This window comes from Emys orbicularis, chromosome 25 (assembly GCF_028017835.1).
Source record: "Emys orbicularis isolate rEmyOrb1 chromosome 25, rEmyOrb1.hap1, whole genome shotgun sequence".
NCBI classification, from domain to species: Eukaryota; Metazoa; Chordata; order Testudines; family Emydidae; genus Emys; species Emys orbicularis.
Window position 1 is genome coordinate 6749447 of NC_088707.1, and position 144179 is coordinate 6893625.

A 144179-nucleotide genomic window follows, 5' to 3' on the forward strand; every position below is an offset into this window, starting at 1 on the left:
AGAGAAAAAGAATAAAGCTGCTAGCTCAGAAGAAAGATAACTCAGTCACCCTTCTCCATCCGTCAAAGGGGAAGACCAGGACATTAATTGGCAAGCCAAAGGAGTTTCAAAGGGTCCTTTGTTTCCAATGTATCATCATCACCATCCATTTGTTTCTTTCATCCATCAAATTCCAACATGGGTTATCCCAGCTCAGACCAATTCCTTGAGTGAATGACCGAGGGCCTTGGGCTACTCAGAGACCTGGAAAGAGAGGTGTAAGTCCCTGAATGAATAGGGCCTGGACACAGCAGGGCTGGGGGAGTTGGGAAAGGGGGAACAATGGAGTCAGTCCAGGCTACTGATCCTGAGTGTCCTGGGGCCTTAGCATACCGGATGCAGGGAGGAGCCTCACGGCCCCCCATTTTGGGTAAACATGAATTCCTAAAGGCGGCATATTGGGAAACTGGTTAACAGTGACACACGATCAATACATGTGAGGAATTTCCTGGTCCTGCTTGCAGCGCTCTGACAAAATCCATGTGAACTGGGTCATCTGATTCAGTTTGGAAAAAACGGGTTTAAAGAAAGGTGGGGTGGGGTGAGTTGTGCCCTCACTGTCTTAGGGAGCAGCCTGTTTTCTCTCTCTCTGTTTTTGGTTTCTTGGGTGCTATCATTCTGAATTCTAAGAAATAAAGTTGTGCTACATGGCAATCTTCCAGCAAGAGGGTGTATGTTTTCATCTACTCTCTAATCATGCTGTGAACATAACTTGAGACAAATATAACAGAATTATGGCAAATGAGAAGAACCAAGGAAAGGGCATCAGCTCTGATTGCTATTTCCCAGCAAATGCACACAGCGCCTGGCAAGTCTAGAATGCCAGGAAGATGGGACCAAGCCAAGATGCCAACTCGACAGCAAGCATCCCAATGAGCTGGCCAACCTGAAGCACCAGGGAAGATGGGGCTCTGCTGGACCTAGACTGCCAAGTTCTTCTTAGTCCAGACATCACTGTGCCACAACACATCTCCAATCGAGAAGCCAGTTCTGGAGTGACGGGGAGGGTGGGGCTGGTGCAGACTGCTGGTGACAATCCTAGATCCAGGGGGCCAGGTAAGGTAGAGTTGGAGGCCCAGTACATGCCAACTGCTCCGGGTGTCTGTGGAAATAGCAGGGAAAGAGTGCTTCTGGATTTCATGCTCTGCTCTGCTTTACCTTCCTCTGTCTCCAGCAGCTAGAGATGGGCCAGGCCGCAGAGACACAGGTACATGAGCTGCTGCTTCCCCTGAAACGCCCCCACAGCTTAGTACCTCGATAGCGCTCATTCATCCCTGGCTAGCCACTCGCTTTACAAGGGGCGAGTATCATCCCCAGTACACAGCTGGGGGAAATGAAGGCACGGAGAGATTAAGGGACTTGCCCAAGGTCACACAGCGAGTCTGTAGCAGAGCTAGGACCCTGGTCTCCCAACTCCCAGCCCAATCCACTAACACCACAGTTGCAGCCAGAGAGCAAAGAGTGGGGAATTATTCCCCATACAGAGAGGAGACGCTACTCACAGCCCCATCCTCTCTTTCCTTGGGAGGGGTTTCGCTCTCTGAGCCCGCACAAGGATGATGTCTCCAGCTATACTTAGATTGTAAGCCCTTGGGACAAGCACTATTTGTGTTTGTACAGTGCCTAGCGCAGCGGGGGCCTGCCCCATGACTGGGACTACTAGGCGTTCCATTAATACAGCTAAACAATGAGTGAACACCTGAGAGAGCCACAACTATCCCACACCTGAGGTTAACCTAATTACCCCCTTTCAGTAGGAACCGGGGACTACTGCCCTTGGATGTCCATAGGGAACACATACTCACCCGGCATTAACTGAACATCCTGTCTCTCCCCTTCTGCAGCAATGGGCTTTCTAAGGCATTGGGGCCTGAATTCTCCAGCATGACTGTGATGCCTCAAGAATCATGGCGACATCGGCCTTCTGGACCGGCCTTCCTCACCGTCGCTGAATCCCCAGGGCTGGGAATTTATTGTTTGAAGGAGCCCAACAATCCTGGCCTGTTCTTTCTTTTATTGATCCTTGGACGGAGTCCTAAATATTTCCAGCCTCCCCGGGAGGGTTGAAATTTTGGCACCGGCGGTTCTTTTTCTGCCGGGAAGTGGAAGCCAAAGGAGTCAGATTGCAGCCTTCACATGTTTCCAGGCCTTTGGAACAGTCTTTCCCACCGAGGAGGAGGGCTGGAACTGTCAGGCCAACTTCCCCTAAACAGAAACACATGGCTGAACTTTGGCTTGCCGGGGGGGGGGGGGGGGGGGGGGAAATCAACCTGTGTGAGGAAAAGGCCTGGATCAAGGATCGATTAGACAGGGCCAGAGCAAACCTGGAATATGAGAGATTCGGTGGCTCTTGGGGGGGGGGGGGGGGGGAGAAAAATGACTTTCAGAGCACAAAAAGGAGAGGAAATTAAAAACCTTAGTAAAACCACACACTGCTGTGAACTAGGCCAAACGAAGAGGGGGACAGATTTACAGATCCCTGGAGCCGATTTAGGGGGAGTGGTCTGCGTTCAAAATTCAGACACCCCTCCCGGACTTCTTGTACCCTAATATTCAATGAGACCCATTCCGGACCCCCACTTCTACCCTTACGCACCGATCCAGCAGTGGATCGGAGCCACAAAGAGTATTATGTGATTGGGTAGAACTCAGCAGAGCAGTGCAGAGCGGACGTAATTGACTTTTCACTGCCATCCTCACAAGCCCAGGAGTAGAGGCTGCACTGGGGCAGGAGGGGCAGTAACCATAGTCCTCAATGCTAAGGAGATTCTGAGCTGCATTGCTTCCCAGAAAAGGTTGCCATAAGTTGGAGCAGTTGGAGCCTGCTCTAAGTTATGCCAGGGACCATTTTGGCCCCTGCAGCAGCCTGGTATCTGGGCAGCAAAGGTGGCATAAAGCCACGTTGGCCCTGCCTGGATTGTGCCTTCTGTGCGTTCCATCTCTCTGGAGACACAGCACAGAATCTGGCCCAATGATTGCCCAACAGGAGAAAATGCAGAGAAGCCTCCAACAAAACGGTAGCTGCCGTACACGGGCCTGTTAGCTAAATGCCAAGTTCTAGGAGAAAATCCCACAGAAGCTCTTAGAATATTTATATTAAATACCCAACGAGTCCATCAGGATTAAAGGCATTGCAGTAAATTCCAGCCGAATTAATAACCATTAGGCCATCATGTTAAAACACTCCTGAGCTGGCGTGCATAAGCCTCGTTGTAAATCATCAGTAGCCAATCCTCTTTTCACAAACAGCTCTGTCCATTTGTCAGCCGTGCTTCAAGATACAAATTAAAATGTTCGTGTAACATCGTACAACAGCAAGGCAGAAACTCAGCAGGCAGTTAGAGCTCCCGCATGGACATGCGGGCAGCGTCCTGCTATTCGTCATCCTTTAACACGCCGCCTACTGGACAGCAGCCTGGGGAGGGACAGCTGATATGCCACCACTTTGTTCTGACGCTTTCAAAGTTCCTGGTGGAAATGATGAAGCACGCAACTGGTTTTATGCGCAGATAAAGCAGCCTACAAAATTCTACTGCCCCCTTAGGAAGCTGGTTTGCTGTTTTTGATTTGCAGGAAAACTGCTCTGGCCAAGATTGTTCATACATGACTAGTGATTGTGAGTGCCCAACTTGACAGGCCTTCAAATAATAAAAGAAAGAAATAATATCATCTAGCTCTTATCTAGTGCTTGTCATCAGTAGATCTCGGAGCATATTACAAAGGTGGTCAAGGTTCATTATCCCCATTTTACAGATGGGAAAGCTGAGGCACAGAACGGGACCTGATTGTCAGCAGGCGCTCAGGACCCGCAGCCTGAAAATTAGGTCCCCTTTAAGGTGTCTCAAGTTAGGCATCCAAAACCCAAGGCCACAAAACTGATCACTTTTGAAAATCTTAGCCTGTGCCATTAGTGGTTTCACAAGCATAAGACAGCGCTAAAAAGGGCAGGTGGGCCCATCCCGACACATTTCCTTGTCTTTAACCTCGACTATAAGATCTCCTGTGGCAGGGGCTACCTGATGTTTGCACAGCACCCAGCCCATCCTGAAAAAACACCAGAGGATACTCTTGAGCTGCCAGGAGAATGAGGAAGGACGATTCTGGGGGAAAAGCATAGTCAGGAGACCTGTGTTCAAGCCACAGATTTGCTGCATGACCCTAGGGCAAGTTACTTCACCTCCCTGGGCTCAGCTTTCCCCCACTTGCAACTGTGCAAGATGCTTAATTCATGGTTTGCAAAGGGCTGGAAGAGCCTCAGAGGGAGGAAACGGCAGATGCACCGTCTATGTATGTTATCGTCATCACGGGTACAAAACACTTGAGTGCTGGTTTTGCAGAAGTGAAAGATGGAAAAGCCAGTCTGAGACTTTCAAAGTCAGCTAGGAGAGTTCATATTTTCAAGGGGAACTATGTGGCTCAGACTTCTGCCTAGCTTTGAAAATCTCAGAGCCTACTGTAGTTAATCAAGTCGAGATGAATTATGTATGCTAATTGCGTAGATTAATTGTATGTAACTATTTATTATTGTTAGCCCATTCCCCGTCCATTGCTGGATCTTTCCTTCCCCCCTGCAGTCTATTCTCCAGTGCTTTCTCCCATCTAAATTAAATGATTCAAGCAACAGGAGCTTCGACACCATTCCCTCGGAGACTTATTTGCAGATACAGTAAACTGATGGGCACCCGCTTTCTTCAACTGTTTGACGATGTCTTATCACTTCCCCTCTTCTTGGCAACCTAGTTAGTTACAGTGAAAGTGTCAATAGACGGCTTCCATTCCTTAACCACATGAAACCCATCGGGGTGAATTTCGGCTTCCACTGAAGTCATTGGGAGCTTTGTTATTAACTTCAGTGGGGTCAGGATTTCATCCCAGGTATTTAGTGCCCAGAAGAAATTCAAGATGCAGGTTCCATCATATGCCAATTGTTCCCAGCAGTTACCCCCTTAGCTCCCAGACCCGCTGCCTCAGCACCAGTCCCCCACTGATGTTTCAGTCCCTCACTTGGTCTAATCCTGTACCTGGTGGGGATTAATCCACCTCTGTGGCATAAAAAATGGAAGACAAACCTGGATCTGCTGGGAGATCCCAATAAGCTAGGAGCAGAATTTCTTAGAGGGTCTTAAGCAAAGGCAGGTTCCCACTTGGACAGATGTTTCCTATAAAAAAACACAAAATAAGAAACATAAAAGCTGTAGAAATATGGAGAGCAAATCCAATTAAGTTCAAAAAAACATTTGCTGGGTTGGGAAAGGTCTTTAGTTAAGCAACCAGCATAGTATTTCTCTCTATTAAAACGACTAGAGGAGAGAGTTTTTGGTTTCGAGTACAATGCCCTGTCCTTGAGAGCTGCACTTAGTGGAGTGGGAAAAAAGACAGCTGTTTGTCTGCATCTCTGTGTCACTTGGAAAAGGAAATGTTAAAATCTGAGCCAAAAAGGGATTTGCGGAAGGAAAAGTATCGAGGGTAGTATTTTAAAAAAATGATTGATTTTTCTCCCACAGCTCTTTCGGATTTTGACTTGGGAGCTCGGATTCCTCTGGGAGCTCCAGCAAAGTGTCAGTTTCACAGAAATGGACAATTTGTTGTTTTAATTCTCTAAAACCTCAAAAGCCACAATGCGGCTCAGTCCTACAAACTGTTTCTTTCCTGTCTCGGGTCAAAGGTGATAACTGACAGGAGCCAGCCTTAAGCCCATCCCAGGAGCTTAAGAGTGATAAACAAAGAGATGGAGGCCTACTTGGAAATTATGGCCTACTTTTTCAAAAGCAACTAGTGATTTTTGGGGGGGGGAGGGGACATGGGTGTTGGTGGGGCAGTTTGAGCCACGTTAATTTTCTCCTAATGGATGTTCTCATTATGCCTTTTCCTGCTAGATTAAAGATCCCCTGGCTGGGAACCTGAAGCGTGACAAATTCAAGTTAGAAATAAGGCACACATTTTTAACAGTGAGGGCAAGTAGCCACTGGAACAAGGTGGATATTCCATCACTCGACGTCTTTAAATCAGGACTGGGTCTCTTTCTAAAAGACATGTTCCAGCTCAACTGGAAGTTACGGGCTTGATGCAAAGATCACGGATGTCCTCTGGCCTGGTGTCATGCAGGAGATCTGACTAGATGATAGAATGGTCCTTGTCTGGCCTTCACATCTAGGCGTCTATGGCAGTCTCGTTCTGAAAATCAGCTCCCTTTAAGGAATTTCAGGTTGTGCATCCGAAATTTGATGGCCCCCAAATGTGCTAGTAGGTCTGCATTTTCAGAAGTGACTAGGAGAATTTAAGAGCAGCTCAGATAAATGTCTATCAGGGATGGTCTAGACAGTATTTGGACCTGCCATGAGGGCAGGGGACTGGACTCGATGACCTCTCGAGGTCCCTTCCAGTTCTAGAATCTATGAATCTTCCAGGAAGGAGAGGGTGAACAGCTGTGAATCAGGTTTCAGAGTAGCAGCCGTGTTAGTCTGTATCCGCAAAAAGAACAGGAGTACTTGTGGCACCTTAGAGACTAACAAATTTATTAGAGCATAAGCTTTCGTGGGCTACAGCTCACTTCTTCGGATGAATCACTGATCCCTTAGATTAAGTAGGTAAATTAGCTAGGGGAGCTTTTGGCTTTGAAGGCCTCTATTGCTCACCAACTTGTCCATCTGTCTCCTAAGCATCCCCACCTGTTGAGCTAATGAGCTAACAACTCCTCCTTGGCACAGGGTACGTCTACACTGTCATTAAAAACCCACGGCTGGCCCGTGCCAACTGACTTGGGCTTGCTAGGCTGGGGCTAGGCTGTGATGTAGCATTCGGGCTTGGGCTGCAGCCCAAGCTCTAGGATCCTGAGAGGTGGGAGGACCCCAGAGCTCCAGCTGAAGCCTGATCCTGAACATCTACAGAGCAATTAAACAGCCCCTTAGCCCAAGTCCAGTAAGCCCAAGTCAGCTGGCACGGGCCAGCCGCAGGTGTCCAGTTGCAGTGTAAGCATACCCATAGAAGTTAGAATCCTAGAAGCTCCTTGAATTATAGATATCAGAGATAGGCATCTTCTATCTGAACTTCTTCTCCATTACCAGGTCAATGAAGGATTGCGTCCAACGACCACGGTATGTTCTGCAGCAATTTGTCTCAAGAAATGCAGCTTCTGTTGCTTCCCTTGGGAGACTATTCCTCCGTCTGTGATCTCATTACTAGATAGTTGTTCCCCATCTCCAGTTTATCCTTGGCTTTCATTTCAATCAGTCAGTTACCAACTGCAGGGAACAATCCTGCATTCACAAGGAAATGGATTGGATGGTCCAATGTTTACAGTGTTGTTGGGTGGTTCCCATTTTTATCTTCTGCGATTCATCTCTCTACTACTAAGACATAGAGCTGGGTGAAGATTTTTGGGCCGAAACGGCTTCTTTTTTTTTTTTTTTTTTTTTTTTTTGACAAAACGATGGAGATTCACATTGACCAAAACGGTTCATGAGCATGTGTCAATTTCATCAAACGGTTTCAGTCAAAACAGAAAAAAACAATTGTCTTTTGTCAAGACTGAGTGGGGACATGATAACAGTTTTCATGGACATAAAAGGTTGTTACAAGGAAGAGGGAGAAAATTTGTTTTTCTTAACCTCTGAGGACAGGACAAGAAGCAATGGGCTTAAATTGCAGCAAGGGAGGTTTAGGTTGGACATTAGGAAAAACTTCCTGTCAGGGTGGCACTGGGATAAATTGCCCAGGGAGGTTGTAGAATCTCCATCATTGGAGATTTTTAAGAGCAGGTTAGACAAACACCTGTCAGGGACGGTCTAGATAATACTTAGTCCTGCCATGAGTGCAGGGGACTGGACTAGCTGAACTCTCGAGGTCCCTTCCAGTTCTATGATTCTACGAAGTGTCAAAGTAAATCGTTTTCCTAGATTCATGAGCAGGTTTTGGTGCCATTCACAAAAATCGAGGTGTCAGTGGTGGCAAGACACTCTTAGGCAACCTTCATCAAGTCTTCTGCCCTACCGTTGTACCCACCAAAGGGCCAGATCCTCAGATGGTGTAGATTAGCATTACTCCAGTGGCTGCTACCAGGCCCGGACCACTGGGGGCAAAGTTCAGCAGCCCCTGGCTGGTTCTGTTTCCAAGCAGAATGAGTAATTCCACCCTTAGAAGAACACAAACAAATATAAAAGCCTGTATGACATATAGGCAAGAGGCAGCTAATTGCAGCTAAACATGGGCAATTTGAGTGGCTTATAACTCTGAAATGTCTTTGCCTCTTAAGCCGAGGCTCGTTTCTCCGGTGTCTCACACCCCACCCAGCCCCCTTCATTTGCAGCAGGAAGGTTTAAAAGTCAAGTCAGCCAAAAAGGGAGACAAAGGAAGGGATTCCCTGGAAGCCCTTGAACCATCAGTTCTGAAACTGAGCGCCTCTACTGCCCAGGCAACACCTACCAGAGAGGGCAGAGGCTGGGTGAGAGTCACTCATCAACCATAGCTGTCTTAAAGACATATCCACCCACAGACAGCAGAGCTGGGAAGAGGACGAGGGGTGGGGAATGTGCTTTCAACACACCCATCGCAGCTGTTCCACTTCCTGGACCTGACCGGACTTCTCAGCGAAAGGCAAAACAAAGCAGTAAGCGTGAAGGTGGAAGTGCAGGTGTCAGGGGAATGATTTATGCCATCAGATTTACCGCCCGTCGGAGGGGATAAACTAGCCCCGACCTTGGGTGGTGAGTGGAGTTTTGGGGAGGGAAGGCGCAAGGGGCTCCTTGCTTAATGGCAAGAGTAACATTTGTCGAGCTAACCTTCGTGTGAACTGCCTGGAATTAAAATGTTTCCTTTTGGAGGAGCTGTTCAGAACTGCACAACTTCCCAGCATTCAGGAGCTCGAGGGGGAAATATTTACTGACATGTTTGCCTGTGTGCTCTCTCGGCACCTGGCATTCATGCAAGGGGGCTGGAACAATTTGTATAGTGGGGGTGCACTGCTGAGAGCCACTGACCCAAACTGTAAACCCTGTTATCTGATGAAACCCACTTCAAACCAGGGGATGCGGCAGCCCGCTACTTCCACCACCCATGTTCTCATGTTTATTTATACAGTCATACTCTAGCTTCTGGGAACACAAACAAGCAGCAATTCCGATCCTTTGCCTCCCCTCCCTGGGGCTGTGACACATCCACCCCGCTAGCATTCTAGGGCTTGGACGTGCAAAGGGCCATTCGTATCTGCTTGTGCGAGGGTGACCAGATGTCCCTATTTTATAGGGACAGTCCCGATATTTGGGGCTTTTTCTTCTATAGGCCCCTAGTACCCCCCACTCCCTGTCCCGATTTTTCACCCTTGCTGTCTGGTCACCCTAGCTTGTGCCAGAACGTGAGTGTCCATGCGCCGCGCTGGATACACCTATGAGCGTGTCAGGATCCCATATCAAAGAGGGAGCATGTCTAATGGTTAAAAGAAAGGTCTGGGAGCCAGGCTCTGTTCCCAGCATTGCCACTTGCCCCGTGACATTGGACGAGTCGCTTAACTTGCTGTGCCTGATTTTCACGATCTGCACAGGCCTAGAGGACAACAGCTACTGTTTTAAGGCTTCATTAGCATTTGTAAAGCACATTGGAGACCACTGGCTGGAAGGGGCTATAGTATAGGCGTGAAATACGGCACTGTTGTACATCTGCTTCCCAGCAACTCCTGGCCTGTGTGAAGGTTAGTTGGGTGTGTATCTACGCTCTTGACAGGGTCTCGGCATTTTAATGCATATTTCTTCCAGCTATGCCTGAGGATACACGTCACCTGAGGCACATTTCTATGCGTTTTTCATGCCCTTAAAAGCCAGCATTTCCCAAGCTGCGGTTTTTTCACCGACTCGTGAGCTGCTTACGCTTCAGACAATGCCTTAGATCAGTAAAGAAACTCAAGTGCCACCGTAGATGGTGCATGGCTCAGCAGACGTGTGTCTGTCAAAACGTGCATATCTAAACTTGTCTAGCTGGGCTCTGCCTGTGTGTGGGGGGGGGGGAGGGGGGGGGAACGGAGGGCTGCCCGGGTCTCAGATAGAGAGTTCTCGGCTGACTCAGATGCTCTGCGCCTGTCACTAAGGGAATTAACTCACATGGAGCCATGACTTAGGGACTTGCTTTTATAGAAAATACCATGCAAACCTCATAAGTTGCTCCTAACATTCTGGCAAGCAGCACCCTCCTGGAGCATAGGCGTCGACTCCGTGGGTGCTCCGGGGCTGGAGCACCCACAGAAAAAAAAAATAGCGGGTGCTCAGCACCCACCAGCAGCCCCCCAATCAGCTCCTCGCCTCTGCTCCCAGTGCCTCCCACCCGCCAGTGATCAGCTGTTCAGCAGCGTGCAGGAGGTGCTGGGAGGAAGGGTGGGGCATGCCCGGGAGACAGGGTGGGGTGGGGGTGGAGCAGGGATGGGAAGAGGTGGAGTGGTGACTTGTGGGAAGGAGTGGAGTTGGGGTGGGGCCTGTGGAGCATCCCCCCCGGCAACTCATAATGATGGCGCCTATGTATGGGAGATAGGTAGCCCCCTTTCATTGTGAGGCCAGGAGGAACAGAGATAGCTTCCTGCTAAGAGGCAGGGGTAAAATTATCAGAAGTGCCTTAGTGACTTAGGCACAGATCAAAGTTATTTAGGTGCCTAATTCCCGATGATCGGGGCCTTTGGAGCCTAAGTCCTATTTGCAGAAGTGATTTAGCCAGTTGGGAGTCTAAGGCCAATGGACTTTCAATGAGATGTAGGCTCCTAAGTGGCTAGGTCGCTTCAGAAAGTGGGACTTAGACACTTCTGAAAATTTCATCCCTACGCTAGTGCACAGGGCGTGGAGCGGGACTGGGAGTGAGGAGCCCTGGCTGCTGTTCCTGGCTCTGCACCGACCTGCTGGGCGACCTCAAGCAAGTCACTTCCCCTCTCTCTGCCGCTGTTCCCCTTCCCGCCCTTTGGCTCTCACCTTCCTAGGGGAGCGCCTCTTGCTTCATGTTTTGTATAGCACCCATGCCGTGGCCACCCCACCCATCTTGATTACGGCTTATAGGCGTTACTGTTACCTAAATAATAGGGCAGGACGGCGAATGAGGACAACGCCAGGCAGCAAGATCGCTGAATGACGCACATGCCAAGCAATTAAACAAGCATTTGTCCAGTTGTTTGCTAGGCACCAAGCACCTGCCCCCCTCTCTCCTGGCCACAACAACAAAGCCCTCGGCAAACCTGCCAGTAACGCCAACAGAAAAATCCATCCCGCTCCCTCAAAGGTGCGAATTCAAGACACCTGGCCAACACAGCCCTTTCTATGGGCAACGTGATCCCCGGAACGGAAAACGGCTCTGTCCCAAAGTCCACAGAGATCCAAGCCCGGTGCTCAGCCAGGGCCAAGCTGCCCCCATGTTGGACACAGACCAGCCTGCTGATGGGGTGCGAGCGCTGGAAAGGCCATGCTAGCCTGCAGCAGGCTGGCCCCACTTCTTCCATGGGCCTGTGCTCTACCAGCCTTCTGCCTGCATTCACTGGCCCTTCGCCACGCTCCTTGGGAAAGTCACGCCCTGCAGCCCACAGTCCTCTGATCTTTTTCGTTCTGAAGCTTTTCTTTTCTCTTCTCTCTTTTTCTTTTTTCTTTGTTTGGGTATCACATGAAACAAAACATCCCCCCGCATCATCAGCTTCATGGGCAGGAGGTGACCCCCCCGCTTCATGGAGGCTAGCCCGCCGGCCCCACCCCTTCCGCCTGAGGCCCCACCCCTGCCCACCAGAGCCTCCCCCCACAGCTGGAGGAGCCCCAGCCTGCCCACCCCAGCTGTGCCAGTTGGCCCACCCAGTGCTGGGCCAGCCCCTCCAGCACTGCCCTGGGCTGCCCCAGGCCACCAGCTGGAGCTGAGCCCCCACCGGCTTCAGGGTAGAGGGGAAGGGAGGGACGGGCCTCTGGATGGAACATGGGTGGTGTCATGGCCTGCCCTGGCCTTTGATACCCCCCACCCACAATCATCTTATAGGACCCAGCCAGGTGTCATGGGGCTGAAACTGAGCAGGGGGAAATCAAAGGTGAATATCAGAACAAAGATCCCAGTGAGGTCTTCTAGACCGCGGAACAGGCAGTTGTCCAAGGGAAGGCGGTGGAAGCTCCATCATTATTTATTACTTGTATTACCATAGCAACTAAGAACCCTCGGTATGGACCAGGTCCCTGCACTGTGTGAGGTGCTGCCCGAACAGAGAACCAAAAGATGGCTCCTGCCCCAGACCTCTTACAGTCCAAGTATAAGACAAGAGACAACAGAGGGATCTGGAGATCACTTAGTTCATTTGCAGTTACACACCCTAAGATGAGGATAATCAAGTCTTGGGCTTCAGGATATACACCGGTCACCGGAGGGGTTGGACAGAAATCTGCTAGGCGCTGCACAACGGGACTGTTACATCATGGGTTGGTTCGGGTGTTTCAGCTCCTCTGAAGCATTGTGTATTGACTACAGTCAGGGGAACAGATCAATGATGTGGGGGCCAGTATAGCCATTTGGGGGAAGAGATGATCTCTTTTGGTGTTTGCACAGCACCCATCACAATGGGCCCCTCTTCCCATCTGGGGCCTTGGGATGCTAATAAAACATAAAGATTTAATAATAATAATAGCAAGAGGTGTGCTTCCAGACTAGATAGACCAATAGGGCAAACCCTAGGGTCTTATATTAAATATCGTACTGGGTAAAGCACTTGTTGAGGGATTGAATTTGTCTCTCTGAGCATGTGATACTGTCTGCTCTAGGAGACAGACAAATGCATTAGATGGGCCATTGTCTGATCTGGTATCTCCTATGATCCCAAACCCTTGAAAACACAGTAGAGGGAACAGTCTTGCCTTGGTCCCTGGTAGGATTCCCCCCTCCCCCACAACTGCTATCACAGGGTTTATCTACACAGCACTTTGATTGACAGTGCACTAGCTTGCTGCCGTGCAGATCCTGCTACCGCACGCTAAAAGTCCAGTAGCGTACTTTGGAAAAAACCAGTACGTAAAGGGCTTTTCTGGACGTGCCACCCCCCGCAGTCCTTTAGCGCCCCGTGAGGTTCCCAGCGCAGCGTGCCGTGGAGATGGCAGCTCCGGCATGTGGCGTGCGCAGCGTCCATCCATTTCACCCTGGCTCCCTTCAAAGACAAGTAGCTTCCCAGGTTTGAAACAAAATGCAGATCCCTGCAGCCCCTTTTACGAGCAAGGCAGAGGCAGCTGGCTGCCAATACAGTGAGTTTACAGCGACATGATTCACTCCCCCGCCCTACCAGATCAAGGGAAAACGGGGTCATTAAACCTATTAATGGCCCTACTTCAATTCGGGTCCCGTCCCCCCCAGTCACCTGAGCTAAAGCAGACAGGAGAAAGGGAGCCAGTCTCCATTTTCACTCTGGCCTCCGTAAATGGATTGGGTGCCTTCAGAGTCCAGGCGTTTATTAGGATATAAAAGCCTTTAGAAGGGAATGGTTTTCCTGCCTCTGAAGGAGTGGCGGGGAGGAGAACAGAAAGGAACGTGTCCTGGATAACATCCCGGCTCTGAATGGAACAGCTGCTAACGTTCCAGCCTGCGAATGAACATCTAACGGCTGCTCCAGGAAAGTAATTCTCCACTCGAGATCTGGAGCTTGGTGTCAAGTGGAGGTGAAGCAAGCACTTCACAGGGAAAAGTACAGGGATTCGACAGGTTTCCCTGTAAATAGTTTGTGAGCCTGCTAGCTGCTCACTCTTGGTATGTCTATACTGCCTAGTAAGCCCATGTGCATATGGCTTGCGTTGGGTAAAGAGCGAGACACAACCAAACTGTGATTTTAGCCCTGCATATTACAGACAGCCTCGTCTCAAAATGTGTCATAGAATATTAGGGTTGGAAGGGACCTCAGGAAGTCATCTAGTCCAACCCCCTGCTCAAAGCAGGACCAATCCCCAATTAAATCATCCCAGTCAGGGCTTTGTCAAGCCTGATCTTAAAAACCTCTAAGGAAGGAGATTCCATCACCTCCCTAGGTAACCCATTCCAGTGCTTCACCACCCTCCTAGTGAAAAAGTTTTTCTTAATATCCAACCTAAACCTCCCCAACTGCAACTTGAGACCATTACTCCTTGTTCTGTCATCTGGTACCACTGAAAACAGTCTAGATCCATCCTCTTTGGAACCCCCCTTCAGGTAGTTGAAAGCAGCTATCAAATCCCCCCTCATTCTTCTCTTCTGCAGACTAAACAATCCCAGTTCCTTCAGCCTCTCCTCATAAGTCATGTGCTCCAGCCCCTTAATCATTTTTGTTGCCCTCCGCTGGACTCTTTCCAATTTTTCCACATCCTTCTTGTAGTGTGGGGCCCAAAACTGGATACAGTCCTCCAGATGAGGCCTCACCAATGTCGAATAGAGGGGAATGATCATGTCCCTCGATCTGCTGGCAATGCCCCTACTTATACAGCCCAAAATGCTGTTAGCCTTCTTGGTGACAAGGGTACACTGTCGACTCATATCCAGCTTCTTGTCCACTGTAACCCCCAGGTCCTTTTCTGCAGAACTGCTGCATAGCCGCTCGGTCCCTAGTCTGTAGCAGTGTCGCCTCAACAGGGAGTAAAGGGGAATCTGCTTTCCAGGAAGCTGTCAGTCCTCTAGATTCAACGTTTCCCAGCAGTGAGAAGAAAGTAGGCCAGGGGTCGGCAACATTTCAGAAGTGGTGTGCCGAGTCTTCATTTATTCACTCTAATTTAAGGTTTCATGTGCCAGTAATACATTTTAACTTTTTTAGAAGGTCTCTTTCTATAAGTCTATAATATATAACTAAACTATTGTTGTATGTAAAGTAAATAAGGTTTTTAAAACATTTAAGAAGCTTCATTTAAAATTAAATTAAAATGCAGAGCCCCCCGGACCGGTGGCCAGGACCTGGGCAGTGTGAGTGCCACTGAAAATCAGCTCGCGTGCCGCCTTCGGCACACATGCCATAGGTTGCCTACCCCTGGACTAGGCCATGAGGAAATTGGAACTGCAGGAGGCATGATGGGGCTTGCCCCATGAACAGCTCTGTTGCTAGAAAGAGAATGGAAAGCACTTGAAAGTTAAGTCAGAGTCCGGGATATCCGTACTGCTGGAGCCCCGGATGATATCAACATAAGAACGGCCAGACTGGGTCAGACCAATTGTCCATCGAGCCCAGCATCCTGGCTTCCGACAGTGGCCAATGCCAGGTGGTTCAGAAGGAATGAACAGAACAGGTAACATCAAGTGAGCCATCCCCTGTTGCCCATTCCCAGCTTCTGGCAAACAGAAGCTAGGGACACCTCGGAGCCTCAATGCCACAGAAAAAATCAATCTGGAATTCTGCAAACTAGGCATGCCAAAGGATCCCATGAGCACGAAGTGTTCTAGCATCCCCGTGTGCAAAAACAAGGGATGGGACAATACAGGCAGCACTATTATCGTGACCCTGTCTGCAAAATCCCCCCAAACAGCTCAAGCCACAGGAGGAATTGCTTACTGGGGTCAGAAGTTATTGTTCTTCCCTGGCCTGAACCTTGTCTCATGGTACATCAAAAATAATCACCAAGTTCTAATCCAATGCAGTGCAGTGTGCTTTGGGAGGCTGGGAGTTCAGAAGGTAATCTGTAAAACCAAGTTCTAATGTGTGGGTCTCGCCACTTTCACTGTCTGTTCATTTTCTTCCCAGCACTTCTGACCACCCAGCCATGCAACCTCACCAGCCCTAACTCCCTTAACACCACTACCCCTCAACACCCATCTTCCCCTCTCCCGCCATCACTAGCACCAGATCTGAGCAAGAAGCCTACCTGGATTTATTATTATTATTTATTTGTATTGCCGTAGCGTGTAGGAGCTCCAGTCACAGACCAAAGCCCCAGTGTGCTAGGTGCTGTACAAACACAGAACAAAAACCACGTCTGCCCCGAAGAGCTTAAACTCTAAGTAGGACAAGAGATAACAGGTGGATGCAGAGAGAGAGAGAGAGTCAGAGAAGCACAAGGAAATAGTAGCAATACCTAGCTCTTAGATAGAACATTAGAACGGCCATACTGTGTCAGACCAAAGGTCCATATAGCCCAGTGTCCTGTCTTCCAACAGTGGCCAGTGCCAGATGCTTTAGAGGGAGTGAACAGAACAGGTAATCATCAAGTGATCCATCTCCTGTTACCCATTCCCAGTTTACAGAGGCCGGGGACACCATCCCCTGCCCATCCTGGCTAATAGCCATTGATGGACCTATTCTCCAGGACCTTCATCTAGTTCTTTTTTGAAACTTGGCCTTCACAACATCCTCTGGCAAGGAGTTCCACAGGTTGACTGTGCGTTGTGTGAAGAAATACTTCCTTTGGTTTGTTTTAAACCTGCTGCTTATTAATTTCATTGGGTGACACCTAGTTCTTGTATTATGAGAAGGAGTAAATAACACTTCCTTATTTACTTTCTCCACACCTGTAGATCTCAAAGCACTTTACAAAGGAGAGCAGAATCATTACCTGATTTTAAAGATGAGGAAACTGAGGCCCAGGGAGGTGAAGTGACTTTCCTAAAGTCAGAGCTAGGATTAGAATGCAGGTCTCCTGAGCCTCAGTTCAGTTTTATCCACGAGTAAACTGACACCATGTAGTCAATCCCGTGGCTTATTCACTTCCACTGACTTGCAGGGTCAAATGAAGACGGACATTAACAGAGAGCAGAAAAAGCAAGCAGAGGAGGGATTACCTGTGTGCAACACCTAGCACGTGAGGCTGGGGCCTCTAACTCCTACTGGAATGCAAATATAATCACAAATAAACAGATTTGCTCATGGATTGAACAGCATAGGAATGAAGACGCATAGGATGCACTGGACTGGGCAAACTAATTCTCAGAGGCAGCACTCCGAGATCCAGGGCTAAAAGGTGATTTGTAAGAGCTGTGCCGGGGTGGGTGAAAGTTTTCAGCTGGAACGTCTTTGGATGGGAAATTGGGTTTTTGACTAAATGGAAGTCTCTACAGAAAAAAATGTGGATTTATTTATTTGGTTGGTTGGAAAAATGAACACAAAACCCCATTTCTCCCCCTCATTTTTTTTTTTTTTGTTTTAGCAGTTTTCAGCCACATTCTCTTTTGCGGTTTTTGATGTTTCAACAAAAAGTCTAAATTTTCCTGTTGTGGGGGTGGGGGAGGGACACCCATTTCTGACCCACTCTAGCACGAAGTATTATTATTATATGGCTCCCAGTCCAGCGCTTATCTTCATTTTGCAGCCAGCTCAGGGAGGGATGGGAACACCAAGGACTGACATGGCAGCTGAGACTGAAAAGAGACAGAGAAAGGCAGGGGTTGATGGGGAGACAAAGAAAGGAGATTAATGAAAGGGAGGCAGCAAAAACCCACCCTTTCTCTGCTTATCTAATGGCTGAGAGTGTGAAGCTGACTTTCTGGAGGCCACCTTCTGGCTAAGAGAAACAAAGACACACTAATGTGTTTGTTCAGAAAACAATCTCCCGCCTGGACCAGCTCAACCAGGATGCTGGAGATGCAGAATCTGCCCTCCACGGATCAGCACGTCCGTGCTGTTTAATTCAGACAGATGGACAGTTTCCGCTGCGCTTCACTGACAACAGTGGCACTCCCTGGGCTGACAGGACCTGCTAGGTATGGGGAAGAGAGAGCTGTAAACAAATATTGACAGCTTAGCTTCAGCTGTCAGCCCCAGGGGAAAGGGAAGGAGCAGAGAGGGGAGGAGTGGGTATTGCTCACTGCACCCTCCGGTTAGGGCCAGGCTATACCATCTCAGCTGCTGTTTGACCTGCCTCAGCACGGTGCTGAGTACCACACAGAGCCATCATTTGCAGGGCAGAGGATTGCTACACTCGGGGGGGGGAATAGCTCAGTGGTTTGCGCATTGGCCTGCTAAACCCAGGGTTGTGAGTTCAATCCTTGAGGGGGCCACTTAGGGATCTGGGGCAAAAATCTGTCTGGGGATTGGTCCTGCTTTGAGCAGGGGGTTGGACTAGAACCTCCTGAGGTCCCTTCCCACCCTGATCTTCTATTATTTCTATGAGAGTACGTCTACACTGCAATCGGAAGTGCAAACTGCAGCTCTTACAGGTGTACCTGTGCTAACTTTGACCTAGCCAACATGGCTAAAAATGGCAGTGAAAACACAGCAGCACGGACCCCAGTATGGGCTAGCAAAGCAAGTAAGTTTCCAGGTGGGCTTGTGCAATCCATAGGGAAACCTTCACTGCTGCATCTTTACCGCTATAATTAAGCCAGGCTAGCTAGAGTGGGTGCCTACCTGGAGCTGCAGTCATACCTCTGATTGCAGTCTAGACATACCCTTGATTTTAGGATCACTTCTTCCTGCCCCACTCTGACAGCCCCAGTATTACCAACCCCCACATTCAACTATTTTGAGTCAGGCCCCCCAAAAAGTCAGGAGATTGGCTTAAAAATCATGAGACTTACCAAAATAATTGTACATTTGGGGTCTTTTGTTTGACTTCCGGTTTCCAAACCTCTCGGGTGCACTTGACCACACGTTCAGGCCTCTCTCTGCAACCAGGAGAATTCAATACTTTTTTTAATGAAAGCTGAGATTCTAACAGTCACTTGACTCCAGCAGCTGGAGCTTTAAAGAGAACATTACCTGGCATGAGATCTGCAATAAACCCCAAGCCTAGCCCTATTTTATGCAATTCAACTAGTTTTGGCTGGTGCTGCTTGACCTTATTTAGCAACTAATATGTAACTAGGATGAAATTAAGAAGGGGGGATAAAGAATGAATATTAGGGAAAGTATTCTCCCTAATAATGAGCGCGAGGAGGGTGCGGAACAGTCTCCTAAGGGAAGTGGTAGAAGCCCAGCTTGTGAGACATAAAACCAGACCAGACTACTCACTTGAAAAAAAAAGAAAAACAAACATACCTGCACTGCCCCTCTGGGAACTGGGCTGAATGGAATCTTATTGGTCTTCTCCATCTCTAGCAAGTAAGATTCTGCAATTCCAGTACAACGAAAGAGACAGATACATGAGCTGGTTGCATCAGAGAAAACGTATTGGACCTTTACGCCCCATACTAGAACTGGTTTGATGTTCAGGTTCAGAAGTGTTTAGTTAGCTTCCTCACACGCCTACTTACATTTCAAGATGCCCTGAGAAAGGCTGTCCTCCCGAAACCTCCATCCTGACACCGCAGTATGCAGAGATTCATCCAAACTTCTGGGGCCCAAATAAGCCTTCAACTCTGTGAGGTTCACTGCTAGGCGTTTTTCCATTCATAAGAACATAGGACTGGCAAGGACCTATAGAGTCCAGTCCCTTGCTATTGAAGGCATCCACATCATATAAACCCATTCATAAATTTAGCCAGCTTCATCATAAAACCAGGTAGGTTTCTTGCCCCTTCTATTCCTATTGGGAGGCTGTTCCAAAAATCTCCCTCCTCTCATGGTTAGAGACCTTTTTATTCCCAGCCTTTCACTCCAGATCAAATTTATTTATTAGCAGCTAACTGTAGAGATTTCAGCCTCTTACCCTTCCAGACTAAACTGGCACTGATCCCTCTTTGCCCTCCAAGAAACTAACCTTTCTTGTCCAGTTCCAGGAGAACGCAGACAACCCTTTAACCCTCCCCAACAAAAGTGTCATCCTGTTTGACTGGTAAGTCCAATTTAATTTTTTGCATTAACATCGTTATTACCACAGGAGGTGCATAAGAAATGCTGATATCTGCAAACTTTGCATCTTGGGGCCATTAGATTGCATCAGTGCATGCTTACCTTGCATCTTTATTAGAGCTGGCTGAAATGTGGGATTTCCGGTTCACAGGAAATTTTGTTATTTCAAAATGTGGTTTTGTTCTGTATTAGCAGTAATGAAAGCTTGTCTCTCTCACCATCAGAAGTTGGTCCAGCAAAAGATATTACTTCATCCACCTTGTCTCAGTAATAAATGTCAATTTCACTCAGCAGCTGCTGGACTCCTAGTTGGCCCCTGAGTCCCACACCCATGGACTGTGGGAGCTCATCCCAGGACTTCCACACTTCCTACTCCATGGCAGAGAGCCTGGAAACTGGAAGAGGAAGCTCCCCCAGCAGCCCACCCGGTGAGTTGGCAGGAAACCACGCAAATTTCCCATGGAACCCTGCCTTTGATTTGCTGAAAGTCCATTGAATCCAAGATGGTTCCAAGAAACACTGTGGGTTCTATGAATTGGCATTTTCAAACTAAACTGTTTCATCCGAACATTTCTGATCAGCGCTAATCATTACGGAGGCGTGACTATGCTGACTTGGTAGATTGCTAATAAAACATGAACCCTTTCCTCTCTAGTTTGGTGGTTCAAATCTAGCCTCCTAACCAAAAGTTATTACCCCTCATTTGTTGAGCCTGGCATGAAGTCAGCTGGTGAGTCACTGTCCAACTCCTAATGAATGCACATCCACATCATATGAACTCCCATCACAAATGGCACTATCTCCACAGAGAGACCAAGGATTGACCGAGTAAGGAGATCAAAATTCCCTCTCCTACAGATTTATTGTTAGTGCCATCAATGTACACACGCTGCTTTACAAGAGAGACAGACAGACATGAGGCCCTGCATGGAGGAATTTACAAATAAATGATCAAACAAACCTGCCCTGCAAATTCTGCAGTCTACAGATGAGATTAAGAGTGGGATAAAGGGGCTAGCAGAGGCAGACGGCTCAAGTGATGACGTTTGGGAGCACATAAAAAAAAAAACAGGGCTGAGAGAGAAAACTCTTGAGAAAATAAAGCATAATAATGTGTCCCCCCCCACACACTAACACAAAGAGGGAAAAGATACCCAAACACTTCCTAATAAATGGGGGAGGGTAGCATTTCCATGGGAAGCCAGAGGTTTGAAAGGAAATAAACATGCTTGAGATTGTATTGCAGTCCTAGCCTGCTCAGCGAAAGGACAGAAGGGCGCATGTCCCAAACTCAGCAGCCTTCTCTCCAAACCTGATATTTTCACAAAAGCCCCTTTGGCACTGATTTGCTTTTCCCATAATTTTTTTTTTCCCAGAGCCTAGTGCTTTCTGTGTTATTTTTATGAAATGATACTCAGCCTCGGCAGAGGAAGGGAGGTGAAATTAGAGACATCATTCCCTCAGTATGGGGGTGAAATGTAAGTCCCTTCAGATCAGAGCTGGGAAGCTTCCAGGCATGGAGATGGGGGGGAGAAGGGGCTTTTCCTAGAGTCCTTGCTCCTCATGAAAGAGAAGTCAGATCCACAACCACCTTGGAGCAGAAGCAAGAAGTCTCTTCTCTCTAGAGTTTTCTTGGACCAAGATTATCAAACAAGCCAATTTGGGGAGGAACCCACGGGGAGAAATAATTGAAACATTCTCCAGCATAGCAAATCATTCTCTTTACTAGATTAATACCTTAAATTTACCTCCATTCCAAAGCACTTTGTCAATTATGTATCTACCAGAACAAACAATGCAGCTGTCTCTGGAGTGGAACATGGGAACTGTTATAACAGTGCATAACCACTCTACACAACAAATCAGTGCTACATCCAGCTGACGCTGCATGGGGAATTTTTGGGTAGATAGAATGTAGTTACCCATATGGGAATTTTGCCAGGATACCAACATAAACATTCCTTTCCTATTTAAAAAAAATGCTATGGGACCTTTAGTTGCTACAGGCCATATATAATACCATGTTTCTGAAATAGTTTTTGGCCACCAAACCAAAATCCACCCCCACCCCCGGTGGCATAGCACATTTTCAGTAATTCACCATAAAGAAATCCAGCTACAGTTCACTGATCTTCATCTCCATCAGCAGCTAGGGCCGTTGAGGAAGCAGACAATCCCCCCAGATGTACCCATACAGCAGCTCCCTGCTGCCCTCTAGAGTCACAAGTCGGGGAGGCCCATCACTGGCTGAAATCCATGGGCTTGATTCTGATGTCACTGCACCTCTGTAAACCAGGAGTTACTCCACTGAAGTCAATGGAGAATCACACTAGCGTTAAGCCAGCACTGGCACCAACGAGAGTAACACTGAGTTTACAGGTGGCAAATGGGGCAGTGCCCCATCTTGTCACATGGTATGTGGGGCAGCATCTGTGTCACGTGACATTTTGCCTCCAGAATTACAAGAGGCCCTAGTGATAGGTCACCTGTATTTTAACAAGGCACTCCCCAGATGTGTCTCTCCTCCTCTCCCTTTACCTTTATGATAACCCCTGGGGTCTGTGTGTGCGCGCCCTGCAAAGACGAGGGAGGATGCAGGAAGGAATCTATTAACTGGTTTTGCCACTTAAAATCCAAACACGCTCTCTTAACCCTAGCCAAGAAGGGAGGCCTAACCACTTGGCAAAGACACTTGATTTAAGTGCCGTGTGCTGGAAACGCTTAAACTTCATTCTTCATTCATACATGTTACACACCCACAGAGCACCCCGCTGAAGCTGTGCAATATGAAACAGAGGGTGAAGACCTTGCAGAGGAATCCCGGGATAACCTTCCCAAGGGCATTGTTTTTTCTGACACCGGTGCAGGCCAAAGGCAACAAAATTGCTTTTCAGAGATTATTTTTTTAAATGAGCCCTGTGGATACAAATCACAGCTAGCTGGGATGATTTAGCTACCCAGAGAAGGGCTGAATGCTGTCAGAGACAGGGCAATCAGCCCCAAACCTCCCTTTAATCTGGTGGTGGAATTTAGACAAGGGATTTATGATAACTCCCTCTATTACATCACTGGAGCCTCTGGTTAGAATGGGAAATCCAAGGCCCACTGCCAGCTGCAAACCACGGGCTTGATTCTGATCCCATTTAGGAAATCCTCAGTGATGTGTAAGAGACAGATTATACATGTAAGTCAATTTGGGGAATAAAGAATGTCGGCCATACTTACAGGATGGAGGACTCTATCCTGGGAAGCAGCGACTCTGAAAAAGATTTGGGAGGAACATGAGCTCCCAGTGCAACACTGTAGCCAAAAGCAATCCTCGGATGCATAAACAGGGGAATCTCAAGTAGGGGTTATTTTACCTCTGTATTGGGCACTGGTGCAACCGCTGATGGAATCCTGTGTCCAGTTCTGGTACCCCCAATTTAGGAAGGATGTTGGCAAATTGGAGAGGGTTCAGAGAAGAGCCATGAGAAGGATTAGAAAACATGCCTTATAGTGAGAGCTCAAGGAACTCAATCCGTTTAGCTTAAAGAGAAAGTTAGTGGGGTGACTTGATTACAATCGATAAGTACCTACGTGAGGAACACGTATTTGAAAATGGGTTCTTCAGTCTAGCAGAGAAAAGTGTAACATGAACCACGGGCTGAAAGTTGAAGCTAGACAAAAACAGATTGGAAATAAGGGGTAATTTTTTCCACAGTGAGAGTAATTAACCATAGGAACAATTTATCAAAGGTCCTGGTGGATTCTCTATCACTGGAAATTTTCAAATTGAGATTGGATGTTTTTTCTAAAGGATCTGCTCTAGGAATGATTTTTGGGAAGTTCTGTGACCTGTGTTATACAGACGGTCAGACTAGATGATCACAATGGTCCCTTCTGGCATTGGAATGTACAAACCTATACATACATACATACATGTGCACACACACACACAGACATGTGCACGTTAGACAATGCAGCTAAGGAAACACACTCAGGTTTTATATCCAATATAGAATATAGTGTGGTGAGTGGACTGGATCTCTGGAACCCTTTTATTCCTGATTTTGCCACCGACCTCCTGGATAACCTGGAGCAAGTCAGCTCACCTCGGTGTCCCCATTGCTGGGGATAATGACGCTTACCTGCTTTGTAAAGTGCTTTGATCTTTACTGATGAAAAGCACAAAAGGAGCTAGGTGTTATTAACCAGGCTGCATTCCATCAGCCTTCATGTATTTCTTATACTACTGACTGTTTTTGTCTTAATCATGCATTAATTATTCCATCCATCACCTTTAGGAGAGTGGCAATAATTAGCCCCATTGTACTCAGGTGGTTAAGGGACTTGCCCAAGGCCAAACAGGAGGCTGGTGTTACTTCTGGGAAGTTCTAGCGCTCAGCCCTCTGTTGTGACCCCTAGACTGGGCTTCCTGCTCTGAGGAGGATTAGAAAGCACATTCACAAAGTCATAGAAATGAGCGCCGGAGAAATCGGTCAGCCCATCTCCCCCACCCCAACGGCTAGTGCAGGATCCTTCTCTACAATATGTAGTGCATATTCTTGTTTAGTCTTAAATTTTCAAAACCTTCGGGGGCTGCCACCACTGGCCGGGTGACTAGTCCAAAGTCTAAGAGCTCTCGCTGGCAGGAATTTCTTCCCTCCCCACAACATTCAGCACAATACCCTCCTCTTTTCTTTCCAATCGGCATTACGCCGCACTAGCTTCATTCAGGGGCAGTGCGGCCCAGTGGGCAGAGCACCGGACCAGCACTCAGGAGAACTGGAGTTCTAGTCTCATCTCTGTTACTGGCCTGCTGGATGACCTTGGGCAACTCTTCTTGTCCCCATGCCTTGGCTTCCCCATGTGTAAAATGGGAACAACCATACTGACCTGCTCGGGAAAGCACTTTGAAATCAACGGAGGAAAAAAGTGCTATGTAGGAGCTAGGTGATGTTATTGTACTCCTTTGAACCACCCCCTCAATAATTCCTCGCCCTCCGCAGCATGTAGATGCTCAGATGTTTGAAGGCTTAGATTCCCACCGCAGGAATTCCTTGGCCAAGCTAGACATATTTTGCTCTTTTAACCTTCGCATAAAGGAGCCCTTCCAACCTCATGGCCATTCTGTTGCCTCTCGCTGAACTCCTCGATCTTGTCTTTATGCCTCTGGTAGTGAGGTTCCCTGGACTGAAGACAATACTTCAGATGGAGTTGCACTAGCAGTGCATATGTAGAAGGGGACGACTTGTAATGACACGCCTCTGCATCAGCAGCCCAAAGCCACACCGGCCTTTTCCACTGCACAATGTATAGGAATTGGGTCGTTTGCCTTTAAATATCCCTCTACTTGGCCTCCCTGACTTCTACCGCAGAAGCCACCAGAACCTAGCAGAGCAGTAGTGTGTATACGTAGGTAGGCCTTGCATGTTTGTATATAGTTAATAAACACAGTTATTTGGATCCCAACTGTGTCCACATGGTTTCCTCATATTACTGTTGTGCCGAGAGAAAAGACAATACACTACCCTGGTTGATTGCTAAGTCACGTCTAATTTGCTCTCCACTATTTCCCCAAGGTCATTTTCAACATCACAGCTTTCCAAGTGCCTTCCACCCATTGCAAGCCCCCACTCCAGTCGCCCATAGCACTTACAGGTGAGTCTCATCTTACGCGCATTTAACATGCACGAATTCAGCTTTGCGCGGTCGGCAAAAACAAAAAACAAAAACAAGAAAACAACAATTTAAATACTGTACCTGTAGTGCGGGCGATACCGCCCGCCATTACACTCAATGTAATTTTGAGTATACGCGATTTTCGCTTTATGCACTGACAGCGGAACGTAACCCCAGCGTAAGATGAGACTCGCCTGTACATACATTTTGGTTTGATTAAGTTTTTCCCAGGTAAAAGAGATCCACTAGAGGGCAGCATAAACCCAGAAAGGGAACCTATAGCTGGACAATTCTGCAATGATCAACACATTGAAAAATAATCCATTGCAACTGACATCCCTCCGTCATCCAGCTACCACTGTTACCTTTGTCAAACACTTCATTAGCCATTATCTCTTCGTTACCCAGAACTTGCACTGTTGCCCTCATCCCTCACCCAAGTCCCATTCTTATTACACCCCACAGGAAAGGGCCTCCAACCACAAGCCAGGCTTTGCAAGAGCAGAGACATTATTTCGAGCAGAGAATAGGAATGATTGGAGTTTTTCAACAAGCTAACCACTCTCCTATGGGCCAGACTTCCGCGAATGCTGGCCTAAACAACATCAGAATGTCCCACTAGAAAGATCCAATCACTTGGTAAAACCAGACTGCACAAAATGCTAGAAACACGGCATAGGGAGAAATCCTGCACTGGCCCCAGGGACATGGACTGGATGATTACGATTTGCATGACAGTAGCACCTACAGTCCCTTTGTGCTAGGGACTGTACAAACACCTAGTAAGAGATGGCCCCTGCCCCGAAGAGCTGACTGTTGAAATAGACAAGACAGAGAGGGGAAAACAGAAGCACAGAGTAGGGAAGTGACTTCCCCACAGTCACACAGGTCAATGGTAAAGCTGAGAATGAAACCTAAGTCTCAAAAATCCCAGGCCAGCACCCCTACCACTGGACAGGCTACCTCTCCTAAGAGTGCTTTTCCATCTCCAACTTCTACATGTCTGTCCATTTTTAAAATGTCCCCTGTGAGGAGGATCAAGGCCCCATGGTGTTAAATGGATTCAGCAGGAAAAAGGAAGGAGTAACTTTTTCTAGACAAGGAAGGAGTGTTTGCCACCAGAACTGACCACACTACAGGAATCCAGCAGGATTAATTCCCGAAAGCCTCTGGGCCACCCACCAGGTGGCTCTGCAGATCTGGATTAGACAAACTGGTCTCAAGCCTTGCTCAACCAGCGCTTTCTGAAAAGCTAAAGGCCTCCACGCTGCAACTCTGCAAACACAACGGGTGAAATGATTCATGATGTAACATTGCACCAGCTCTTCCTGCGTACCAGGGGACACTCTCAAAGTCCTCCACCTCCCCTCTCCACAGAACCCCACCAAGGAAAGAGCAGCAATTCTCCATGTGAATCATAGTGGTTAGAGACATGCAAGCCATGAGGACAGGGACGAGGACAGGATCAATGTCCAATGAGGTTTTAAATGTCACACTTCCACCATTTCGCTTGGATGAGTATTCAACCGTTTAATTTTTGCTAGGAAAATTTTCCCCAGGATTCATCCTTGGTTGGGTCCCATTGCTCCTGGTTATATCTGCTAGGATCATCCAACACTGTTCCTCTCTCCCCTTTCAGTTTAGAGGGCGCTCTCGCCCATCTCCTTCCTCCAAAAGAAAATCTCAAAGCTGTCTGTAAACTCAGCACCAAAACCATAACACGGGGTATTAAGCTTCCATGACAAGTTGTCACCATAACTAAACGACGACAGGATGACTCAATCCCCAGGCATCAAGGTGAGATTAAAATGTCCCTTATTTATTCACCTTCATTTAAGGTTTAAAAAGCCACCAGGTTATATACCCCCACATAAGCAGCAGAAAGAGCACCCTGAATGCATGACTAACTTCGCATCTGCTAAAAATTATGCCAGATCTTTGTCCTTTTTGATCTCCCCTGGCCCCAAAGGGCCTGAGACCTACCTTCGGAGAGACCACCTTTCTGCCTGTGTCACCTGAGCTGGGGCCCCATTGGTATAAAGATGGGGCTGCTGGCAGGGCATTTTCCGCGAGTACCCCCTGCCTTTGGAATTCGCTTTCCTTGATCCCTAGTTTGTTAATCTTCTGGATGTGCTGCAAGGTGGAGGGAGATTAGTGAGGATGCAGAGGGAGCGAGAGGCAACTCTGGTGGGATTGTTGTGGGAGACACTGTGGCTTAGTAGCTAGAGCACTAGACTGAGACTCAGGAGATCTGAGTTTTATTCTTGGCTCTGCCACTGCTCTGCTGCAGTAACCTTGGGCAAGTCATTTCCCCCTCTCTGTGCCTCAGTTTCCTCATCTGTGAAATGAGCATAATGATGCAACCTAGATCGACTGATTTAAACCACTGTTCCTTTTTCTCTCTTAGCTGTGGCTGGAAGCAATCGGTGGGGGCTGTTTATTTTACTAGTGAAGTTCTATATTTTTAAAGAGCGTCAGAGCCTGGGGTGGCTGTTTAATTTTGGGATAATATAAATACAAATAAAGTGGCTTTGGGGGAATTAAGTTACGTTTCTTCAGTTCCTTGCCTCTTGTGAATTTCAGACACAGGAGGGAGAGGAGATCAGGCCAGAGCTAAAATTATCAAGCATTGGCCATTTAAATGTTATAGAGAAGGGGGTGGGGGAAATTACTACAAAAAATGGGAAGGGGAGGGGTCAAAGTTATGATTGTGCATTGGGGTAGGTTATTCACTACGCTGATTTCATGTGGTGTTTTCCAAGCCAGTGATCAGCAGGGCTTACAGCTGAAATTCAAAATAAATAAAGTCTTGTGAACTTCAAAGGTTTCTCCAGTGGCCAGGTCAACAAAACAAAAACACCACAAAGTTAACTACTGTTCTTTCAAGGTCTCTGGACATTGTAAGACATGATAAACTAAGGTCTACTAGCTACATCTTATAGCACTTCATATTTTATGAACAATTGACAAGCTAAACGCCAAATTGAATTGATGCCTACTTTGGACCTGATCCTATGCACATTGAAGACAATGGCAAAGCTCTCATTGATTTTCAATAGTACGGACCAGGGCTTTCATGGACAATATATTCACAAGTGGTAGTATTATGGTAGTGCCTGAAATCAAGGCCTCATTGCACTAGGGGCGCTGTACATACATGTAAAAGAGAGACACCTCGTCCTGAGGAGTTTATAAATAGACAAGACACCCAAAGGGTGGCAGGGAAAACAGAGGGGGAAGTGACTCCCTCAAGGTCACACAATAAGTCAGTGACACAGCTGGGAACAGATCTCCAGACTCCCAACCCAATGGCCAAGGCACTGGACCGCACTGCTTCTCAAGTCTCTTAGAAGTATACAGGTTCCATTCCTGGACTATTCACCTGGAGATCATCTCTCTGCATTTATTCCATGCTTATTTTTTCAAATCTCTTCCCTCCCCACCCCACCCCCAACTTTATCCACTCTTGTGCAAGAAATAGTTAGTGACAAGGAACAATTATATTGTTCTGCACTTCCATACACCTAAATCACTTACACCCATATGCAAGGGGAGTGTAAAACACCTCAGAAATCAGAATGAGAGTGTTTTATATCCACCCTGTGAGTGACTGCATAAAGCAGTCACGATTCAAGAACCAGTGATTTTAGAGGAAGGTTGTTTTCTTATTATTTAAGCCCTGTTTCTATAGGAATGGACAGAAGGGAAATGAGCCAAATAGCTTCTAAACAACACAGCTACCCCTCCCAAAGAGAACTGTTTTCCTGCCCTGCAAAAATGTGAGATTTCAAATGTTTTTTCCCCCATCCTGAATGGGACAGAAAAATAGAGCTCAAAAAATTTTCATGAACCAAAAACCTAAACAAATAACCTGCTTTTTACTGCAATTAGCTTAAACTTCTCAACAAAAAAAGTCATTACGAAAATGTCAAAACATTTGGACAACTCTGAGACTTTTTTTTCCAAACCCTAACAGTATCAATGTCTGTGAATCCCCATTTGCAGATGAAACACATTTTGGTTGAAAAATTCCCAGCCAATTCTAACAGTGATCATTGGATTCAGAGGTTCATGAATAGGTCCCAGCCAGGTCGTGACTACCCTTCCCTGGCCTTTACGGTTAGAGGAGCGTCCCAAACTTTGTTTCCTGTTTTGTGGTCCTAGGACTCAAAGGTTGGAAGTCACTGCAGCAGGGCAATGGGAGACCAGTTCCTCCAGGTACTGAGTAAAGATATAAGCCTGGCTGTTGGTATTATCCTGGCTTGAAGGATAATCAGTTATCCTGGGTTTGCTTTCCCCAAACTTCATACACTTCCTTACCTTTCACAGTTCATCCTCCTTTGTTCAGCATTAGCATGTTGATCCCACGGGGAGCTCAGGCGGACAAAGACTTTTCCAGCTCACCTTTCTCGTGTCCCCCAGAAGTTTCAGGCACTGATGGGGACGCTGGTCTCGAGTCATATTTGGGAGCATTCTCCACACTGAGAAAGTGTCCAAAGCCTGCCCTCTGGAGTGTCCAGCTGCGGTGCAGGCAGGGAAGGGTTAAGCCTGGAGGTGCTGCAGGTACCTGGCGGTGGGAGGGTGCGAACAGTGCCGGGGGACGGGGGGGGGGGGGGGGCGAGGTAGGAGAGTTTCACAGAGTCTGCCACGAAGCAGAGGGGAAGAGATCGTCACATGGAGGGAACCAGCGGCGGCAGCAGGTGTAAGGGGCGGGAGGGGCGGCTGCTGGCGCCTGCCTCTGCCCCGCAGCCGATCTGGAAGGGAGTTGCCCGACAGATCATGGGCTGGGGGGGCCGTAGGAGCCAGGAGCCCCGCTTATAAGAGGACCAACACCTCCCCGCCCCCCTTCAGTTCCAGGCACCGCGAGGCAGGAGGAGAGGCACCGGCTGAAAATGCAGCTGTCTCGCGGCTGCCTGCTGTTCCTGGTCCAGGGGAGCATCTCCCTGCTGGTGAGTGATGGGGGGGGGGGGCGCAGAGGGAAGCTCCCGGGGGGCGGGGATGGGGGGGGAGAGGCTCTTTAAAAGTATAAGGAGGCATTGGCAAGAAGTCTTAACCCCCCCACCACCACCACAAAAAAAACCCCAAACTTGTGTGATTGTGCAGCTGGTATTGGAGTGGGGGGGGGGGAAGGGGGTGTCTGGCTGATGGGGAGGGGGGCTGTGGGGAAAGGAAAGGAGGCAGCTCCCCCAAAGTGTGGGGAGTTCAAGGACTCGTGTGACCAATCCCCCCCACCCCCGCCCGAGGGTGGGATGAAGGGGGCGGAGGGCACCTTTCACCCCGTGGGAACGTGCCCCACTGTCCCCCCTGCCCGTCGGGGGGGTGGCCCAGGGCGCTGATCCCAGGTGGCTTCCCCCCCCCCCCCTTCCTGCTGAAAGCCCGCAGGGTCCCAGCCAGCCCTCCCGCCTCCCCCGGCGGACACACACGGAGCTGTGTGGCTGAAATCACCACGGCAACCTGACCCCCCCCGGGGGGGGGGTAGGTGAGCCACATCTGCATCTCTCACCTGCCTCCCGGCCAGATGTTACCCCCCCCCCTTCTGCAACCTCAACTCCCCTCCCACCAGCGAGAGAGCTCCGCGGCGGGGAGGGGGGGCAGAGAGCCAGCCTAGGGCTGAGCTATCGCCAGACCTTGCAGTGGGGAGGGAGGGGGGAAGAAGAGGCACTGGCCCCCTGGCTTGTCCAGATTCTGTCTTTCCCTGTCGCCCACTGCCTGACTGCCACAGCAGCTGGGAGACAGAAGGACCAGATGATGGGGCTATAGTCAACTGAACCATAGGGTGTGTGTGTGGGGGGGGGGGGGTCTCAGTGATTAATCTATTACATCCAGCGAGCACTAACCCAATCCCCTGCCCATCTCTTCTACGCTCCTCTCCACCAGCTTTAAGCAGAGATCCCGGGGAATTGACCTCAGCTGACATTTTTGGAAAGCTGGAGGGATTAGGTGGCACCCTGAACAAAAGGGCACACAAAATCCCAGAGGCTCACATGGAAGAAAGCCCGTTACTCAGGGCAGAAAGGAAGGATGAGTGTAGAGACACAATAGGGTAGATGGACCAAGGAGGTTATTCAAAGGAGGATCAGAGACAGGAGAGAAAAGAGAAGCATATAAGAGAAAGGGGAGCAGGAAAACAAGAATGAGGAAGGAGAAAGAGGGGAGAAGACTTGTGATGACATGTCTAGAGGTAAGTGGAAAGAGGACAGAGTACAAGAACAGCAGGAGGGAGAAGATACATCTCTCTTATTCTCTCCTATTGTCCTGTTCAGGTGATCTCTGGACAAGAACAAGGGGAGGATGCAGAGCAAGGTGAAAATGAAGTTCAAGACAGATCCCAACTGCAAAAGAAGAGGGAGCACCTCTCCCCGAAGTCCCTACTAACTCAAACCCCACTGCAGAATTTGACTCACCTAGAGTTGGTCTCTAGTTCACAAGAGTTCTGGGAAGTCCTGGACAACCTGTCTGAGCTGGACCAGGGCTCACGCTCTAGAGGACGCAGGGACCGTGTGGCAAACACAGGCAAGTTCAAGAAAATTTTTGGCTGGGGTGATTTTTATTCCAACATCAAGACAGTAAAGCTGAACCTTTTGATCACTGGGAAGGTCGTCGATCATGGTAACGGTACCGTTAATGTCTTCTTCCGGCACAACTCCACTGGGCAGGGCACTATCTCCGTCAGCCTCGTCCCTCCCACCAAGACAGTGGAGTTTGACCTGGAGCAGCAGATCTTTATTGAGGCCAAAGCATCCAAGGTCTTCAACTGCCGGGTAGATTATGAGAAAGTGGATCGTGCCAAGAAAACCACACTCTGTACTTACGACCCCTCCAAAACCTGCTACTATGAGCACACCCAGAGTCATGTCTCCTGGGTCTGTGCCAAACCCTTCAAAGTCATTTGCATCTACATTACCTTCTACAGCATAGATTACAGGCTAGTGCAGAAGGTGTGTCCTGACTATAACTACCACAGTGATGTACCTTATTACCCCTCTGGATGACAGACCTGTTCCATCTCAGGGATAGCCCAGAGACGGGTGTCCTGGGGAAATAGTTTTGTAAGCTGAAGCAGAGTGCAGGGGTCTCTAGAAACCAGAGTTCTGATGCAGGACAGAAAAGGAAGGAGTACTGATTTTCTCTAAAAGCCTAAGCATTGAAGAAAGGAATTCTAGACTCAGGGTACTGGCATTTCTAAACCTGACCCAGAGCTGTGGTCTTTAGAGACTGGGCTATGTAGAAGATGCCTGGACATGAAGTACAGAAATCATCATCAGGATTTGGGTTTCTCAACACAAGAATATTTGCCTGGACCTAGCTCACGTGGCCAAGAAACCAAGGCCTGGACATTGGGTCAAGGGGTCTACAGACACATGCTTAAAAACCAAACCAACGGTGGCCTGGCTCCAGAGTGTAAGAGGTCTCGTTGGAGATAAGGATATTAAAGGGGACTCGTGCTAGTGTATTAAAGATGGCTGTTTGACATCAGTGGGTAACCATGTACTTGGAGCTCTACCAAAGTATGAGCTAGAGTTGACTAGCAGGGTCTCGTGTACAATCTGTATTTGGGAGTGCAGGTGTCTCCAGAGACTAAGAGCTAAAAGCTCAGAAGTAGAAATATTTGGAGGATCCTCTGCCATGACTAGGCAGGAATGAAGAAGGGAAATTAGACTGTCTGGGGATGAGACGTTTCCAGACAAAGTGTCATCTCTCCTTGCTGTGGGGTTTTCAGACTCTGTTAGCCACTCCCGATGGCTGGAGTTTTTACAGAATCTCAGCCCTATGGATCGACAGATAAAGAAACCCTGGTCAACACAGTCAAAAACGCTGACACAGTATATAGGATTCACAAATTTCACTTCATCAAATCCATGACCCACATCACTCCTCCTCTCCCCCTTGCATCTGCATTCTCAGTCATGTCAGCACCCCACATTCTTCCTGCTCTCCATTATTTGTCTACCTCCAGCAGATCTCTTCCACCCATCCTGAGCCCCATAGCACCTCAGCCCTATATACTATGTAGCTTCTGTATTTTTTGGGGGGGGGGAAAGATTGTGTGTGTGTGTGTGTGTGTGTGTGTGTGTGTGTGTGTGTGTGTGAGTGAGAGAGAGAGAGAGAGAGAGAGAGAGAGAGAAGTCATGTGTTTGCTGTATCATTTAATTTATTTAAAAAAAATAAAATCTTGTCCTTGAAATGGAGAAAGTTTCCCCGGTGCTAAGAGGGTAGGGTAAGTGTTTTCATTGAGAACCATCTCGTCTTTAAAAGAGTCTCTTCCCTGGCTAAAAAACAAAAATCTTCACAGTTATGAATGAGAAATGCAAAATGCATGATCCAGTCTCCTAACATGCCCTCTCCCAACCCCACTGCCCATATATACTATTCTGTTCAGGTTCTTCCCCTGCATTAATTTTTCTATGATCTGAGCATTGGATACATTTTTATTAGCTTGCAGGACTTGAACTTGTGACCTTTAGCATTTAAATCAGGCACTGTATGGGGTTGATACTCCGCAGTGGATGTGTGAATTCTGAGTTACTAAACGGGGATTTGTAGCCTCAAATCTCTCTGCCTTTCCCTCTACATTAGAACAGGGATGGGCAAACTTTTTGGCCCAAGGGCCAAATCTGGGGATGTAAATTGCATGACGGGCCATGAATGCTCATGAAATTGGGGGTTGGGGTGGGGCCGAGGGCTCTGGGGTGGGGCCAGAAATGAGGAGTTCAGGGTGTGGGAGGGGGCTTCGGACTGGGGCAGGAGGTTGGTGTGCGGGGGGAGGTCTCTGGCTGGGGGTGCGGGCTCTCGGGTGGGGCTGGAGATGAGGGGTTGGGGGTGCAGGAGGGTGCTCCGGGCTGGGACTGAGGGGTTCGGAGGGTGGGAGGGGGATCAGGGCTGGGCAGGGGGTCGGGGCGCATGGGTGCAGGCTCCGGGTGGCGCTTACCTCAAGCAGCTCACGGAAGTAGTGGCATGTCCCCCCTCTGGCTCCTACATGGAGGCGCGGCCAGGTGGCTCTGCACGCTGCCCCGTCCGCAGGCACTGCCTCTACAGCTCCCATTGGCCGCGGTTCCCGGCCACGGCACGCACGGAGTGGGGCAAGCCCCAGACCCCGCTCCCCAGCTGGAGCTCAAGGGCCGGATTAAAATGTCTGAAGGGCCGGATGTGACCCCCGTGCCGTAGTTTGCCCACCCCTGCATTAGAACCTCACAAACTTCACTTTGATGCACAGAATGCGCCGACTGGCATTCTCACAGAAGACCCAGCGAGCTCTCCATTCTGTCCCTTTCCACCCCCACACTATGCCAAGGTCTCACATTACTAAGACTTTATCACGTCAGTAAAATCCTATCCAAGTACATTTACTAGTGTCTTATGCATTGAAACTGAATGACAGTTAAAGTAGGTTTTGTGACCCAGTGTGGTGCTGTTTTGCTTTTGTTTTTAAATCATGTTTCTTTACCTAGTTGCTAATGCAGAGTGGATCTTCTGGTTATTACAGCAAGTCAGCAAGGCTCTATTATACGCATCTGAACATTGACATACTGAGTAACACAGAGAAGCCAGCCAGAGTACATCAATCAATCAATCAAAAAAAAAAAATTTGCTTTAGTTGAATAACCAGGAATTTTTACTCTTCACAAACCAGAGCACAAAATACCTTGAAAGCTCAGTTGTAAAAAACAAACCAACAAAAATAAACAACAGTCATAATATCTGATATTTTGAAAGGATTGCTTTCATCTCACGGGGAACAAGCTAAGGTACATCCCCAGAAGGTTTCATGCTTCCTTTGAAAAGAAATAAAGAAAAATCTGTTAACCCCTTCCCTCCCACTGTAAGAGAAAAAAAATACACAAAAGTTACTCACTTGGAGCTATTTCTGAAAAATTTTAATTTTCAGAGCATCAAAAACAAACAGTCAGGCTATACAAGATGCAGCATTTTAGAAAGCGATAGGGCAGTTGGTGGTTACTAGGAGACCAGCACCGTCTATTATTCTAGATTAGAATCATCTCCTCCCAACTAACCAAGCAACACAAGATGATCAAAAGAGAATTTCACTAAACTAAACGGCAAACAAAAGAAGGTAAAAACACATAAGCTAGATACACATTCTATCAACTATGTGGCTCACCCCTCTTTGTTCCAGCTAGATCCGAGTGAGAGCCTTTGTAACAATTTATTCAACCAATTGCACCTTATGTTCAAGGAAATGTCTGAGAATACGTGGAGATTTCCTTGAATTTATTGAGCTCTATTTTGTAATTAATTTGGTTTGCTCTGCGGCTTACTCTTCAAGCTGTGCTGTGGAGTGGAGATTGGCCTCACAATATTGTTCTTGTTCCCGGACTAGATGAGTCTAACACTCATGATGGAATCTCTGCTGCAAATACATACAGAAAGCAAGTTTAAGTTATTTTCCCAGGAGTACGTATACTTGAAATACACTATTATTACTGCAAATGCTAACAATAAAAAGTCAGTTCCAGGAAGAACTGTGGAAAGCAAAACCAAAAGTCATGCATCTATGACAGGGTGAGTTCATTAAAAAAAAAAAATTCATAGCAATATTTATGGAATATTTTTGCAGCTAATCATCCATCTCTGTTTATAAGCACAGGCTCCCACCATGCAGAGTAACTCAATGGGAGTGGAAGCTGATATCTACGTCTCAGGAGAAAGAACAGCTTTCGATAGCATCTGCTATTGGCTGAGATGTAGAACCATACAGTACATGGCAGTGGCTTCCTCCATCTCCAGTATGGAATTCCCCAGTTGGCTAATAGAGTCTCTTCCTTCCCCACCAAATCCTTCTAATTGTTTTAATGAGTCTCAAAGATGCATCTAACCTTTGCTTTGGCTTGTTCAGAAACCCAGCCTCCCAGAATGAATTGCCCCATCCCCATGCCAAAGTCAACCACCCTTGCTCTGCTATTAACATAACTCACTTTTTCAACAGCCGACACTGTCAGAACTCCAGGGGAGAAAGAAGCCAGCCGGCCACTGCGCCAAGGACAAGAAGAATCAGAAAAATCAGAAGCTACTGAGAAACAAATCAAATGTAGTTATTACAGAACAGCAACATGACACTTTTCACTGAGGAAAAAGTACTACACAGAATCACAGGAATTTGAGATGAGACCACCTACAGCGTTGCCATTTTCTCTCCTCCCTCCCCTCCCCGCCACTGAGGGCTTCTTCTGTACACTGTAAATTCTCTGCTTCTATCCTGTCCATTTTAAGTGGCTCAAATGATGGGGCTTCCACCATTTCCCTTACAAGACTGTTTTACACTTGAATAGCTAGTACGTCTTCCCCATCCCTGCATTCAGCCTAAACATTCCTTTGTTTAGTTTCACATCTCATTACTCCTAATTACATCCCAGGGTACTTGCCTAAACCAAACCCTAAATCCATCTCCGTTATGGGGGGCATTTAGACCCTTTACATACTTGTAGATGTAGCTTTCCCTTGCCATCATCTGGTCAATGACATTTAATTTTTTTGGTCTTTCCTCTCAAGTCACCACACTCATCCAAAACTAGTAGTGGCAGAGCTATGTTAAACGGGATATTTATTTGACATTAGGAGACCGATTATGCAGCCCTAAGTCATATTTAGTTCCTTACTCTGGAGTGGTCTAATTCAGTGTTTCTCAACGACCGGTCTGTGGACCAACATCAGTCCCCGAGATGTCCCCGACAGTTTAGAAAGGCAGCAAGCCCTAGTATCAAAAAGGTTGAGAAATGCTGGTCTAATTGATTACAATAGGACTAGTCGCAAAGAAAGGCCCATCTCAACGCAAGGATGGCATACTCTGAAGCTTAATGAAAATATGGAATCCCTTGAAACACCAAGGCTCGTATTATAGCCCATAACGTCATCAAGACTCTTCAATAAATGTTCTACAAATATTCCAGCCAGATGCCAAGATTTTGAATGAGAAGGAATTATTAGTATTAATTTGTAAGTAAATTTTTTTTGCCACAAGCGTCATAGTTAATGTGATACAACTTCTTTTTATAATCCTAAAGTTGATGTGTTGCCAGTTCTTGTAACTTTATCATGAGTCTTGCAGTATTTGGTGTTTTTTTGCACAACCCTGGCTACTGGAGTCATTTTATTGCCTAAGAATCTCAACTTTCAATTAAAAAAACAAAAAGTTTCTAGCCCTGATGGTTGCAGGTGTGGGGAAATAGAGCAGGGTGGCCTTCTTTCCGATAACCAAAATCCTGGGCCTGAAGACCCTGAAACATCTTCCCTAGAAATCTGCCATACTGAGGACTTTCGTGGGTAATGGGGTAGGCCTAAAAGCCTGAACCAAAAATCAGTTTGTGAGGCTATGCCCAGTCAAAAGTACCAACAGAGGAGGGAATGACCCCCCCCCCCCCAGCAGCACTGGTGAAATATGTTCATGGCTAATGAAATATAATAACCGCTTGTGTGAAGCAATAGGTAACTTTAGCTAAATGCAAACTGACTCATGCAATTTCTCCTTTGCATGATCTATGACCTATTCCGTGATTCCAGCTATCTGCAAACTAGCCCCCCCCTTAAGCCTTTGCTGAAATCCCCCGGAAAATGACATAGTCCGAGTCTTGAGAAATGTACTTAAGCTGGGGCCGAGTACCACCCCTGCGGAAACCACCAAGCGCCCTTCTACCCAAACAAACACCCACTCCTCGGAAATTAGGTCAGAGGGTAGGGAGGGGGGTGAAAGGACTGACCCCAACCCCAACACCCTAGCTCGTGATCACCCCAAACCCAGCCTGTGATTTGCCCCCGAGCTCGTGTTCACCCCATGCCCAGCTTATAATTGGTCCCCAATTTTTTAACTCATGACGTATTGTTTGTACCCTGCTTGTGGTTTAATGGAATAAAAGAAGCTTGTGAGCTGTTGCTGGGGTTGTTGGTCTCCGGACCACACCCCAGTGCGCACTGGTTTGTATGTCAATAAACTGGCCTCAGGCTCTGAGTCTGTGAACTAAAATGACTGCGTGGGGGTCTTTGACCACGACAATTTGGGGGCTCGTCCGGGATCACTCGACGTCCCACCGGACCGGAGGACCGTGGACCGCTCTCACACCGATCCCAGGCGCCAGGTAAGAGACCCTTGTCTCTATTTGGGCTTCGGTGGGGAGCTGCCCATAGGCTCTGGGTTCAGGTAAGGGCGCGCTGTGATCCGAACCTTTTGAGGTAAGACTCATTTGCCTGACGCCTGTTCGTTTTGTGTGTGTCTGTTCTGTAACTTGTCTGTTTAAATTTTTGCATCATGCTGCACTTTCTCTATCATTGTTTCCTTAGGCTATAAGCTAGGGGGGAGGGCGTAGGGGACTGTCTGTTTTGTGGTGTGTACATGAGGTCTTAGACCCAACGGTTTCTTTGGAACAGCCTCGGTGAAATTACTGGGACATCCGTCTGGCAGTTAAACACTTTTAGAGTGCCAGCCCAGAATAAAAACAAGTTTCGGATGACAGGAGATTATTCAGGCAGGAACAGAGGCTGAATAGGCTGGGTGATCTCTCTGGGACATAAAGGAAACCACCACTGACTCAAGAACTAAGTGGCCCGAGGACTAGAGGTAAACAACTGAAAGGGTTTCTAATCTTAATAAGAACAAGAAGTACGCCAAACTCCTATGCTTTGCCTTTTTGAGCTTTCTATATTGTTGCTTGCTTAGCTTTGTGGCCATATCCCTCTGGGCGGTGGTGTCCCCAGAGGGAGGGGAGATACGCGGGGAAATATAGGGACCGGCTGCAGGAGCACCCCGGGAGAGTGGACCCCATAGTGAGTAGGGGCGCAATCCACCGAACCTGTAGGACGCGGGTGGACCCCTTAAGCGAGGTGGGGTATAATCCCCTGAGTAGAGTAGAGGGGGGGCGGAATCCACTGCCTGGACTTCAACAGGAGTTGGGGCGTAATCCAGGAGGACCCGGTGCAGCCGAAGGGGCCGGAGTAGCTCCCACTAGCAATAGGCTGGTGGACCACACTAGCAATAGGCTGTGTGAACTGATGAGACCTGCGGTCCGGGGATTGGCAGGACTCCCACCAGCACCAGGCTGTATGGCTGGGTAGGACTGTTATAGCAAAGATCCCAGTTTAGGTGTGGTGTGATTGTAGGTCGTAAGGTGGTTCCGGGACCTGCTACGGGCGGGGTAAGGGACCGTGAAGTGAAGTAGCGGAGACCCCCGTTTTGTGTAAGTAGAGTAGTAGGTCCCCACCCTTTTCTACCCATTTAAGTGACAATTGTGTCCCTTCTCGCTCGGAGAGCGGGAAGGCCCCGGGAAACCGTCCAAGTACTCCTAGGCAGTGGTGCAACCCATCCCGTTCTCTTGAAGACGGGCCGGTGCTCCCTGCTGGGGGAGGAGTGTACGGCGACCACCTCCTTGCTCGGAGAGCGGGGGGGCCCCTAAGGAATCCGTCCTAGTACTCCTAGGTAGTAGAGTATCCCATCCCGTACTCTTGAAGACGGGCCGGTGCTCTCTACTGGGGGAGGAGAGTACGGTGACCAAGGCTTTCCTAATTTTTCGTGTGATTGACCTACGACCAAAAACCCTTCCCCGAATCTTATCTTCCTCTGGAGCAAGAACTCGCGTGTGGGTTGGATCACTGTGGAGTGAGCTCCCTCCCCTTGCTGTGTTTGAAGGGGAGCCCCTGGAAATCGTTTGCCAAAACCTGGGACAATCGGGCATCCTACCCCGTTCCTTTTAAAGGCGGATTGGTAACTCATTGCTGAACAGGGTGCATGCGAGGACCTCCCTTATAAATCCTTCCTATTGGTGTGTGAATGTTGAAAGGGGTGGACCTCGCCTAGAGAAACGGAGGTTGGGTGGACCTCACCTAGAGAAACGGAGGTTGGGTGGACCTCACCTGGAGAAACGGAGGTTGAAAAAGAAAAAGATAGAAAACCAAATAAAAATGCTAATTGCAGTGTTCTAGTTTGTGTAATATAGATTTTAGTGTTGTTTAACTATTTTTCCAGCATGATAGCAAGTGTTTTAGTGTTGTTGTGTTGTTTAACCACTCTTTAAGTATAATAATAATTGTTTTGTTAAATAATTGGTCCTCTTCTACAAGGAGAGTTGGTAAAAACAGCCCACCCTCCCTGCTGAATTGATAGTAAAACAGTGCCTGTGCCCATAAGAAAAAAAGGATTGGGCCCAAGCGGGCAGACAACCGCAGTTTAAGGAAGCCAGGAGAGGGGGGGTTGAGGGGTTAACTCTGTAGTTGCTGGTGGAAATTAAGCAATTGCAGAGTTGGCTTCTTGCTTTTTCCTTTCATAATAGTAATTGCTTAAATAATGATGTGACGTTGTGCAGTCTATATGATTTTATAAAAACTTAATAATAAGTCAATATAATGTAACTGGAATAGTTTTAGAAAAAAAATATGGTAATAAGTGAATATAATGTGACTGGAATATGCTTTATGCAAAAGGTCTCTTGTAAGGTATCATTACAGAGCTTATAATCTACTGAGTATAGTCATCTGATTTGTACCACTCTTGTATCTAAAACTGGAAATATAAAATGTATCTCTCTATCAGTGTTATAGAGGGCGAACAATTTATGAGTTTGCCCTGCATGGGCTTGTGCAGGGTAAAACGGATTTATTTGGGTTTAGACCCCATTGGGATTTGGGCATCTGAGTGCTAGAGACAAGCACACTATTGTAAGCTGTTTTCAGGTAGACTTGCAGCTTTGGGACAAGTGATTCAGCGGGGTCTGTGTTAGAGCAGATTAGAGTGTCTAGCTCGGCAAGACAGGGTGCTGGAGTCCTGGGCTGGCAGGGAAGGCAGGAGCAGAAGTAGTCTTGGTACATTGGGTGGCAGCTCCCAAGTGGGTTTCTGTAATCCAACCCGTCACAAATGGCATAAGCGGTAAAACTATAAATAAATGTTAAAAAAAAAGGAAATTCTTGGTTTCTTTGCAGCCATTCCTTTGGGAGTGTCTGTAAATAATCCAGGCAAAAGAATATTAAGGTAAAATCATTTGACTATATAAAAAGGGTTAGTTAAATTTGTTAAGAAACGCTCCTGGTGTGTATAATTTTTTTGTTTACAAGTTTAAGATGTTTTCTAGTGTTGTTTAATTTTGGTATTTAGCATTTGATCCTCAAAGTAATTTAATGCTTTATAAAATTTAAAGTGTTTAAAATAAAGACCAAAGTTGTGGCTGCAGCAAAATAGTCAAAGCCAAAAGAATGGAAAATTTTAAATCTGTTTTGGTAACAAATAGCAAGTAAAAGCTAATATCAACTAAAGCCACAAATAGAAATCTGGAAGTGTTGTTAGGTACATCTTATACCCTGATCACCTTTGGCACTCCCTGGACGGTTGCGCCTCAGGTGCTCTGGCCCTATTTGCTCGTGTGCATCACCGGATGACAGTGCACCGTTGATTGTTGCAGTTAAATAAAACTTTTCCTTTGTGGCCCAGCACTACTGCCAGTGACGTGATGATTGGGCAGGCAGCACTTTTCCCTCTTTGGAAACTCTTTCTAAATATTTAAATTAATTTAATATCAAGTGTTTGGATAATATAATTGTAAGTTTGTAAGAAGGGCAAATGCAGGATCTTGGACGGAGGTTTTGCAACAGTTTTGCATTGGTAAAATATGTAATGCATGGGCTGTTGTGGAGCTTTTGCTTAAGAATTTTGTATCACAATCTGGCATATCTAAACTGATTATAAAAGAGCTGTGTGCAGCTTCACAGATCCAGTATGGCCAAATGCCCTTTAAAGGCCACTCTCAATCAAAGAACCAGATTCAGCCCTCATAAAAAATTTTACCAGGGCACCCAATGCAACTACCAACAGTGCCCTGCTGGCCTGGCTCAAATAAACAGTCATTTAATAAATTACACAATAGTCAGGCACTAACGAAATGTGTTAGGTCTTTTTATATACAGCAGTCCTGCCACTCACTGAAACCAGAAACTGGGTTTGTATAAGGGTCCATCAGCAAAGAACTGCCCTGGCCCCATGCTAAGGGACTCTTGTCCGCTGACAAATCCATTAAGCCTTCGGACCTTGCTAAGAAAACAACTTCTCCACCTGAGGCCATAATAAAGCCTCCAACCAAGCATGGTGATTGTGCTGGTAACCCCTCCCTTGCAGCCTCATTGCCGGACAGCTAAGTGAACTAAGACTACGAAATCTTGAAGAATAGCTTGCGGAAGCTAGCCAAAACTACCTGAAGATGAAACTTTTAATATTTCTCAGCCTCTCCTCCTTAACGAACTTGGGGTGGGGAGGGAAAAAGTAATTTTTTTGTGTTGTTTTTGTTTTTCTAAATCTTGGCCAATCAGTAGCCTTCGGTTTGGCCTGTGTCGTATTGCAGTGTATTCCGGCCCAAATCTATGTGTCTCTCAACCCAGCCATCCCTCTTACTTTTAATTGGACTCCTCTCCTCTCTAACCGTTTCTTAAATTTAACCTCTCTATTTAACCTCCTCTCCAACCTATCTCGCTTTCAAGCCCAAATACATGGAATAGAAGTAAATTATAACAAAACAGTTAAAGCCTTTCAGGCCATTTATAGATTAGGTGCCTTATGTTCTTCTCATGATATTGCATGTTTTGTTTCTAAAGAATTGGCTCAGCTTGCACCCAGTCTTTCCACTTTTATAGTTGTAAAGATTTTGTTTGGTATTATTTTAGCTGCTTGTTGTGGATTGTTAATTGTCTTTTTGTGCTGCTTATGTAAAGTTTGTCCTATATCCCAGCCTCAGCCACAACCACCCCTCAGGGCCCTGTTCTTTTCCACCGATGTTAATAATCTTTCAGACCCAACTGTTAACCACCTTAGTATAAACTCGGAGTCTGAGTATTGCCCAATGACCTCCATTCTAAATAAGGATAGTGATGCCTATATGGCATCAGAGGAGGGAGATTGTGGGGAATCACAGGGAATAAAATAAAATAAAATAAAATAAAATAAAATAAAAAGCTTGAAAATACAACTTCTAACAGCTCAAACACCAAAAAACAAATGAAAGGGAAGACCGAAATTATTTTAAAATTATCCTGATTTTAAAAGTCACTCTCATTTTTTGTGGAGCCTGACTCATGATTTTTGAACACTTGCGATACTGAAATTGGGTCAATAACTTTCTGGGGGGAAAAGATGACTCCCCATGAGCTGTAACTTTCCATAGACTGTGTCAGCATAAAGAGGCTTGGTTTGCTTTTCGGAAAGTTTGACGAAATATCCTTCAGGTACAGTTGAATGATCATAAAAGGTGAGGAAAAACAAACTACCATATATACTCATTCATAAGCTGAATATTTTTGGTAAAAAAGTGACGCATCAAAGAGGGGGGGGGGGGTCAGCTTATAAATGGGTCTACACCAAAATTTGATGATTTTAAACTCTATGGAATCATTGAATCGAATATCTAATACATTGTCGTTTTGTTTACTTGGAGCATCTGCAGGCATGGAGCGCCTCAGCTCCCTGTGGCCACGGTTCGCCGTTCCCAGCCAATGGGAGCTGCAGGAAGTGGCGCCAATTCCCGCAGCTCCCATTGGCTGGGAACGGCAAACCGCGGCCACTGGGAGCTGAGGGGCTCTGTGCCTGTGAACGCTCCAGGTAAACAAAACGTCCCGACCCGCCAGCGGCTTACCCTGATGGGCCGGGAGCCAAAGTTTTCCAACCCCTGAAATATACGGTTGGCTTATGAAAGGGTCATACAGTTTTTGCTATTTTTACCTATCAATTTTGGGGGGTCGGCTTATAAACAAACGGGCTAATAAACGAGTATATACAGTGTACTTTTCCCACTTTAAAAACATAATTCAAGGGTCTTTTTCCATATACTGAAACTGAGAAGTAGCACAACTTCAAACTACACAGACTGCTGAACCTCAGCAAGGAGTAGTTATGCTAGTTTCATTTTAAATATTGAAAGATTTCTAAGCAGTTAAAAAGTTCACTGAATTTATTACTTAGATTTCTTTGGGGAAAAATGTCCAAGTCTCAGTGGTGGCTGCCCTTTCCATTTTGACCAGGCAGGGGCTGGAGAGCCACTGTTACATTGTAAGCTCTTTGGAACAGGAACTGTCTTTTTGTTTTGTGTTTGTACAGCGTGTCATACGTTGCAGTCCTGGTTCACAATGCGGTTCCTAAGTGCTACCGCAATACAAATCAATGTATGTGACAGTTTTATATTCTTGAAATATCAAATGGTTAAGAAAGGCTTTGAAGATCTATAGTCCATGAGAACTGTAGGAATATATAACCCAATATTTGTATTGAGATGGTTAGCTTGAATTATGAGATCTAATGAATCATCCATGTATTTATGAATTGTGTGTGTGTGTTTTTTTTTTTTTTTTTTTAAAGCTGTGTCTCCATGAATTTATATTCCTTGCTTCAGTTGTTGCTCTGGTAACTTATTCTACCCACTTATGACTCTGCATAAAGCAGCTGTGGCCAAGTTTGTTTATTAATATTACCGTAGTGCTTTAAGACCCCAACCACGATCATGGCCCGGTTGTGTTAGGCACTGTACATATGCACAATGGAAAAAAAGTCCCTGTCTTGAAGAGCTTACAGACAAAATAGACAAAGGGTAGGAGGGGAAACAGAAGTGACTTGCCCAAAGTCACACAGCAGATCAGTGGCAGAACTGAGAATGGAACCCGTGGTGCCTGATTCCCGGTTCAGGGCCCCAGCCGCTAAACCACACGCAATGTCTCTACTTGTCAGGCTACATTCCCTACTTTTGGTGAAGTGACAAAATGGTGACATTTTCTTTCATGTCATTCTGGAGTCTTCCCTGTTACTTGACGTCATCCTTACCCTCCTCCTCTGCATTGTCTCGAATAAGGCAATATACTTCCTTTTCATACACCACATCTGCTGCAATACCTAGGCATAACTAGGACAGCATTTTAATCAAGTCAGTGCTGTCTAGTAGTTCAAGCAGCACAGTTTCTGGGCCCTATTCCTGACTAGGCAACCTTGAACCAAGTCATTCTGTTTCTGGTTTGCCCCCATCTAGCTGGGGATAATACTTAGCTACTTGCCAGGGATGTGGTGAGGTTTAGAGTTTGTAAAGCACTTTACAGATCCTCAGAGGAAAGGGGGGAATGCAAGGACAAATCATTTCTATTAGTAAAACTCCAAACACTGTGGCTTGTTATTACACGCGTCAGACCCGAAACATGTTTGTGTGTTGGAAGTATGGCGTTTGATCTAAAAGAATGACTATGGCTTCGTTTGCCAATTATACTGAGCTACAGTCCCCAAGCATGACTGCTTCCACCACACAGCTTAACACCAGCTGCTCTCTCAGACACACAAGCTTTCCCTCATCTTCCCATGCTTTAAACAAACTCCAGCAACAGCAGCAGGTCTCTGATTGTTTTCTCTCCAATTAACGGCCGAGCCGCACTGCTCACGGAGAAAGAAAACGTGATGTCGCATTACGAAAACAATCATCTCATCACTGGAACTTCTTCCTGTGCAAAAAACATACCCATGGTTGGGTAGAATCAGGGTGAAAGAACAATCTCCCCCCCTGCCACCCAAAACCACCACACTCTGACCTGGAAGGTGGGATGTTGCCAACCAAGCCAATTTCGGCGACAGAAAGGACAGAAGTTGACAGTTAAGAAAACAGTCTGTTTGCTGTTTAATGCACTGGTGCCATGATGGCACCCAGCCAAGTGCTACAGGGATGGGGCATTCTAATCCCATAGGGGAGCTCAGTTTGTACATCATGTTCTGCAAAATGAGGCTTGGAACCTCCTGGTGGGAGGAAAGAATTCACTTTGTGTGATGGATTCCCAGACCTCAGAGAGCACCCATCTGGTACCACAGTCTCCTCTTCCTGGTGACTTGTGCCCAAAGAGGTTGAGGGAGGAGAGGCTCAGAAACGTACCCCCTGGTTCTTCCTTTAGGTCCCCAGCTGCACTGTGGCTTAAACAATGGTAGAAATAACGGCTTGAGCAGGTGTTATTAGCAGGATTGTAGCATGGGGTTCCCTTGTTTTCTTACATTGTAAACTGACAGGTGAAGTGTGTGTGTGTGTGTGTGTGCGCGCGCGCGTGTGCGTGAGAGAAAAAAATCACCTCTACAGTGATTTTCAATACAGACATATCCCTATTTAAGCACTTTCAGAGGTAGCAGCCAGCTCTTAAATTGGAACGTACGGTCTTTAACAAAGTGGTATGAAAGCTTTGGAACTGATGTGGGTTGGGCAGATCAAGTGAGAAAAGACTGTCACACAAGAGCTAAAACCTGCCCATGGGACTGGACAAGCCAACTCCAATAGACCTTCAAGGCTCCCGGACAATTAGAATGGGTCCACAGTGGAGCTGCACTCAGCATCCCTGTTTAACTGGTATCTGCATCACTCAGATCTTAGGGCTCCTCTCCGAACACCAGTACAAATAGGCACGACAAGGGGTGAAGAGTGTGTTGCCTTCAGTATTCCAGTGACTGCTTAAAGCACGTCAGGTGTGTGACGGGATCCCCCCGCAGTGCAACCTGGGACTGTGGGACCGCTCTGCCCCCTTAAATCTCCAGCCTGGGCTGTCCCTCACAATGCCTTGCTCGTGACAAGCAGCAAACCCCGCCAGGTGCTGTGATCACTCAGCACAACTACATGTGGAGCCCCACACCCAGCTAGATTGCATGAATGCTCCCATAGCCACTCATGAATCACACAGAGAAAGGCATCAGCCAAATCCCCACCCAGCTCCCAGTACTTACCTCAGGAATATGCTGTCTAATTTAGTAATTGGTTCACCACTTCAACAATGGAAAGTGGACATACACCAGCCTTTGTCAAACCTGAGCAGATTTGCCCTCACACTTCATACCAACTCACTGGTAAAGATAAACAGTTAAACAAATTTATTGACTATAAAAGATAGATTTTAAGTGATAGGCAAAAAGTCAGCGTTACCAAAATAAAATATAAGCACGCAGTCTAAACTCTCAACCCTATTAGACTGGGCAGCAACTAGATGAAGCAGTTTTTCTCACCCCACTGGATATTGCAGTCCTTAATATACAGGTTTGTTCCTTAAACCTGGGCCAATCTCCTCTGTTGGAGTCTTGTCTTCTTCTCAGTGTCCTGGTTGCTTGCAGCATAGGTGGGGGCAGGAGAAGGGCCCAGTATGTGTCCACTCCGACTGTTTTATACCCTCAGTCCAGGTGCTTGTAGAACACAAGTCCAGGCATGTCTGGGGGCATTGCTGAATCTCTCCAAACAAGGTCCAGCAATTCCCCTGGGGTGGCTTCATGCAGATGAGTCATTGCATTGTAGCTCCCTTGCTGGACTATGGTTGTTGATGGGTTGATTGATACCTCACCCGGGCATTGGTTAGTTTCCTTGCTGTTGCCTTTGTGGAGCTAATGTCTGGCTGATTCCCCAACTTACAGCATGTTTAGTAACCACCATCCAACACAATTCTCATAACTTCTTATGCATTAATGATACACATATATGGATATTCAGCAGATCATAACCTTTCCCCTGATACCTTACAAGGCATGCTTTATATATAAGATCACGATTATATAAAAATGAGGAATATGGGGGTTCCAGGACGCACCCCCAAGGTGTTCACATACACCCTGACTCCTCCCCCACCAGCACTCAGTTAATAAGACACTTCTTCCAAGCCATCTCATCATTGGAAGGGCCTCCTCCCTTCACAAAACTAGATGACCTCCCTCTTTTTTCTAACCCTTCCTTAAGGGAGGAGAGGGAAGACCAGCACGTCTCCTGCCAAGCCTTTTGACATCTGCTCAGTTTCCAGTTGAACTAGGATCGAGTGTACAGTATTGTGTCTGAACTGCACCGTCTGTGTCTGGATTAGATTGCAAAGCCCCCGGGACAGGGGCCACATTTTCTAGTTTGTACAAAGCGTCACAAAGGCGGTCAGTGCTCAACAGATCATTACAAAAGCTTCAGAAGAGTTGCTTCAGCAGGTGAAGTATCAGAAGCAAACACAAAGAGTGTGAGGCTATGGGTGGGTGGATGGGGGAAGATAGGGAAGGAGAATTCAAAAGAAAAAGCTGTCAAGGAGGAGTCAAGAAGGCAGGGATGAAAAAAATCTGTCCTGTTCTTTTGAATTCCACAAGGCACTAACCTCTCCATAGAGGATTCCAGACCCCAAACTGTTTCATAGCATGCACCTGCTTGCACTAAAAAAAACCCCAACATGCTAAATAATTCAGTTTTACTTGTATGCTCTTGAGCTCTGGAATTCTCCCAGCTCCTGAAGCATTTGGACGCTTGTAGTGTTTTGATGAGAGACTGGCTAAATGATTAACATTTTTCACTGGGGAGAGGGGGGAGGGAGAGTCAATGCATCTGGTCAATAAAATGATCTATGACAGCAGACTGGTTGGTCGTCACTGCTGTTCTCTGCCAAGCTATGTGACGGCCACATCACTGTGGTGACTGACACATGTAGGGAATGGAGATGTATCATGCATATGATAAAAGCAGACAGGGAGGGCTCATGTGTTTTCCACTTGCCAGGCTTATCTGATCTGAGGCAGATGTGTCTCTGCTTTCATATGCATCAAGAAACGCCCACTTTTATCTATTTTCCTCACCGGGAAATATTCCCATCAATTAAAAAAAATTCTCTTCTTTAGGCCGCATCTACTCAATGGGGACACCAACATAGCTACACCAACATAATCCCGTGGTCTAGACTCATCCTACAGCAACAGAAGGGGTTTTTCCATCATCCTGCAAACACCACATCCAAGCAATGGTAACTACATGGACAAAAGCATTCTTCTATCAGCCTGCTTGTGCCTACACAGTGGGGATTAGGTCTGCCCAGGTACAGCACGAACGGTTGAGGATTTTTCACATTCCTGAGTGCCCCAAGTATGTCAACCTAAAAATGTAAGTGTGGACCAAGACCGTCTACTCAAAGCATCTTGCCTCCAAGGTCGCGTGCCTGGAACTTCTGCGCATTCCTTTATTACGTTGTTTTAGCCCAGGGGTTCTCCATTTTCCCCTAATTGTTCTGAAAGAGAAAGACCCTCTTCTTGGATCCCACCCTTACCCTCTCTTCTTGCTTCCTGAAAACGCTTCATTCTGCAGGCCACTCGGAAATCCAGGGGTGGATACTCTAAATTTGTTCCTCCTGAAGACTATACACTGATTCAATGGTGCCAAAGGGATGCAGATTACCACCTACCCCAACGTAGTGACCACTCTCTCTACCAAGGCTGATTCCCCTTCAAAACCAACAAAAGGATAGAGATTTTTGCTCCAGAACAGGGACAAACTGGAGAGCAGAGGGAAAAAGCACTAGTACCTTAGCACATTGAGAATTGCACTGGGTTAAATCCCTATGAAACACCTAGGCCATGTCTATACTAGAAGCTCTTGACCAGTGTAGGAATACCAGTATACTATACTGGCAAAACGCTCCTATTGTACACACAGCTATACTGACAAAGCTGTGGTTGGTACCAAGAGAGGAAAACCATCCCCCGCTTTTCCCCATATGAGCTAAACAAGTTATACCAGTAAAAGCAGTTTTGCCATTACAACTGTCTACACTAGGGACTTCTGCTCAGGGATTATGCCTCTTCATGCCTCTGGCCAACACAGCTATAACAGGAGAACGCCAAAGAGTAGATATGCTCATACTTAGCTACCAAATCTGAATCCCTCAAGTCAGAAATGCAGCTTCACCCAAACCATAAAACAACCTGGGGGCTCCCCTACAGTCAGGAGCAGTCTCTTTTAGGTGGACCTGTCTATAATATCTCGTTTACATAGACCCTCTCATTAAAAAAAAAAAAAAAAAAAAAAAGGGTCAAATCTCTGCACAAACTGCACACATTAAGGAATAAACTTTCCTATACCACTGAAATGCAGCCACCTCTGAAGCGTAACACAGAAGCTGTTTTAACAGATCACAGAAACATTACACAACATTTTCGGATCTGAAGCAAAGAATACTGCATCCAACTGAAACTATAGGAAGGAAATTAGATGATTCATCACATTCTGCCTATATTGGAATTTAGCCAGGACAGCTAGGTTAATAGTATCTCTTGGGGAGAGTTTTGCTCAGATACCACAGTGATGGGCACTGCATAAATCGAGATAGAGATCTTTATCAGCAGGCAGACAGGCTCTCAGTTTTCTCTCTCATCTGATAGACGGTGAGCACAAGGTATCTAGAGGAGTCTATTCAATAAATTCCATAAAGTAATGTTGGACTGAGGGCTAAATATAGGAGTGAAGACAGCACAAGGAAAAACAGCCTGGGAGCCTATCACACCTGATAGCCGCCCGAGAGTTTGCTAGTGGTTTATGAGTTTTTCAGAAAGGCTACCTGAAGAGAGAGGAAAGAAAAAACAGTGGCTGACATTTTCCACCTCATATCTGACTCCAGTCCACTGAGACAATGGTCTAATGCAGAGATACACCCATTGCTGTCCGACAGATTTACCGGAGGTGCAATCTCCGTAGTCTCTACTACAGGAGCCTCTCTCTGAGCACTTCTTAGCAAGCCTGCACTCAGATGGAATAAATGTCGGTTTATAGGACCCAAGCAGGTCTAGCTGCTCTCCTAGTTGTTACCACAAGAAAGCGTTGCTTACCTTGCATGTTCCTTTTTTTGATCTCTGTAGCCCTTGGGACGCTCTGGCAGTTTCTATTTAGAGGAAAGCTATTTATTTCTACGTTTGGTAGCCAGCCTTCTGCTTCCAGCCTCTGTTACAAGAAGTTTTGAGCTGGGAGTGATGTCTCTGCTACACTCAGAATTACTGCGGGGGACACTGGGCTGTCCCCCTATGCCTCTATTTTAAAATATCTATTTCATACCAGAAATAAGGCATAGAAAGAGCAGGAGGGAGGTGGCACATTACGGGTTGAAAGCCTTTGGCCCTCAGATTTGGCTAGCACAGAACTCTGTGTCACTCAATCCTACAGAAATAGCGTACTGGCCAAATGAACATCGCCAACTTTTGTTTTGCAGTATTATCTACCCAACCATCCATTTTCAGGAACAGGTACACTTTGGGCAGTGGCAGTACAAGCTTTCCCCACATTATCTATTGCAAGGAGTGGGTAATGGTCACCATGATCCATGCAAAAACTTGGCCTTTCTGCTGCAATTTCAAGGGGACCATTAAGCACCAGCTGGGGTGGCAGTTATGTGTGACCTATCAAGGACAGAGACCACCAAATTATTTCAGGTAAGCCACTGGGCAGCCAACAGGCACTAAGGCGCTGAAACGGAGTATCATATACCAGTAATATACAAATATATAATAGTACTCCTTCTACTTACCAATTCTCTGAGCTATCCTGCTCCCCTACTGCTTTCTGATCTAGCATCTGTTTCTCTTCCTCTCTTAATTTTTTTAAACACACACACACACACACACACACAGCCCCTAGATCACATGGCACGAATATCTGATACTTGTTCACTCACAGGACAGGTTTTCTTAGATCTAAAATTTGGGAGACATCTTCTTTTTCTGTTTGCAATGAGCTGAGAGTGCTACAGAGTAGCAGTTGCCATGGCCAACACTAGAGAAAAAACAGAGAAATGTGCCAGCCAAAACAGCTGCCGTTTTTTTAACTCTCAGAACGCTTTCATCTCCTCAATGTTACCCACTGCCATCTCCTGCTCTGCTCACATTCCAGAATACGTAATTCTGCGTCATCAGAACTTCCATTCTAGCCCCGGTGGAGAACAGAGCTGGGTCTCAGGTAAGTGACATTTATTATAGAGCATGGTTTTGCAAAATTAATACTAACCACAAAAGGTATATGGCATTTTTTCAAAAACCACATCAATATAATAAAAATGCCACTTACCTTAGCTCCAAATAGCCTGGCTCCATGCCATAGCATGGCCACAGGGATAATTATGACATCACCAAATGATGCATTCTAGGGCGTTATAACAGCCCTGGAGTTGGATGGAATGATTTCTGAGGGTGCTGAAATGAATAAAAAGGTTGGTTTAGAAACTCACTGCATGCTAAATGCCCCCTTTTATCTTTACTGTTTGAGGCTTCAGCACCTAGGAATACATTTAGCTCATTAAAGAAAATTTTGCAGTTCAGCTTTGTTTATAGGCCTCAGATAAGAGACTGCTGCTGCCTAATTCAGATTTTACCATCTGCCATATCACATTAGAGATCAGATCTGCAAGTTTGTTTGTTTTTACTTTTGTTTTAAATTGAGCAGGATAAGTGGTGGCATTACCTAAGCCAGAACAATGCAGAAGATGGGGGAAAGCCATGAAGAAAAATAAACTTCAGGACCACTAGGAATGGAAAGGATTATAATCAGCAACACGTACAGCACTTTTCATCCGCAGACCTCTAAGGGGCTTTAGAGAGTATCATTAGTCCCATTTTTCTTATGGAGTTATGAAGCAAAATAGTTTGTTCAAGGTCACACAGTAAGACCATAGCAGAAGTGGGAATACAAACTCACAACTTCCAGTTCCCTTGCCTCTCTGCCAGACAAGTCTCCAATTCTAGAAGTTGTGCTGAATCACTGTGTCATTCCTACCAACACGCTAGCTAATACAGAGGAGCGCACCTCATTTCTGGGGTCATTTGGAATCTTTGTCTATTGCCCATACTCTAGTCTTACACCATTTCCAAATACTAATGCTGAAGGTCTCACTTTAAAGTGTCGTGCTTCGTCTAGAGCCGTCTTGCAAATCAGATGAGAACTTCTGTCAAGTTCCATAGTCCTAATATACCTACTTGGCTGATAATTTTCAAACCCTGGTCCATGAAGTACTGCCAAGTGCCTGCAACGTTACCTCTGTTGCAGTGCTGAAGTATCTGTTCACTTCAATGAGTGATTCACCTTGCTAGTTGTAACCCAGTGCAGGACTCTTTCAGAGAACTTATTGAACTCAACATCCTGTGTAGCTGGTTTGTGTCTGTCACGTGTTTCTTTGGCATAAGTTGAACGACGAGTAAATTTGCCAAGGGCACCAAGACTAGAAGGGTAGGGGCGGAAAAAAGGTGGGGGAGCAGGACCAAAATAATGTGGCCTGGGATAGATTAGTTGAGGAGGGGCCCCAGGCAATGAAAGGAGATTCAGTCCTAATAAATGCAGTCCTGTTCTGGAAGGACAAAATAATACAAGTAAAAAATGGAGTTGTGTAGGGGGGGTTGTGGGGTGGGGAAGGGAACAAAATACCCTAAATCAAGCAGCTGCAACCATCTTAATACAGTTCATGTTCATGTTGTCTCCCTACGACTGTCCTATTGGTATTTTTCCTGATAACCAAACACTATTGCCATCACAGGAAAGATATAAGATAAAGGGAAGAGATTGATCCATAAAAGGATGAGCTCCACAGTATGAAACTCACTGGAGGACCACTATGTTAGGTAGGTCACCACGTCCATCCCCATGCCAGCTTCATCTGTTCCGCATTGCATACTGAAGTGCTTTGTCTAATCTAGTTTTGAATTACTTAAAAGTGATGGGATAACCCACCGCTTCTGAGAGACTATCCAGAACTTCAGTAACAGGAAAGGTTTCCTGATAGTCAGTCTAGTTATACACCCCTGCCTGTCTGAAAAACAGGATTCATCTCCTCCGTGCTCTTTGTACAAATATACCTCTACCCTGATATAACGCGACCCGATATAACACGAATTCGGATATAACGCGGTAAAGCAGTGCTCCGGGGGGGGGGGGGGGGGGGGGGTTGCGCACTCCGGCGGATCAAAGCAAGTTCGATAGAACGCGGTTTCACCTATAACGCAGTAAGATTTTTTGGCTCCCGAGGACAGCGTTGTATCAGGGTAGAGGTGTAGTTGAACAGTTATGTTCCCTTGCCAAATGGCAATAATTTTAGCTAATCTTTGAGTTTTTTTCTCTGAATTCCTTCCAAATTAATGCCTGGTAGTTGAGGTAAATAATTCTTAGCTTTGGTCTCATCAGTGCTGGTACAGAGGGAACACCATGGGAATAGCCCATGAAGCAATACTTCTGCCCATGCAACCCAAAATTGTCTGTATTTTGGCTTCCTTACTGCATTGTAACCTGCTATCCAATTTACTGTTTACCGGCTCTCCTAGCTTTCTTTTGGCATCACTACTTTCCAATTATCTTCTTTCCAAAGAATCTCTGAGTTTCGGATTATTATTGCCCAGGTGCATTCTCTTGTATTACTCTTGACTGAATGACAATTCCCTCTGTCCCCTCCAATACTTTTATTACAATTCTTCTTCCAGTGAATTTAGTGATTGAGTCCAGGAGACTGAAATCTGAGGTACCAAATAAGTACAGCAAAAATCAGTAGTGCAAACTTCTTCAAACCACTCTCTGCCAAACAAACCTCAACTTTGACCTGAAGTGACAACTTCTATCGGAAAAAGAGTCTAATTCACAGTTCTCATTTGGTTTTTTCATGTCTACATTTTTAACCTCTCTAGGCCCCTGTGTATTATTTCTCCAACTCCATGATATTTTCCACTGTCTCCCAATTTTTTTGGTCCGTTTATTGTACAGTCAAACTTGGCACTAATCTGCTTAAACCACTGATCCCTGTGCACACTAAAGCAGCACCACTGGTGCTTTTAAGGTTAATTTTGTGATAACTAACAGAAACAAGAATTGCCCAGTCAGAATTTGCTGCTGCATGTGTCTGGAATCAAAGGCAAAGCTCCAAGTGGCAGGAGGTTGGGGAGGAGAGGGGGAAGCAGAGAGAGACACCTTGTATAATGAAATACTTTCATATTAAATTAACTGAAAAGTCATTAGAAATAAACAAGTTAAGTAATTCTGAATCACAAGTTTGAAAGGAGTCATGAGAGAGGGAGAGAGAAAGGAGATCTGCATGGCCCAAACGGATTAAACAAGATAATTATTTTAGCATAGCCTTCGCAGAAAACATTGCACTGAACTTGAGAAGTCTTCTGAAACAAAGGAAAGTGGAAGGAGCCATAACAGATATTTTACAAAGATAGTATGTTGTCCTTAACAGCAGTTTTAGAGCCAGAACAAAGCAAGAGACAGTTTCAAAGCACAGCAGTTCTCCCCGCTCAGTTGTTTGTTCGCAGACAAGCTGTTTCCTTTCATCTGGAAAAACTTACACAATAAGGAGAAAAATACCTCGGTAGACTCTGACTCTATAATAAACAGAAAGCCCAAGGGGCAGTCCGTGAGAGAGCTCTTTGGCCAGCAACGGATCATTCGGTGCTTGGATGCTCAGAAAAAGCAGACACTCCTTCTGGGCTTAGGCTGATGTATACCCTACTGCTGACTGAAGAAGCTAATAAGTTCGTACAGGTATTTCTCATTCCCCCTGAGAAAGTAGCAGCCCCTCTAGCTCAGTGTGGAAGCAACTGGAGGAAGTGTGAGCAGGGAGATAACATGCAGATGGAGACAGATGTGTGACTATACACAAAGCTTGGGTATATCCCTGTAACAATGTATTAAGGTGGGGGGGGGGGGGGGGGGAGGAAGAAGAAATCGGGGCCATAGGGCCAAGACCAAATACTTAATTCGGATCTCAGCATAGCCGCACTGTGGCTGAGAAGATTCTGTAAAAACGTCGCTCTGAAATATTGTTTTGATAAAAATGCCTCTCCTTGTGGAATTCAAATCTCCAACTGTTCCACTGGCACCAACATCTCTGCAGTAACAACACATGCCACAGATTGTGAGTTAACTCAAATTACATTTCAGATCTGGGGAGGGGAGGATGTCAGTGGGAGGTTTATGAACAGTATGCTCCAACTCTGATGTTGTTATAACCAGATGGCTTCAGCTATATCATTTACAATTAAAAAAAAATAAAAATAAAGTGTGTGTGAAGTTGACAAATAAAGTGTTAATTCAACTGGAACAATCTGAACAAGTAGCCTCCTCCATGCATCCGAATACAGAGAACTTTCATGACACTGAATGTACCCTGGAGACATATCTGGCCCTACAGGAAAGGCTGGGATAGACAAGTCCCAGAACTGATTACCTTCCTGCAGGTATATCTCCATCCCTCTGGGAAAGAGGCTGCCAAATCTGTATTTGCTTTCCAGTAAGTACCTCCCCAAAGAAGGGGTGGGACAAGTGATGCCAAGACCCATTTACCTTCTTGTAGGCATGTCTGAATCCCCAGGAAAGGCAGAGCCAGGGAGACTCCCAGAACAGTTGGTCATGCTATCCCAACGGGTTGAAAGCTTTGTGGTTTTAACTTTTCAGTAAACAAAGCTTCCTTAGAATAATTAGACAGCTTTATGCCTCTCAATTAACTGGCAGCAAACTTTTAAAGTTAGAAAGTAGTTATAACTTGGGGATGCTAGTTTGCAGCTCTTACAAGGCTGGAGCAGTGGGGAGAATGTGAACAGTTGACTACATGCTTCGCTCTACCTAAAAGGAAGTGCATACTAAATCCCACACACAGGTTTAGTCAGAGTTTAAGCAACAGATATATTATGGGAATTTATGAGCTAAGTGAAATGTGGAAAAGGCAGTGTGTATGCTGAGGACTTAGCAAACAGGGGAGGGGAGGGGGAAACACTTTCCTGCAAGTCACCATTTGATAAAAATATAGACAGCGTCAGGATTAAAAAAAAGGGGAAAAAAAACAACAACCCACGAGCATTTGAGTGGAGGTTCTTTCTTTCACACAAGAGACAGAGGCTGTGAAAGGGAATCATAATAGAATCAGAAATTAGAAACAAAGTCATCTAATCCATTTCCAAGACAAAGCTAAATTGTTCTCTATAGTACATTTCAAGCCCTGTCTGGGCATCTTGAAGCCAGAACAGTTTCCCACCATCCTGAAGCAGTGTGCTTCAATTTAATCTCCCTGGATATCTGGGCCTAATGATGGCCCAAACAGATGGCCTCTCTCCCCCGCATTCAGCCATCCAGCCTTTCATACTGCTGTTATAAATCAGTTGAACAACTGCGCTCCCTTCCCATTTATATATAAATACAGACATAGGTAAGGCTAGGGATCAACTTCATTGAGTATTAAAACAAAATTTTCTCAGGTATTTTGGCAATATCTGCTAAGAGGAATAAAATGTAATTTGGCATTGCAGCTCTGTGCACAACCTCCCTTAATAAATCCCATTTGGATTCTGGGAATGGGCGTGTCAGTATATACCCCAGCAGACTGAAACTGAACGCTTGGGGAATTGGTTTTCAACCGGGAGGAGTCTAAAAATAGAGGGAACAAGAAAGACAAAAAAAAGATACCACACAGTACAAAATAGTAATTATTTATATTTTCAAAAAGAAAAAAAATTACCAGCTATTTTGGAACTTCTTCCCTGTAAGAAGAGTGACTAATAGAAAGGAACAGGACTGGCTCCTAGACAGTCAGCAAGTCAGGTACAAACAGTTGATCAGAATCATTTAGCAACTCAGGATAGGAACCTTTGACGCAGCATTCATGAACAATAAAACTTCTCCTTTTTTTTTAAAAAAGGGGGAAAAAATAAAGCAGGGAAAAATGCCAAAAACATTTCCCACAATATCTAAAAACAGGTAACCATTGTCCTCGTCAGACAGCACACTTCAGATCAAGGATTTGCCGGTCCTGGAAAGCCAATGTAGATTTGCAAAGGCTGCCTTTAGTCTATTCACATCCTCTTCAGCACACAGCCTTTTGCTGTCCCTTTTCACTTCAACTTGTCATTTAGTAAAAAGTTTTTTTTTTTGCAATCAACATACAAGTGCTACTAACAGAGAAACTGATCTTCTTGTTGCTGAATGGCATTAAGGAGTTACACGAATGTCCTGTTTTTAGCACAGCTGGAAGGACTTAAATTCTTTTATATAAATACTACTGGAGCTCCCACCATGTACTTCCTCTTCGGAACCTCATTGGAAATTCTCTTCTTTTCCTACTCTCTCCAAAACTAAAATGTCCTCTTTGCTCCAGGTGTCTGACGATTTGTTCTGTGCTGTCAGACACAGAGACATTATTTCCCGCCAGTACCACTACTGGGATAGTCTGAGTGGGCCGGTGCTTAAACAGAACCCCGTAGTTATTGACTCAGCCAAGTCGAAGGGAACACACAGACGATGCAGTGACAGGGATTCGTTAGGTTGAACAGCCCCTGAGCCCCAGGCCCACCCTCCCCCCTCTCCCCAAGTTACTTGGTGCTGTTTTAAAAAGTCTGGGTGTCACGAAGCAGTCTTTCCCCCCACAACAGAGTAAAAGCTCCTCAGATTGCGCTGTCTACTTGGTGGTCAAGGTCAGAGCAGCAATGGCTGCTGCTGCTTCCAGAAAAACATGGGGTCATGTGACAGGCACGGCCTTAGGATTGCTTCAGTCGCTTACGTGGTGGTCCCAGGAAGGGACACTGTGCAGAGGCCAAAGAGCGATATGCCTCAGCCACCAAATGGGGATGTGATACCACCATGGACTTCCATCCTGAGGTCTCCATGACATCAGAAGCATGACTAGAAAGAAAACAGAACATTAAAAATCTGGAGTTATTGATTTTGCTGGGTAAACAATATTAAAGCAGATTCTTTTCACATGCCCTGAGGAAGTTCTCTCTCTCTTGTTTTGTAATCTCTCTTGTTTAGTGCACATGTTATATCACTTAGTGTATGTTCACAAGTTTTGGTCCTGCTGGTCTAGCTTTTGCTTTGCACTGTCCCTTCAGCATGATAAGATTTAATGATCCAAACATGAATGTTCCAAGGCCAGAAAGACACAATGTATCTCTCTTTTAGCCCCCATTCATGACAAGAGATACGATTTCTCCACATATACCACATAGCTGGGAGACAAGACAATTATCGGCTACCACCACAGAAGATTTCAGACATTGATATAGTCAATTTTACTTAGGAAAATATCTGCTATATTAATATTTGTAAATGTTAATGACTTCTCTCTCCCTCTAGTGATATTTTACATTTTAAAAGTTCTCACCAACACAGAAATGGCGAGACAGTTCAATAGTCTACAGAACTCCTCCCCTGAACTGACCCAGAGATAACTCATTAATTCATCCTTAGAAATAATGGCATTTTCTAGGATGCCAGACAAATTTATGTTTGTATTTGGGTACTATAGACCTATAAGGTTAAAGAAGATCACTACCCCCACGCTCTGGGTTTATTAGTCACAAGAGGACTGGAGTAAATTCAGTAGTTTGTTTTCTCCTCCAATTTGTTTCATTCCTGCTCCAAGGGTGAGACTGGAGCAAACTTACTAGTTAATGAAGTCCACAGCTTGAGTTTTTAGCTGATCAGCACTGTGTAGGTCAGCCAGGATGAGAATCTCAGCTGCGTTTTCCACAGACAGGTTACTGCACAGTGCATCCTCGCACATCACCTTCAAGCGTTCCAGAGCATACTGCAAAAAAGAAGCCAATTTATGGTTACAATGGAGAAAGCCTTAATTTGATCTGCACTGAAGCTCTATTTGTGTTGCTTCTCCCTTCAGTTACAAAGACTATGCTATCATGTTGCACAGATCTCTCCACTTTATTAGTTACACACACATACAATCTGTATTCATAAGAGGCTTCTGACCAGCAAAAGAGTAGAGTAATTATGTGCCCACCCTGAGCAGAGGAATGGACAGGCATCATACCCACCATAACTCTTATCCCAGCCTTCTTGTGTTACAGCATTACAGGTGTCGTTGTCATACTTAAGGATGACCTGGAACTCTCATTTTAAACTCCTATTATCTCAGATATTTCACACCACATATTGCTGAAACCTAGTGCTTCTCTTACCCTATTGTTACACAGATGGTTCTTGTTCAGTGGACAAACCTATGCTATGGTAAATGCTCCATAGGTGTTCTTACATTCCAGTTTTCACTCCGTTTCTTTGCCATTAATGCTCTGCAAGTCAAGATGAAGCTTGCTCAAACACAGAGTACTACTTTTATATTAAAATGTTAAACAGAGGCCCTTTCTACCTGTTTCCTTTGATAATCCAAGTAGAAACTGAAAGTATCATAGCACATCTGAAAAGCATGGGCAAAAGCCCTACTCTAACTTGTGTTTCTCAAACAGTTTCTAGTCATCCTGTGTTGCAACAGTCTCAGTAGGGCCAGGTCAGTAGTCTGATAAGAAACTGAAAGGGAACACTAAGAAGAAGAAGAGCAGCTATCAAATCTCACACACCACTTCCTGCAGCACCTGAATCTGTACTGAAACAATCTGTAGGCACTAAGATCCAGGTTTTGAAAAGCAACCAATGATCTGGAGTGCTGAACTTGACAGCTTAAAAGGATCTGATTTTTAGAAAGTGCTGAGCATCCAGCCTCTTAAAATAAGATTTTAAAAGTCTTTCCGTTGGGCACCAAAAAGTTGAGGCACTTAGAATCACAAGTCACTTTTGAAAATCTTGGCCTGTGTGATCTGACCCTGGAGTTGATGTCTTTTGGATGAAACAAAACTGAGGTCCTGACTCATTATGAATCTCACGACGCCCTTCACAAGTATAAGGCCAGCAATCCCAGGATTCTGACCAAATTCTAACTTGCGTAGTTACATTCAGACTACATAAATTCTCCTAATACTTAAACATGGTAAGGTTTTCTCACTTCTTATCTTAAAATGATGAGTATCATTATTGAGTGTTGTTAAAGAGCTGCTGCTTTTCATCTGAGAGGTAACTACACTTCAGTGGTGGATACAATGATCCTTGTGTATAGTTTATAGTGTTTTTTGGAATCCTTTGGGATGAGAAGCTGTATTAATGGCAGATCCTCCATGCGTCTGATGAAGTGGGTATTCACCCACGAAAGCTTATGCTCCAATACATCTGTTAGTCTTTAAGGTGCCACAGGACTCTTTGTTGCTTTTTACAGATCCAGACTAACACGGCTACCCCTCTGATAATTAATATGTGAGAGACTGTGTATGAACTACTTCTGGACTCATAAGGACTGCTTAGTTTACCTACAGTCACTATAGTGCTGGTGTCTACCTCATTTTCGATGCTCACAGTATGAAAGGCATTGTGTAAAACTAATTTTTAGACATTCTGGTGGACTTTATTCCATTATAGTTAAGGTTAAAATCAATGGCTTCATATAAGAAAAGACATTTTTCATTTATAAAAAACTTGGTAATAATGGTCGTTTCAGCTTGAACCATGGCACTCACAGCAAGGACAGTTTTCCCCTGCCAAAGAATCTAAGGGAGGATGGCAAGTCTGTTTAATAGTTTGACCTCTATGTGAGAAAGGGAAATATACAAATTAAGCTAGTAAATTCTAACTGAAAGAGTTTCAACTAGGGGACAAGGAGGATGTTTTGCAAGCAGTTATTCCATATTATTGTCTGTGTTAATAGAAGCTTAAAATTATTTTCTGTGTATACTGAATACATTTCTTTCCCCACATACAATTTTCATATGGTTTTTCACTACGAATAACAGCTCCCAGTGATGTAATTGGACAAAAAGTAGACATTCTTGTCTCTCAGGTACAAAGTTTTTTTTCTTTCTTTCTTAATTACACTTTTGAAAAAACTGCCTAATAGCGTCCTTCCCCAAGAGACTGAAATAGTGTCTCCTGGGTTTAGAAGACGTGTTTTGTTTTGTTTTGGGTCTAATTACATATTTTCCCCCAAGAGACTGGAAGAGTTCAGAAGAAGCTGTTTCAGGTCTCTTGGGCAAATATTAGATGTTTTATATGCTTTCATGAAAGATTCTGTTTCTGCTTTTAAAAAGACACATGAGGAGTTTAAAGGGAAAAGCTATATTAAAAGGCAAGAAATTCAAATTTAAAGCTGACTCTCTGCCCTTAATATACTTCTGCTGTTTATTTACTCTTGCCTCAGTTAAAGATGGTATCTGAGCTTTCAATCAATATTATTTAAATACAGAATAAAACACATGGCAATGGTTATACTGTGCCCGAGGATCTGCTTGTATTATTCCCCATTTTAATTCTAGTTATGTCGTTACGAAGCCCCCATATGGAGCATTTCACTTCCACATCACCAGTTTCAATTAGGCCCTGGTCAGTAGTGACAGGAAGTGGTTACTATTTGATGGCGGCATGGTGGTTTGTGTGGAACAAAGTTACATGCATCCACATCTTAAAATCCACCCCGCTAATTGGCACCCACAAGAGAATCCAAGGACTGAAGAAGCATGGAGACTGAACTACGCTCTCACCCCTAGAGGTGGTCCCTCCAGGTCAGAGTTGAGGCACAATGGCAGGGCAGTGTGGAGAATCTTGCACTGCTGCTACCCGTGCTGAACCTGTTTGGTGGATAAATAGAGGACTTTAGTCTCCAGTGCTGTCAAACTGGCGCCTTTCACCAGCACTAAGTTCACTTTTAAAAGCAAAAGAAAGGAAATAAAAATTCTGGTTACAGATTAAGAATTTCCACCAGTAAATATGACTCATAGGCCAGCAACGCATCTTCTGTCCTTGGTGCTCCAAAGGGAGGTGGACAGAGGCTGGCAGGCTAGGCCACTGCAGTGCTCTTGCCAGACAAGGACTACCACCAGCCCTCAAGCCAGAATATCCCCGATACTTCCCTGCATTAGCCCTGCAAAGTCACAGCAGGGTTAAGGCAAGAAGCTTCCTCCAGTGGACCCATTTCTCCTCCAACTGCAAACATCATTCTCCATCTCCCTTATGTTCAGAGCATCCCTGCTAGAAGCTGCTACTACCAACCAGCCCAGAGGGAAAAGCCAAGACTAAGACTATGATCCCTGTCTGGCAAAACAGAATGCTACTTTTGAGATTCAATGCCCTGGCCACTTAGTTCTGGTTCCACTCTGAACTTTCCTCCTACCTCATCCCCATAGTCTAGCATATGAGCCGATGAACAGAGATTAACCCCGAGTTCTAGGACAGTTTTTCAAATGAGCACTTGTGACAAATATTTATGACCATCATGAATTTAATAGAACAGAGGTGCTCTATCTCCTCTCACTACTTGAACTGAGGACAGAACGGTTTGCATTAATTCCTCTTACGAGTTACATTTTGTATCTCTATCATTTTTCCTATGTTATATAAGACTAGGTCCAGTTAATAGGAGCAGTTCAACAGAACTGCCCAGGTGTTTGTTTCAGCAAGAAACACATGCGCATTAGTGCACGTGTGCACACATGCTCATTTAACTGCACCCAACACTCCCTTAGTAAAGTTCAAGGATCTCTGCGAAAACATCAGTGCCGCAATCTCCAAGGCTCACCATGTAAAACAAGGCATATGTCATTGCCAATCCCCCGAACAACCACAAATCCCAACTGTACCTTGTCAGCAGCTGCCAGCAAATCGTCAGCCATTTTGTCGAGGTTTGGTGCCTTCCCCGTGTAAATAAAGCACATCATTTCCTTAAAAACTTCAGGTTCCACATCATTGATTTCAACCCGATTCTGTTTCAGGAGAATGAAGATTATTAAGATCCTGACACAATGCTAGAGACAGATCTCTTTACACTAGAGTTTTCTCAATTTTAAAAGTATTTATACAGAGAACTCTTAAGCAACATGTACTACTCACAAAAGTGTGTAGAGGGAGTAAAAAAGGTTCTGTTTTATTTAATAGCCTCTAATTGTCCCTATTCTACCGCACACTCTTTATCAAGCGTAACAAAGATCACAACTGTCTCATTGATCTTTCTTCCTCCCTCCAGGGCAGCTAAAACAGAGTCCTGTATCTAATATGAAAAAAAACCCAAAATGTTCAAAAATTTGCACTATGAGTTACATCAGCTGCTACCTGGCATTATCAAGTCATCAAGGATATTAAGAATTGACCTGAGATCTATTCACCCAGCTGGGAAAGCTCCTTCTCTCTTTAGACACTTACCTTTTTACTTTCTTCCATCTCATGTTCAAACATGGCACTGAAAACTGGGGAACGTGCTGGGGGGGAAATAAAACAAATACGATTAAAATACTAGAGAGATATAACCTTCAGCTCCTCTGGGGGAGAAGGGGTAATACCCAATAGCTTTCCCTCCCCAATTTCCTTGGTATTAAGACAGGATATATTACAAGATAGCAGCAGTCATAAACTCAAAATACTATTACACCTATAAACTCTTTTGGTGACCCAGTGTCAATGTAACTTTTAAATGTGTAACTCAGGATTCCCTGTGGCCCTTCAAACAAGGCTGAAGAGCAAATGCAGAGATCTATTGCAGTTAAATATAGTTCATGGACCTAAGCAAAGATGCTTCAGAAAAAGCTGGTAACCTCCCTCCGCAGCTGCTTTGGGGGACACAATACAGTGTCAATCACAAACATCCCTCCTCACTATTCTCATCTAGTGAGGAAGCAGGCAATTCCATTGAAGGGGAGGAGAACCCCTCTCCCATCCCCAGCAACATTATGGCAGTAAATTAGCTGCCATATTCAAAGCAGGATCTTTCACTATAGAACTATAGTTGGCAGGGATCTGAGGCACCTTTTGCTGCTATTTCCTGGAGCATTTTCCTAGAAGCAGAAGTAACTCAGACTTATTATGAGAGCACTCCATCTGCCATGATGCTGCTGTCTCCCATGCTGCTAAGACCTGCACAAATCAATACCGACCTGCCAGTATGGCTTTGTGAGCCTGGAACTCCTGGCCTGCAACACACAGACAGCAGTCTGTGAAGCGAGAATTCTCCCAGAGTCCTCCTAACTCATCCGCCAAACGGCACTCAGGTACCTTCACCATGTTCATGGTGTTCTGGCCAGAGATATTGACTGAGTCCTGTACCACACTCACCTGAAAAGAAGCAGAGTGTTAATTTGTCTACAACGGGCTTCACTTTCCAGGACATGTGAAGGGAGATTGAGAGATCAAACCCTCATCTCCCAAATGAAACACAGTGGAACTAGATATATGCCCACATTGAAGAGCCATCTATATCCGAGACAGCCTCCATCCAAGTCCTCCTCTGCTAGATCCCAAACTAAAGCTACCTCCATCCAATTTGGCAACACCCTCAATAGGACTGGAAAACAGTCCCCATCTTCTGGACACCACCTCCTGACCTCGTTCTTTCCCTAGATCAACTTTTTGGAGTCTACCCCATAGATAAGCTTTTTCACAATGCTACAAGCAGCCACTGGAGACAGCGATACATGGGAAAAGTCTCAGATGTACAAACATCTATAATCTAGCACTTGATCCACAGAGCTTGTAACAAGAGCAAAGAGTCTGACCAACATAAGACATATTCTGTGCATCTAATGAGTTGTCTACCCTACAGATTTTTCCACCATTGTTGCCTCTGGTTCAGCTCCAGTATTTCAACCTCTTGCAAAGTTCAGCACCCCCATTTCTTTTACATTGTTACACATCTACAATGAGTTTCTATCTTGGGTAAGAAAAATAGTTACAACTATTATGTATCAAATGGTTAGGGGATTGGAGAACTCAGGGGATTTGGAGTGGATCCTTGGTCACTAGTTCTAATCTCAGCCAAGTTAGGTAGCAATCAAAAGTAGCTACCATGTGATGGCTGTGGACGCCTATGTGAAATGATTTGGCAATGTCTAAGGATAAGATTTTGTCAGAGAGGTCACGGATTCTGTGACTTTCAGAGACCTCAGTGACATTTTCTACTTCAGCTCCATGCCCTTGGGCAATGGGTGCCCCAGAGTTCCCAGCAGCAGCTGCGGGGGCCATGGCGCTGTTAACCCCCTCCCCTTTTTAGTAAAAGGCACAGACAGGTCACTGGCTTCTGTGAATTTCTGTTTATTGCCCGTGATCTGTCTGTGACTTTTGCTAAAAATAATTGTGACAAAATCTTAACCTTAGTGAGGTCTTTCCAATTCCTAGTGGACAGGAATCCATATTGCAAGATGTTGAACAAATGACACCTTTTTTGGCAGACTCAGATTGGGCAAAGACTGAATGGACCAAATTACTTTCACTCCACAACCCTATAAAATTGAGGAACACTGATAGGGGCAGCACAAGTGAAACTTGGATGGCTGCTGCTGTACTTGTTCTGTCCTGTCCAAGTTAAATTTCAGAATCCTAACAGTATCTGACAAGTGAAGATGGACCTCAAGGAAGGGAAGCTTCTTGATTAAAGAAGAAAGGGAGATTAAGCTTTTGGAGTGAAAGTGGGAGATGCCTTAATAAACCTTTTCCAGTCTTTCCTTGACAAGGTTCTGTAAAAGAAAAAGGCCCTCAATTCTTGTATCCTCTTAACAAGCATTATAGACTCAAGGAACCAGCTTTAAGGAAATAGAGGGAGACCTTCCCGGATAACTCAAAAGGGAGGTTTCATCAATGCTTTATGTCCAAATTAAGGGCCAATTGGCTACAGGATCTGATGGCTGGACTCAGTTTCTTGACAGCTTTCAGGAAGCAGCAGACACCTGTGTACATAAACTATACCATCTTCTTGACATGTTAAAAAGAGGACTTCCAGAACAGTGACTTGAACTCAAAGAGCTATGACTGAGGCCCTTCTCAGACTCATCTAAGAGGAATTCCAAATCTGAGCTCAGTCATGAATACTCAGGGTCCAGAATTCTGACTTTGAATCAGCCAAATAAGATTTTCCAGATATCTGCATAGTGAATTCCTTCCTGGAATGAAGAAAATAAGTTATCTGGCAAGAATAACCAAAGGACTAATCAAGGAAAGGCTAAACCATCCACTCTCTCCAGGCTGCAAGTATCGATCCTCTGTAGCCAGTTCTTTTCCTGGAATTAGAGAGCGATTTAGCAGCAAAAGGTAACGCAGTCAGTCAGGAGATTGTGCAAGTGGTGTTTCACTCTCCGACAGTCCAGAGAATCTCCAAACTGGTGAGCAAGTGGGGTGTGAATTGAAAATGCTAGACAAGGACCATTATTCTCCTCCCCAACTGTATTCTCAACAAATTGATATCAGGGGGTCAGAGTTAGAGATGAACAAAGGAGTGGGGACTTTTTAGAAAAGCTAACAAAACAGAGAAAGTGCTGCTGAGAGAAAGACAATTAAGCAATCTTCTGGTCTATACAAAACTGACCCATAACCTCATCCCCCCACCCCCACAAAAAAAAACAAAAAACCCCAAGCCCTACATACCACTGACAACCCCCACGCAATAGTCTCTCAACACCAAGTGTTCCTAATTCCTTAGAGAGCTTCTGGATGGGAAACATTCTTGCTGAACGAAAGCACAGCTGCAAGCATTAGCGCTCAGCACCTGTGGCCAGCAGAGAAGTGTTAGAAGAGCATATGGCACACCTGTTTATGTGGTAAGAAACTTACAGCATCAGCAAAAGCCAGCAAAAAGTTCCCTCTCAACAACTTTAAGTTTACAAATTACATTCCCTTCCCCTCCAACATCAGCAACCTATAAACTTAAGCTTCTCTGCCTGCACAATGAATATAGACGGACAGACAGAACAAATCATGAAACAGACAGCAGGAAGAAAGGTTGCCATGTGAGACCAGGAACAAATTCTCTTTTTCTCTTGGGTAATGCAGACACTTGGCTCAAGGATACGAAATGACAGCTGGGCAAATAATATTTTGGTTCGCTGGCCATTCAAAAAAATTGAAAAAAAGTTTCAGTTCTGTCAAACTGAAAACAAGTTTTGGTCACCAATGTATAGAAAGGGTATAGAGAAACTGGTAAGGATCCAGAGGAAAGCAACAAAGATGATCAAAGGGACTGAATGCAAGCCATGTGAGCAAACGCTGAAGAAACTGGGTATGTTCGGTTTGGAAAAGAGGAGATTAAGGGGGAAATATGATAATGGTCTTCAGATATTTGAAAGCCTGCCATAAAAAAAGATGGAGAAAAGTTGTTCTCTTTTGCCACAGAAGGCAGGATAAGAGACAATGGGTTCAAATTATAGCATAGCAGATTTAGATTAAATCTCAGGAAAAACTTCTTAACTGTAAGAACAGTAGGACAATGGAACAGACTGCCTAGGGAGGTTGTAGAAGCTTCTTCCCTGGAAGTTTTCAAAAGGAGGCTGGATACCCATCAGTCTTGGATGGTTTAGACATAACAAATCCTGCATCTTGGCAGGGGGTTAGACTAAATGACTCTTGTGGTCCATTCTAACCCTATGATTCACAGAACAGGAAGAGGAGGAGCAGCTGCTGGTGGTACCCTCCTTATAACTTTTAGCCCAGTGGTTAGGGCACTCTCCTGGGACATGGGAAACCTGGGTTCAATTCCTCCCTCTGCCTAATGGAGAAGGGATTTGAAATTGGGTCTCCCACACTGCAGGACCATGCCCCAGCCACCAGCTATGGGATATTCCGGTGTGAGTCTTTCTCCATCTCTCCTCTTGAAGCTGTTCCACTTTGTAACTGAAGCAGGAACTTGAAGTTGGATCTCCCACATCCTTGGTGAGTGCCCTAACTACCAGGCTATAAAGTCACACTCATTCTCTTTCCGTGGCCCACTGACTATTCATTGTCATTCATGGCAATTCATAGTCATTCATAATAATAATTAAAGGAAAGAGAAAAAAAAATTGCTAAAGCTACACAGGCCTCATCCAAAACATTTTCCCAACCATAAAAACATTACCACAAAAATTAAAGCATGGATCCCAACCATGACACAAATGGCTCAATAGTTAGCACATAACTGATAAGTCTCTTAAATGAGGTGTCTGCTGAGGCAAATAGATACAGTCTATAATGTTGGAAGAAAATATGCAGAGGAAAATAGCCACCCTGTACAACTCTAATTGAAGCCTTTCCTTTTTTGGTTCAGGAGGCTGCTGCAGCAAAAGCGAAGACTTTACCCTCATGAAAAATCATGTCCATGATACACAGAAAAAGGGGGCCAGCTGTCTGTACCAGGAACACTAATTTCCGGTAAAGGATGAAGAGGAACAGAATGCAGGGGTTCAAAGAGAGACACTTTAAGAACTAGATTAAAGACCAACATTTTCAGACCTGGATGCCAAATAAAACTATATAACTGTATTTAGGCTCCTAACTTTAGGTATCCTGGTCTGAAATTTTTGGTTTACGGCTCTACAGTGATTTGGAGGCCTCCAAATAGCTGTAGCTAAGATACTGCCCACAGAAAACAGGAAACTAGAGGACAGAGAACCCACTTGAAAATTCCCCACTCTTCTCCTCAGGGAGGCTAGAACACACTCAGAAAACTAAAAGGAGAAACCCTTTTCTAAATCTCACTAGTGAATAATTGGAATGCCCATTTCTTATCAGAGATACTCTTGGATGCACAACATTGAGGCTGGGATTTTCAGAAGTACCTTGGTGACTTAAAAGCAGAAGTTCCATTGAAAGTCCATGAAACTTGTGTTCCTAAATCAGTGAGGCACTTTTGAAAATCTCACTGAGCAAACACAATACAGATCGTGTAATATACTAGAAGTAGGATTTTCTAATGCTCTCAGTATTAGCCTAAAGTTTGCTCCCTTTCAAGTTAATGCTCCAACTGAAGTTAATGGTAAAATGTTTGGAACTAGGACAACACTGAGCACTTTTAAAGAGACCCTCCCTAAATGTACTCTTTTGAGAGGGGTCTTCATAACACATTTGGAAATCCTTCATTTCTCCAAAAAAATATTTCTCACGAGCCAGGTCAATAGCAAAAGATTACTTGTTTGGTGTTGCAAGCATAGGCTCTGGAAGAGTATGTCCTTTTGCACATAGAGCAAAATTTCAAGCCATTCATAATCAGTCTAGGAGCTGTTCAATGCGTTCCTGACAGTTTACATAAATTACCACCGCTGTGTCCTCCTCAGAGGTACATACTATCCATGTGGCTTGTTCTTGAACTCCAAAAGGGATAGCTACATCTTTCAATTTCAAGATATTGGTGTGCAGTTCTTGCTCCGCTACAATCCCAAACAATTGCAGTTTTTAATTCAAATGCACTCTAACTCACAAGGGCAGTCTCTGGTCAGTTTGAACACTGGATTCGTCTCATAGTGACAGCCTTTCAGAATATTATTCCTGAGTAGTTAGCCGGTTGAACATCTTCCCACTGAACTGGGCAATAATCAGTCATTAGCTGAAGTTCTCCCTTCAGCTCAGACAGGTATCTGGGGTTTTACTCTATGACACCCCTAGTCTCCTCTACAAAGTTCTTAGGTACCCAAGCAAGGTATATATTTAACAATCAAAAACCGCACACTGCTATAAAGTAACCTTTCCTATTGTAAGAGTGAGGTATGTTGGGTAAGTTTAGGAATCTTCAGATTACATCTGCTCCATCACCAAATTTCTTCATGGACCCACTTACATTCTCAAGTATTTGGGACCAAAAAAAAACAACAACCCAAGTTGATTACTATTCCAGTGAGTGTCAAATCATGTGTTGTTGATATAGAACCAGAACTGGAATGACAAGGAGCATCTGAATGTGTTTGGTTGTTGTCCTTTACCGGTGCAGGTGACCTCAGAAACACAGTAACCAAAAATAAATGAAGTGGCAATGTTGTAGTCAGTCACAAATTAAAAAGAAAAAAAAATCCATACAGCACTGCAAACATAGCCAACACTCCTCCCCCACAGGGATTCCACCTGTGACTCCTTAAAAACCAATCCTGAAAGAGAGTTGTGAGTATCTGAAGCCAATAGAATTGCTAGCATTACAGCTGAACAGAGAGACTTGCCTCACAGAAGAGAGTGAGTTTGTCATCTGGAAGAAGTCCATTGGCCTCATCCAAGAGAAAGTCTCTTCTAATGAACTTCTTGAATCCCCAGTCCTTGCCCTGTACAAATCGATATGCTCGCTGGCTCTCTGAAAGACAGATATGTTGATTCAAACAAATGCTAGCGCTGTTAGCATGAACAAACATAGAACACAAGTGAATGACCCGAACAGATAAGAGCTACACATACCCATTGCTTTTGTTTCTTCTCCTTTAGCATTGAGGATGGAGAATTTGAACTTTGCACGAACTTCACTCTTTGGACAGCTAACCAATAATAGGTAAAGGGACAGGTAATCTTTACTTTCTTCATCCAAGCCCTTAGGGTTCACACGCAAACACCTGTAGAAATAGACATCTGCATGAGATGTTAGGAACAGTTTTCTGGCAAGGCATTCACAGCTTTCAATGGAAGAGTATTATAAAGTTTACACAATAAAGTGTACAGCAAACAAGTTCTGCTACGCTGATCATTGACTAAGGTAAACAAAACAAGAATACTGTGATATTTCTTCTAGATATCCTATATGGGCACTCAGGTAAGTCCAGAAATATGAATCTGTCTACAAGACAATTCAAAATCATGAAAGGGCTACCGTACTTATTAATGGTCTCCATTAGCAAAGTATAAAGACCCTAAACTACAGAGACAGATCCTGATGTCTATGTTGTATGCACCCAAACACTGTGCCAAGGCAACACTCTATTTTCCCTGAGTGTATGTTGTGTGCGCCCAAGGGAACCAGGACCTCTCTGCAGTTTAGATACGCTTGATGTATTCCAGTGTGCTATGGGCATTAACTTATCTCTACAGTTTGTATATGCTGGGTGACTATCTTCTGCTATGTTTCTTACCATTTCAGTTTATCATTGGCTCCTGATGAAAAGGTTGAACTTTTGATGACCTCACCCATTTCCTCCCGGCAGAAGCTGAAATTGTTTATGGTCCACATGTACGAAAACTTTACCACCTTAATCTGAAGGTTCAAAACAAAGCAGCAATTCAGGGTCATGACTGTGCACAATAAGCAGGTAGAGGGGAAGAACTGAAATAACCTCATCACTATGTTACTAATCCAAGGACAGCATTAAGATCTGCCCACACCCATGACTGCACTGCACAGCAACCTATGGAGGGTTCTGCCAAGGCACTTGACTTCCTCTCGTGCGTGTGAAAAGTAACGAATCTAATTCTATAATAGCTGCATGTCCAAAATGGACCATCACAACTTTTTCAGTCTACCTCAGGAAGTTACATAAAAGTGAGACAGGAAGGAAGGAAGGAGATAGAGTGACACTAGCCTCCCTCTGACCTGACTCAGCCCATGCTGCTTCCATTCATAGGCAGATCCACAAGAAAAAACAGTGAGTTTAGAGATGGAGCAGTCTAAATATTTGTAACTAAAATCTGATGTAGTCCTAGTTGCATTGGTTTAGTTAGTTGATAATTAGACTTTCACCTCTGAAAACCCGGGCTCTAAATTTGTTTAGATCACCAAGCTTCTTTTTGTATGGTGTAATCTTAGTAAACTCTGACCATCTGAGCACACTGTGAATTTACCTGAGTGTAGCACCAGCTTTCTGCTACAGGTCCACTCGACATTTCTGCCGGAGGAGGAGGACTCGGAACCCTTGACATCGCCAGTTTGAAGATTAAACAGGATTTCACAATTCAGCGAAAGAAATAGCTATGCTGTCTTCACCCTACCTGGCCCCCAAAAAGGAGAAAATAGCAATTCCATTAGAACTTGCAGGACATTTTACTCAGAGTAAAAACAAAACAAGAAGTCACACTCCCCCCTCCTTTCAGCACCTTTAGACAGAAGCACATTAGGGTGTCTACGCAGCATCCAAGGTGTGACTGCAGCTTGAGTAGACATATCAGCACTATTAAAAATAGCAGCGTAGATGCAGTGGCATGAGCTTCAGCGTGGACTAGCAATGGAAGTACATACCCAGGGTCCAACGTGAGCTATACAAACACGCCAACAGCGTATCTACGCTGCTGTTTTTAGCAGTATAGATATGGGAAAAGCTGGCACAGGTATGTCTACCCAAGCTGCAATTGCACCTCTGACTGCAGTGTAGAAAGAGGGAAATCTGAGACAAAGACCATATTCACTCATGCTTTCAATATATGAACTCTCGATAGGAACAAAACCAGAATATGGACCCTACCCCTAGACTAGAGTAGGGCACTCCCTGCTTGACCTGGATTTATTGTTATTCATCTGGACTAGATGACCTCCTGAGGTCTCTTCCAACCCTAATATTCTATGATTCTATTATTCTCCTAGACTATCGATTAAGGTCCCTGACATTTATTTCTCATTTTTCTTCTGGCACAGTCCCAAACTGATATACGGCAGTGTGAGAAACGGAGTTCCTGATCTGAGTAGAACATACACAATTTAGTACATAATCCAAACTTATTCCAATTGTGGGGTTTGGCTTTATTGGTGGTTGAAGCACCAACACCACAAAAAACTTCAGCCTAACCTTTCTCTCAAAACTCAGCTGGTCCCTTTGCTTAGAGGGAGGGAGGGACGGATGGAGGATGGACACACACACCCCTTCTTTATATGCTGGTGAAGTTCACAACCCACAACTACCATGAGTCGTCAGCAGAATTTACTCAGCTGCTGTACAGGGTTGTGAAAAAACCCAGAATTGTTCTGTAAATGAACAACCCACTTGTTTTGCACCCCCTAGGTTTTAATTAGGATTTTCTCTTATTAATTAGGATTTTCTCTTACTTTGTGTGGAGGGGGGACCCTAGGGAGTTGGGAGGATTCATTAAAAAAAGTGCACCAAAACTTTACCTCATAAATATTTGCATTAACACATGTATTTCTATGTTTTATTTTTAATACACCTCTATCCCGATATAACGCTGTCCTTGGGAGCCAAAAAATCTTACCGTGTTATAGGTGAAACCACGTTATATCGAACTTGCTTTGATCCGCCGGAGTGCGCAGCCCCGCCCCCCTGGAGCACTGCTTTACCGCGTTATAGCCGAATTTGTGTTATATCAGGTCGTGTTATATCGGGGTAGAGGTGTACTAGAAACAATAGGATCTAGCTTTCATTCACAGATTGAAATTATTCTGAAAAGTTAAGAGAGAAGTGGTAATGACATATGGGTGGTTCTTATGCTTATTAAAAACAATGAGAAAGTTATACAACTAACAAGAAATTTAGAGAAAAGGGATGGAGGTACTAGTGACTGGAGAAGGGGTGTGGCCAGTTTGTTGACTCAACTGTTATTGAATGTTCACAAGAGGGGAGTGGGAAATGTTACAAGGACTTGCTTTGCAAGGATCTATAAGCTTCCGGAAGGTGGTCAGGGCACTTGGAACCATAGTTCTATTTAAAGCTGGCTTTATTTTTCAGTTTTCATATGGCTGAATTCACTATGCGGTTGTTTCTCATTCTAATTGCAGTAAATATGGAAGCTGCTGGTCAATAGAGTGAACCGAAGATTAGTGTTTAGTAATGTATCTGATTTAACATCTCTGAAGTTGAAGGAAGCGGTAAAACAAAAGCAACTGATTACACAGTGGACGCTGCTTAATAATAATCCTATTAACAACAACTGGTTAATGTTGAGATGAGTTCCTGTCTGCATCCTGTAAAACTTGCCCATACCGGTATTGCCCTGGCCTCTTCTTTTGTCATTCAGTGTTGCACGCATTCTAAAGCAATATGCATTTCCTCACCTTTTGGGGGCGAAGCCAGACTTTGAGGCACCTGCTCCCCTACTTGGTGTAAACTTTGCTTGTGCCAATCAGAAACTAACACAAACAGGTTTTGGGCCCCGTCCCCTATGACACTTCTATGATGTCATAGTTGGTACTTTATGGGCTGCCTGCCATGTACAGGCAGGGAGAGGAGAAAGAAAAACGAATCCTGTGTATCCTGTGTACACCCGTAACCGAGCCTGATCACCTCGAAGCCTCTCTCTCAGCTCACGTGTTTCAAACAGAGTTTCTACGTTTGCCGGTCGTTATGCGTTGGTTTGTATTTGTAAGTATCAGTTATTACTAATTGCTGCATCTTTGTTTATAAATATTGTTAGTAGATATTTTAGTCATTGTGTATTTTAAGTTTCATTAACTCTATTAGCTAATCAAACTCTGCTCCCTTACCCCTTGTAATTATCCCCAATAAAACTTTAAATTGATTAATTTTAGTTGTGTGTGTGTGTGTGTGTGTGTCTGCAGTTTGCATCGTGACCCATACTCTCCTTGCATCCCTTACCAATATAGTCTATTGCCACGTGCAGCCTGGTAAATAACAGGCCTGCATTTTCTTTCGCCCCTGCGTGCCCGTGGCAATCCACATGGCGTCACGAACAGGATGCAAGGGAGTTGGGCCATGCCCGTGGCACGCTGCAGACCGCGCAGATGATGAAACTGAACAGTTCCAACATTTGCAGTTTCACCTTTTTACTAGCCAAAATTCGACTGATCCAAAAATAGAATGGATCTGTTCCCTTGGCTCGGGTAAAACTCTAAAAGGCTATACTGTACCATTAACCCTGGCAGATATGGGATGCCTCCTTCGATGCCACCCGAGCTTTAGGTGTCAGCCAGCCGATTGTTCCCTACAGCCTCAGTGCACGGAGACTGTGGAGAACCTCGGTGCTGCAGATCCCTCTCAGCTTTGGAGAGAGTGTAGCCGCATTGTTAGAAAATCCGGAGGTACCGTTTCCAAATTGATTCCCCCACCTCGGGTAATACCTGCTGATCCGGCACACAAATTATTATGCCAGATGATAAAAGAATTAGATTTAATTAAGAAAAACCAAAAAATTGCGACCCGATGAATATAAATCTGAGGATGTTTCTACCGTCCTGTTTAGCATGATATGCAAGGCCCTCGATCTGTGCTCTGTCCTCCACGGGGGCACAATGTTTGCAGCTAAACAGGCAGCCCCAGGCTCTCCTAAAGATGATAATGAGGAGAAGACAGAAAAGGTAGAGCCCATCACTACCTCCCCCTCCCCAAGTCCCTCTCAGAAAATTTTGCCACCCCCATATGAAGCTTCTAAAACTCCTCTGTATCCAGCTCTGCCAACAGCCCCAGAATTTACTGAATCTGAAACTGTAGCAGAAGCTTTGCCTATTGCAATAACTAAAACTAAAATAGATGCACAAACAGGCAACACCACGCGGGTTACTGAACTGCGAACACGTACTAAGACCGAACTTAAAGAGTTTTTAAAGGAAACGCAACGAAAAGCCGATGAGGCACCTATGGTTTGGGTCGGGCGGCTAGCCTTAGAACACGGAGCAGAATTGGTGGACCGTGAGGAGGCTGGCATCTTAGCCAAAACGGCCAATTGGGCACGAGGCTTCCCGGGTCATGCTTTATTAAATAATCGCATTTGGCCACTTACCACCCCGGCAGCTGCCATTTTAGCAATGCAAGGCAGTTTTAAAGGATTGTATATCCCCCCGGGAGCCTTAGTTACTCCACACGATTTAATATGGGCAATCGCAGGAGCTTCCATAGCCCTGTGGGATCCACTACAAAACCCACTTAATTTAACTGTTCAACAGCAATTGGTGGCCACACCCTTTATACATGTTACTGATCCCACCCAAATTCCTGTCTCAGCAGAGGCAGTTGATTTAGCATTAGAAGCTGCCCCTGGAGCTGACACCGGTGCCATGCTGCACTTGCATGCGGCTGTTCGCAGATCCATCTTAACATTATTTGAAGTAGTTAGTAAAATTAAGTTGTCACTGCCGCCCCCGCCTGTTGTCCTCCCAGTTGATTCGCCACCAAAAGACCCTCCAAAGAGTCAGTTTAATCCCCAAAAATATCCTGAGCGAACTAAAGCTGAACGGGCACGATTTGGCTTCCTTCTTAACAAAGGAATCCCCAAAGAAGCCCTGCGTAAAATGTCAGACCAAGAGCAGCAAAATATAGCTGAACAGCTAGGCTGGAAAAATTGGGAGGACTATGTTAGGTCAAAAAACGAATAGGGGCCGGATGCTGCCCGGCCCAAATTAAAGATCCCACCGATGAACGCCCATACGCCACCCTGTTAGTTAACGGTGACACCCCCACCTCCTTTTTATTAGACACTGGAGCTCAAGTTAGCATTATTGAGCCCAACGTTCCCCACTGTCCTACTGGCTCCTTTATGTTTGTTCAAGGCCTCAATGCAGTACAAGAAAAACCCGTGGTTTAGGTTAAAATTGCCCACGAAAAATACGTAAGAAAAATTAAAGCCTTGTTAGGATCAAAAAATCTGCTAGGTGTCTCAGATATTAAAAAATTTAAACTGCATAATCAAATTCTGCAAGCCCTCCCTATAACCGTAGGTGATCATTCCCCCTATACCCCCGAAGTAGTTAACTCCCAGACATGGAAATTTTCCCCTATCCCCACAAAATCCGAAAGGCTTCCCCTTATTGAAGCTTTGCTCACTCAGCTTCTAGAAGAGAAAAAGATAGAAAGGGTTACTGCATCCACCTTTCTGTCCGCGGGTTGGGGTATTCCCAAGCCCAGCGATCCCTCTAAATATCGCCTTGTCATTGATTATAGACAAGCTAACAGCCGTGTAAAGCCTATCGCATTTTCCAGCTCTGTCACCATTCCAGAAATACAGCGGCAACTAAGCGATGCAAGTAATCAGTGGGCATGTACTCTTGATTTAAAAGATATGTTTTACCAAATCCCACTCCAGGACACACAAGGAATCTTAAATATTGCTTTTAAGGGCGTCCAATATAAATGGAAAGTCTGCCCACAGGGGTTCTGTAATTCACCTGCACTTGCATCGTCCCATCTCAATATCACATTACAAAAGGTAAAACCCCTACAGGATGTGTCCGTGTTAGCCTATGTAGATGATATTGTCATTTGTGGGCCCAATCCACAAGCAGTTCAAAGTACCACCCAAATGATAATAGATGCATTAGAAGCAGATGGGTGGCAAATTAACAAAACAAAGAGCCACCTGCAGCCCAGCCAGCAATTCTCATTCTTGGGACTCCATTCTACTCCCACCACTCACACACAAGCCCCAGCCAGCGTATTAGACCCTTGGACAGAAGCCCCTCCAAAAAATAAACGAGAGCTTCAGCAGCTACTAGGTCTCCTTAATTATCACTGCCAATATATTCCGGCGCAATTAATTTCTAACCTAGAAATCCTACAAAGCTCTCTCTTCTAAACGCTCCCGAGAAGTGTGGAATGCATCAGCACAAAAAAGCTTAGAGAAGCTGGCTGGCTGGTTCGCCTCTAACCCCCCCCCTCGCCCGTTTTAATTCCCAAGAACCCCTCAACATTAATTTGTTTATCACAAAACACCATGTAGGGTTCACTGTATTGCAACATGGTAATGCCATTTACAATTGGGCCCATCGCCTGTCTGGACCCCAGTATAACTATGGTCTGGTGGGAAAAATGCTACTGGCTGCGTCCAGTGCTCGTCACTGGTCCCAAGTCCCTATCCCAGGTACCTTGTCTGGACCACGTGTTCATTTAATCCTGTGGCTTACAAGTACCCCTCCACCCGAGTTTCATGGCACTACTCGCACCTGGCAGCTTCTATGTGTCCAGGCTGAGGTAGCTTGGCAGGCATGGACTCTAACTCCCAGCGATAACATCTTAGCCCCCACACTCTCACCAACCGTTATGCATTGAAACAAAATATGATCCCTGGGTTGTGTCTGACGGGGGCACCTCACCATCCCCCAGGGCAGGAGTTCTTTGTTCCACATGTAATTACTTTAATGTGCAGTTACTGCCCCCCTCCTGCTCCGCACAAGAATGCGAAGTGCAGGGCGTTCTTTTAGCTGCCCAGCATGTTGCTAATGCCCACTCTGCCAACAAGCAAGTTGTTTTAGGTATCGATTCTCAATTTTGTTTAGATATTTTAATTGAGCAAGCCTCTCCCTCAGCTTTTGTTAAAATGTGGGACCAAATTTTTACCCTAATTCGTAAATTCTCTCACCCTTGGTTCGTTACGCACTGTCCCTCTCATCGACCAGACTCTAACCCCCTGCATTCCAGTCTTGATCAAAGAATGAGAGAGGTCTCCCAAGTTCATATGGCAAATCCCGCCCCACAGGCCGACCCACTGTTGCGCTGGCTCCACGAAGAATGGGGACACTTACCACCCACAAAATTGTACGGCCTGTTATCTGGCTTTTCTAACCAAAAGCCTGAAGTTAGCCGCAGTCAGTGCGAGCTCATTGTTCAGTCCTGCTTGCAGTGTGTGCAGGTAAAAACTATGAATCGTCCCCGATATGAGCGCTCTGCATATGCTGCAGAACACTTTGCCCCAGGTAGTACGTGGCAAATTGACTTAATAGGACCCCTGCCAGGTGCTCGTCGTTTTCCAAAAGCCTTAGTTACTGTCGATCTGGGATCTCGGCAAACTTTTTGTGTCCCTCTTACTAAAACCAATGCTGCTTCTGTCGCTGTGGCTCTTAAGCAAACAGCAGCTGCCTGGGGCACTCCCACTGAAGTCCAAGCAGATGGTGGGCCACCCTTTACCAGCAAAAGCATTGAACAGCTCATTTTTGGATGGGGGGCTTCCCTTCACATCCATACTAAATATCATCCTCAAAGCAATGGTGTGGTGGAGCGAAAAATCGCAGTCCTTAAGACTATGCTGCGAACAGCAAACCCCAACCCTGATTTTAAAAACTGGAGCTCATTTTTACCCCAGGTACTTATCGCACTCAACAAAAGTTACTCTCGCTGGCCTCACATTTCACCTACACCTAAGCCGCCTTGGTCCCCCGTGTTTAACACCGGCCAACTGGTTTGGCTTACAGAACCCCAAGCCTCTGGCCATCGAGAACCTATAAAAGCCACCATTCTCCGGGCCGGCAAGTACCCTAACACCTACTTAGTGGCTACAAGTACCCCCGGTGACAAGCTAGTTCATCATAACTGGCTCAGCAAATGTAGTTCTTAATAAACAAGCTAATGCCCCTGAGCAGGGCTTGTATTATTCTGTTTTACAGGTTATGCTGCTCTCCCTCACAACATCTTTGCCCACGGAGCCCTTAGGAGAAGGTGGACTACAAACCTGGTTCGCCGCCTACTGGGTGCAGGAGGTCAGCGGAAACCAGTCCCTGTCAGCGCTGAGTCCAGAAGTTTATCTTGTTTGCTCCACTCAGTTCTCACCTAAATATCCATTACCCTTTCAATTTGTACCAATAGTTTATAATTTTTCTTCATTTAATATTTCTAGTGTGAATTGTTCTTCCCCCTATGTGCAGTGGGCTGCTTCTAGTGTTTGGAATAATTGTTCTTCACAATTTAATTCTTATGTGTTTCCAGTTCTTAATGCTTCAGGTCGAAGTGATCATAGCTTTCCTTTAATTGAGAGTATTAGAGTTCCAGTATCTCATTGTTGGGTTTTTGTTGATAATAGTTTAACCCCAGCCCCTACTTGGGTTGGTACTTATTCTAATTGTTCTATGTGGAGTTTCTCTTATGCTAATACCTCCCTAACTAAACCCACTCTTAATTTTACCTATCCCCCTCCCATTAATTGTTCTTATCGTCTTAATTATAATATTTTTTTTGGAACCTTCTATACCTCCATAACACATACGTATCTGTTTCATGCCCAGCATATGCATCATGCTGAGGCTGCATGTATCAATCGTGCATCCAGCTTTTATTCTGTAACCAATAATGGGTGGAACCATACCACAGTTTCTTCCTTAAGACCCGGTCATTTTTGGATTTGCGGTAATGTTGCATTTGCTGTGCTTCCTTCCAATCCCCGGGGTATATGCACCATTGGCACCCTGTATCTACAGGGCAGAGGTATTTATACCTTGCCATCTAGCCATCGACACCATCGTAGTACCCACTCTTTTTGGACTCGTTTGCAAACAGCAGCTTCCTCCCTCCCCTCCTCTATTGTTAGTTTTAACCCTGTTGGTTATATGATGTTACGTGATCAAGTGCTGTTTCAATCCCTTGCTATTGAAATGCTTGCTAATACTACGGGCAAGGGCCTCTCCTTAATTAATCAGCAGTTAAATTCCCTTGTTCAGTATAGTATTCAAAATAGATTAATGATTCAATATTTGTTACAATCTTCCTCATTTTGTACTAAATTTGCTGAAGTATATCCCGACTTTGCTAATAAATGCTGCGTTTCTTTGCCTTCTATTTCTCCTAATTTGTCCTCAATTGTTAAAGACCTGCAAACGTTGAGCTCTACTGTCCGAGAGTCACGAGAGTCCTTCCAGTTTTGGTCATGGCTCGATTGGCTTGGCCTTGCGCCCTACAAATCCTATTTCCAATCCCTGTTTGTGTCCCTTCTAGTTGGGCTCGCTCTTCTCTGTCTCGGATGTGCCTTCATTAAAGCCTGCATTCGCAAGTTTGTTGCCTCGGCCTACATCGCTTCCACCCCCGAAGCGCATCCCCTCGTAGGTGGGGATGAGGAGTCGGACTCGGAAGTTTAGGTTTTCGGCCTAACTATTTCGGCCAGGGCACGGGGGCATGTTGAGATGAGTTCCTGTCTGCATCCTGTAAAACTTGCCCATACCGGTATTGCCCTGGCCTCTTCTTTTGTCATTCAGTGTTGCACGCATTCTAAAGCAATATGCATTTCCTCACCTTTTGGGGGCGAAGCCAGACTTTGAGGCACCTGCTCCCCTACTTGGTGTAAACTTTGCTTGTGCCAATCAGAAACTAACACAAACAGGTTTTGGGCCCCGTCCCCTATGACACTTCTATGATGTCATAGTTGGTACTTTATGGGCTGCCTGCCATGTACAGGCAGGGAGAGGAGAAAGAAAAACGAATCCTGTGTATCCTGTGTACACCCGTAACCGAGCCTGATCATCTCGAAGCCTCTCTCTCAGCTCACGTGTTTCAAACAGAGTTTCTACGTTTGCTGGTCGTTATGTGTTGGTTTGTATTTGTAAGTATCAGTTATTACTAATTGCTGCATCTTTGTTTATAAATATTGTTAGTAGATATTTTAGTCATTGTGTATTTTAAGTTTCATTAACTCTATTAGCTAATCAAACTCAGCTCCCTTACCCCTTGTAATTATCCCCAATAAAACTTTAAATTGATTAATTTTAGTTGTGTGTGTGTGTGTGTGTCTGCAGTTTGCATCGTGACCCATACTCTCCTTGCATCCCTTACCAATATAGTCTATTGCCACGTGCAGCCTGGTAAATAACAGGCCTGCATTTTCTTTCGCCCCTGCGTGCCCGTGGCAATCCACAGTTAATAGCAACATTGTGCTGGGAACCGATCCCTTCCCACCGACTCTAATGTTAATGGGACTTAAGTCACATGCCTGTTGCCAGGATCCAACTCAACTTTTTGATGTGGCTTCCCGGGCTGCAGCCTTACAAACCTGCCTGAGGCTGCAGGCAAGGCAACAGAGGGACAGGGGGCTGAAGCCCAGATGCTGGGGATCCAGAGGGCTACACAGTACCTCTCTGTGCTGCATCCTGCTCTTGTACTTGGGCCCTGGGTTTGGCAAATCCCAGCACTTCCTTCCTGGGCTGCAGACAGGGATGGAAGAGCTGGGATGTGCCCTCCTTGGCTGCAGCCCCACAAACCGTGATGCTGCCCTGCTCACAGCCTTCCCTTGAGCTGCAGCCAAGCCTGCAGGGCTGCAGCCAGGGAAAGAAGTGCTGGGACATCCCAACCACTAGTAGCAGGCAGGATTGCAGTGCTGCATTCAGGGAAAGCGCACCCTAGCGCTTCCTTCACCAGCTGCAGCCATGCAAATCTATTTTCCTCTTACTGGCAACGTTTAGATATAGATCCGCTTTTTTGCTGGGAACCAACAGGTTGCTAATAAGTGAATTCTACTGTATTCAATAAAAATATTCTTGCAATGTAAAATGTAAACATTGTCAAGAGTTGTTAAGTAACAAGCTTAAAAAGGGACTCTTGCTCATTTTAAGAAGTGCAGAAAGTCAGCTTATTCAAGATCAAATGTGCCATAACAAAACTGCTTAGTAAAGCAGAAGAACAAAATATGGATATGTTTGATGAGCCTCAAGTGAGACACGTTGACTATCACTGCTGTAATCAAAGACAACCAATATAATAATTTAAGTCCCTGTTCCAGGCTTCCAGCAGCTCTTCAAGATTAGTTTCATTCAGTAGCAGCGTCTGCCATATTTGACACCCAAAATATGACAAAAAATCAGTCTGATTATCTCATTAAAAAACCCAACCACAACTGAAAAGCAAGTGACTTGGACTTGGACAAGGAAGTTGCAGCTTTTTTTTTTTTATGCTAACAGCATCCACTTCAATGTGGCACAAAATGAGCAATTTAAATAAGTAACTAAAGCACTCTGTCCAAGATTCACTCCTTCGGAAAGATTGAAAACTGCAGGTCCGCTGCCTGATTTTTCAAGTGAAGTAGTAAAAGAAATAGCATCCACATTAATGCAAGATGATTGATCAAAAGCAGCTGCAAGCATTCTTATAGGAGAATTTGCATTCCTTCATAATGGTATTGATTGTGTGTGAAAAGAACAGTATACAATATTGTGCCCAACTTCACGAAGATGCCATTGAAGAACGCAAAGAAAGGTACAGAAAAATCTTACTAAATTGATTGCATAATGAAAATAACCGTGTGCTTTTGATTGTACAGTGTCTAGCACAATAGGGACCCAATGGACTTAATCTTCAGACATATGGGTGTTCAGAATTATTTAGGCTTTATTTTCTCAACACCACCACCTAACAGTCCTACAGCATGCTGCAGATGCTCAGATTATTCTGTAACTACCATCAGCTTCATGGTTGATTGAAAAAGAAGGACTGATGTCCCTGCTTTCCTGTGACATTCAGAGGAATTCTCAGGAAGATTGTGTCTCTACATTTGTATTTAACAACCGTATATTGAAATTTGCATAGAGCATGTGGACTACTTTGATCAAAACATAGCATATCTCAGACAACAAGCAATTCCATGGCGAGGTTCTAAATTTACAAGAGCAATTGAAACTAGTTTTGGAGGGACTGGACAGATCACAGGCTGATGACACTACTCTCTCAGGCCTGGTCTACACTACAAACTTAGGTTGACATAAACTGCATTAAGTCGATCTAATAATGTATGTGTCTACACTACCAAGTCCATTCCGCTGACCTAAGTGGCCACTAAAGTCGACTTCTGTATTCCACCTCCACGAGAGGCAGAGCGCTTGATTCGACATCCACGGGTCGACATGGGGATAGTGTAGACATGGCGTTGTGTAATTTTAATGAATTGGCCTCCAGGTGTCGTCCCACAGTGCTCCGCTGTGACCTCTCTGGAAAGCACTTTCAACTCCACTGCACGTCAGCCAGGTACACAGGAAACAGCTTCTCCCCTGTTAAAGCCCTGAGAACTTTTGAATTTTCATTTCCTGTTTGATCAGTGTGGAGAGCTCACCAGCACATCTGATCATGGAGCCCTAAAGCCGCAAAAGCGCTCCAGCATGGAGTACACAGGAGATGGCAAATCTTATTGCTGGGTGGGGAGAAAAGTCTGTACAGGCACAACTCCTATCAAACAGAAGAAACGCGAACATCTATGCTAAGATTGCGCGGGGCATAGGGGACACCAGCAGTACTGCGTGAAAATAAAAGGAGCTTTGGCAAGCGTACCAGAAGACAAGGGAGGCGAACAGTCGTTCTGGTTCTGCCCCACAGACATGCTGCTTTTATGAGGATCTGCATGCGATTCTCAGCGGTGACCCCACCGCTACCCCGAAAGTCTCCATCGATACCTCTCAGGAGCCCTGGGTACCTTGAGCAACAACGAAGAGGACATTGTTGACGAGGAAGATGAGGAGGAGGAGAATGTGAGGCAGGCAAGTGGAGGATCCATTCTCCCCGACAGCCAAGAACTGTTTTTAACCCTGGAGCCAATCCCTTCACAGGACCAGTTGGCAGCAGAGCGTGATGCCGTGGAAGGCACCTCTGGTGAGTAAACATTTCCAATCAAAGTGTAGACGTTACATGCTTTTATTTTTGATGTTTAATTTGAACAAAAAAGTAAGTGTAGTGGGTATCAGTGTCCACTCCAGCTACACAGAGGGTGCTCTCCGAAAAAGACAGCTTATGTGCACGGGGATAGCCCGGGAATCCTCCATGGAGATCTCTAGGAAGCTTTCATGGAGGTACTCTGCAATCCTTTGCAGAAGGTTTCTGGGAAGGGCTGCCTTATTTCGTCCACCACAGTAGGATACTTTCCCACGCCACTCCAGTATTAACTCTGCTGGCAGCACACAGCATTGCAGCAGAAGGACCAGGTCCGTACCCAGACACTTGCAGCATCTGCTCCCTTGCTGCCTCTGTTACCCTCAGGAGAGTGATATCGCACAGGGTCACCTAGGGGAAACGGGGAAAGTTTTCAATGCTAGCCCTTAAACCGCAAACAATTCAACAAGTAATCTGCCCCACTTGGTGAAAACTGGGTCATACAACCACGCTTTCCCTAACGCGCCGTGGTTGTGGTTGGAAGGGATCACTGTGTAGTGCAGCATTGAAGAAGAAAAAAAGGGGGGTGGGGGCGGAGAGAAGAGAAGTGGCAGCTTCCTGTTTGTCTCCCTTCCCCTGACCCCAACCCGGTGCTGCTTTTTTAAAATAAAACTATTTGGGGGGCTTTACTCTGGTGCTTGTCCTCAAGCACCATCCAGGTTGCTAAGGGACAGGGGGCTTTTCTCAAGTTCCAACCTGTGATTCCAAGGATGTCTTCGTAAAAGCAGCAGCACAAGACCTCTTGCCCATGTCTGATGGCCTTACTCACCATGGCTGGAGCAGCAAACCAACTCTTGCAATAGCCAACGGTTGTGATTACATTGTGGCTTGCAGCGAAGTGTACTGAGGGGTGTTTGGTTTTGTTTTTTAATAAAAAAAATTAACCTTGCACCAGAAACAATATACGCACGGTCAATGCGACCCTTGTGCTTTGTATTCCTTGCAGCTGAAACCTTGTCCGTCGGCGCATCCTCCACACCGGGACAGAGACTTTCCCAGATTAGAAGGTGGAAAAAGAATTGGGAGGACATGTTCGGTAAGTTAATGTGTGCCTCTGAGAGTGACAGGATGGAGCTTAGAGTATGGAGGATTACACTGGCCGAGAACCTGGACATGGACAGAGAGGACAAGAGATCATGCAGGGAACAAGAGCGTGCCATGCAGGAAGAGATGCTGCGGATTATGAAGGAGCAATCAGACATGTTGAGGCATCTGGTTGAGGTTCAAGAAAGGCAGCTGGATGCTAGAGTCGCTCTGCTGCCTATGCTGAACCTGCTGCCCTCATCGCCCAGTTCTACAGTCTCCTCCCCCAAACGTCCTGTCAGGCAGGGGTGGGGAGGTGGAAAAGAATTTCAGTATCCCTTGCACTCAACACCGGGGAGGGTACAAGGACCAGAAGGCGCCCATTCCCACACCTTTGATTGTTATTGTCGTGCATCTGTAAGCAAACTTTCCTTGTTTCTCCCCCCACAGTGTTATCTTACTTTTTTTTGCGGTCTCTGTGTGTTTGCGTGTATAATAAAACTTAATAGATTGAGGAGAAAAGGCTCTTTATTCATTCAACACACAGTGGTTGGTGGGGGTGGAGTTTACAGGGGAGAAAATCTGGAAAGGAACACCACAGATAAGTGTCACATTACACTGGCTCATTGATGAAACTGGTTTTCAAAGCCTCACGGACACGCAGAGCCCCTCGATGTGCTCTTCTTATTGCCCTGATGTCTGGCTGTTCAAAATCGGCTGCCAGGTGATCTGCCTCAACCCCCCACCCCGGTGGAAACTTTTCTCCCTTTGCTTCACAGATATTATGGAGCACACAGCAGGCAGCAATAACAATGGGGACATTGCTTACTAGGTTAGACATCCGTGAAAGCAAACAATGTCAGCGACCTTTTAAATGTCCAAAGGCACATTCCACCACCATTCTGCACTTACTCAGCCTATGGTTGAACCAGTCCTTACTGCTGTCCAGGCTGCCTGTGTACGGCTTCATGAGCCATGGGAGCAATGGGTAGGCTGGGTCTTCCAGGATCATGATTGGCATTTCAACATCAGCAATGGTTATTTTGCAGTCTGGAAAGAAAGTCCTTGCTTGCAGCTTTCTGAACAAAATTTGTGTTCCTAAAGATTCTCGCATCATCACCTTTCCCGACCATCCCACATTGACGCCGGTGAAACGGCCCCTGTGATCCACCAGTGCTTGCAACACCACTGAGAAGTACCCCTTTAGGTTTATGTACTCTTTGGCAAGGTGGTCTGGTGCCAAGATAGGGATATGTGTTCCGTTTATCACCCCACTGCAGTTAGGGAATCCCACTGCGGCAAAACCATCCACTATGTCCTGCACGTTGCCCAGAGTCACTACCCTTCTTAGCAGAAGTCTGTTGAGGGCCCTGCAAACTTGGATCACAACAGATCCCACGGTAGATTTACCCGCTTCAAATTGATGCCCCACTGACAGTCTGGTGTTGTGAGCAGCGATAGCTCTGTGGAAGCTTGCTTTTCCACAGTCAGAGCAGCTCTCATTTTAGTATTGCTGCGCTTCAGGGCTGGGGAAAGCTCTTCACACAGTTCCTGGAAAGTGGCCGTATGCATTCAAAAGTTCTGCAGCCACTGCTCGTCATCCCATAGCTGCATACTGATGTGGTCCCACCAGTCAGCCCTTGTTTCCTGGGCCCAGAAAAAGCTCTCAACCATGTCAAGGTGATGCGTGACTGTTGCCAGCAACTGCAAATTGCTCTGCTCTAGGTCTTCCAGCAGGGCTGCTTGCATGGTATCACATTGTTCCATCCGGTGGCTCCTGTATCAGCTGTGTAAATACTGCAGGATAAGGCGCGAGTTGTTTGTAATGCTCACAAAAACAGTTTTCAGAGTGGTAGCCGTGTTAGTCTGTATCAGCAAAAAGAACGAGGAGTACTTGTGGCACCTTAGAGACTAACAAATTTATTTGAGCATAAGATTTCGTGGGCTAAAACCCACTTCATCGAATGCATGCAATGGAAAATAAAGTAGGAAGATATATATATACACAGAAGACATGAAAAAATGGGTGTTGCCATACTAACTATAACTAGAGTAATCAGTAATGTACATTGGCCAAACCGGACAGTCTCTACGCAAAAGAATAAATGGACACAAATCAGATGTCAAGAATTATAACATTCAAAAACCAGTCGGAGAACACTTCAACCTCCCCGGTCACTTGATTACAGACCTCAAAAATCGCAATACTCCAACAACAAAAACTTCAAAAACAGACTCCAACGAGAAACTGCAGAATTGGAATTAATTTGCAAACTGGACACCATTAAATTAGGCTTGAATAAAGACTGGGAGTGGATGGGTCATTACACAAAGTAAAACCTATTTCCCCATGCTAATTTCTCCCCCCCACTGTTACTCACACCTTCTTGTCAACAGTTGGAAATGGGCCATCCTGATTATCACTACAAAAGTTTTTTTTCTCCTGCTGATAATATCTGACCTTAACTGATTACTCTCTTTATAGTTAGTATGGCAACACCCATTTTTTCATGTCCTCTGTGTACATATATCTTCCTACTGTATTTTCCACTGCATGCATCCGATGAAATGGGTTTTAGCCCACGAAAGCTTATGCTCAAATAAATTTGTTAGTCTCTAAGGAGCCACAAGTACTCCTCGTTCTTTTCACAAAAACAGTGTACGGCTGAGCAGTGTCCATGCTTATCATGCTATGGCGTGCGTGCGGGTAACCCACGCTTACAAATAAAGGTGAGAAAAAGGCTTGGTTTGTTTGCCATTGATTTCAGGGAGGGAGATAGGTAAGTGCATCATGGGAGGCTAACGCTACGTTCCCATAACCACCCACGCCAATGTTTTGGCTCCATAAGGCATTGCAAGCCCAACCCAAAATTCCACTCACCTACGTGCACTGTAGGATTGCTACCCACAGTGCAGTGCTCTGTGTGTTGATGCAAGCCCTGCTAGTGAGGATCACTCCGCCACACAATGAGCATAGTGTGGACATGCAAGATCGACTTGCTTAATTGGAGGCTTGACGTCGACTTACATGAAGTCGACTTAACTCTAATGTAGACATGGCCTTAATATCAGCCGAAGTCTTGCTTGATCTAATTATCAAAACTGGAACTACACAAGGATAAAAATATAAAAAGCTATTAAAATGAACTATGGAGATCTGTTACTTGGCTAACATGAATGATCCTAAACACAGTAGAACCTCAGAGTTACAAACACCTTGGGAAAGGAGGTTGTTTGTAACTCTGAAATGTTCCTAGCTCTAAACAAAACGTTATGGTTGTTCTTTCAAAAGTTTACAGCTGAACATTGAACATAAGAACATAAGAAAGGCCGTACTGGGTCAGACCAAAGGTCCATCTAGCCCAGTATCTGTCTACCGACAGTGGCCAATGCCAGGTGCCCCAGAGGGAGTGAACCTAACAGGCAATGATCAAGTGATCTCTCTCCTGCCATCCATCTCCATCCTCTGACGAACAGAGGCTAGGGACACCATTCTTACCCATCCTGGCTAATAGCCATTTATGGACTTAGCCACCATGAATTTATCCAGTCCCCTTTTAAACATTGTTATAGTCCTAGCCTTCACAACCTCCTCAGGTAAGGAGTTCCACAAGTTGACTGTGCGCTGCGTGAAGAAGAACTTCCTTTTATTTGTTTTAAACCTGCTGCCTATTAATTTCATTTGGTGACCCCTAGTTCTTGTATTATGGGAATAAGTAAATAACTTTTCCTTATCCACTTTCTCAACATCACTCATGATTTTATATACCTCTATCATGTCCCCCCTTAGTCTTCTCTTTTCCAAACTGAAGAGTCCTAGCCTCTTTAATCTTTCCTCATATGGGACCCTCTCTAAACCCTTAATCAGTTTAGTTGCTCTTTTCTGAACCTTTTCTAGTGCTAGAATATCTTTTTTGAGGTGAGGAGACCACATCTGTACACAGTATTCGAGATGTGGGCGTACCATGGATTTATATAAGGGCAATAATATATTCTCAGTCTTATTCTCTATCCCCTTTTTAATGATTCCTAACATCCTGTTTGCTTTTTTGACCGCCTCTGCACACTGCGTGGACATCTTTAGAGAACTATCCACGATGACGCCAAGATCTTTTTCCTGACTCGTTGTAGCTAAATTAGCCCCCATCATGTTGTATGTATAGTTGGGGTTATTTTTTCCAATGTGCATTACTTTACATTTATCCACATTAAATTTCATTTGCCATTTTGCTGCCCAATCACTTAGTTTTGTGAGATCTTTTTGAAGTTCTTCACAATCTGCTTTGGTCTTAACTATCTTGAGTAGTTTAGTATCATCTGCAAACTTTGCCACCTCACTGTTTACCCCTTTCTCCAGATCATTTATGAATAAATTGAATAGGATTGGTCCTAGGACTGACCCTTGGGGAACACCACTAGTTACCCCTCTCCATTCTGAGAATTTACCATTAATTCCTACCCTTTGTTCCCTGTCCTTTAACCAGTTCTCAATCCATGAAAGGACCTTCCCTTTTATCCCATGACAGCTTAATTTACGTAAGAGCCTTTGGTGAGGGACCTTGTCAAAGGCTTTCTGGAAATCTAAGTACACTATGTCCACCGGATCCCCCTTGTCCACATGTTTGTTGACCCCTTCAAAGAACTCTAATAGATTAGTAAGACACGATTTCCCTTTACAGAAACCATGTTGACTATTGCTCAAGAGTTTATGTTTTTCTATGTGTCTGACAATTTTGTTCTTTACTATTGTTTCAACTAATTTGCCCGGTACCGACGTTAGACTTACCGGTCTGTAATTGCCGGGATCACCCCTAGAGCCCTTTTTAAATATTGGCGTTACATTAGCTAACTTCCAGTCATTGGGTACCGAAGCCGATTTAAAGGACAGGTTACAAACCTTAGTTAATATTAGTTAAGCAACTTCACATTTGAGTTCTTTCAGAACTCTTGGGTGAATGCCATCTGGTCCCGGTGACTTGTTAATGTTGAGTTTATCAATTAATTCCAAAACCTCCTCTAGTGATATTTCAATCTGTGACAGTTCCTCAGATTTGTCACCTACAAAAGCCAGCTCAGGTTTGGGAATCTCCCTAACATCCTCAGCCGTGAAGACTGAAGCAAAGAATCCATTTAGTTTCTCCGCAATGACTTTATCATCTTTAAGCGCTCCTTTTGTATTTTCATCGTCAAGGGGCCCCACTGGTTGTTTAGCAGGCTTCCTGCTTCTGATGTACTTAAAAAACATTTTGTTATTATTACCTTTGGAGTTTTTGGCTAGCCGTTCTTCAAACTCCTCTTTGGCTTTTCTTATTACACTCTTGCACTTAAGTTGGCAGTGTTTGTGCTCCTTTCTATTTGCCTCACTAGGATTTGACTTCCACTTTTTAAAGGAAGTCTTTTTATCTCTCACTGCTTCTTTTACATGGTTGTTAAGCCACGGTGGCTCTTTTTTAGTTCTTTTACTTGACTTAATACAGCTTTGAAACTTTACTATGCAGAAGAAAAATGCTGCTTTTAACCATCTTAATTTATATGAAACAAGCAAGAGTTTCCTTAGCCTGTCAAATCTTTTAAGACTTTCCCTTTATTTTTTTAGTAGTTTACATTTGACACAGTACTGTACTTTTTTTTTTTGGTCTCTGCTGCTGCCTGATTGCAACTTCCGGTTCCAAATGAGGCATGTGGTTGACCGATCAGTTCTTAACTCTGGTGTTCGTAACAGAGGTTCTACTGTACAAAGGTCAAAAGTTGAGTCAAGAAGAGAAAAGGATAACACATGGCTCATGGAACAAAATTCGGAATTATTTCTTTAATAACTGAAGATGCAATGTTTAAAACACAGATTCATATTCATGAAGAAGGTTCTGTCACACGTCAGTGAATAAAAATGGTGCAAAACTGTAAGTAAAAATCACAGAAGGCTGAAAAATTGAATTCAGGATGTTGTCAATTTTTAAGAGACCTGCAACTCCTGTCCAGCCAACTCAGCATGTTTTAGCACATTAGATTGGTTTTATCAAAAAACTTTGTAAGAGGGTGGGTCCTGAAAAGCCTAATAAATTGGTAAATAAATCGTTATTAAGTGCCAGAAATAAGAGTAGTTGGTTTAGATTGCTAGTAGATAGGGAACTGCATTATTCTATTGTGTTCTGCTTACAGGACTGCAAGCTTGTCATTATGAGCAGGAGCGGCGCCAGGGTTTTTGGTGCCCTAGGCGGCAGCGCACCTCCTCTGAGCATTCGGCGGCGGGGGTCCTTCCGCTCCGTGTCTTCGGGGCACTTCGGTGGCGGGTCCCGGAGCGAGTGAAGGGCCCGCCGCCGAATTTCTGCCGAAGACCCGGAGCGGAAGGACCCCCCGCCACCAAATTTCCACGGAGGACGGTAAAATGCCGCCCCCCAAATCCTGCCGCCCGAGGCGACTGCCTAGGGTCACCTAGTGGAAGCGCCGGCCCTGATTATGAGCCTTCTTACATTTGAGGAATGCTTATGAAATGGATCACATGTTTAATTTCATAAAGACTTTGTGGGGTCTCCTGCTTATTTTTTTTTCTCCTCCAAGAAAAAAAGCTAAAAAGGTTTTTTGGGTTAAGTTTTAACACCTGTTAGTAATGTAAATTAGCAGACGAATCTTGCCACCATGTTACATGCAAACTCAGTCCCAAGACTGATCATTGAGGAATTACATTAGAAATGTCTCTCCAGCTGATGATTCTCCTTTCAGCACAACCCACTGTTATCTCCCCCTTTAGCTACTTCCTCACTTGTACTAATGCTTATTTTCTTCATCTTAAATAATAAATTACCCATGTGTTACCATATGAATGCTTTATGGAAGTCAAGATAGATTAGGTCTACCACATTTTCCTTGTCTAAGAAATCAATCATCATAAAATCAGTTTAGTCTGATATGACCCAACTTTGGTAAACCCATATTGCATTTTATCTCATTTTCCATTTACATCCATGTCTTTCTTCATTGTTTCTTTCAAAATTTGTCCTAAAGCCTTGCATACTATTGACTTCCACAATGTCTCAGAAGATGTATACTGTGTGCTCTCACATCTTAATTAAAGGGGTATGGGGGTTGAGTATTTATTAAAGATATCTCCAAAATGATGGTCAGTCACTGAAATTAAACATGTTAACAACCAAAAATCATTTTTGAATAGTGTAGCTAAACAGCCCTTCCTCGCTCAATCGCTCAACTTTCACGTGACTCTGGTGATGGCACCACTTATCTCCAGTCACCATAGAGTTTGAGGATAGATAAAACCTTAAATTCCACTGTAACAAGAAAAAAGAAACACCCCTGTCCATTCTTTTCTGAAAAAGCAATAACCGCTCATGCCTTCTTTATACAGAATAAAATGGGGGGGGGGGGAGGATGGGGAAGTTCCAAGTTTTTCCCTCCCACTTTTAAGCACTCCTCTAGAGTGTGCTTGCAACCCAAGTTCTGTAGCATTGTTCTAATGTATGAGAAACGGGAAATGAAACTAACTGACCAGTCTAATTTCATAATACAATCAGAAGAAAGGGCAAAAGGTAAACAGAGCAACATAAAAAGGTGATTAGAATTAGATTTTTAAAATCTCTTCAGTTTCAAGCATTTAAGATGTTATTAAATAACACAGCTAGGTAATTAAAAAAAAAAAAAAACTAACTTCAGACTTTATCCTCTTGCTTCTTTATGTTCAGGCCAGAAGTTGATGAAACAAGCACGCTTCACTAGACTGAAACAAACACTTTGCTTCCAGTGAGGAGACGTTGACTATAATCACACTAATTAATTTCACTTGTACTGGACACCATTGGTAAAGTGCTTCTATAGAGACTGGCAGTACTTTAATTCCTTAGTAGCCTCTGCCAGAAGTTGCATACAGGAAATTTTTTTAAAAGGGTAGGTTTCCTCCTAACTCAGTGTGAGAAATACTGCAAGTTAACAATCAGTATAAAGAATGCACTACAGGCTCAAGTCATGCTGAGACAAGACCGACACACTTCTGAAACAGTAAGAGGGAAAAAAAAAATCAGTTTAGCTTTCTAACAGAGATCATAACTTTGTGGAATGCAGCAGATACTGATATTAAATACTGACACCAAGAACATCCCCACATCCCTCTCCAAATCAAGATTTCACATTTCAGTGCTAAGCATCAAATTTCAACCCAGAATGATCCATTTTACTGCCTCTAGATAGCTCTCCCTCTCTACAAAGGGACTCCAGAAGCAGTTTATAGTATACAGTAACTCCTTGCTTAACATTGTACTTATGTTCCAGAGAAATGTGACTTTAAGCGAAACGATGTTAAGCGAATCCAATTTCCCCATAAGAATTAATGTAAATAGGGAGGGTTAGGTTCTAGGGAAATTTTTTTCACCAGACAAAAAATATACACCTCTACCTCGATATAACGCTGTCCTCGGGAGCCAAAAAAATCTTACCGTGTTACAGGGGAAACCGCGTTATATTGAACTTGCTTTGATCCACCGGAGTGCGCAGCCCTGCCCCCCCCCGGAGCGCTGCGTTACCGCGTTATATCCGAATTCGTGTTATATCGGGTCATGTTATATCGAGGTAGAGGTGTACATACACACACACACACACTATAAGTTTTAAACCAAATTTAATACTGGTACACAGCGATGATGATTGTGAAGCCTGGTTGAGGTGGTGAAGTCAGAGGGTGGGATATTTCCCAGGGAATGCCTTACTGCTAAATAATGAACTAGCAATTGGTTGAGGCCTCAAGGGTTAGCGGATTGTCGTTAATGTAGCCTCACACTCTACAAGGCAGCACGAATGGAGGGAGAGGAGACAGCATGGCACACTATGTGTGTGTGTGACACACTATGTGTGTGTGTGAGAGAGATGTGCATTGCCCCTTTAAGTACGCTGCCTTTTTAAGTAGATCAGCAAGTGGAGACGGCAGCTGCTGCCAGGAAGCTCCCTCTGTCCTGAGCCCTGTCGTGTCGTCCCGTTTCCCCCCCCCCCCCCGCTCTATGGAAGATGGGGTAAGCGGGGTACAGGAGCAAGGGGAAGGGGAACACCCTGACATTAGCCCCCCTCTCCCCTCCCCCCGCACAGCGAGCAGGAGGCTCCGGGGAGCAGCTCCAAGGCAGAGGGCAGGAGCAGCACATGCCAGTGGGGCGAGGGACAGCTGAACTGCCAGCAACTGATAGCCTGCTAGGCAGCTGCCACACAGAGAACTTAGGGGAATGGGGAGCTGCTGGGGGGCTCCCGGTCCACCCTGGTTCCAAGCCCCCACCAGCTAGCTCCAACGGGCTGCTCTTCCTGCAAGCAGTGGACAAAGCAGGCGGCTGCCAGACAACGTTATAAGGGAGCATTGCGCAACTTTAAATGAGCATGTTCCCTAACTGATCAGCAACGTAATCTGTAATTTTCACTCCATGCATCTGAAGAAGTGAGGTTTTTTACCCATGAAAGCTTATGCCCAAATAAATCTGTTAGTCTTTAAGGTGCCACCGGACTCCTTGTTGTTTTTGTGGATACAGACTAACACGGCTACCTCCTCATACTTGAAACGTTAACTGGGACGACTTTAAGCGAGGAGTTACTGTACTGTATATACCTTCACAGCACAACTGCTGAAACCATAGTGTAAAGACATTAACTAGTGTGGAGATTTCTGTTAACCTACAAGTCTCTCTACAGAATGCCTTCCAGTGACATTACAAGGCCATGGTGCTGCTAGCCTTGCATGACATTAAGAAATCATCATCTAAGATGATACCAATGTGAAAAGGAACATGTCAGCATGAATCCCAGCTACAGTGGAGAGGACAGAAATGAAGCCCTAGAGGTCAAAAAATTCTTTTCAATTCTGTTACACTATATATGGAGAGTGCTTTTGACAGATCTGCACTGTGGAGAAAAGCATTGGTTACAGTAATTTTTATCTATATATTTTATTGCTTTCTTAAAGATGAAAACAGTAGTGGATACAAAATGATAAAATTGTGTGCGAGAGTATCATCCAGAATACATCTAGATATGCATTATGAATACATTAGTTACCCTGGTTAGATACAAGGAAAAGTGTTTCTTAACACAAAGTTAAAAGGAATGGCGAGCGGAGAGTTTGGGTGGTGAACTGATTTATTTGCCCTCTTAGTTTGCAAACTGTTACATTAGCCTCTAGGTACTACAGTAAGTGGTTCTAAATTTTAGGTGCCCAACATTTTCTGAAAAATCAGATTCCTTTAAAAGTGACTTAAGTTGGACACCCAAAAATGTAGGCACCTAAATATCACTAGTCATTTTGAAAAATGTAGGCTATAGACCAGAGAGCTAGTTTAAAATGAAAAATGCCATCTAGCTAGGTAATCTCCAAAGTGTCATTTTTTGGGAAAGGGGTTGGTAAGTTTCTCCATAATTAAACACGGAGGGTAGGTAGAGGGGGAACAGCTCTTTTACAAGTAGCAGGCTACTGAATCTCTGATAGTCATAAGACATCTAAGTTTGAATCATTGTTTATTTGCCTGTTGTATTGAGTATTATTCAGTGCAAGGCCTTCTGGATTAAAAAGAAGAGGTTTAGTGGGTTGTAGATCTGATTTGGCTTTTCATATGTGATCAAAAAAATTGAATGGCTAGTAAAGTGCACCAGATATGGTAGAGGTCCCCTCTAAGGTTATACAGTTTCCACAGAAATACATTTTAAAGCTCTTCTGCTCAAGTTCATGTTTGTTCCACAGTCTCCAGATAATGAATACCAAAAGCAGAGTTACATTTTGAAGCATCAGCCATTTGAGGGGCAAAGGTGTAAGACAACACCACCACCAAGAACGTATATAGCTATCTTCCATCGGTGTATCTTAAAATGATTCCTAAAATGAATTTAAGCAGTTTCATCTCCACTTCACCAATAGTGATCAGCGACTTGCCCAAAAAACATAAGCAATTCTGCGGCTGAGCTAGTAATAAAACTCAGGAATCTTGACTCCCAATCCCCTTCTCAAAGTATAGACTACACCTTCTCTCTTTGAGAGAGGAGTGAGTTCCATCTTGATTGTTCTCTAAGCTACTACCAGATTTAGCTATTACACACACTATTTGTACACTCCTATTACAGAAAATTGTTTATCTTTTATTGGATCTAGTAGCCTTTATACGAGAGAGAGAGAGAGAGAGAGAGAGAGAGAGAGAGAGAGAGAGAGAAACTAAACATCAAATGCATCAACCTAAATATAAGTTAAATAGCCCTACATACCTAGCTGCTAATTTTACACATATCATTTCCCCTCATAAAGCTTAGACAGGCAGGGTAATAAAAGTTATGACAAGATGCTAATAGAGTGCAGATGCGGTCGACCCATCTCAAAAAAGATCTATTGGAATTGGGAAAGATTGAGAAAAGGGCAACAAAAATGATTAGGGATATGGAACAGCTTCTGTATGAGGAGAGATTAAAAAGATTGGGACTTCTCAGCGTGGCAAATAGACGACTAAGGGGGGGGGAGAATATGATAGAGGTCTAATAAAATCAATACTGGTGTGGAAGAAGTAAATAAGGAAATGCTATTTACTCCTTCTCATAACACAAGAATCAGGGGTCACCAAATGAAAATAATAGGTAGCAGGTTTAAAAACAAACAAAAGGAAGTATTTCTTCACACAACACACAGTCAACCTGTGGAATTCTTTGCTAGCAGATGTTGTGAAGGCCAAGACTATAAAAGGGTTAAAAAAAGAACTAGATAAATTCATGGAGGACAGGTCCATCAATGGCTATTAGCCAGGATGGGCAGGGATGGTGTCCCTAGCCTCTGTTTGCCAGAAGCTGGGAATGGGCGACAGGGGATGGATAAGTTGGTGATTATCTGTTCTGTTCATTCCCTCTGGGGCACCTGGCACTGGTCACTGTTGGGTTAGATGGACCTTTGGTCTGACCCAGTATTGCCATTCTTGTGTTATGAGTTGTAACAAATGGCCTACTAGATCAGTGGTTCTCAAACTTTTGTATTGGTGACCCCCTTCACACAGCAAGCCTCTGAGTGCGACACCCCCTTATAAATTAAAAACACTTTTAAAAATATTTAACACTAGGAGGTGAAGCGGGGTTTGGGGGTGGAGGTTGACAGCTCACGACCCTACATGTAATAACTTCGCGACCCCCTGAGGGGTCACGACCCCCAGTTTGAGAACCCCTGTACTAGACTGCCATGCTTTTAAAATGGCCCAGTGGAGGAGACGGATCTAGATTTCTCTATTTCAGAAACAGTTTTAGTCTGGTATTTGTGGATATGAATCTTTCTAAAGACGCTCTGCATGCCAATTAAACACAGTATTTTAAAAAGCTGGTTGGTTTAAAGACAGCCTGTCCCCCAGGGTCAGTGCAATTCACCCATAGCTCAACCCACCATACCCATACTTATCAACTCTGTAACAAGCCATAAAGAAGAAAAACAAAACAAACAAACAAAACAAGGTACAATCTCCACACAATTGAGTAACAGATGTTAAAAGGTAGGAAAATATTGCCACCATTCTTGCTTACAAAACACACTAGAGAAATAACCAACCAACACACAAAGATGCCCAAACATGTCCTTACGTCTACCTATTTCAATTGGTGGAACAAGCGCTTTAACATCACTGGTAAACAGCTTTCTGACATAGCCAGATATGAAACTAGTTTTTTAAAAGAGCTATAACTACATGTTCTAAATATACTTCATATACAAAATCTTGAAACATTTAGAATATTCATTGTGCTTATTTCTATACAAATACTCACCAATATGTAACACTATCAGTTCAGTTGCTTAGTAGCAATGCTGGTGTCTCTTGCACTGTGAACAAACCATGAAGCCTGGACCAGCTTCTGCTTACACAGAAATTTTAGGGAGACATTTCATAAACAAAAAGAACAGGAGTACTTGTGGCACCTTAGAGACTAACAAATTTATTTGAGCATAAGCTTTCGTGGGCTACAGCCCACTTCATCGGATGCATGCAGTGGAAAATACAGTAGGAAGATATATATATATATACACACACACACACAGAATATGAAACAATGGGTGTTACCATACACACTATAATGAGAGTGATCAGCTAAGGTGAGCTATTACCAGCAGGAGAGAAAAAAAACTTTTTGTAATGGTAATCAAAATGGCCCATTTCCAGAAGTTGACAAGAAGGTGTGAGGAGGGGGGGGGGGGGGCAAGGGGGAGAGAGAGAGACAGACAGACAGACATGGGGAAATAGTTTTACTTTGTATAATGACCCATCTACTCCCAGTCTTTATTCAAGCCTAATTTAATGGTGTCCAATTTGCAAATTAATTCCAATTCAGCAGTCTCTTGTTGGAGTCTGTTTTTGAAGTTTTGTTGTTGTAATATTGCGACTTTTAGGTCTGTAATTGAATGACCAGGGAGATTGAAATGTTCTCCAATTGGTTTTTGAATGTTATGATTCTTGACGTCTGATTTGTGTCCATTTATTCTTTTACGTAGAGACTGTCCGGTTTGGCCAATGTACATGGCAGAGGGGCATTGCTGGCACATGATGGCATATTTCACATTGGTAGATGTGCAGGTGAACGAGCCTCTGATAGTGTGGCTGATGTGATTAGGTCCTATGATGGTGTCCCTTGAATAGATATATGGACAGAGTTGGCAACGGGCTTTGTTGCAAGGATAGGTTCCTGGGTTAGTGTTTTTGTTGTGTGGTTGCTGGAGAGTATTTGCTTCAGGTTTGGGGGCGGTCTGTAAGTGAGGACTGGCCTGTCTCCCAAGATCTGTGAGAGTGATGGATCGTCCTTTAGGATAGGTTGTAGATCCTTGATGATGCGCTGGAGAGGTTTTAGTTGGGGGCTGAAGGTGATGGCTAGTGGCGCTGTTACTTTCTTTGTTGGGCCTGTCCTATAGTAGGTGACTTCTGGGTACTCTTCTGGCTCTGTCAATCTGTTTCTTCACTTCAGCAGGTGGATATTGTAGTTGTAAGAACACTTGATCGCAATCTTGTAGGTGTTTGTCTCTGTCTGAGGGGTTGGAGCAAATGCGTGCCACAAGTACTCCTGTTCTTTTTGTGGATACAGACTAACACGGCTGCTACTCTGAAACATTTCATAAACAGTTTGGACATCATATCTTTCCCTGGCAGGCAAGAGAGGGGATGGACAAGGAGGGCGCACAAACAAATGGCAAGTCGCAGGAGTTAGCAGCAGAATGCTCATGCGGCCTTACAGACCCCTGTGAGCTGCCTGTTTACAATCTGTCAGTATCCTGCTTTCTTGGATATAAAACGACAACAAGCAACACTTGCCTCTGCAGTTTAGTAGAATACAATCAGTGCAAAGGTTAAGATACAGAATAGATCTCACCTTGTACACAACTGCTTTTAGATGCAAAAACTTTCACAGGCAATTGTAAATTGACCTGTTTCAATGCATGAGGAAATGTTCCCTTGCCATCCTGACCTATTGATCATCTCCTGACCCAGTGGCTGTGTCTAGAAACCCCAGCAGCTCATACCCCATTTACTGAGGAGTATGCAGAAAAACTAACTTTGTGAACAGTGGAAGTTTGAACTGGGGGAAGAGGAGAAACCCCAAACAAAATGAATCAATCATTCCAGGAAAGGCTACCAAAAGTCTCTAAGGGGTTGTTTTTCAAATAACAGTTTCTCAGTTTGTATTTCTTTAGACATCAATTATCATTGATGATCACTATACATTTACAAGGTGTTTTACAAACAGTTACATTTCCAGCCCAGAGGCGATTCCAATCCAATCCCCTATATTATCCCCTGAAGAATTTATAAAAGAAATGGATTTAATGAGGTATTTGAAAAATTAGAGGGGGAATGCTTGGTGGACAGGAAGAGGAAGGATGTTTCAAGAATGACAATGTGAAGAGGGAGGAATGGGAAAAAACAGGAGCAACAGGGCAAGAGGATTGGAAGAAGTAGGAGCAAATGAAAAGACACATAATTGTGAGCAAGATTATACACAGACTTGAAAATGAGGATGAAGAGCTTGAACTTGGTGCTGTTAAAAAAAAAAAAAAAGACAAGAAGCCAAGTAATAGACTCAAAGTGGGATGCAAGATTATCTAATGAGAGAAGGAACTTGCAGAATTAAATGCACCTCTTAAACAACATTGCTGAAATAATGTCAGCTTTTCCCCACTTGGAGTGCACACAGAAGAAAGCAACCATGGATTAAGCAGCAAAGCTTTCACATGGTCTTTGCTAATGACTGTTCAAGTGATACTGCTGCTGCAGATTATTATTACAACCTCTCCTACCAGATAGGAAAGCTAATCATGCTGCAAAGAAAAGGCAGATTTGAAGAAATAGTTTGTAGTAAGCCTCTTGCTGTGTAATTTTTAGAGTGCATGACATGTAAACATTTGTAACATGGTGGTATGCAGGGAAATTGTGGGAAGCAAGCATTTTGTATTAATAAAATGGATAGTTTTTCACCTTAAAGCACTTGCCACATTAGACAGATTATTCCTTCTAATATAAAGCTCAGAAAGGTGAAAACATCCTTTAACAACCAGAGACTTTTCCTTCTGGAAAACTGAAATACAGTAATGTGCAAAATTCTATGAAGTAAACATGCCAATTATGGAGAAATAAGGGTATGGGGATGTGCAGAAATTTAACTCATTCCATGTCAGCTAGGGTTCTCCTTTTCTAAGGTAGAGTGAGGGATCCATTTATGCCAAACAGGAGCTAGATAGTTCAGTTTATTTATTTATTTATTTGCACTTCAGCCTCCTTTGCATTCTGTAACGATCAAACACTGAAGACCTTACAGACCTCTTCCTCTTAACTAAGTACCAAGGAAGAATTATTGGGAATCAAAATGGCAATCAGATACAGAGTTTCAAGTATCACAGGGGTAGCCGTGTTAGTCTGGATCTGTAAAAAGCGACAAAGAGTCCTGTGGCACCTTATAGACTAACAGAAGTACTGGAGCATAAGCTTTCGTGGGTGAATACCCACTTCATCAGACGCATGTGGTGGAGATACAGAGTTTGCATCCAATGTGTTCCAGTACTGGCAACTCTCGGGATTTTTTCCCACCAGTGTTGGGATTCTGGCTAGAGCTAGAGTCCATTTCATTACTACGTGAGCAACTCTGGCCCTAACATGAATCTGAGCCCAGCCTGGGAAGGGGAAAAACATCCTCTGATTGGCTGCCTTCCCCAACTTCTCACCCGCTGGAACAGAGCCACCAATCAGGACTGATGTAGGAAGAACTCTCCTTTTCTCCCTCTCCCCATCCCCACAGCAACCTGAAGCCATTCTCTACCAGGAGAGGAGTCAGCAGGAGAAATAGTTGTTTAAGGTGCATCTACTCCCTCCCCGACCCTCCTGTAAGCAATGAACAGGGCTCCTCTGCTCCTCCTCGCTCTCTCCCTGCAACACCAAGCATGCGAAGAGGCAGAAGGAGGTGAAGAGCCCCTGGAACTGCTGCCCTCCCAACCTGGAAGGGGAGAGGGGACCCTGCTACAGCACCCTTCAGGCCTGGGGGTTGAGATGTGTGTGAAAAACCTCAGGAGGAGCTGCAGTGAGGCTGGGAGGCTGAACTGAAAGGGGGGGAGGGGGTACAGAACTTATTTGGAGGCTGGTGGGGGGCAAAATTAATTCTAGGCAAAGGACAGGTGGATGAGGGGGTGAAAGCTCCTGCAGTGAGAGTCAAAAATCACCTACCCAATAAATTTGGAAGAGAAGGCAACACTAATTGTTACACACACACAGGATAGGCAGAGGGAGTTAAAAAAAAAATCAAAAGACAACACATAATTTTGTGGTCAATCTCACAATTTTTAATCTTTGGAGGCTGGCAATAGTGATGTTCATAGGCAGGAAAAGAGATTAGAAAAGTGATATCATCACAGTAAGGAGAGAAGTGTCCTTTGGAAAACTCAGTTGATTATTTGCATTAAAAAAAAAAAATCAAAATATGAATGCTCTCTCAGAGCCCAAAAACCTCTGCATGTCACTCTAGGTTCCAGTGAACTGGTTGCCAGTCTCAGTCCAATAGTCTCTCTGAGTGTATAAGCGAATCAGAACCATTTGCTAATGATATTCCTCTTTACACACTTAATGACCCTACAAACATCAGGATTTTTCATCAAGGGAGAAACTGAGTATACAGGAGGAAGAGTGAACAAACTACACAATTTGTTTGTTTTTGTGCTAGTTTCTTTCAGTCACTGTTATCCAGGTCAAAAATATTCAGACAGAGATGTGATTAAGTTGAACGTGCGCCCTTAAATCACAACTACCCAGACATGCTATTCTGTATTGTTAATGGTGTTTTAAGAGCACTGGATAGACACCATGTTGTTATTTTAATTTATTTAAAATAACGTCATGCCAACTCATTTCTAGAATAGTCCCTGGCATAGTGTGCAATAGAAGCTTCCCTCCTCTATTAACTAGCCAGTTGAGTTACTGAGGTAATAGGAGAGTTTGGAATCTGCGTGACTTTAAGATGCATAAAATAAAATCTGCAACAAGCACATGTAATTTGGTTAAATACATTGCATTAAATTCTTGCCACCACCTAGTCTGGACACACAGAATTTTTTTTTAATTGAGAGAGCATAGGAAGGGAAAGAGGATCAATTTACCAGAATATTATCAAGACAAAACCCAAACATGTGGGTTTCCTTGGAAAGCCCTAAAGACTGGCAGCCCATTATGTTTTAATTTGCTAACTTTCTACCTTTAAAAACTTAGTTTAAGAATGTCAAAATACCTTTTTAAAAAAGTTTTCAAGCTTTTCTATTAACTGCTTCTCTTCCTTCAAAGCACATCTGTAGAGTCCCAAAAGGCTCAATTGTCAAAATTCACATGAATTCATTAGAACTGGTGAGGCATCATAGGCTGCAGTGCCAGCAATATGCAGACAAGACCAAAATTCCATATCTCCTTTACATCAAACAAAACAGCACCACAGCTTTGCTTTCTCAGTGTTTAACTAAAAATCACAACCGGGTGAACAGCAGATGACTAAAGCTAAACTAAGGCAAGACTGAGAAGATCGATGGTAGAAAGAAGGAACCTGCCTCCTTATAACAATCCTGCCAGCAAGGGCTTTTGTTCTCAAGTTGTTAAATTGAGTCACAGCCTTGGGCTTTTTCTGGTTTCCTTTATGCTACTGGTTGCAAAGGGCTAGACAAGTGCATCCCTTCTAATCACACACAGACCTGGCGATGATGCAGCAGGCATTCAAGATCTTCGGAATACAGTACTAAAAATGATATCTAGGAATGAAGCAAAACACTACAAAAAAATCCAATGGTCCAAAATGAGAACACAGCTCACTGTTAACATATCACCCCACAGCTCTGCCCTTTGCATGGGCTTCCACTTAAGAGTCCAGTTCAAGGTCTCTGTCCCAACATTCAAAGCCCTCCCTGGGATTGGCTTCTGTTACCCAAGAAATCACTTCTCCCAACAGCTACATTTCACAACAATGGAGTGGAGGCTTGCGAGTGAGCATTGGAGACAGAATTTACAGGGCTACATGAACTTACTCCAGCAGAAGAATGACCATGAACCTGACCCTTTTTAGAACTAAACTTAAAACTAATCTCTTTGACGTGGCTTTCCTTTGAATTTTTCCCACACACAAAATAGAAAGTCATATAAATTAACTGAACTATTTTCCCCACAGAATAGGAAGATAGAATATTTCTCTTTTTAAATGCTTGAGAGGTGCTCAGATACAATTGAGACAGACTAAAGCTGCATATTAAGAGTATTTGATGTTTACCTTCTGCTACGGCACTGTTCTACCACTCCCCTAAAATTGTGTGTTAAGTCTTATATGTAGTACAGAAAAAAGAGTCTGTCCCACCTTTACCCAGGTGGGATATGAACACAAAAGTGTCAGATCTTGTGACTACATCAATGTTTCCAATGGCAGCCTCTTTTAGAAGTTAATAATTCAGTTATAAACTTTTTCTCTGGACAATAATTTTGCAAAGAGACAGGGGTAATTTTAAAGCCACTTGTTTCACAACATCATAACTTCGGGATCTACTGAACTCTACTAACAAAGGAGTTTTCAGAAGCCTACTGATGTTAGGCAGAATAAGTCTCTATAATATTTAGAAAAAGACTAACTAGTAAACTGATGTATTGCTGCTGATTTCCTTCTATTAGTTTCCAATACATCTTCTATTTAAGCAAGCTTCAGGCAGAGTTGATCAACATCTGCCAAAACCAATATTATTAGAGTACAAACTAGAGAAATATCCTTGCAAGTGTCTGCAAAACAATCTGCAGGAGCTCAAGTCTTCTCTCAAACAAGCACCAAACAAGATAACTGCATGAAGTGGTAGAAAAATAGAACAGTCCACAAAACCAATTTTATCACAGCTTTTAAGTCTGGAACTAGGAAGTGTGATCAGTCATGGAACCAAAAAAAAAAATTGTGGTTTCTTCATCACATTTGTTCAAAATAAAATGAATATCCATTTTAAAGTAGTGATGTGGGGATCTGGATTATATTGTTTGAGTGCTTTTCAATAACTAGATTGAGGATTGGGTAAATCCTAGCTAACCAAGAGTTTGAAAAACCCAGGTGAGTGGGAAGAGTTGGACAAGGGAAGCCATCAACACCCTTGATAGATGGGAGGAAGAAAAGAGCAGAATGGCACCTGAGCCACTTGCTGTTTTTCAGAAGAGAGGCAGAAATCAGGGTTGCAGGAACTGCTCCTCTTTTGTAGAAGGGACAGAAAGGAGCAGGGAAACAGAACAGAAGGCACCACTTTTCCTTAAAGAGGAAGGACCAGAGCTGCTGTGTGTTCTTGTTGTGTGGTGTGTATTTGTTTCAGGTGGGGGGGCTGTCTGTAAGCGAGGACTGATCTGTCTCCCAAGGTCTGTGAGAGTGAGGGATCGTCCTTCAGGATAGGTTGTAGATCCACACAACAAAAACACTAACCCAGGAACCAATCCCTGCAACAAACCCCATTGCCAACTCTGTCCACGTATCTATTCAAGGGACACCATCACAGGACCTAACCACATCAGCCACACCATCAGGGGCTTGTTCACCTGCATCTCTACCAATGTGATATATGCCATCATGTGCCAGCAATGCCCCTCTGCCATGTACACTGGCCAAACTGGACAGTCTCCATGCAAAAGAATGGATGGACAAATCAGACATCAAGAATTGTAACATTCAAAAACCAGTAGGAGAGCACTTCAATCTCCCTGGACACTCAATAACAGACTTAAAGGTGGCAATTCTTCAACAAAAAAACTTCAAAAACAGACTTCAACGAGAAACTGCAAAACTGGAATTAATTTGCAAACTGGACACCATCAAATTAGGTCTGAATAAAGACTGGGAGTGGATGGGTCACGACAAAAAGTAATTTTCCCTCTGTTGATACTCACACCTTCTTGTCAATTGCTGGGAATGGGCCACTTCCACCTTAACTGAATTGGCCTTGTTAGCACTGACCCCCCACTTGGTAAGGCAACGCCCATCTTTTCATGTGCTGTAATATATATATACTGCTTACTGTATTTTTCACTCCATGCATCTGATGAAGTGGGTTTTAGCCCATGAACGCTTATGCCGAAATAAATTTGTTAGTTTCTAAGTGCTACAAGGACTCCTCGTTGTTTTTTCTGATACAGACCAACACGGCTACCACTCTGAAACCTAGCACAGGAATGACTCATACTTGCCCAAAGCATTACAGCATTTGATTATGTATTAGTCCAATAAAGAATGTGTTCATATTGTATATTCCAATGAAACCCCATTGGCCAAGGCTTTCACATCTTAGTGATTTACTGAAATTTTGTTCAGAGAAATTATTCTTTAGAGTTCAGGATAATGTGTATGAGCGAACAATTGAATGGAAAACAAATGGATCAGTAGAGATAGCAATACATTATATCACTACCAGCGAACCCCAAGAATTAATAATTGCAATTGATGGGTTCTATAGTGAAGTAGATATGATGGCTGTTCCTGGAATTTGTACTGTGTTAAATGAGAGAGGCCCTTATTGTTATTTGGTCACCCAATTAGTGAATAATCAAACAAATACCCAAAGAGTTTGTTCTGCCACTGGAAATTTTACCTGCATAGAAATTATTCCAGTGACTGATAATGTGACCTGTACCTTATTGCAATATACCCCCTCTTATGCCATTAATATTAATGCCTCCCGGAAGTACATAAAGGTGTTCAACCAACAGATGTGGTATAGTACTACACCAAAGAGAGATGTATTAGGATATCGGTGGACTGTGATTAACACTACATTAGGGACTGTTAAATTTTCATTACCTTTATCCAGTTTCCAGATCACCTCTACATACCCAAATTGTTCAAAGGGGGCTGCCATTAGATTAGCACAACAGAGGGCTTGGGTTATTTCTTCTAGAAAGAAGAGAGACTTGACCGGATCCCTGTGGGATGGGGCCAATAGTGCAACAACTTCTCACACAGTTCTTTCCCACTCGCCTCACACAATCCTCGCTTCTACAAATCATGCGTTATTAGGATTACAGTTAGCTTGACGCTTGCTAACAAACTGTCATGCATTGCAGTTCCTTCCTGTCAGTTCTTTCTCTGCTTCCACAATATTTTTAAGTAACCCATGTCCAATGCATCTCTTAGAAGCATTTTGTGCTACAACACAGGACAACCAAGGCCAGGAAAATCATAGGGTCAATTGCTCCTTCAGCTAGAAATGGAGAATCAACAGTCTCGTTTTATATAGTAAGGAGAAGGAAGTTAATATTATCAAATAGTAGCGCTATTATAAAGTGAAAAAGAATGAGATTAAAAAACTGGAGAAACATTCTACTAAAATTAACAGTGAATGAGACATCAGGTTTCCAGAAGAATTCCAGTAAACCTGAATTAAAATACTGAATCCTTGTCTTGGGGAAGTGACATATACCCTTAATTGAGATCAATCAGAAAGAAGTAGAAATCATATTTGGGATCCAAGGCACAAGAACTCCTCCCCCCCACCCAATAAAACACAAAAGCCTTTAACCACCAATAAGAGCGAACACATAGCAAAACTGCAATGCCCAAAGCCAGTGAAAACATACAAAGAACATTATTAATGTAACATTCAGGCATTCTAGGTATAAACCAGAATGGAGGAAGTTCTGACCAGCACATAATGTTTTTAATAATTCAGGCTCTTAATGGTGAAAAGGTAAATTTCACTCTGGTATGTATCATCACTAATCTTGTGAGCTTCTCTTCTATACCTAAGAACAAGGAGGCAAAGTGAAGGATGAAATCTTAACTTAGATATTTGCTTTGTTGGGCTAAACCGTAGCAGGAAGTAAAAACCATAATCATTACTCTCACAAATAAATAAGTAAAAAGAAATCAAAACCTAAAGAATGGTGCAAAATTAAAAAAAGTTTCAACACTAACATTAAAGAATTTCAGTGGCTAACTCACTATTTTGTTTTTACCAGGTATTTGCCTTTTCTTCTACTCTCATCCACTTGAATCTTTTTAACAGAGTACACACATTCATTACTTGATGTTGCCATTGAGATGTCACATATAAGCTTATAACAAAAAACTTGTTAATAAAAGTATAAGTCCATAAATTGCCCAGGATACTCATTTCCCACAGAGCATATTTCTACCACAATATTCCCCAAGGTGGTAGGAGGCTTCTTAACCTGGAAACATACTGGTAGCAGCAGCCTCTTCCTCTGGTTCCAGTATATTGTTCCAAAACCTTCTACTCTTGCAAGATCACCACCTTCAGCCACACATCAGCCTTCAAGATGCCCAACAAGCTCCTGCCATTGAACCTCCGCGCCCCCCCCCCCACCCCCCCCACACACACAATGTCATGTTAATCAAAAGCATTCAGAGCTTTTCAGGGACTGAAAATTATGCTTGTCAGAATTCTGCAATTTGCTATCATCTAGCACTTTGTTGGCCCTTCTGCTTTACAGGACATAAGCGTTACTCTCTAACGGCGGGGGTGGCGCACCCTCCCAAGTTGCATGTACTTTTTTTAAATGTGACCTTATCAGACACAAAGATAGAAAAAAATCAAATTGGCCAGTGCTTTCCACTTCAAAACCTCCTGAATTTACTTCAAATCAGTAGTCTTGCTTTCTTACACAACGAATCTTAAGTATGCCCATGTTTGCTAAAAAAAAAAAAGCTGAATTTTTCTAGCCAGACCTTAGGGTATAATGCCCAGTCCACACGTTTATATGTATAATCACATTTCAGAACTGAATTAAGAACCCTGCAACTGACACGAAATCGTGGCATTCACATAGATCCAAGTTTGCAGATACTAATCATGCAACTTTGTGTCCAACTGGCTTGACAAAGGTAAGATCTGACTTCAGGAAGTACAGGCTCTGTGTGTATTACTTTAATGCGTTTTTAGATAGTTTCACAAAAGACTGCACAAGGGAAACTATTGTATTTCTCCTGCATCTGTTTATATCATTAACACTTAAAGCAGAGTTTGGTGCTGCATTCTGTATACTGCATTTGACATTAATGATATTATCACTTGCAGAAGGGAAAGAAAACCGTAAGGGACTTTACTTACCTGCCAAGATTTAAATTATGGGGAACTGATTTTCCAGCTATTTTTATTTTAAAATATATTTAAATTGTTGCCTCCACAAACAATTCAGTTCACCTTTCTAAAGCAAAAAGGACAGCATGGAGATCATTGTGATATTCTTTTAGTCAGATTCTTTTTGGGTGGGGAAGGGGGAAAAGGGTGACACTTAAGCTTTCCTCTTTTTTTCTTACGTCTAGCCTCAAAAGACTATCCCATATCAATCCAGCTTGCCTTTTTTTAAGTCTTCAAAGTCCATTTCTCCATCATTCTCAAACAGAAACCAGAATTAATTTTCCCTTTTACTTTTCTATGTCATCTAAGGTGACCAGATGTCCCAATTTTATAGGGACAGTCCCGATATTTGGGGCTCTCTTATATAGGCTGCTATTACCCCCCACCCCGTCCCGATTTTTCACACTTGCTATCTGGTCAGCCTAATGTCATCTTCCTACTTCTCTTTCACACCCCACTGAGTCCCAATGTTATATAGCGATGTTGCACGTTACACAGAACTAGAGACACCAGATGTCTGCTAACCACATACATGCAACACGGAGACTAGATAGTACAACTGTGAACATCAGGTTAAACATAGGTTAAAAGACAAGTCTCCATTAGCTCAGTAGGACTTGTAACGCTTTTTCTGCTCTCTTGACAATAGTGGGCAAGTCCATCATAAATGGTCTCAAAATACTCTGAACGTTCCATTTGCCTTTTAAAGGAGCAGTCACTAAAATTAAGTATCAGGGGGTAGCCGTGTTAGTCTGTATCTATAAAAACAACAAGGAGTCTGGTGGCACCTTAAAGACTAACAGATTTATTTGGGCATAAGCTTTCGTGGGTAAAAACCTCACTTCTTCAGATGCAAGAACCTAAAATTAAGGTTACTTTAAAATGCTTTTATTCAGGAGATCATGTTAGAACTTTAATGTAATTTTTATTTTTCTTGCTTAATTCTAAAGGTACATAAATTGAATGGATGTCATTTCATTCGGAGTTGGAAATTTAATTTGCATACAAATGCACTGCAATCTTGCCTGAAGGAGAGCAAATATCTATAAGGCAGTTACGTAACTGTACCAGCAAGACTCCAATCAAACCTTTGGACTTGCACTGACTATGCTCCTCATACTTAGAAAAGGTAGACAAGGTTCTCTGCCCAGTGGAAGATATTTCAGAATGAAAGGACAGACACTTAATAGCTAGTATGAAAAATGGCAGGCAAATACAAACTAAAAACTGCAATACAGTTTTCAGATTTTTGTAAACACTCCACAATGGACTCTAAAAATCCCTTTACCTGACTGACTGATACTGATTCAATTATTATGCACTACTGCTTGAGGTCTGACACTTTACACAATGTAAGCTTAGGTGGTGAAAACATGAAGACTATTGTGTCATGTAATGCAATCCTGAAACCGAAGAGACAGGACCCTAGAGTAGCAACATTTAACCCACAAGTGGTTCTCTTCTTGGGTTTGACTTAGGCAGAGGTTTCCAAACTGTGGGGCGTGTCCCCTAGGGGGTCTTGGGAAGGGAGCACCAACTCCACCCCCAACTCACCTCAGTGGGCCACCCAGCCTTACATGTTTCTATTTTTGGCTGGGTTGGAGAGGGTGCAACCAAAACTTGTAACTCAAAGGAGGGAGGGAGGGCCTCAGCTCAAAATCTACTGGTTTACAGTTAACTTTTATTATATCTTTGTTTCTAAGATGGTATAACTCTTCCATCTCTCTCTGACTCTGCTGGAAGATAAAATGGTTTTTCAAAGTTTAAATGACAAGTGCTAGTGCTAAAGACCATTACATCACAGTTCACCTGTCGCACTTACCACCTCACTTATCTGTAAGAGCCTGTTTATTTGTGTAGATCAGTGATTCTCAGCCTAATTACCACTGTGGGCAGCATATCCAGCTCTCTATGGGTTACGAGGGTCGCATCCATACAATATATATACTACCTCAGGGATCGGCAACATTTGGCATGCGGCCCGTCAGGGAAATCCGCTGGCGGGCCGGGATGGTTTACCTGCAGCATCTGCAGGTTCAGCCGATCACAGCTCCCACTGGCCGCGGTTCGCCGCTCCAGGCCAATGGGGGCTGTGGGAAGTGGTGTGGGCCAAGGGATGTGCTAGGAAATTAATGGGCAGCAGATTTAAAACAAATAAAAGGAAGTTCTTCTTCACACAGCGCACAGTCAACTTGTGGAACTCCTTGCCTGAGGAGGTTGTGAAGGCTAGGACTATAACAGCGTTTAAAAGAGAACTAGATAAATTCATGGAGGTTAAATCCGCTATTAGCCAGGATGGGTAAGGAATGGTGTCCCTAGTCTCTGTTTGTCAGAGGGTGGAGATGGATGGCAGGAGAGAGGTCACTTGATCATTACCTGTTCGGTTCACTACCTCTGGGGCACCTGGCATTGGCCACTGTCGGTAGACAGGATAGTGGGCTAGATGAACCTTTGGTCTGACCCAGTACGGCCATTCTTATGTTCTAACGGTGAACCGTGGCCAGCGGGAGTTGCGATCAGCCGAACCTGCGGATGCTGCAGGTAAACAAACCGTCTCAGCCCGCCAGCGGATTTCCCTGACAGGCCTTGTGCCAAAGGTTGCCGATCCTTGTACTGCCTGTATGGCACTGAGGATGTCACATGGGCCGTAGCTGTGTGCTGATTGGGCCACAAGCAGCCCGCAGGTTGAAAACCACTGGTGTAGATGTCGCCAGTGGGGGGTTGTTTCAGATTTGATAGCAGACATCTATTGTAGATTTTCAGAGAGCTCTGACCCTCTAGCAGTACAGCTGTCAATTTTAGCTGCACCAACCCCAACAGATAAGAATGTGTGATGGGGTCAGAGTGACCCAAACTCAGTGTCTTTTTTAAGTATACCATAATTTCAAAGTCCATGTCATAATTTAAATAGATTTATACCTCTGATGACATTTGAGCTACGAGGCTCCTGAAAGTGTAACGGTTGCAAGAATTCAGTCTTTTTTAGATTCTACCATATTTCAGACAAAGTGCAATTTAGTGAATAATGAGATTCCAAAATATTTAAAATGGTTGTAGTAGTAACTAGTGAGCATGTTCACCTGCTATTTTTAAGTGTAAATATTCTGCTTTTATTCTGTAGTCCATTCTCCCAATGTCTGCATACAAGGATTTTTTGTTCTTAGAGAAAGCTGGAGCTTTGTAAAAAAGAGCACTGGAAATTGATTTAGATGGACCATGTCAAATACAGCAGGTCAAAGTAATTCAACCTTTTCTGTACCAAAAAAAAGATAGTCAACATCAACAATGTACACACTGGGTTTATTACTAATGCGATTTGAAGTGACTATAACCGTACTGTGTAATGGACAGATTATATACATTACAGGCTAAGAAGTATTAACACTAATGTCTACAGAAGAGTATAGAAATTCTAGTACTTGCTCCTACAGCAGTAGGCACCACTGCAGCTAGCAATATTTTGTTAGTCTCTTCCAAAGTAGTAACTAGAACAATATGTCCAGTTAAGGGTTATTGTTTGAATGTTTAATTCCTTCTGTGCTGCTAGCTTCTTCATTAATCCAACACTCCCAAAGCTGCAAGACCAGCTCTGCCACACAGAATGCAGCTATGCAACTCCTGTAATCAGCAACAGAATTTACTCACAGTGTAAAAATGAACTCCCAAGTCTTTCCTGGGCATTTGCTACACAGTCAGTGGTTCTGCATCTTTTTTCTCCTAGAAATTTATAAAAATAAATAAAGTAAATGGCACATTCAGTGTCTGCTATGTATTTTCTTGACTATTAGTCATATCACCAGCACAGAAAGATAAGTTTACAGAACACCCTCTTTCTTCCACCTCCAATCCCAACAGTATTCAGTATAGGGCCAGCAGTAAGAATGTGAAACCAAGAAGAGGAGACAACCTCTGCTAAATCTCTGGAGATAAGTTTCTGAAATAGAAGACTAAAATTGCCTCATAAACAAAGACGTATTTTAAACCCAGACTTGGGTATTTTTAATCTTATGTTATCCTTCTGCACTGTCATGCATCTTTAGAATTTGGGGTACATGATGCATTAATAAGTCTCTTGAGTACATTGTTCATGCTAGAACCCAGTAGCATCCTGCAAGATTCTGAATTAGTAGTGAGGCAGCAAGCAATGCATCAGAAACTGAGTATATAAATCATTTCTATTATAAATAAAAATTTTCTGTTTGATTCCCTTTTCATGCTGAATAGCAAGCAGCAGTAATCAGAGGTTGGAGCATTACAGCAGGATCTTATGTAACCCTTCAATTGTGCAGAGAACTAAGCCGAAAGGCGGGGGGAGGGGGGGAGGGCGGGGGGGGGGGGGAGAGGAGAGAAACCTGTGCAGATGTTCATCAGCACACATTTCTAAACACACCAATTTGAACCTAGCCATTTTGAGCCTTCTATGACTCTTCCAAGCAAAGATTAACACTGCTTCTTATTAGTTCAATAAATATACCTTTTGCCATCTCTGGGTCAAACTTTTACGGAAATAAAACACCCAAGAAGAACTGAACCAGATACTTTGAAGTGTACAGGTTGAGAACATGTGTGAGGCAGTGGAATGGCAAGTCACATGAGCCAAATACTAAACAGAAGGGTGAATACCAAAAATAAAGCGGCTAAGTCCTTCCAATTGTATACTGTATTTGGATCTAGAAAATTTATAGAGGACAGACACACAGCCCACAACAAATCTAACATTGTACATTTAAAGCCTGGGCTATGCTACAGAACTGTACATTCCCATCCCCACCCCAAAAAAAATTCCACTAGTACTAACACTGGTTCAGCTGACCTGATGGAACAATAATCTAGGGATGGTTCTGGTAGCTGGAACGGTTTTACTTTTCAGCAGGTCTAACTGACACAGTAGTAAAAAAAAAAAAAAAAAAAGGCTCTGGTGGCCAAAGCCTTATATACATTAGATCATGGACCAGTTCTAACACCTGTTCAATTGAACTAGTGGGACTTTTTTGTAAGTGTTCCCACTGATGACACTGCCCAACCGTAACATGTAGGATCAGCAATGGTACCACTCCTGGAAACTGTTTCAAAACAAAAAAGTGTCCCAACTACAGTTCCCACCACAATTCGAAGATGAAGTTCCATTATATAAGTACAATGACATCCTACATAAAGCTCCAGCTATAGAAGCGGGCTACTGCTGACTATACTGACCACATATAAAATGGTCGAGCATGTTCCTAAGAAATTTAGAAATTTACTATAATTGTAATATTAAAAAAAAAAGTGCCAAAATCATCTTGTAACTTTCTATTATGGCTTTAAAAAGTATACCACCACCTTGATAATAGAAATACCAACCAAAGAGTAAAATATGTGGTTTATAAAAGTTGATTTTTCAATATCAATTTTATCAGAATAAGGAGTAAGTGTTCCTGAAGTCCATACATCAGATTTTACAGTAGTTACTGAGGCTAATACTATGTGCCTGTTTTTTATTACTGACCATTTCTGATTTAGTAACAGGCTGTCAGTGATGCATTGATACTGCCAAAGTTTGAGGCCTCTAGATATACCAGTGAATAAAAAAAAAAACCCCAAACATAGCCACATATCTTCATTCCATAAACCACAATGATGCAAGTGACATCATCAAACCAAGCCATTTCAGGCCTAGCACTCTGGTAAAAAAAAAAAAAAAAAATTTTTTTTTGTATATGTATATGTATATGTCTACCAGCAAAGAATCAAGTCTCCCATACATTGTACTTGACTTTTCCAGAGGAAACTATTTATTTTCATAAAGCATCTGACCATGAATATTGATAATTAGGGCTGCAGGTTTGTCACAGATACTTTGATTTTTCTGTTTGTCGGCAACTTTTCTTTGTGTCTTTGATTAACCCTGGACCACGGCCTGACCACGTTTACTGCCATACCTTCGGGCAAGTGATCCGGCAGCACCATGGCCAGGAAGGGTGGGGGCAACATGTTATAGGGGGAGCGCCCCGCCTGCACAATGTGGCGGGAGCCAAAGGGCTGGAGCAGAGAGCTGGGTCAGTCCTGCAGGACAAGAGCTGTTGCTGAGGGCTGAGTGCAGGTTCAGTTCGCTCTGAAAACCACCTCTCTTCCCCCCTCCATCACCCCAAGGACCTCCCAACCCAGGGACAGGACCTGACCTCCTCACACTGTGACTTTATACACCATTTCCTCCTAAACCCATAACATGTACTAGATTTACCATGACTGTAGTGTAATTGATAAAAATAATGCCGTGACAAATCTGCAGCCCTAATGATAATTCGTCACACTTCTTACAGCAAACCATCTCAGACCAACAACACATAGAAACCAGCAAACATTAGTTTACAAAAAAGTCATTCCTTTTCATAAGCCATGATGATGTTCTGACATTACAAAACCACATCACATCTAACACACTCTGGTAACAGAAATGTGAAGACACGATCAAATGACATACATTTTCCTTTTACAAAAATACACTTTCCTTCTCACAGACCACAGCCATACAGATAATTATTTTACACTTGCAATAGCATACGTCAAGGTATTCCAGTAACAAATACCAACATATCTAGCAATTAGCTCACATTATAAACATATTTAACATGAGCAAAAGGAATTCTGTTGCCTCTTCATCAACTGTGATGATGCACTAATACAGTCCCAGGCCTGGGACATTCTGCTAAGAGAGATTACAATACAGTACTAAGCTGATATAAAAACTAATCTTCCCCGCTGGTTTAGCTGTTTTCCTCACAATTCTCATTAGTTTAGAGAATACTGGTCATTTCCATCCCCCCCATCTCCAACAACACACTCTCTTTGTTTGTTTAGCTGCTGGTCATCTCACTTTCCTTATGCCGATCCTTGTTCCCCTTCTCCCAACTCGAATTCGTTGACTGAACTATTTCCCTCCTAACTATTGGTCTGGCCACCCAATCCTTATTTTTTATTTTTAGTGGGTGGTTACCTGTCTCCCTCACGTCACTCCTTGCTGATTCAACAGCTTGTTTCCCCTTCGCCATTATCCTTACTGGCTTAACTATTGGCCCCCTTCCCCAGGACTCTTACCTCCTGGCTTCAGTGAGTTACCCCTATTGCTGTAAGCAGCTTTGTTCTATAGCAGGGTAGCGAGTCAAAGGGGCCCTGGCCCAGACAGGTGCAGTGGGTGAGGATAAAGCCCCTCCCCCAGGACTCCTACCCCACTTTCTGCAGCCAGCCCCCTGTGAGAATACAAGCAGCGGGAGCTCACTATTGGGCAGCATGTCTCCCTTCTCCAATTCTCCCTGCGCAGGTGCAGAGGATCATTATTCCGCAGGTCCCTGCAGCGACGTTCTGCGCAGGCGCTGAGCGCACGAAGCAGCAGGATGTTGCTGCTCCTGGCTCTTCCCTTCAAGGTGCGCGTGCGTGATAGCCGGACTGTTCCTCCTCCGGCACCCTAATGGGGGCTGCGCGCGCACACTGACTCATCTCGGACTCTGGCGGCTGCCTCCCGTTGCTGCGCACGCGCCCTCCCAACACCCACTGGCGTTGCGCGCGCATGCGCGCCCTCCTCCCAACAAATGCGTCCGCCCCTCCCCGATGTTTCGACTCTCAGCGGCTCACATTTTGGCAGCGCTGCGGCACATGCGCCGTTCTCCCTCGGTTCCCCTAAGCTATCATGGCTCACTATTTAGCAGCGGGCTGCCGTTGTCGCAGTGCCATTTGAACAGCCAGTATGGAAAGAGGGGCAGTCCGGAGTGTATCTCTCACTCCCAGCCAGCTGGTGAGTCCCTGCTTGGGGCTGCCCTACATGCGACTCTCGGAGGGGGTGTGGTGCCACCAACACCTCCCTGTGGAGATCCTCGGGTCTCGCCCCACTCCGCCATCCGGTCTCCCCTCCCCTCACCTGAGGCTGTACCGCTGGTTGTTGCTGTCCCCTTGTGGTCTCCTCATACTGCCCCAAACCGATACATCCGGGCCTTGCCGCGACGCCGTCCCTCAGCGCCACGACGCCACGCTCGGGGAGAGGGGGGGGGGGGGGTGTGGAGAGGGACGCACTGAGCATGCGCAGCGTGCAGGGAGGCGGGAAGGGCGTCGAGTAAAGCGGGAGCGTGGCGGCAGAGGCCGAGGCTCACGCGCTGAGGTGAGGGTGAGCGAGGAGAACGCGGCGCGCGTGCATGGGAGTAGGCAGCCCCCCCCCCCCGGGCCCGGAGGCGGGAAAGATGGGCCTGTGGGAGAGGGTGGGCTGAGGTGGGAGGCCTGCAGTGCTGGGAGCGGGGGTCTGTGTGTGTGAGGAGCAGGGTGGCTGGGGTGAGGGGCCGTTTGGGGGTGTGGCTCTTGAGGAGAAGGGAGGCTGCATGGTCACAGGGCTAGTGGCACCTGCGCCCCCTCTCAGGTGTCCAGCTAAGCTAGGGGGAGTTTCCCAGTTTTCGCAGCCTTTGACCTGTAGTACCCCACCTATCGACCTGGCTTACCAAGCAGGTCCTAGTGACCTCGGGCGCCTGTGGTTCTTCCCTTTAGGAGTTTGCCCAGCGGGCTACGGTGACCAGACGGCCAAGTGGTGTTCACTGGAGCAGCCGGAACAAGACCTCTAGAGAGAAGGATTTTAAAACAACACTCTTATCTGAGTATCGCTCTTCCCTAAAGGCGTCCTTGTCTGCTGCCGGTAACCCAGGCAGGCCTGACTTCTTCAGCCACCCCCAGCGGGTCCTTGGGTCTCCTTCCGAACGATTAGCATCCTCCTCTTCCGACGGTGTTCCTTTATAAACCAGCCCCAGGACTTTAGATCTTTTGCCTTTTCCTGAGTTGGTCCGCACCAGTTTTGTAGTTTAGATAGAGAGGCGTCAGAACCATCAAAGCTAATAGTCCTGTCGTTGTCCCTTAGCAACTCAAGCATTTGCAGAGAGGTAGCTTGAACCATTCTTTTCCTTGCTGCCTCTGTTTTTTTTTTTTAAGACAATCTCCTGTTATTGTAAACTAATATAGTCATATGGAAAACAACCCCAGTGTAGAGTATTCATAAGTTGTTACAGTGCAGCTCGATATCTATTGTAGCGTCAGATGAGGGAAGGAAGCAGGGAAGCTTTTGATGGGACACATTGTGCAAGAAGAAGGAAAGCTAGTTACCAACCCCGGCTCGATTTGAACTGGAATCCTACAGATGGATACACTTTTGTATCCTGTATCCAATTATCTGAAACATGTAGTTCCTTATCTGACTTTGTGTTAAAAATTCCACTTCTCAGTGAATGGAGAGAATGGCTAGATGAAAGCTGAAGGCCAGCTAAGACAGAGTCTACAATATTGTAAGTTGTCATTTTTGATTATTCTAAATAGGGATTGTTCGTTCTGTCACTGAAATGCAGGTACTTTTGCACTGGAACACAGCAGGTGATTATCAGAGACTAAATTGATTGTAAGTAAAAATAAGTAAGGAATCCAGTTTCCAATTAAAATTGTAAGCATAATTAGGTAATTCCATAAAATAGGTTGCATGGCTAACATGCCTGTCATCGTTAAAAGTACTTCAGCTCTGTATTAAACAGAAATGATCAGAGCACTGGCATTTTATCTTAGCTGAAAGATGATATCACCAACAACCCAGTGCCCCATGCACCATGCTAGGATGTCCAGTACTAACTCAGAAGAGTGACACCTACTCTATTATTTCCTGCTGGGCTTTCCTTTCCTTGCAGGGGTCTCATCCAACTAATCATCAGTCTTTGGATCCTGTTTGTTTTTCATATTTCACAAGCTGCTGCCCAAAGTGACAAAGCAGCAGGTCATGCTGCTTGCTATGAAGAAATGGCCATAAAACTGCATTCTGGATGGCATGGGATTGCAGTTAGCATTCAAAACTTGTGGAAATGACACATTTACTTTTCTCCCATGAACTGTTTTCTTATAACTATAATCCTTCCCTTTGCCCCACCTTCTACATGCTCAGTAAAGACTGCTGGGTTTCTTAGAGCTTAAGGCCAGAAGGAACCATTAGATCATCTAATCTGACTTCCTGCATATCATAGGTCATTAAATATCATCCAAATACCCCTGTATTGAGCCTGATGACTTTAATTAGACCAAAGCATTTCAGTTCTCAAGAGACTAAACTGTTCTGTGCCCCATGCAGAGAACAGGAGAGACGAAACTACCACCAATGCCCGAGGACTCTGCAGAGGTAGGGAATAAAGTGAGATGTATTCAGATGATCCTAGCAGGTAAACAATAGCCCAGGCTGCTGAGGAAGTTGAACCCCCTCCCCCAAGGTCCCTGTCAGTTTTCTCTGGGGGAAGATTGCCAGATTTAGGGTTGTAAGTAATCAGTATAACCCTGAGTATGTGACCAAGACACATCTGCCAGGCATCTAAGAGAGAGGATTCTATGTATCACCAAAGAGCACTGGTCCACCTCATCTGGTGTCTTGTCCCCAGCTGTGATCAATATCAGATGCTTCAGAAGAAGAAGGGGGGGGGGGAACCCAGAATACATTTGGCCGAGTGAGTGGAGGGCGGGGGGGGAGAGATTCCTTTCTGATTTCTGCAGATGACTGGCTGATGCATGAGATTTAATTACAGGGTATGTCTACACTTCCATCAAAAGTGTGACTGCAGCATGTGTAGAACGGAGCTAACTTTCAGCTAGGTAGCTTGAATAAAAATAGCAGTGAATACAGTTTTATCATCTGCATCTTGCAATGGACTGATACCTGACTTTTGTTCCAAATATGCCCAGAAATGCTGAGTCTCTAGTGATTATCTTAATTTCTTGTAGTGGGAGCGCTGAAAGACTGAAATACTACTTCTAGTGAATTGCTTGCAGTGTTGTTATAGCCATGTAGACCTCAAGATATTAGAGAGACAAGATGGATGAGGTAATATCTTTTATTAGACCAACTTCTGATGGTGAAAGAGACAAGCTTTCAAGCTTACAGAGCTAAAGAAGAGCTCTGTGTAAGCTCAAAAGCTCGCCTCTTTCACTTCTCCTGGAAGCTAATGGAGATGTTCCTTTCAATCAACTGATTGAGCAACTGCATTTGGATCCAAGGGTTTCTGGTTAGATCAAGCAGAGATGGATTTCTCACACTTTCAATGTTATCCATGTCATTTAAATAGGTATTCCTTTTTATATAGCTCAGGAAATGTTGGGAAACATGGATTCTTCATGTGGTCAAAGAAGTTTGAAATATCAATTTTTTATAATTGGAAATTTAAATCCAGTTGAATCATGAAAAAGGTGAAATTCCCTCGATCCTTCATATGAAATGTTAACTTAGGTCAGTCCTGCCCTCTGCTGTAGCTGTGCATGTGGAAGTCAACATGCACATCTAGAAAAGAGGACACTAGTGAGAGTGCTGGACAATTCCCAGATGGAGGTAACTGCTCAGAGCTTGAGAATTTGAAAAGTGGTGCACTGATGTGAGTTTTGACACTAGTGTGCATGTGGGAGTACTGAACCCTGCAGTGCACACGTGTGGGGTATAAATTCCCAGTGATCATCTGAATGATATGAAACAGATTGTTTATTCTGCATGAAAAGATGCAGCAAATGCTAATGTAGAAATGGCTTTGGAGGTGCTGTTTCTATAGCCTTTGTGTACATAGATGTTTGGTTTGATGTGATGCTGATTAAACTGATGTCCTTGAAACAGTTGTGTGTAAGAATCTTAAACAGCTGCTGCTTTTTAATATTCACTTCCTCTTTTGTTTTAATTATTGTGTTCCTATATTTTTCCCTTTCAATTTACTAAAATGTAGAAATGTAATTAGAGGGAGGCTGGGCTCAGAGAAAGCTGCCAGTGTTTCTACATCATGATTAAATATATCCACCATCCCTTTTGTGAGAGACTGAAAAACTGGATTCTTATAATTCTCTCCATGTTATCCAGGAAAGAATCGGCAACACGTACAGATACAAACTTAATGAAAATGCAGCACTAATTAAAAACTCATACAGGTTCCTGATGATCAGGAGGGTATGAAAACAGTTATTTAATTTTTTCCTCTATTTGCTATCTTTGTTACAAAACCAAACAAAACCTATCTCCAATCACTGGAGAGACTTAATGAGGCTTTTATCTATGCAACAGTCAAACACACAATGGAAGTTATTTCATTCACTTCTCCTTAGGCCGGGGGAAATCTGCACAACTCATTTTCCAAATGTAATCCCAAAGGAATGCTTCAGTGTATTCATGAGCAATAATGGGCTCATTCCTTACTCTGAGCATACAGTTATTGTTTTTTAAAGTAAAGGTTTTAAAAATGAATCTTGATATTACTGGTGTTGTGTGGTTTAACCATGAAATTTTGGTAATAGTAACAGACTTTTTTTTAAAAAAAATGTTTTTTATAGAACTGGAAGGGACCAAAGGTCATTGAGTCCAGTCCCCTGCCTTCACAGCAGGACCAAGTACTGTCCCTGACAGATTTTTGCCCCAGATTCCTAAATGGTCCCCTCAAGGATTGAACTCACAACCCTGGGTTTAGCAGGCCAATGCTCAAACAACTGTGCTATCCCTCCCCATATAACATCCATTAGGGTGTCCACTCCATCCTCCTGGAAATGCAGGATCCTTCCTTACCCCTAGATAAAGCTTACATCATACAATTTTGGGCAAGATAAGTAATTAGCTTTAGTGCACTTGTTGAATGCACCAAGATGTGGCAAGTGTCTGCACAATCTGTGATATAACAAAGAGCTGCTGAGATTCTGGTTGTCTCAAGCAAGCCTGTAGCTTTTATAGACTAGATTTTCAAAGGAAAGGAAACTGGTGGAAGCTTTCTTCCATAGCCCTCCTGCCACTAAATTAAATTCATAAGAGAATAGTTGATAGTGAGATAGAAGGGCTCCTGTATTCCAACATTTCCTTCATGGGAAGCTGACTAGTAATTAGCACCTATATTTTCAGAATGCTGTATAAATATTAACTAATCCTCCGTGGCCCATGAGGCAGGAAGTTAAATATTATTATCCTTTTAAAGTTGAACCACTGAGAGATTCAGAAACTTACTCAAGGCCTCTCAGCAAGTCATTAGCAGACTCAGGATTACTTTAGAATTTAGGAGTTTCTTGCACTTAGTCCTGTGCACAGACCACTAGATTACATTTCATGGGTGACATTCATCTGGGACTCTAGATGTAGGAAGAAGAGGTTGTGAGGGTTTATATGTGTGACGAGATGGTCAGCATTATTTTAATGTTTGAGCATGAGACTGGGAGCCACAATTCCTAGGTTTTATTCTCAGGTCTTCTACCAACTTGCTCTGTGACTTTGAGCAAGCCACGTAACCTCTCTTGTTTCAGTTTACCTATCTCACAAGATTGTTGTGATTTATTAACTGATTCTAAAGTGCTTTGAAATTATCTGATTAAAAACATTATATAATGACAAAATATTACAGTATATGGTGGACTGCAGCAGCTTACTTTGCAATAAACAGAATTGCTTATGCCTCAGGTGCAAAAGATGCATTTAAAATACAAACCAAAAGGATTCCTAGTCTGAGTCTGATATGAGAGACAAACACTATTGCCAAGAGTCATTCTCTTAGGTCAGTGTGTAATATTAGGATCCCTGTACAAAACCACACACCCAGATCTGAGTGCACCACTGCTTGTCAGGATTCACCTTCCTAGCTGCAGAACACCACAGGATACCCAGTGCATTAGTGTTATGTTTTGAACCTGCAGCCTTATTTGTGAGAGGGCTAATCTTGTTAGACAGCGCTGGTCTCCTTTAGAGAAAAATCTGATTTTGAGATTTTAATTGCAGGCAGTCGGTGTATGGTTCTATTTTTACACCTATTGGAAAAGTATCAAAGTTAATTTCTTAGTGGAGGAAATCATACTTTAAAATGTGCCATTATAAGGAAATGACTCCCTGATGTCTTTGAGTCAGTGCTTTGTTTCTTGTTAGAAGCGTCTCCTGTCTTCCCTGATGAGCCTGGCTCTTGTTTTCAGCGGCTGGTTTTCTTTAAGATGCTTTTGATCCTGTATTCATTAAAACCTGATCCTGCTGCTTCCCACCAGCCCTAATGGTCTGTAAAACTATTTCTCTTTCTCTAAGATGCTGTTAACTCTGCCAGCACCTACAGAGCAGAGGAGCTCAAAATATTGTCAAAAGTCCTCCAATTTATTCAAACCTGCTTCTCTCCACAAACAAAAATTAATCTTCAATGTTATCACAACAATCGATTTTAGTGGAGAAGTGGAACTGGGTGGAGAAGAATCTAAAGGATTTTTATCACTGCTGTTTCCCCCTCTGCAAGTAGAGAAGGATAATTGGACAAAGGACTTGGAAATAGAGAATGATTTAGCCAGTATAACAGGAGGTAGGAAGACCCAAATGAACAAAAAGAGAAAGGGGGCTTAAACAGCCATTAATCAGGATTAAAAAAGGACGAGCTACAGAAGAGGGTAAGAGAAGAAACAATGAAGAATGAGATGAGAAGGGAGTAGGGGACAATGAAGAGAGAGGATCTAGGAAAGGAGTAATGATTATTTAAAATTTCATCTAGATTGAGAAGGAGGAGAGAGTGGAGAGAACTAAGGGAAAAGAAAGATGAAATCTGACTAGTCACCTTGCAGGGAAAGAGAACAGGACCAAAAAAGGGATAAAGGACAAGAGGATGAAAAGAAGACAAGGTTTCCAAAACTTACTCAGTTTGGTTTTAAACTCCTAAAGTGGTGGTGTCAAGGTACATAGCTATGCAAGGAGCACAACTTAGTTAGGTTCTGTGATGTTGCAGTCTATATAATTTTATAAAAATATGTTGAGTGAATATAATGTAACTGGAATATGCTTCATGTAAAAGGTCTCTTGTAAAGTATCATTACAAAGCTTATAATCTACTGAGTCAAGTATCAGGGGGTAGCCGTGTTAGTCTGTATCTACAAAAACAACAAGGAGTCTACTGAGTGTGATCATCCTATTTGTATAAATGTACCACTCTTGTATCTGAAACTAGAAATATGAACTATAACTCTGAAGGCCTATTGTAATTATGCAAAGTGTGGGCCATTAATGGTGGTTTGGAATCTTGGTGACTCCCATTAACCAGGACAATTGTCTGCAGATGGGTGTGTTTTACCTGTAAGTCTTCCTGTATACCTGTGTGCTGGCAAGTGGGCAATGAAGTCTTGCAGTGACATGTGATCATGTCACCTGAACTGGAATCCATTTTTAACCTGGTGTCTTTCCATTGAGAAGGAGGGGGTGGGAACCCAGAGAGGGACAAAGGATTCCCGCCTTATGCAAAAGATATATAAAGGGGTGGAACAGAACAAAGGGAGGAGAGGAGCCATCATGAAGAATCCCCTAGCTACCACCTAAGCTGGAACAAGAGCTGTACCAGGGGAAAGAATTGTTCCCAGGCCTAGAAGGTGTCCAGTCTGAGGAAAAAACTCACTGAAGCATCTCTGAGGGTGAGATTATCTGTATTCAGTTTGATTAGACATAGATTTGTGCATTTTATTTTATTTTGCTTGGTGATTTACTTTGTTCTGTCTGTTAGTATTTGAAACCACTTAAATCCTACTTTCTGTATTTAATAAAATCACTTTTTACTTATTAATTAACTCAGAGTATGTATTAATACCTGGGGGAGCAAACAACTGTGCATATCTGTCTATCAGTGTTATAGAGGGGGAACAATTTGAGTTTACCCTGTCTAAGCTTTATAGAGGGTAAAACAGATTTATTTGGGTTTAGACCCCATTGGGAGTTGGGCATCTGAGTGTTAAAAACAGGAATACTTCTGTTAGCTGCTTTCAGGTAAACCTGCAGCTTTGGGGCAAGTAATTCAGACCCTGGGTCTTTGTTGGAGCAGACGGATGTGTCTGGCTCAGCAAGACAGGGTGCTGGAGTCCTGAGCTGGCAGGGAAGGCAGGAGTAGAAGTAGTCTTGGCACATCAGGTGGCAGCTCCCAGGGGGTTTCTGTGATCCAACCCGTCACAAGTTCCACTTTCTTTTTCACTAATGGAAAAAACCTCAACTGAGAATAAAACAATGAAAGTTCATATTATTAATTTACATTTATTTGTTCTTGTACAAATTACACCTCTACCCCGATATAATGCTGTCCTTGGGAGCCAAAAAATCTTACCGCGTTATAGGTGAAACTGCGTTATATCGAACTTGCTTTGATCCGCCGGAGTGCGCACCTCCCCTCCCCCCCCGAGGACTGTTTCTGCTTCCTCAAGAACAGTGTTTTACAATAGATCTGGAATGGCATTGGGTTGTTGTAATCAAAAGGTGGCAATATAACATTCAGATGTTTAGTTATGGTTTATCACCTTTATCAAACGTATCTTAAGGAAAGAATACCTCTGTGCAGGACCGAATGCTATTCATTAATAGAGAACTTGAGAGGTTAAATGACATGCTATGACATCCAAAATAATTATGTTAAAAGCATATTAAGGTTGCAAAGTCAAACACTCCAAAGATAGGAAATGCCAGAATTAAATTTTGCCAGGCAACTTCAATTTGGCCCCTATGCACATATACACTTTAATCTTTAATTACATGATCACATACTATTTCCCCCCACAGGTACCATGTCTCTTTCAGTGAATGGGCAGCTATTTAATATTTCTTTTTATCCTCCACATTGAATGTGTGCCCCTAGGCTTTATTTAACACACACCATGCATACTTTTCACTGAATAATAAAAAAAAAAAAAGTCTTCATGGGCATTTGCTTGGTGCTCAGGCAATAGTAGCTGAGTGCTTCACAAACATTTAATGAGTTTATCTACCCGTTTGAGATTAGGTAATAGTACTATTCCCAATTGACAGCTGGGAAACTGAAGCACAGAGAGAGATTAAGGTCAAAAACTGTTAAATGTGTACACTAATTTTGGGTAGCCAGCCTGAAACACCTAGGGCCTTATTTTCCAGAATACTTAATATTTACATAGTACTTTTTGTTCAAAACATGGCTCCAACTGATTCCAGTTGCGAGCATTCAGAATTTTGTGCAACTCTAGACCAGGTGTATCACATTGGGCATCCATAAAATGAGGAACACACAGTTAGTGGTCACCTGTGACAATTTTGGTTTAAGTGATTTGCCCAGCATCTCATAGGAACCCTGTGACACAGGCAGGGATAGAATACAGTTCTCTAGGGTGACATTTGAGTTCCTTAACTATGAGCCTGTCCTCTCTCTTCCCTGCCTTACTCGTACAACAGCCTCACTGACCACACAATCCTGATTCATTCCGAGATGAACCTCCATCCTGTGCACCAAATGAGGAAGGGGTCTTATGGAAAAAATAGTACAAGGTCATGTAATTAAAGACCATCATAATGTGCATATATATATTGTATATAAGGAGGCTGAATTAAGTTTTCACAGGGAACCTTATTTCTGAAATTTCCTAACATTTGAGCGCTTGACTTCACAACCTTAATGTTCTTTTAATGTCATGTTTCTAATGTAGTTTCCTAATTTAAAAAAAGTAACAAACTGAAAAAAACAACAAATTCCATCATGTGAAACTATATTCACCAGTTTGGGTCATCAGTAGGGTTTGGACCTTTAGATTCACAGCTCAGTCTTCTGCTATTTGTGCTAATGGACTAAATGGTAGCTGTATTAGGCTGTTATCTCCCAGGTCAGGTGGACCAATCATTAGAAGATGAGACACATATTTTGCCAGTGGGCTTCACAGGTATTTGCTGACAGCAGAGGAATGTAGAGACTAAGGATCCCCAGACTCAATTCCAGGTTCTGTAGGGGAAGCATGCTTTAGTGATTAAAGGCTCTTGTGCACCTAGCCCGTGTTTGTCCCTCTCTACTGCTAGCCAAACTCCAGCCCCCACTGGCTCCTCCTCCCTCCTCCTGTCCTACCCATACTGTGGCATTCCACCTCTTCCCTCCTTCCTCGCTTCTCTGCATTCCATTGTAGTTGTCACCTCCTTCTCCACACTTCCTGGTTGCCAGCACAGGAGAACACCCAGAACAGGAACACTGCTGTCAATTTCAGTGGGCCCTCAGCTGCTGGAAGATACAATTGCAGGGAAAGTCTTGCTCAGACCCTGCAGGCTCAGGGTGAAGCGTGTTCAGTTGCTCTGTAGGGATGGCCCATGCACTCTGGTTGGCATGTAAGATTTACCTAGTAATAGTCTTTGAAAATAAAACCCTCTAAGCAGATACAGCTGAGAAGGCAATAGTGCAAGGATCCCCATACTGCCCTACCTATGTTTCATTGCTGCCCTAAGGAGACAGTCTCTAGGGATGTTTATTCTTCTGAGATGGATAGGAAGGGTTAATTAGTCCCAATTATTATTTTATATTTATATTGTGGTAGAGCCTAGAGGCCTCAACCAGGGTTGAGGCCTATGGTAGCAGGCACTGTAGAAACATACAGTAAATGACAGCTTATAGCCTATTAGGGTGCTTGTATATATGACTATTTGTGCACTAGGAACTGAAGAGAAACTTGCCAGCTCGATTCACATAGGCCACCAAAGAGCAATTAAACAGCAGCAGCCACTATCGACCTGAGCAGGAACCACCAAATTCTTTTTAAAATAGCAACGTGTTGCAGAACTCCTCACAGCTAGTAAGGAACAAGGAAGACCGGGCATTACCTGGGAAACAATACATTGTCTTCAGTGGAAATTTAAGAAAAGCTTTAAAAATTCTTAGATTAGTGTTGGGTGATAAGGCTGTAAAATCATGCAAGTTCAAATCCCAATCTGTCTTTTCCCATCTCTGGAATAGTAGGTGGAGGTAATGAACTCAGCTATTGGGAGTGAGGTGAGACGAGAAAGCAGAAGTGCGTGGCTGTTGATGGAAGTTAGTCCTTCATAGGATTGCTTTCTGCTGTCAACTGGTGCTGCCACAGTCTGACCCCTGCTCCAAGGCTGAGGCAAGCCCCCATCAGAGAGTCCTGCTCCTCTGTGGGGATGGTTTAAAGGAGAAAACACAAAATGAAGTTTGAAGTTGGGGTTTCTAGGAAGACTTCACACCTTGTCTCCATCCAAAAGCCTTTCTTTGTAGTCCCCAAAACTTTTTACTGTGACTGTTTATGTAAACTCATCAGTACACTTATGGAAATCTTCTCTCAGCTTATCTTCACAGACCTTGCCCCCTTGGCTAACCAACACATTTCTCTAGGCACCACTCTCCAGTGATGGAATGCCTCCTGCTAAAATGTGGTTGGACAGAGCTCATTATCAGTAGAACTGGCAGAACTGTTCCTGTGATGTATCTACTGTGAGACACTGTTTTGTACAGTGCTTAGCACAATTGGGTTCTGATCTATGCCTAAGACTCCTGGGCACTGAGGGAAAACAAGAAAGAAATAATAATAGAGATGTTTTCCCCTGCAGAATATCTTTTATACCTTTTTGCTGGTAAAGGTGATTTGATATTAAATTATGTATATTTATTTACACTGCATGTGGAAAACATACTCTGAGTTTGTTTGTTTTTTAAATGACCACTCTGAACCAAGTACAATGCCTGGCAAATCTCTATGGAAACACATTATTAATGTATAAATACCTAAAATAGAATGAGAAGAATAAAAAGACTAAAGGGTTTCATACATGCAGCTATACTCTTAAAGTGAAGACACACACACCACAGACAATGTGGAGAAAACAGGAAAAGGATGTTTTTCTTAATTATGAGAGGTTTAATACAGATTGATTTCACTTTTCTTTAAAATATTTATAACCTTTAATATCTCATCTCTGTGACAATCTGTGTGATGTAATTATCTCTGTCATGCCTATTTTAAATGCATCCCTTGCCTTGTTATTTCTTGTTTGAATCATATATTTATTAGTTTGCATGCTATAAATCCAGGCACAAAACTGCTCCATTTGAGTGTACCTGTTTCAAGCATATATCCCCATCCCAGTTGCTGCTGTGAGATGCTCAGTACTCCCTATCGCCAGGAATACTGATTCCAGTTTGAAGTTGGACTCACAAACTCTCAATGTTGCCTTCCCTGGGAACTGTTGGGACTTTTGCTTTCTCTTTCCTTTGCATGCTGTTTTGAAGATCTCATCTGCATCCTTTATTTTGTGGAAATAAATAGGAATTCTTCAACAATACTCTACTGTTCTGCAGAGCCATAGGGGATAACTACATTTGGTAGAAGTTCCCAGTCTCATATTTCTTGGATCAGCAATGCATTTACACCTTCTGAGGAGGAAGTACTTTGCATCACATCACTCTTAAGTGTCAACACAGAGAGAGTCCAAAGGGAGTTCCATCCAGTAGCACGGTGGTGAGGATGCGGTTTGATAGAACAATGGGAACCAACACATAAACAAATTAAGTTAACTCTCAAGCCACTTGGTAGCTGAAAAGCTAACCTGATCTTCAGCTAGGAAAAACTTCCATTAAAAAAAAAAAAATCAAACCAGATTTTTTTAGGCATCTCACAACCACTTATTGCAAAGCAAAGCGGCTGAATTATATGCAAAAGAAATTTGGTAAATTAGAGACAATTCCATTCTCTGCACCTTCTGTCGGTGTGGCAATTTTTTTTTCCTCTCTCTCACTGCTGCTCCTTTTAAAGGTATAGAATTTTGCCAGCTCTGGAGGTGGGAAGGATTCTGAAATAAGCACCAGTGAAATTCAGAAGATAAAAAGAAAAATGGAATAAGTATGAGGTATTGGAACTGTCAGGAATGGAAGCAGTGAGTGCACACTCTACTGTTACTAGAGGGTTAGGTAACTGATGACAACAGCAGACCCTCATCCTAAATACCTAACATAGACCTTGTTTACAGATAGCACAGCTGCAAGAGTGTAAGCTTTTTGGGGGCAAGGACTTCCTTTTTGTTGTGTTCGTATATTGCCTAGCACAATGGGGTTCTAGTCCACAACTGGGGCTGTAAACACCACAAGTCACTTAAAAGAGAAAGGGTTAAAGGATCAACCTCTTGGGAGCAAAAGATTAATGGAATAGGGACAGGATGAGAGTTCTGCCATGGGAAGAACAATTTTAGCAGAGAATAAGCTGAGCATGGATTGAGCCTCAATGGGTTGAAACTGCTCCTATGGACCACAAATGGCCTGATTTTAGTCCCAACTGCTGTAGTCTGTGTACACACATGATGGAGGTGGGGTGCAGAGAAAGAACTCTGCCAATTAACTAAAACCAGTATGTTGTTTGACCACCAACTGGCAAACAGATGTTATAAGTGTGTAAACATATTTCCTTTTATCTCCAAGGACTCACTAGCATTCTCTTTCACCTACTGCAGAGCCCCTGAAAGGATCACCCTCTTTGTTTTGGACCTCTTGGTCACTACTAGTTTTGGCCCCATCTCAGCTATAAATGTAAGGGTATTTTTTTTTTTTTTTTAAATGTGCCTAGTGAGTTTTGGGTGCTCAACTTGAGAGACTTGAAAAGGGGGCCTGATTTTCAGAATTCAAGTGCTCGGTACTTTCTGAAAATCAGGAACTCCAAATCACTATTCCCTTTAAAAAAAAATGGCCTCCTGTTTAGTTGAATGTGATGCCAAGCATAAGTGCATAAATCCCCAAATCACTAAGCACTTTTGAAAAATGGCAACCATAAGATAGCAATTAATAAACAGAGGTAATCATCTCTTCATTATCCATTAAACAGTTGTCATTAGACTATTTAATGCTGTACTGTATTGTGCCCAAAAAAGTATCTACTCTATACAGCCAGATATACCCTTAATGAACTGTATTTGCCGTGAGTTTACAGCAGTAACTATTTAAACAAAAGGCTGATGGAGTTGCAGGGGGCCCGAGTAAAGAAGGGAAGGATGAAAAGGAAAGCTGCCAAGCTGTTCCCCTTGTGGATGCTGTGTTTCAGTCAGCTGTAAAATAAAACTTCACCTTTCTTAGCTGTATCAACCCGTACCTCCTAGAGGGACCTTGCACACAAACATTGCAGCAATGTAACCTGCTGTTTATTCTGTGTATGCGCATGACTCTTATCTCCCAGGAACTGCCAAGGTTCCTAACAGGATTCTGCTAGAAGTGCTTTTAAAAACAATGACTGCAAGGCCTGTGGCGGCTGTTGTGACTGAAGCCACCTGTTTGTCTTATACAATGACAAGAGAGCATGAAAGTGTGCATATATACACACACACACACAGGAATGGCTCTCATACTGGAAATGTAGTGAAGAATCAGTATTTGGTCTTAATGACGCATCTTCACTATTGCATCTCGGGGGTCAGAGACTCTACAAATAGAATAATAATGGAGGAAGACCTTGATTCCCAAATTTTATTTCTGCTGTGAGCCCACAGACTTTAGTTATTTCTAAAGTATATTAACCAAAGGGCTGTTTTAGTCATGTATAATATTGACATGCTTGAAATGAGTGCCCCCTAGTGGTGACTTGCTAGTTCTAAAAAAATAAAAATAGACCTCTCTAGTACAGATATGGGCAAACTACTGGTGGTAAGGGGGTGGGGAGTGGGGTATCCTGGGGGGCAGTCAGGGAGGAGGGGGCAGTTGGATGGGGTGGAGCAGTCAGGGGATGGGGATCAGGGACAGTTGGAAGTGGGAGTCCCAGGGGGCCTGTGGATAGGGGTCAGGAGGGCAGTCAGGGGACAGGGGTTCCTGGGAGGGGATGAGAAGCAGAGGGCGGTTGGACAGGGGGTGGGAGTCCCAGGGGGGTTGTTGGGGTGGGGGTGTGGATAGGGGACAGCGGTTCTGAGGGGGGCAATCAGGGAGGGGGAGGGGGCCAGGCTGTTTGGGGAGGCACAGCCTTCCCTACCCAGCCCTCCATACAGTTGCACAACCCTGATGTGGCCCTTGGGGCAAAAAGTTTGCCCACCCCTGCTCTAGTACACAAATCTCTGCCTGTTCTGAGAAGAGAGGAGGAGGATGTGGCCTTTGCTAACTTGTCATCTTGATACCGGATGCTCTCACTGTGTTCTGCACTTGCTGTTTTGTTTCCAGTCTAAATCATGCATTTGTCAGCACCTCTGCCAAATCACCCTTTTATTAAAGACAATTTCCATTTCCAACCTCTTCCAGCTGTATAGCAGGACAATCAAATACATTGAAGAAGGCTGAGTTTAGGCACAGCTTATCCTTCTGTGACTCTCCTTCAGCAAACGCTGACACGTCAGCCAACAGATAAATAGATTTCTTAACACCAGCAATCCAACTATCTGCAGGGTTTGGCTGGGGAGAGTAATGCTTAAAGCCTTGCAGAAGAGGTTGGTTTGTTTTTAAAGATGATGTTCCATTGTCCTGCCAACAAATTGGTGTCTAGCTAAGGTATAGTAAAACTGACTAATTTCCCTTTGAATTGCAGTGTACACCAGGCATAAACTCACCGCTACTAATAAGAGACTGATTCTTGTATATCCTAAAAATGTGCTGGGTTTGTCTGATGGAATGTCAGCCCTGGCTGTACTGAGCTCAGTGGTTGGTGAGTAAGCAGTACTACAGTAAACCCTGTTTATGTTAGTAGTACAAACCCCTTCAGCTACATTGGAGCCTGAGCTATGTGGGAATAAGGCATCGTTTACACAAGGAATTCAGGCACCAATCTAAACAGTCATTTTAAAGGGGCAAGTGCAAGAAACAGTTTTATCAGAACATGGAGCCAACCTAGAACAATTTTGCTACTGCTCCAGTTTCCTCCAGCATAAGTGTATGGAGTCTTAGCTATAGGTTTCTTCAAAGTGCATAGGCCATATCCATCTCCTGCCACTCGTGCTAGTCTTCTTTAAAAGGAGGAAGGATGACCTTGTAATTAAGGCACTGGACTGAAAATCAGGAGAGCCAAGTCCAATTTCTAGCTCTGCCATAGGCTCCCTATATGGACGAAGTCACAGTTTATGGCTCACTTCTTGAACTGTAGAAATGGGATGTTAAGAGGATAAAGCTGTACCTACATGGGAGATGTCAGAGTCTACATAGGGACTAAGAATAGCTAGATTCGTAGGACCAGACACCAGCATATCAAGTTCATCAAGCTACATTTCATGGTGAACACAGGACTCATGGAGTTAAATAGCAGGAGAGTTGAATCAGGGATTCTCCACTACAGAGAACATGTTTGCTATTAATCAGTCGAACTTTGAGGAAATAGGAAGCTAGTGTGGAGGAGTTGGTGACGGAGGAAAAAATTTCCAGATGAACTTTAATATCTTTACCTAAAAAGTTCCATTTTGAAAGAAACCTGTCGTTTGGGAAGAGCCAGGGGACATTAAAAAGATTAATGAAAGCCAAGCTGTGGCCAGAAAGGTTGCAGGGGGTGTGGGGAAGAACAGACTTGCAGCAGTCACTCAGGAAGGCGATCAAGATCCCATCTGGAGGGGCAAGAGGCCAAGTCACAGAACAGATGGAAATGAAGCAACAGCTGGTGGAAACACGCTTTCATGTGTAAAGTTTGCTCTTTGGAGAATTTTGCTCTCCAACTTTGAAGGCATCATTATGCTAATAGCTCCTCCCCCTACAACACTTGGGAGACAGCCTGTGCACTCAGGAGCAGGCGTTCCACAGCTCTCAGTGATGCCGGTTAATTAACAAGATCACTTTCAACATTTAGAAGCTGCTGTCACAAAACCTTGGCATGGTTTTAGCAGCAGAGGGCCTTGTTTCTTCAACAGCAGAGGGGGTGGGATGAAAGAGAATTAATTTGGCCCCAAGTGGTTAAGCAGATGGGATGAAAACTGCCGAGCCCAGGACTTTGTTATATATACCCAAAGTTGCTCTTTCTATTTTAAATAGTGCTGATGGAGAGAAGATTACAAGCTGTACAAGTTGGGTATATTAATGAAAACTAGAACCCCTCTCACTGCTTCACCAACCATGTTCTCCTAGGGAGAGATGGGATTTCTCTTTTCAATATTGTCACTCAATCCTGGGCTTTTGCTACACTGCACCAAAGTCAGACGGAAGAAACAAAGACCGACACTTTCCTTTGGAGTATGGTGGAGGAGGAATGCTAGTTGTAATATTTCTACACGCTGAGAAGGCTGCAAGGTTGCAGAGAACAAGGCTTTCCAAGAACAACCAGAAGACTGCTTTGAAATAAAGGTCAGAAAACTGACTCTTCTCTCCTTTTCTTTAATAAAGGTATGAAGTGTTTCTCCCATTAAGACTTGAATTTCTCCCCGCTACTGGGATCCATCAATGCAATTTTGATTACAGGGGGGGGAAAAAAAAAAGGCTAACCTCTTGATTAAAATTAACACATTTTAAAACACTTCATAATTAAAAACCAATACCCATTCCCTTCCCCAGGCACCCATCCTGAGTCCAGTTTCATAACAGATGCTGAGGTACAGGACAATAAGTTAAAGAGTTCATTCCAATTTTGCAGAGTTCAAAAGTCTTCCTAATGTGTTGTCTTCTTTGATCCCTTCCCAAATTTGGCATCAAGGCCAAGACCTGCAGAGAAATGAGAAAAAAAATTCTAAGGGAAAGCCCAAGGCCTGTACAATTAATCCCTTCTATAGCTCCACATGCTAACTGATACCAAATTATTTGAGAGACAGTGGGTACCTGTGAAACTTTTTAAAGAGTCCAAAAAAGGTCTCCCAAATCAGTTGGATATGTGACCATAGCAACAGCCTCAAAGATATCCCCATCCCTCCCACTTCCCCTCCCCAAAACACTGAGATAGTGGTTTTGCCAGCAAGCTTGTCCAAGAAAATCCATTGTCCAAAATCCTAGGTCAACCCATCTCCCCCCCCCCCCCATTCTATACTCCACCACTCTAACAGATAAGGAAAAGACTTCAGAAAGCCAGGCTTCCAGGACTTACCCATGAATACCAGGATAGTTCCCACCCACTGCATCATGCTGATCGGGTTGGCAAATAGAATGACAGATGCTAAAATGGTGAAGAATTTGCGGGTTGTGGTGATGATTGAACAAGTTAAGGGTCCAAAGTATACCACAGTCATGAAGATGAAACTCTGAGAGAGAGAGAGAGAGATTCAGTCTGTGAGAAGGCAAGATCTCCAACATGAAGATCCATCTTAAATCTTTTCAGAGAATCTTTTGGCAAAGAACAAATCCCAACCACAACCTGAAGATGACATAAGAATTTGTATGCAACCTTGACAGTCTTGATCTGAAAATGCTGGCTGAACAGTGAGCTAGGAACAATCAGATATGGCAGGAAGACCAGACAACTTCACATTTCCGTCCCACAAGTAAATGAATATTCAATGTTCTTTGGTCATCAAGTGCCTGGGGTAAGGGAACCAGAAAGTTACTTACCTGACCCAGTGCACTTGTCAGGCCAAACAGCAGGATGTTGTAGAGGATGCTGGGGTAGCGTTCAGCAAAACTCAGGAATTCCCAGAGCTCTCCAGTGAACAAGATACCTGCAGAAAAGTTTAAAGAGAGCAGGATGAACTCAAGGCAGAGACATCCTGGGCAGACAGGGCCAGAGCATTCATACTCCTAGCTCACGTTCACTATGGTCAGATAACAGATACAGACAGCAAAGACTAAGCTCCACCCAGAGAATATCAGTGGCAAAGAACTTTCAGTCATTGCACCATGCCAGATAGGTTGTTTTGGAAGAGAAAACAGCAAGTTGGCTACCCATCCCAGGATTTAAACAAACATAACATAACATCCAGGAGTTAAGTTCACTTTGCTGCCTCAGTTTTGCAGCTCTATGCACTATTGCTGTCGTCCTGGACCCACTTAGCCTGAACTCATTGTGTTTGCAGCCAGCATAAAGGGTGCCTGGAGATAAGTGAGAGGAATCAGATGCTACAGCAGAACGTAAAGAATGTCGTCTTAGCAAGGAACATGTCCTTCACATTCCAGATGTCATCTACACTTTTAAACTTGGCCTCAGCTATGAATGGAACAGATGAAACAAACATCACTGTCAGTGTCTCATGACAACAGCACTCTGTATCCCGATTCTCAAAAGACAGCCGCCAACAATCTCTCTCTCACACACACACACACACACAGAACAGAACAGAACAGGAGGCTTCTGTTTAGAAGCCTGATCTGACCCCACTCTTTGCCAAAACAAGAGAGCCACCAAATTGTAGCCTAGGAAGCTACAATCGATGCTACCGAGCCAGCCTGAAAGCAGGAACTTTTCAGACATGTGAATGCAGTTTTGGGAATGGTGCTTTAGGAGAAGCGGTGTCCACTGGTGGCAATTTAAGAAACTACAATAAAATCTCCACAGATTAGGTTTAAAACAAACAAAAAGAAGCTCTGCAAGACATACTAGGCCCTTTTTAGAACAAGAGACAAGGGTCCTGCCTAGAGGATCTTACAAATTAGTCTTCAGGCCAGGTCGCTATGGCTTCCTCAGATGTTCCTTACCAGCCCCCAGGAACAAGGTGGACCATAGATTAACATTTAGCATCATGTGATTGGAACCAGTTTGGTAATGAGCTCTCATATGGTCCTGAGACACTCCCGTCAGTCCATCCAATGTCAGTGACAGCAGCTAAGGAAAGGGGGGGGGGGGGGGGGGGGGGGGGAAGAGAGAAAAAAAAAATGTTGCAGAAGACCAGAAGAGAACTCTCTGCCAGCTACTCCCTTCCTGGAACATGCATTGAATTACTCCTGAGGGCATTCTGCGCCAAAAAATTAAAAATGATGCGCACAGTATTTAAAATTTTGCAAAATTCTGCATATTTTATTTGTCAAATAAATGAGGCAGCTCCAGCATGGCACCGGGGAGCACAGGCCACTGGCTACATAGGGGGTCCAGGTGAAGGTGGTTGGGGCTCAGCGGGGGTCCAGATGCTGGGGAAGGGAGCTCAGTGGGAGCGGGGTCAGGTGCAACTGGTTGCGGCTCAATAGGGTGGGGACCCGGCTGGCTCATTGGGGTGGTCCAGGTGCAGGGAGAATGGGGCTTGTTGGGGGAGGGGCACGTTCTGGGTGCAAGGGAGTGGGGGTGGTGAGGCTTGGGAGGAGGGTCTGGGTATGAGCGGGTCTGGATGCACACGGGTTGGGCGGATGTGGGAGCAGCTCCCTGTACAGTGATCCCTCCCCTACAACTGAAGAGCTATGGGTGCAGGAAGCACGGGGAGGGGGAGGAGAGAGAAGGCAGTTTACAGAGCTTCCTGCAGCCGGGGGAGAAATCTGGGGGTGGATCTGACCCAGCCCTGGATACTGTGCAGGGGAAGAGAAAGTCCCGTCCTCCCCAGCCCAGCCGTGACTAGCAGCTGAGCTTGGTGCAGGGTAGGAGCCACCAGCCAGGTCTTTCCCAGTCCCGCCCCCTACCCCAAGGTGATTTACCTCTCTGCCAGCTGCCCTGGGCACCCGAAACATACTGCTGGGGAGGGTTGTATAACTGCTCTTGTGGCTTCCTTTTGCTTTACTGCCAGAAAGTCATTTTTCCGTGGGGCAGCAAAGAAATCTACGGCGGACATAAATTCTGCGCGTGTGCAGAGGTGCAGAATTCCCCCAGGAGTAGCATTTAAATTCTATAGGATTCTTGCTTCCACCTGCTTATTTAAAAACAGTTCAGAGGGCATTCTGACGAGGTGCCAGCGCTTCACCCTACATCACCACGTGGCAGTGTGCAAGCACGTCCCTCTGAACCAGAGGGAAGATCATCACTACCCAAGCATTCTAATGCTGGCTTTTTGCCAATCCCTCATGGTGGGTAGGTCCAGGCAGAAGCCTGCACCAGTAATTGTTTTCTCCCCTAGTACCTTTCACCAACACAAAACCTTGGAACTACTTATGCTTCAACAGCCCAGTACTTACCAGGAGGAGTTCTCCATAGCCAAAGATGTGGTCGTCCTCACCGTCACCTCCCTTTTTAGGTTTGTACATGAACAGAGCCACGCCTGTGACTATCAGCAGGACACACAGATATTTGGCTAGTGGGTATTTCTTCCTCAGCACCGTCACCCCTAAGAGCATGACTGAAAAGAAAAGATGATTTGGTAAAGTGCTCCCCAAACCCCTCCGCTAGGAATCTAATGACTCTGTGTCCAGTTCTGGATCGAATTGGGAAGTGCACAGATAGTTTGTTATCCGCACTAGTTGGCATGGAGCTACCGGGTGAGCAGCTGGACTGTTTCTGGGAATGCAATCCATAGCCTGCTCATGGCATGAGAAACAAAACAAAGCTACAACTTCATAGCTGCTCACCTGGAATGGGCTTACAGGACTTCCCAAGGACCTGTAAGAGAAAGAGTATCTTAACTAGCTGCATACTACAGCCTCCCCCACACCGGGCAAGAGGACCACAGAAACTGCCATATTGGATCAGACCCAGGGTCCATCAGTGTCCTGTCTCTGATGGTCGTCAGCACCAGATCCTTCAAAAGAAGATGCAAGAAACCCTGCAGTAGGCAGATGGAGGATCATCTAAGCCCTCCCCAATGCAGGTTTCTAAGACTGGCTTAAACCCTGAAACATGAGGATTTTTCCTTCTCCCAGATTATTTTTTAAGCAATTCGTATTATAACTGGATGTTTGTTATCCCTCTGGATGGATGGTCCCTCTTGGAATCACTAAGTCTATCACCACTTTGCCTTGCAGGGATAGAGTAAAAAGAAAAGCAACAGAATACCGTCCTCACTGCCACTCTTTCAGGGCAACAAGGATCAGAACTGCATCCTCCTCCACGGTCAATCTTTTTTAGTGACTTACTCTTTAATTAGAATTGTTTCCTGTTACAGTGCATTGATGGATCATGTGAGCATCCCACATACCAAGAGTGCAGAATTAGAATTTGTAAAAATCCTCAATAAGGAAAGGGCAAATCTCTAAAGGGGAATTTTTACAACGCAACCTTCTCCCCAACACACTCGTCTGCCTGCCTTTCTTCACCTGAGTTGGATAGTTGACGAACTGCAGAGCTGAGTTGCTGGAAACCATAGCACCCAGATAGGAGAGCGAGCAAGCTGCATACAGCCAGTTCTGGGTCCAATCCACCCTGATGGCGTCAAAAAACTGGATCACTGTGGAGAAGACAAAACATACAAGAAACACACATGGGCTGATGAGACTGGACGCTGGCATCATAAGGCTATTTTATAATGCCATTGAGATACAAAAGCCACAAAGTATCTACAGCAGAGGGGAGATAAACTCTCCAGATCAGGCCTGCACAACTCGTAAAGCGGCGAGGGCCATATTACTCCAAAGAAAACAGCTGAGGGCCGAAACCTCCCGGCCCCGCGGGTTCCCCCCACTCGCTAGTTTCCCAATACACACAGATTTCTCCTCCCTCCCTCCCAGTGCCCTTCCCCACAGCCCCACCACCACAACTAAACAATGCCCCACACAGACCCCCCAGTGCCCTGACACACACAGATCTCCCTCACTGCCCAGCACCCCCCAACAGGCCCCCACTGCCTAGCACCCCAAAACACACAAACCTCCCCCACTGCCCAGCGCCCTCCACACCCTCACAGCCCAGCACCCCCCGCACATCTCCCAGACACTCACTCCACCACACCCTTCCCCCTTCCCTGGCCGCACTCACCAGCCCTGCTGGGAGGTCTCTGTCTCCTAGGGTGAGAGCGGCAAGGGGAGTCTCCAGTGGTGAGCGGGAGCCGGTTCGCGGGAACCAGTTGTTAAATTTAGAAGCCCTTTTAGAACCGGTTGTCCTGCGCGGGACAACCGGTTCTAAAAGGGCTTCTAAATTTAACAACCGGTAAGTTGAAGTGACCAGGACCGTAGCTGGGGGGGAGCAGAGGGAGCGGCTGCTCCCCCGGAGCACATTATCCAAAAGTGGCGCCTTAGGAGCCGACCCCATGGGTGCTTCAGCTCTCCGCCCCGCTCCCCGGCCCCAGCTCACCTCCGCTCCGCCTCCGCCTCTGAACACTCTGCCACGCTTCTCCCCATCCCCCCCCCCGCTTCCCGCGAATCAGCTGTTCGCGCGGGAAGCCTGGGAGGGCAGAGAAGCAAGCGGTGGCTTCGCGCTCAAGCCCAGGGAGGCGGAGACGGAGCGGAGGTGAGCTGGGGTGGGGGGAGCCACCCGCGCCACAGCAGGTAACCCGGGGGGAGGGGCGTGGAGGGGAACCGCTCCCCGCCCCAGCTCACCTCTGCTCCGCCTCCCTGGGCCTGAGCGCGAAGCCGCCGCTTGCTTCTCAGCCCTCCCAGGCTTCCTGCGCAAACAGCTGATTTGCGGGAAGCAGGGGGGCTGCAAGCTCAGCCTGACCCGGTGCTCCAGGCACTGCACGGTGGCGGTGTGGCCCGGCTCCAGCCGAGCGGCGTGGCTGTAGCGCCGCCAGCCACCTCCAGGCAGCGCGGTAAGGGAGCAGGGAGGGGGTGTTGGATAGAGGGCAGGGGAGTTCAGGGGGGTGGGGGGGGGCGGATAGGGGTCGGGGCGGTCAGATGGCAGGGAACAGGGGGATTGAATGGGGGCAAGGCTCCCGGGGGGCAGTCAGGAAGGAGCAGAGGTTGGATGGGGCGGTGGGAGGCAGTCAGGGGCAGGGGTTCCAAGGGTGGTCAGGGGACAGGGAGAAGGGGTGGTTGGATAGGGAATCAGGAGAGGAGTTGGATGGGGCGGCGGAGGGCAGTCAGGGGACAGGGAAAGGGGTGGATGGGGCAGGGGTCGGGGGGGGGGAAAGCGCTCAGGACGGGGGCGGTGGCTGAGCCCCATGTCCCTGCTGGGGGGGGGGGGGGGCGAGGGCACCGTGCCCGTGTCCCGCTTGGGGCAGTGGGGAGGGGCAGCGGCGCGCGAGGGCTCCGTGTCCTGCTTGAGGCCTGGGGGGTGCGGCGCCGTGCGCGGGCTCTGTGTCCCGCTTGGGGCGGGAGGTGGAGGCGCGGCAGTGCACGAGGGCTCCATCCCCGTGTCCCGCTTGGGGCGGGGGGGGGGGGCGGCAGCGCGCGAGGGCTCCCTGCCCGTGTCCCGCTTGGGCGGGGGGGGGGAGGCGCGGCGGCGCGCGAGGGCTCCCTGCCCGTGTCCCGCTTGGGGCGGGGGGGGGGGAGGCGCGGCGGCGCGCGAGGGCTCCCTGCCCGTGTCCCGCTTGGGGCGGGGGGGGAGGCGCGGCGGCGCGCGAGGGCTCCCTGCCCGTGTCCCGCTTGGGGCGGGGGGGGGGGAGGCGCGGCGGCGCGCGAGGGCTCCCTGCCCGTGTCCCGCTTGGGGCGGGGGGGGGGGAGGCGCGGCGGCGCGCGAGGGCTCCCTGCCCGTGTCCCGCTTGGGGCGGGGGGGGGGGAGGCGCGGCGGCGCGCGAGGGCTCCCTGCCCGTGTCCCGCTTGGGGCGGGGGGGGGGGAGGCGCGGCGGCGCGCGAGGGCTCCCTGCCCGTGTCCCACTTGGGGCGGGGGGGGGGAGGCGCGGCGGCGCGCGAGGGCTCCCTGCCCGTGTCCCGCTTGGGGCGGGGGGGGGGGGGAGGCGTGGCGGCGCGCGAGGGCTCCCTGCCCGTGTCCCGCTTGGGGCGGGGGGGGGGGGAGGCGTGGCGGCGCGCGAGGGCTCCCTGCCCGTGTCCCGCTTGGGGCAGGGGGGCCGGTTTCGCACGCCGCGGCCGCTCGGGATCTCTCCCCCCCTCCCTCCCTCCCTCCCTCCCTGGTTTGAGAGCCTGGGAGGGAGGGGGAGACTCCGAGTGGCCGCGGCGCGGGCGCAGCTTCTCCCCCTCCCTCCCAGGCTCTGAGGGAGGGGGAGTAGCGGCGCGCGAAACAGCTGTTTCGCGCGCCGCGGCCGCTCGGGATCTCTCCCTCCCTCCCGGGTTTGAGAGCCTGGGAGGGACGGGGAGACCCCGAGCGGCCGCGGCGCGCGAAACAGCTGATTCGCGCGCCGCTGCTCCCCCTTCCTCCCAGGCTTGAGAGTGAGCCCCCGCGGGCCGCACAGTGAGCCCCTGCGGGCCGCATGCGGCCCGCGGGCCGTATGTTGTGCAGGCCTGCTCCAGATCATTAAAACCACTCAATCTTTTCAGCTCACATGCTCTCTGAGGCAAAGGAGCTATATTGAATTCCTGAAACCTGGTGGGGCAGAAGGAAGATGAAAAAAACCAAGGGAATAGGTATAGAACCTCTTACAGGAGACAAAAGCTTGGACATACTAGTGGTCTACTCTGACTCTTCCCAACAATAAAACCACATTGAATGAAAAGAATTTAGAATTTGGTTTTATGCAGTGTCTTTCATTTATAAAATTCTTCATTAAATCAGGTTAGCCAGTAGTTGTGCAATGTCTGTGCAGACAAATGGAAAAACCACTGTGTGCTCAACAAAAGCTCACAGTCCCTTGGAAGTTGTGATTTAGGCAATCGTTGGTATCGGGAGTGTGACCTGCCCTACAGGTAACCACTGGGTGGGCCCCATGACTCTGGAAGACAGTCACTTCACAGCCCAGAGGAGAAGGAAGTGAGATGGGAGTCAGGCTCAAAGAGGTCCTGGTGCGGAAAAGCAAGGGGTGACATACTGGCTGTTCTGGAACACTTACCTAACCTGGCAAAGATGGCATTGATCACACATTGAATGAAGACCAAGGACAAAGCATATTTGAACTTTTCCTGCTTGGCACCTTCTCCATATTTACCTCTAGTTCTGTAGGAACAAATGAATTAAACAGGAGATTGAGAGGGTGAGAGGTACACTGAGTGAGACTGCAGCATAAGGCATGGTGCACATTTACTCATGCTTTCTTCCCAGGTGATTTAGCTCAACAGCTACCAACCTTTTTACACAAACATGTAGCAAACAGTGCCCTCGGCTGTATCTGCCAGTCCCCCCCACCTTCCATTCAGCTGTGCTTGCTCTAAGCCTGCAGTGGAATGAGGCTTCTCAAACCCTAGTCACACTCCAGCACAACATAGGATCCTGAGGATTCCCCCAAGGAGATGTCTTGCTTTCTGGTAGGATGCCCAGGAGAGATGACATGTCCAGGTTCTGCCACTGTGCAGAAAGTGGGGGAGGTCCCCAGACTAGGAGAGGGGGACTTCACAGTGGAAAGGTGCAACTTACGTCCTCCTGTAAGACCCAGATACAGAGGAGTAGGAATCACTTATATGCTCTGCTATAAATAGTCCTGGTCCCCAGGCTGGGAGGGGGCTGCCAGTGCCCAGATCGGGAGGGGGCTCTTACATGCTCTGGTGCAAGATCCAGGCAGAGCGGCTCCCCAGAGCCTGGGCAGAAGGGGCACTAGGCAGGGGTCACTCACATGCCCTCCTAGCACCTGGGCTGGGAGGGGCTGTCACTCATAATGTACATAATGTACTCAAGGTGTACATCCTCCCCTGGCAGCTCCAGGCTAGGGAAAACAGGAACACCTTTCCCACCCTCAGGCCTTGCATAGAAGGGAGCTCAGCACATGCCCACAAATGAAACACAAACGCCCACACACACGAGTGTAATCTAGAAATACAGATCAGTGCAGGAGCCAGACCGAGGCGCTCGCTAGTGTCTGGACCGGGGTGGGGGGGTGACTCGTGGTCTCTCCGGCAGGAGCCGGGGGCCGGGCGGGGGTCACTCACATGCTCTCCGACAGAAGCGGGGGGAGCGGGGGCCGGGCGGGGGAGAGGGGAATCACTCGCGGTCTCTCCGGCGGGGGCCGGGCCGGGGAGAGAGGAAATCACTCGCGGCCTCTCCGGCAGGAGCCGGGGGCCGGGCCGGGCGGGGGTCACTCACATGCTCTCCAGCAGGGGCCGGGCCGGGCCGGGCGGGGGTCACTCACATGCTCTCCAGCAGGGGCCGGGCGGGGGCGGGGGAATCACTCGCGGTCTCTCCGGCGGGGGCCGGGCCGGGGAGAGAGGAAATCACTCGCGGCCTCTCCGGCAGGAGCCGGGGGCCGGGCCGGGCGGGGGTCACTCACATGC

General features: G+C 45.0%; 3 protein-coding genes across 3 annotated transcripts in view; 1 reads left to right on the top strand and 2 right to left on the bottom strand.

Moving 5' to 3' along the window:
- The first annotated feature begins 30246 nt into the window (after positions 1-30246).
- Positions 30247-32346, top strand: NXPH3 (neurexophilin 3). Its single transcript, XM_065422738.1, has 2 exons — positions 30247-30303; positions 31618-32346. Exons 1-2 carry the CDS (start codon positions 30247-30249, stop codon positions 32344-32346), a joined length of 786 nt encoding a protein of 261 aa, XP_065278810.1.
- Positions 32347-57550: 25204 nt separating this feature from the next.
- Positions 57551-117519, bottom strand: SPOP (speckle type BTB/POZ protein). The gene is made up of 11 exons (XM_065422588.1): positions 117398-117519; positions 113149-113220; positions 72439-72585; positions 71733-71854; positions 71068-71219; positions 70839-70966; positions 64827-65004; positions 64099-64154; positions 63540-63662; positions 59514-59656; positions 57551-58749 (listed from the first exon to the last, which is right to left on the bottom strand). Exons 3-11 carry the CDS (start codon positions 72514-72516, stop codon positions 58605-58607), a joined length of 1125 nt encoding a protein of 374 aa, XP_065278660.1. The 5' UTR covers positions 72517-72585; positions 113149-113220; positions 117398-117519; the 3' UTR covers positions 57551-58604.
- A 16999-nt stretch (positions 117520-134518) lies between these two features.
- Positions 134519-144179, bottom strand: part of SLC35B1 (solute carrier family 35 member B1) — a 10169-nt gene continuing 508 nt past the window's right edge. Inside the window, exons 2-9 of the mRNA XM_065422536.1 lie at positions 142808-142911; positions 139248-139378; positions 138564-138594; positions 138174-138334; positions 136776-136902; positions 135696-135802; positions 135235-135388; positions 134519-134858 (exon numbers count right to left, since the gene is read on the bottom strand). Of these exons, the coding sequence (XP_065278608.1) occupies positions 134806-134858; positions 135235-135388; positions 135696-135802; positions 136776-136902; positions 138174-138334; positions 138564-138594; positions 139248-139378; positions 142808-142911 (868 nt within the window). The 3' untranslated portion in view covers positions 134519-134805. The remainder of the gene's footprint in view (positions 134859-135234; positions 135389-135695; positions 135803-136775; positions 136903-138173; positions 138335-138563; positions 138595-139247; positions 139379-142807; positions 142912-144179) is intronic.

Bases quoted from the DNA above. Each gene is read 5' to 3' on its own strand.
- SPOP (XM_065422588.1), bottom strand. From the start codon at position 72,516: ATGTCAAGGGTTCCGAGTCCTCCTCCTCCGGCAGAAATGTCGAGTGGA. The intron at 71,855-72,438 runs GTAAATTCACAG...TTGAACCTTCAG, and splicing joins AAAGCTGGTGCTACACTCAG to ATTAAGGTGGTAAAGTTTTC. The intron at 59,657-63,539 runs GTACAGTTGGGA...TCTTTTTTGCAG, and splicing joins TGCTGGCAGCTGCTGACAAG to TATGCTCTGGAACGCTTGAA.
- NXPH3 (XM_065422738.1), top strand. From the start codon at position 30,247: ATGCAGCTGTCTCGCGGCTGCCTGCTGTTCCTGGTCCAGGGGAGCATC. The intron at 30,304-31,617 runs GTGAGTGATGGG...TGTCCTGTTCAG, and splicing joins AGGGGAGCATCTCCCTGCTG to GTGATCTCTGGACAAGAACA.